The sequence below is a fragment of the Patiria miniata genome, unplaced genomic scaffold, assembly GCF_015706575.1.
Source record: "Patiria miniata isolate m_02_andy unplaced genomic scaffold, ASM1570657v1 HiC_scaffold_13, whole genome shotgun sequence".
In the NCBI taxonomy this organism is placed as follows: Eukaryota; Metazoa; Echinodermata; class Asteroidea; order Valvatida; family Asterinidae; genus Patiria; species Patiria miniata.
Genome location: NW_024037051.1, coordinates 6555246 through 6682498, shown reverse-complemented (window position 1 = coordinate 6682498; position 127253 = coordinate 6555246). Strand labels below are relative to the sequence as shown.

General features: G+C 40.6%; 6 protein-coding genes across 6 annotated transcripts; 3 read left to right on the top strand and 3 right to left on the bottom strand.

Moving 5' to 3' along the window:
* Positions 1 to 3251: 3251 nt before the first annotated feature.
* On the bottom strand, positions 3252 to 4691 carry LOC119721537 (fibrinogen C domain-containing protein 1-like; the record flags this gene model as incomplete). Its single annotated transcript, XM_038191616.1, has 3 exons — positions 3252 to 3776; positions 4017 to 4278; positions 4521 to 4691. Coding segments are annotated over 3 exons (681 nt in total), but the record flags the coding sequence as incomplete, so codon positions are not given.
* Positions 4692 to 30933: 26242 nt separating this feature from the next.
* Positions 30934 to 33165, bottom strand: LOC119721536 (fibrinogen-like protein A). The gene is made up of 4 exons (XM_038191615.1): positions 32883 to 33165; positions 32275 to 32408; positions 31783 to 32044; positions 30934 to 31543 (listed from the first exon to the last, which is right to left on the bottom strand). The coding sequence occupies exons 1-4, from the start codon at positions 33163 to 33165 to the stop codon at positions 31296 to 31298; spliced, it is 927 nt and encodes a 308-aa protein (XP_038047543.1). The 3' UTR covers positions 30934 to 31295.
* Positions 33166 to 53181: 20016 nt separating this feature from the next.
* LOC119721147 (serine/threonine-protein phosphatase PP1-beta catalytic subunit) lies at positions 53182 to 78244 on the top strand. Its single transcript, XM_038191015.1, has 8 exons — positions 53182 to 53325; positions 57138 to 57269; positions 65710 to 65940; positions 66631 to 66735; positions 67493 to 67564; positions 71506 to 71657; positions 72972 to 73106; positions 74608 to 78244. The coding sequence occupies exons 1-8, from the start codon at positions 53274 to 53276 to the stop codon at positions 74701 to 74703; spliced, it is 975 nt and encodes a 324-aa protein (XP_038046943.1). The 5' UTR covers positions 53182 to 53273; the 3' UTR covers positions 74704 to 78244.
* A 1918-nt stretch (positions 78245 to 80162) lies between these two features.
* On the top strand, positions 80163 to 97457 carry LOC119721106 (GTP-binding protein 2-like). The gene is made up of 12 exons (XM_038191006.1): positions 80163 to 80385; positions 81810 to 81836; positions 83417 to 83601; positions 84565 to 84679; positions 85768 to 85965; positions 86932 to 87118; positions 87210 to 87426; positions 88360 to 88495; positions 90633 to 90691; positions 91427 to 91598; positions 93301 to 93462; positions 94895 to 97457. The coding sequence occupies exons 1-12, from the start codon at positions 80296 to 80298 to the stop codon at positions 95051 to 95053; spliced, it is 1707 nt and encodes a 568-aa protein (XP_038046934.1). The 5' UTR covers positions 80163 to 80295; the 3' UTR covers positions 95054 to 97457.
* A 4091-nt stretch (positions 97458 to 101548) lies between these two features.
* Positions 101549 to 106742, bottom strand: LOC119721131 (nuclear nucleic acid-binding protein C1D-like). Its single transcript, XM_038191014.1, has 6 exons — positions 106539 to 106742; positions 104649 to 104715; positions 103415 to 103470; positions 102738 to 102792; positions 102231 to 102296; positions 101549 to 101785 (listed from the first exon to the last, which is right to left on the bottom strand). The coding sequence occupies exons 1-6, from the start codon at positions 106710 to 106712 to the stop codon at positions 101715 to 101717; spliced, it is 489 nt and encodes a 162-aa protein (XP_038046942.1). The 5' UTR covers positions 106713 to 106742; the 3' UTR covers positions 101549 to 101714.
* A 41-nt stretch (positions 106743 to 106783) lies between these two features.
* LOC119721118 (mucin-2-like) lies at positions 106784 to 112048 on the top strand. The gene is made up of 5 exons (XM_038191013.1): positions 106784 to 106892; positions 107415 to 108315; positions 109108 to 109136; positions 110070 to 110216; positions 111611 to 112048. The coding sequence occupies exons 2-5, from the start codon at positions 107499 to 107501 to the stop codon at positions 111677 to 111679; spliced, it is 1062 nt and encodes a 353-aa protein (XP_038046941.1). The 5' UTR covers positions 106784 to 106892; positions 107415 to 107498; the 3' UTR covers positions 111680 to 112048.
* Positions 112049 to 127253: the final 15205 nt, after the last annotated feature.

The window sequence follows — 127253 nt, the reverse complement described above, 5'->3', positions numbered from 1 at the left end:
AGACGCACAAGGAAAAAACACAGGGCCTAATTATGCAAATGCACCCACCCAGGAATAATTTTAATGCAATTAGGCACTCGTCATTATACACAGTGACAGTGTTGGCAAGTCGTGCCTCGAAAATCTAAGTGCACTTATAAAATGTCAAGAGACACAATTACACATCTAACTCCCGGAAAAAAAACAAGCTAGAATGAATTACATACATGGACATCACTACTTTTTTCTCTGCAATGACCTAGCAGCCATCAGAAAGCGACAGCATGTCCTAAAAAGTCAAATTTAGCAGGGAAAGTGTCAAAGCATTGAGAAAACACTTGGAATTTTTCAGACCAGTCTCATAGGGTTTGTGCACAGAGTGTCAAGTGATGTCCAGGTATGGAACTCTTTCCGAAAATCCCACTCGAAATTAAAATGTGACCAATGTCTGTAGGAAGATGTTTACAAATTGAAATTGTAGGATATGACAATCAGGTGAAAGTAAAATTAAACCAAAAAGTCGCTGCAAAATCCAAAGCAGGGGTTTAAAAGCGAAATGCAAATGATATTTCCGAAAAACTGATAAAATATGCCTTTATTAAAACTTGGAGGCCGGATAATGGGTACCAAATGTAAAAGAAAAATTTGCAAGAAATTAAGAGGAAATTGGTCAGCACAAGATGTGATATTCACCGAAATGAAATTGTCAGATTCTAAGATTTTTTACTATAATTCCCCCAAAAGTATGGGTAATTGTCTAAATTTGAAATTGTTTCATTTCAACTTTGGCTGTAAACGTGTGTGTTTGATATTTATGAATGCACTTTGAGGTTTTGAATTTGTGAGTTGCTTTTAAACCTTGCTTCGGTGTGGCTTGAACACATTTGTTTAAACCTTGCTTATTTAAAACCCGAGCTCACTTCAAAACATACACACATTTTAGTAAGTACACACTTTTTATAGCTTATTAAAAACATCAATAGAAGTGACAATATTTGAAGAGAAATACAAGCACTTTATATTTTTCACTCAAAAACAAGTCAAGCATTCTTGTATCGTGTCATACTGATCATAAAAATGACTTGTTACACTTTGAAGAGATTGTTCATGGCATTACCGTTGTAAAGCTTTTAATTCTAGTTCAAATGTTACTTGCTGTTTCTTGAGATGCAGGCATTGGCAGCGATCTGGTTTGCCTAGCAGAGCAACCTCCTCATCCTGTTCCACTGCTCTTGGTGAGGATATCAATTACTATCTTTTCATGGGGCGATAATGACCTGGGCACACTGTCATGAAGCCTGTTAGCAGACGTTTCCTTCCTATCCAACACAAAAGAGCATTACGTTAGCAGAAAATGTCTGCTTACAGGCTCTATGACATTGGGACCTGAGCCGAATGTCTGAGAAACCTTGTATGCACAAAACCCTGCTGAGCAAAAACAGTAATTCATCTAGCAGAATCGGGAAACCAGCCAACAGTCTATGAAGTTTACACTGTTTTCACTGGTCTCTCACCTACTTGTTCACTAAGCAAAGAAAATTGCTAAGTAGCATTTTGTGCTTATTATTATAAAATGGAGCCCTGAAGCCTGTAGCTACTGAAACTTGCTGAGCGCAGAAAAGCTCTGCCTAGCAGATACAGGGGCCCAGCCAGCACTTTATCAATTTATCATTGTTTTGACTAGTATTCATTTCATTTCCCACCAAGCAACTAAATTTACTGAGCAGTATTTTCTGCTTAACAGCTTCATGAGTTGGGGCCTTGGGCCAAGTTACCTAAAGGCTTTGATCACAAAAACCAGCTTAGTAGAGAAAAGTTTCATAAGCACAAACCAGTAAACAGCCCAAATCCCATGAAAAGTACATTTTATGAGCGGTACCCTTCTCATTTTTGTTTGCTTTGCACATAGTTTGCTATGCAGCATTTGACCCTGACTTTTGACATCTCAGTGTTCAATTTTAACATCATTATTGGAAATCGCTCAGTATTATTTTGGTCTTTTCCCCACTAATTGTGCCAAAACAATTTATAATTAATACTATGTAAACACAAATTTATGTATGCAGTATATTTAATAATCAAGATCTGCGTAATATATGCAGTAGTTTTAACATCAATAGATGATAAAATTGAACTTACTGCCATGCATGAAATTCCTACTTTAACTTGTGTCTGGTTTGACTACTTATCGAAAAACAGATCATGTATATAGTAGTTTAATAACATCAGTTCAGGTAAAAGTAAACTGTTATCATGCATAATATTTAAACTTAAGCCTGGGTAATATTTTTACTTCTGATCTGTCATGCATTTGTTCTTTGTATTGAATAGAATTTCTTGTTTGCTTTACCTCCAATTTCATACAAAGTGAAGTAGTGGCAACAACAAGCTGTGACAATTACGAGATAATTTAGATTACAATGCTAAAATATCTCTTTTGAAAGAGTATTGGCTGTGATTGAAGAAGAGCCATTGTGTTCTTAATGTCTCCATCAGTTTATTCTGCCTTCAGAAGAGTGTCGGAGTGGCAATCATAGTATACCGATTAAAATAATGAGAGCACAACTGGTCTTATTGGAGCCAACACTCCTCTGGATGATAGATTTATATTACTGCACCTGCAAGTAGTTTGTTCTTTATTATCCACAGCATGTAAAGCCTCCAACATAACTTGAAGTAGTTATGTTTTTCATTCTGAATTTTTTTCTCTCCCAGTTCAGCGATGACGGAGCCAAGAGCTTAAACTCGACCAACACTCACCACATCCCCTACTGGCTAAACTACAGTTTCTATACCTCTCTCCAAGCCAGCGACATCGCAACTTCTCATCAGCCCAGTCCCACTTCATACCAAAGTTCAGACTCCCAACAAAAAGGGTAAATATGAAGTCTAGTAGCATGCAGAATTACAAAAAATGTCTAAATAGTTGGTTTTCATAAATGAAGGTTTGGGTACTACAAACCCCATTTCTGGCTCTTTTTATGTTTGTTGCGTTCTTGTTTTTATACACTTGTAGCAGTTCCCCACTTATTATATTTTCCAAGCGTTCATGAAGGACATTTCTAAAAAGACCAATTCACTTTACATTATCAAAAAGCAAGAAGGAACCAGGAAATACATAAACACATGCACAAAAAAATTACAAACAATTAAGTGAACAAGCCGTCGTCCTTTATAAAAAGAAACCTTTCAAAAGTTTCTTAACACATTGCACATTTGGAGCAGCACCAATATTTACAGGTAAATTTATCCACACCCCCCCCCCCAAAAAAAAAAATCATCGAAAAATATTTGTAATATGTATGCTTAGATGTGCAGGGGTACTCAAAAATTATGGAGTAAACTTTTTGTATAAAGTTGGTTGGAACCTGTATTTCAACAACATTGGGCAATTCTGTGTTAACTTGGTAAAAAGTATTTTAACTGTTTGTTTCATGATAATTTCAAAATCTCATGCTTATGAAATAGTTTACTGGTACATGTAGATTCATATTGTACACGATTAGGTAGGAAGCGCTTTCTACCCAGTTGATATTTCTTTGGAGGATTTTACTCATTCAATCTTATTTTCATCTCAGAGGTTTTGAATGAGGAGAGATCATTCTTCCATTCCCTCCATGTGATTCCCTCTTTTCTTTGGACATCACCAAGATATTTCCCATTTAAATTGGAGTATGCACAACTGTTATACCACCAGGCACCTTGGCGAAATTCAGCACACTGTAAGGTAGAGTAGGGGTCATTGTCTCTGTCCTTGGTTGTGAATTCCTGCTCGTTGTGGTACATCAGAGAATCACCTGCAAAGAAAAAGTTTTCAAATCCAAACATATTCCACATGTAATAATCTCCCTCACATTGGCATTGTAGTCTTTAAAAGATGCATTTTCTCGTAAACAACTGTGGTTTTTTATTTTGAAAATATCATCTTTGCTCACAATTAGTCAATCAGAAGTCATTAAAACAAACTGTGTGACTCAAACTGGACCCAAGTGACTCAAGACTCAACAGACATGACTCAACTGTTGACTGTCTCTTACCAGCAGTTCCAGAGTAGCCTCCTACTGATAGCCTGTAGTTATCACTAGCACTGGCAATGCTGAAGGAGTCATAGACAGCATACGCAGTGTTGTTTTCAAAGTCTGAGAGATCAACACGAAGTTGGTAGTTGCCTTGACTGGTAAGGTAATGCAGGTTGTTGTTACCAAGCCAAAACTCCCTGTCGGGTTCCCCAAAGCCTTCCCGGTAGCTGGCAAAGTCACGATAAAAGTCCACTGACCCATCCTTCCTACGCTGAAACACCTATTAACAGATTTCCATTTTGTGTTTTACAGTCAATGTGCATTCAGGATAGTTCATGTAATCTTTTTTTATTTTTTAAATCTAATTTTAGGTAACTTGAAGTGTTTTGTCAGATCAGCAGTCATCAAGTTTCAAACAGCTCCAGCCAATGTCAGCCATTTGAGCAATACCCATGTGACAACTTTTAAACAAATGGGATTGCCTTTACTGTCTTTGATAATTATGTGTTAGGTCTTATTTACCGTCCATCCACCGTTGTCTGTGTCCATGTCGCAATAAACCTGTATCGAAGCATTGGAGCCAACAGGTTTGATTATGTACACACCACTGATCTCTCCTGATTCCAGATAGCCTAAACAGTCCTTGGGAAAGTACTCTGTAAAACAAAGTAGAATAAAAAATTGCAGGGAAGGCCATCATCCACATTTTAATTTTTATTTATACATGTATAAGCCATGAGAAGGAGGCTGGTATTGTTATGCAGACAATTTATCTTTCTTCGGTCAAACAGTCAAATAGAAATAATACATGAAAAAAAGTAAAACTGCTGCAAACTGCTTACTGACTGGATGGACCTGAAATATATAAATCTTAAAATTAATGTGGCCTGACGTTGCGAACTTAGCAAGTTCTTCTTCAGAGGCTAAAACAGAAAAAATAATACATGTCAAGACTCCTAAACTATACGATTAATAGAAAACTGGCCAAATTATAGTAATATTTTACCAATGTTCTTATGGTTTATGTATTTTCTCCCACATTCTCCAGCCAAATTTAGCCTAACTTGGTCCAATGGTTTACACAGATTTTGGTCAGTGGTCACCCAGCGGTCAGCAGTTGTATTTAAGTTACTTTTTTACAACCATTAAATGCAATTGTCATATTTTGCAGGACAAATTATTATGCAGTGAAATATTTGTAAGTGGTCTTATTTGTACAAGTACAAAAGAACATGATTGCTGTTTTTGTTAAGGCTACTTGCTATGCTCGAGTTGCAGCGTCTCCAACTGTAATCTGATATCTCTTAATGCAGAGGAAACAGTGTCTTGATGATTGGACAGTGCTGCTTGCATGTCTTCCATTTGGCGTCTTGTGTCTTGTAGCTCTGAGAGAATCCTGTCCTGATTACTGCTCGCTACAGTGTCTGTACAACCCGGAGGGTTGATGTTGATTTCCGGGCTGCACACACATCTTTCTGCATCACTGTAGTTACGATCACTTTTGTGACCTGCATCTGACTCTTGGGTAGCATCACTGTACACCATAGGCAATGGTTTTACAATTAAAAGCAGCAAAGCAATGTGGAGGAAAAGGCTTGTGATAATGATGTTGAGCATTCCCATTTTGGACACACTGTTATGGAGATATACAAGACTTATGAGCACAAAAAAGCTTGATAACTGTCTTATGTGGAAAGGAAATACAGTCAAACGGGAAGCAGGATATTGGATAGGGCATGACTGCTGTCAAATTAAAGTGGCAGGTTCATGCTGATTTGATCTCGACCAACTGTTTTTAAAGTTCCTTACTTTGTGCCGTAGTTTAAGCCAGCTGTTAAATATGGCTTTGTTATAGTGTCAGTGTTTGTTAATTCTTTAAGTCAACCTCTTCATCAAATCTGTAAATCAACAAATTGGTTTTACAATGCAAACCTTTTCATCTCACAATGAAAAAAAAAATGCCCTTGATCTTGTGAATCCCATCTCTTAAACTTAAAAATAAAACCTGTCATCTTACTAATTGCAAGCCCATAGAACATCAAGCAAGTAGTCTCCCTTTTAAAGGGAACGTACATCATTGGCTTTTGCTGTAATTTTCAGAAATGCACTATTTGAGGAGTTAGTATAATAGATCAAATATTGTTACACTGACATGTTTGAAGTTTTGTGTTCGAAAATGCTGGAAAAACCAAGAAAAACAATAATGTTCAAGTAGTCTGGTTCCTTGACTCCACTAAAGATAAAATGGATCAATGTATAGATGCCGGAAAATTGTAAGGTAAGGGAACCAGTCTAGCTGGCCTGCACCCGTTCATGAACATGTATGGTTGTTTCGCATTTTTTTTTCATGGAGGATTTCTATGATGGTTTTTTTTTTTTTGGACAGAGCTGGGCATGGGCCTCGCGAGGGGGGCAGGGGGGAGGGGCTTGCCCCCCCCCGGAAAACCAACTAAAGAAAAAAAAAAGGGGAAGAACAGAAAGAGAAAAAGAGGCGCGAAGTCATAGTGGTGTAAATATAATCAGTTGGGGGGGGGGGGGCTAAATGTCCCTGCCCCCCCCTCTAACACTGATAAATCGAGAATTTGTTGAGAAATACAAGACATTTTTGGGAAAAATATGTTTTTCCCCCCTCTAGAAAAAATCCTGGCGACGCCCATGGAGCTGGGGGACCCCTCCCCGGATCCGCGCCTGCACCTCCTCGATCGTTGGTAAGGGGGGGGGGGGGGGGGGGGTCGTACTATACTTTCAATGGGGGCGCTGTTCAAATCCGGCGATTATTTATACTAGTCCTATATCACAGAATATGCATATATCCCCTAACAAAGCTGCCGATGTCCGTAGTTTTGTGCAAAGCGGACATTATTACCAGTAAACAGTTTTTGCGTGTCAGAGCAGAGGGGGGGGGGGGGGGGGGGGGGGGGGTGTTTTGCATTTTTTTCATGGATTTCTATGAATTGTATTTTTGACAGAGCTGGGGACCCCCTCCCCCGGATCCGCGCCTGCATCTCCTCGATCGTTTTGCGCAACACACGATCGTGTAGTGTGCAATGAAACTTGGCCTCCGAAAATCAAAAGTTGGTGAAGGGGGAGGGGGGGGGGGATCGTACTATACTTTCAATGGGGGCGCTGTTATAATCCGACGATTATTAACAATAGGCCTACATAATTATACCCCCTAACAAAGCTGCCGATGTCTGTATGTTTGTGCAAAGCGGACATTATTACCAGTAAATATGTTTTTTTTTGACAGAGCCGGGGGACCCCCCCCCCCCCGGATCTGCCCCTGCACCTCCTCGATCGTTTTGCGCAACACATGATCGAGTAGTGTGCAATGACATCGACATCGACTGTCAATTCATCAATTCATAATTGACTATAATTAAAACGGAGTTTCGTTCGATCAATATGACTACCATTGTTAATGGCGCAATTTCCAATTGACGTAAAAACGCCATATGATACCGGGGAAAAATAAAGATGCACATTGTAATATAAACATTATTTACATCTTTCAAATAACGTTTGTTCAATTGTGAACATTCCCAACAAATATAGTACTTCGCAAAATAGGGGAAAAAACGCAAGATAACAAAGTCCATCACCCTTAAAACAGGAAATTCAAAATGAAAAACAAAGTCAAGTGGAATACAAGAATGTACATTAAGGATTGAATTGGAAAAAAATCCATTGCATGGGGCTTTTACTGACTTGCTTTTTTACCGTCAGTAACATGCAGGAGCGGATCCTGAGGATTTTTTTTTTTTGGGGGGGGGGGTTCGAACCCCTCCCCTGCTCTGACACCAAAAAGTAAAGCTATTCTACAGCGGTTATTAACACCAAGCCTATATCACAGAATATGCATATACCCCCTAACAAAGCTGCCGATGTCCGTATTTTGGTGCAAAGCGGACATTATTACCAGTAAACAGTTTAAGCGTGTCAGAAGGGGGGGGGGGGGATGTTTCGGATTTTATAATTTATTTTCAATTCTATGAATTGTTTTTTGGACAGAACTGGGCATGGGTATCGCGAGGGGGGAAAGGAGGGGGGCGCTTGCCCCCCCCCCCCCCGGAAAAGAAAAGAAAAAAAAGGAAAAAAAAGAAGACAAAATAGGGGGGAAAGAGAAAAAAGAGAGAAAAAGAGGCGCGAAGTCATAGTGGTTTAAATTTAACGAGTTGGAGGGGGGGGGTGCAAAATGTACCTGCCACCCTCTTTAACTGATAAATCGAGAATTTGTTGAGAAATAGAAGAATTTTTTGTGAATTTGTTTTTGCCCCCTCTAGAAAAAATCCTGGCCACGCCCATGGAGATGGGGGACCCCCCTCCCCCAGATCCGCGACTGCACCTCCTTGATCGTTTTGCGCAACACATGATCAAGTAGTGTGCAATGACATCGGGGATGACCCTGCATTTCTTCAGAAGCTTTCGGCAGCACGTGCCTTCCGCCGCCGTCTCCTGCAAGGCTAACCCCTTGCAATTTTTGTCAATTTTCGTCAAAAATGAAATTGCTTCAAACTTCCTGGAAAGACTCCTAAGGGTCCCTGGAACACACTCTATTTCGATTTAGGGACAGATATATCATTAAAAAGAAATTCATATTTTAGCCAATTTTTATAAAAAAAATGTAAGGCTAACCCCTTGCAATGTTTGTCAATTTTGGTCAAAAAATGAAAATGCTCCAAACTTCCTGAAAAGACTCCGAAGGGACCCTCGACCACAATCCCACTCGATTTAGGAACAGATATATCATTCAAAAGAAAATCATATTTTAGCCAAATTTGATGAAAAATGCAAAGCTAACCCCTTGCAATTTTTGCCAAATTTCGTCAAAAACCTGAAAATGCTCCAAACTTCCTGGAAGGACTCCTAAGGGACCTTGGAACACATTCCAACTCGATTTGGGGACAGATATATTATTAAAAGGAAATTCATATTTTAGCCAAATTTTATGAAAAATGTAAGGCAATTTTTGTCAATTTTCGTCAAAAAAATGAAAATGCTCCAAACTTCCTGGGAGGACTCCTAAGGGACCCTGGAACACATTCCAACTCGATTTGGGGACAGATATATTATTAAAAAGAAATTCATATTTTAGCCAATTTTTATGAACAATGTAAGGCAATTTTTGTCAATTTTCGTCAAAAAATAAAATTGCTCCAAACGTCCTGGAAAGACTCCTAAGGGACCCTGAAACACATTCCAACTCGATTTAGGGACAGATATATCATAAAAAAGAAAATCATATTTTAGCTAATTTTTATGAAAAATGTAAGGCTAACCCCTTGCAATTTTTGTCAATTTTCTTCGAAAAGTGAAAATGCTCCAAACTTCCTGGAAAGACTCGTAAAAGACCCCGGCACACATTCCAATTCGATTTAGGGACAGATAAATCATTAAAAAGAAATTCATATTTTAGCCAATTTTTATGAAAAATCCCTGCCCCCTCTTAAACTGATCAATCGAGAATTTGTTGAGAAAAGCAAGAATTTTTTGGGAAAAATTGTTGTGCCCCCCTCTAGAAAAAGTCCTGGCGACGCCCATGGAGGTGGGGGACCCCCTCCCCCAGATCCGCGCCGCACCTCCTCGACCGTTTTGCGCAACACATGATCGAGTAGTGTGCAATGACACTTGGCCTCCGAAAATCAAAAGGTGGTAAGGGGGGGGGGGGGGGGAGATCGCACTATACTTTCAATGGGGGCGCTGTTCAAATCCGATGATCATTAACACAAGGCCTATAATTATCACAGAATGTGCATACACCCCTAACAAAGTTGCCGATGTCCGTATTTTTGTGCAAAGCGGACATTGTTACCAGTAAACAGTTTTTGAGTGTCAGAGCAGGGGGGGGGGGGTATTTCGCATTTTTTTCATGGATTTTGATGATTTTTTTGTTTGTTGGCAGAGCTGGGGGACCCCCCCCCCCCTGGAGAAACTTTCATTCGAATATGATCACCCTTAAAATAGTCCTGAAGCCCATCGCCATTTTAAAAAACGGTGCCTACACTCCATTGTGAAATAGAGCGCTTTTAGGGTCCCAATTACATCCAAATTCCACAGAACTGCAAGCGCAAAGTCCTGTGCACGGCTTCCACTCATAGTTTTTACAAACCCTCAAGTTCATGGCCCACAATACTCTCAAATACTGAAGATTTTGAGGGCATGCAAAATTTACTGGTCTGCGACCCTAAAGATATTTTTGAAGTCCAAAGGACAATGGGGTCTGGGGAGCCGGACTACCTGCACCCTTTAAACAGCTAAAGAAGCTTTAATTATGTCTTGATATACAGGCCATGATAAGTTGCCCAGAATTCCATCCCCACCGTCCTTCACAAGATTCTGTGAAGCTCGTCAGCCCTTCCCGGCCCAGCGTCCTAGGCCCAAGCTGCAGGGCGAGGATACGAGCAAAGCGCTATGCAAATCGGTATCATGAACAGCGCCCCTAGTGTAATGCGGTGCATGTCCTGGTGAATTGTTGTCTACATTTTAAAAGTCGTTTTTTTTTTGGAAATTAAGGACGAGCACTTCCAGTTCATATCATTTTTCACGAAAATAATGTTTGATAATAGGCTGACGAAGGACTGTTGGGAACAGCGAACGGAATATGCATATAGGCCTGATATACAGTGTTAGCAAACAAATCCGTAAAAATAAATCGTTTACTTTTTAAAGACGTCCGTACGATTTTAAAATAGAAGTAGGGGAGTTGAGAATCTGTGTCTGTCCAAATACAAAGAGTAGAAGTCAGGCGCGGAACCCCTGAGAGAGGTTTGAAACCCCCCCCCCGCCAACACCCCACCCACGTTCTGACGCACACAAAAAAAAGGACATCTATAACAATTATAATAATAATAAGGTCCGCCTGTCCGCAACAATGGGATATAAACATCTCTAACAGGCCTGACCCCTCCCCCCCCCCGCCAAAATTCCAGGATCCGCCCCTGCACGCCTGATGTCTTTTTCAAAAAAGGCCTGCATAATAATAGTTTCCATTGTTGCGTAACGAGAAACACGTTTAGCACACGTAGGCCTACGACTAACGAGGCTGCCGAATGCAATTTTCCAAAGAAATGAAAACAGTGGGCTCATTATTGCCCGAAATGTCAACTTCCTTTCGTCCATGGAGCCCAAACAGATGGACCCGCCAAAGTGCCACGTTTGTCCGCCTACTATTTTGAGAAGAACTCTAAGAAAGCCGAATGGCCTAGTGGTTAGATTCACCGTCCAGACATCGCGCGGGGCACGGGTTCGAATCCCCTCGGTGTCTTTTTGGTTTTAATCGCACTCGTTAAGTCATTATATAAGATGTTTAATTTCCCGTCGTAAGACACCAACAGTACCTTAGCTTAACCGGTAAGCACTGCTGCTGGTACTGTCCGCGAGTTCCAGGTTGGCGCCTTCGTACAGGTTCAGGGCATTTGGTCCACTCGGAGGATCAGGGTTTAGGGGCCGCCCTGTTCCTCCCTAGCTCTTTGCTTTTACATGGTGCCTGGCCCTCCGGGGTTACATGGATGGATAGGGAAGGAAGTGTGTATTGGTCGGGGACGCCGAGACCCCGGAAGAGAACTAAGGGATCGGCTGGGGCATTGTTATGGCTCAGACCGATCCCTGAAAGCTTGACTAGCACATAACTTTTTGATTTTGTTATCCTCTATCTTTTATACTTTGGTTTAGTTTGATATTTACATCTGCTCGGTAGATGTACGGTAGTTTTGAAAACGAAAGAGAGGTCTATGTCATGAATCAATTCATAATTGACTATAATTAAAACGGAGTTTCGTTCGATCGATATGACTACCATTATTAATGGCGCAATTTCCAATTGACGTAAAAACGCCATATTATACCGGGGAAAAATAAAGATGTACATGTACATTGTAATATAAACATTATGTACAACATTATATAAACATTATGTACAACTCCTCCCCTGCTCTGACACCAAAAAGTAAAGCTATTCTACAGCGGTTATTAACACTAGGCCTATATCACAGAATATGCATATACCCCCTAACAAAGCTGCCGATGTCCGTATTTTGGTGCAAAGCGGACATTAATACCAGTAAACAGTTTAAGCGTGTCAGAAGGGGGGGGGGGGGGTTCGCATTTTGTTTCATGGAATTCTATGAATTTTTTTTTTGGACAGAACTGGGCATGGGCATCGCGAGGGGGAAAGGAGGGGGCGCTTGCCCCCCCCCCCCCCCGGAAAAGGAAAGAAAAAAAAAGGGGGGGAAAGAAGAAAAATACGGGGGGAAAAAAGAGAAAAAAGAGAGAAAAAGAGGCACGAAGTCATAGTGGTGTAAATTTAACGAGTTTGGGGGATCCAAAATGTACCTGCCACCCTCTTTAACTGATAAATCGAGAATTTGTTGAGAAATACAAGAATTTTTTTTGTGAATTTTTTTTTGCCCCCTCTAGAAAAAATCCTGGCCACGCCCATGGAGATGGGGGACCCCCTCCCCCAGATCCGCGTCTGCACCTCCTCGATCGTTTTGCGCAACACATGATCAAGTAGTGTGCAATGACATATGGGATGACCCTTCATTTTTTCTTCAGAAGCTTTCGGCAGCAGCACGTGCCTTCCGCCGCCGTCTCCTGCAAGGCTAACCCCTTGCAATTTTTGTCAATTTTCGTCAAAAAATGAAATTGCTCCAAACTTCCTGGAAAGACTCCTAAGGGCCCCTGGAACACATTCCATTTCGATTTAGGGACAGATATATCATTAAAAAGAAATTCATATTTTAGCCAGATTTTTTGATAAAATGTTAGGCTAACCCCTTACAATTTTTGTCCATTTTCGTCAAAAAAATGAAAATGCTCCAAACTTCCTGGGAGGACTCCTAAGGGACCCTGGAACATATTCCAACTCGATTTAGGGACAGATATATTATTAAAAAGAAATTTATATTTTAGCCAATTTTTATGAAAAATGTAAGGCTAACATCTTGCAATTTTTGTCAATTTTCGTCAAACAAAATGAAAATGCTCCAAACTTCCTGGGAGGACTCCTAAGGGACCCTGGAGCACATTCCAACTCGATTTAGGGACAGATATATTATTAAAAAGAAATTTATATTTTAGCCAATTTTTATGAAAAACGTCAGGCTAACATCTTGCAATTTTTGTCAATTTTCGTCAAAAAAATGAAAATGCTCCAAACTTCCTGGGAGGACTCCTAAGGGACCCTGGCACACATTCCAACTCAATTTAGGGACAGATATATTATTAAAAAGAAATTTATATTTAAGCCAATTTTTATGAAAAATGTAAGGCTAACATCTTGCAATTTTTGTCAATTTTCGTCAAACAAAATGAAAATGCTCCAAACTTCCTGGGAGGACTCCTAAGGGACCCTGGAACACATTCCAACTCGATTTAGGGACAGATATATTATTAAAAAGAAATTTATATTTTAGCCAATTTTTATGAAAAATGTAAGGCTAACATCTTGCAATTTTTGTCAATTTTCGTCAAACAAAATGAAAATGCTCCAAACTTCCTGGGAGGACTCCTAAGGGACCCTGGAACACATTCCAACTCGATTTAGGGACAGATATATTATTAAAAAGAAATTTATATTTTAGCCAATTTTTATGAAAAATGTTAGGCTATCATCTTGCAATTTTTGTCATTTTTCTTCCAAAAAAATGAAAATGCTCCAAACTTCCTGGGAGGACTCCTAAGGGACCCTGGAACACATTCCAACTCGATTTAGGGACAGATATATTATTAAAAAGAAATTTATATTTTAGCCAATTTTTATGAAAAATGTTAGGCTATCATCTTGCAATTTTTGTCATTTTTCTTCCAAAAAAATGAAAATGCTCCAAACTTCCTGGGAGGACTCCTAATGGACCCTGGAACACATTCCAACTCGATTTAGGGACAGATATATTATTAAAAAGAAATTTATATTTTAGCCAATTGTTATGAAAAATGTAAGGTTAACCCCTCGCAATGTTTATCAATTTCGGTCAAAAAATGAAATTGCTCCAAACGTCCGGGAAAGACTCGTAAGGTCTCCTGGAACGCATTCCAACTCGATTTAGGGACAGATATATTATTAAAAAGAAAATCATGTTTTAGCTAATTTTTATGAAAAATGTTAGGCTAACCCCTTGCAATTTTTGTCAATTTTCTTCCAAAAGTGAAAATGCTCCAAACCTCCTGGAAAGACTCGTAAAAGACTCGAAAAATTGTTCCCCCCCCCCCGTTAGAAAAAGTCCTGGCGACGCCCATGGAGGTGGGGGACCCCCCTCCCCCAGATCCGCGCCTGCACCTCCTCGATCGTTTTGCGCAACACATGATCGAGAAGTGTGCAATGACATCGGGGATGACCCTTCATTTTCTCAGAAGCTTTCGGCAGCAGCACGCGCCTTCCGCCGTCATCTCCTGCAGTTCTGTTTCGGCCCTGAAAGGTAGTATTTGTTTTCGCGAGGCGTTTAATCTCACCCTCTCGAACAAAGCTGATGAAACTCACCCCACACAATGATTTGTCGTGCCTTGTCGACATGATATGAACGTTTAGTTTAATTGCATTGATAAACAACAGGGTTATTTAATTATGAATAAAAAGTAGGACATATTTTTGACATGTAGTTCCAAAGTGAAAAAGTAAGGAGGTACATTTTGGGATTTTTATTTACAAAGTTGGGGTATACGTGCGTGACGAGGCAGTATTTCGCTGATCTCTGAAAAATAGTTCAGTGCTGCCTTGCTGGATATTTGTTTCTCCTTTTACCGACATTCTAAGCGCCTATTTTACCCCCCTCAGGGTAGTGGGAAAGGGGGGGGGGGGTTGCAGAGTGGCAAATTGCAACGGGCTACAGATCTTAAGAGCGAGCCAGGCGGGGACGCTGATAGAAGCAAAATCGGGGCGGTGACATGGCCGGTCGGAAAAAAGCGTGCACGTCAGACGGCAGGGATGAAGAGCGCCGCCTACGTCCGAGAGTGTCCACGAGTGTCCGCTTTTGACAGTTCCCCTATGGGTGCAATAAAAGATAAATGCCCCCACTTCAGAAAGTCAGGAAAAATACTCGCAATTTACTCTCCAAGGTGTTCGAGACACACATCAAAACTGAAGCTTATTTTAGCATCTTCCTTTTTTTTCTAAATTTTTTGAGGGTAATCTGATGACCTTTGGGAGAAACTTTCATTCGAATATGATCACCCCTTAAAATAGTCCTGAAGCCCATCGCCATTTTAAAAAACGGTGCCTACACTCCATTGTGAAATAGAGCGCTTTTAGGGTCCCAATTACATCCAAATTCCACAGAACTGCAAGCGCAAAGTCCTGTGCACGGCTTCCACTCATAGTTTTTACAAACCCTCAAGTTCATGGCCCACAATACTCTCAAATACTGAAGATTTTGAGGGCATGCAAATCGTGATTTGGCCGGCGTAGGCAAATTTGGGCCTATTTACTGGTCTGCGACCCTAAAAATATTTTTGAAGTCCAAAGGACAATGGGGTCTGGGGAGCCGGACTACCTGCACCCTTTAAACAGCTAAAGAAGCTTTAATTATGTCTTGATATACAGGCCATGATAAGTTGCCCAGAATTCCATCCCCACCGTCCTTCACAAGATTCTGTGAAGCTCGTCAGCCCTTCCCGGCCCAGCGTCCTAGGCCCAAGCTGCAGGGCGAGGATACGAGCAAAGCGCTATGCACATCGGTATCATGAACAGCGCCCCTAGTGTAATGCGGTGCATGTCCTGGTGAATTGTTGTCTACATTTTAAAAGTCGGGTTTTTTTTGGAAATTAAGGACGAGCACTTCCAGTTCATATCATTTTTCACGAAAATAATGTTTGATAATAGGCTGACGAAGGACTGTTGGGAACAGCGAACGGAATATGCATATAGGCCTGATATACAGTGTTAGCAAACAAATCCGTAAAAATAAATCGTTTACTTTTTAAAGACGTCCGTACGATTTAAAATAGAAGTAGGGGAGTTGAGAATCTGTGTCTGTCCAAATACAAAGAGTAGAAGTCAGGCGCGGAACCCCTGAGAGAGGTTTGAACCCCCCCCCGCCAACACCCCACCCACGTTCTGACGCACACAAAAAATGTACATCTATAACAATTATAATAATAATAAGGTCCGCCTGTCCGCAACAATGGGATATAAACATCTCTAACAGGCCTGACCCCTCCCCCCCCGCCAAAATTCCAGGATCCGCCCCTGCACGCCTGATGTCTTTTTCAAAAAAGGCCTGCATAATAATAGTTTCCATTGTTGCGTAACGAGAACAAGGGCGGATCCAGAACACAATTTTTTGGGGGGCCAAAAAAATTTTGGTCCCCCAAAAAAGTGGGTCTAAAAAATTACGGCGTGGGGTTCGGGGCCCGCTAGGGCCCCGAAAAAATTTTGGATTCTAGATGCTCTGTGGTGCGATCTGAGGCAATTTCTGACCACTTTAACCATTTTTTTTTGAGGAAAAGATGGTGGTGTACTCATTGCCTGCCTTTATTGCGATGTCACATAAAAAAAAAAAATTGGTTTCGTTGGGGGGGGGGCCATGGCCCCCTTTGGCCCCCCCCCTGGATCCGCCCTTGAACGAGAAACACGTTTAGCACACGTAGGCCTACGACTAACGAGGCTGCCGAATGCAATTTTCCAAAGAAATGAAAACAGTGGGCTCATTATTGCCCGAAATGTCAACTTCCTTTCGTCCATGGAGCCCAAACAGATGGACCCACCAAAGTGCCACGTTTGACCGCCTACTATTTTTGAGAAGAACTCTAAGAAAGCCGAATGGCCTAGTGGTTAGATTCACCGTCCAGACATCGCGCGGGGCACGGGTTCGAATCCCCTCGGTGTCTTTTTGGTTTTAATCGCACTCGTTCAGTCATTATATAAGATGTTTAATTTCCCGTCGTAAAACACCAACAGTACCTTAGCTTAACCGGTAAGCACTGCTGCTGGTACTGTCCGCGAGTTCCAGGTTGGCGCCTTCGTACAGGTTCAGGGCATTTGGTCCACTCGGAGGATCAGGGTTTAGGGGCCGCCCTGTTCCTCCCTAGCTCTTTGCTTTTACATGGTGCCTGGCCCTCCGGGGTTACATGGATGGATAGGGAAGGAAGTGTGTATTGGTCGGGGACGCCGAGACCCCGGAAGAGAACTAAGGGATCGGCTGGGGCATTGTTATGGCTCAGACCGATCCCTGAAAGCTTGACTAGCACATAACTTTTTGATTTTGTTATCCTCTATCTTTGATACTTTGGTTTAGTTTGATATTTACATCTGCTCGGTAGATGTACGGTAGTTTTGAAAACGAAAGGGAGGTCTATGTCATGAATCAATTCATAATTGACTATAATTAAAACGGAGTTTCGTTCGATCAATATGACTACCATTATTAATGGCGCAATTTCCAATTGACGTAAAAACGCCATATTATACCGGGGAAAAATAAAGATGTACATGTACATTGTAATATAAACATTATGTACAACATTATATAAACATTATGTACAACTCCTCCCCTGCTCTGACACCAAAAAGTAAAGCTATTCTACAGCGGTTATTAACACTAGGCCTATATCACAGAATATGCATATACCCCCTAACAAAGCTGCCGATGTCCGTATTTTGGTGCAAAGCGGACATTATTACCAGTAAACAGTTTAAGCGTGTCAGAAAGGGGGGGGGGGGTTTCGCATTTTGTTTCATGGAATTCTATGAATTTTTTTTTTTTGGACAGAACTGGGCATGGGCATCGCGAGGGGGAAAGGAGGGGGCGCTTGCCCCCCCCCCCCCGGAAAAGGAAAGGAAAAAAAAGGGGGGGGGGAAAGAAGAAAAATACGGGGGGAAAAAAGAGAAAAAAGAGAGAAAAAGAGGCGCGAAGTCATAGTGGTGTAAAATTAAAGAGTTGGGGGGATCCAAAATGTACCTGCCACCCTCTTTAACTGATAAATCGAGAATTTGTTGAGAAATACAAGAATTTTTTTGTGAAATTTTTTTTGCCCCCCTCTAGAAAAAATCCTGGCCACGCCCATGGAGATGGGGGACCCCCCTCCCCCAGATCCGCGACTGCGCCTCCTCGATCGTTTTGCGCAACACATGATCAAGTAGTGTGCAATGACATCGGGGATGACCCTTCATTTTTTCTTCAGAAGCTTTCGGCAGCAGCAGGTGCCTTCCGCCGCCGTCTCCTGCAAGGCTAACCCCTTGCAATTTTTGTCAATTTTCGTCAAAAAATGAAATTGCTCCAAACTTCCTGGAAAGACTCCTAAGGGCCCCTGGAACACATTCCATTTCGATTTAGGGACAGATATATCATTAAAAAGAAATTCATATTTTAGCCAGATTTTTTGATAAAATGTAAGGCTAACCCCTTGCAATTTTTGTCCATTTTCGTCAAAAAAATGAAAATGCTCCAAACTTCCTGGGAGGACTCCTAAGGGACCCTGGAACACATTCCAACTCGATTTAGGGACAGATATATTATTAAAAAGAAATTTATATTTTAGCCAATTTTTATGAAAAATGTAAGGCTAACATCTTGCAATTTTTGTCAATTTTCGTCAAACAAAATGAAAATGCTCCAAACTTCCTGGGAGGACTCCTAAGGGACCCTGGAACACATTCCAACTCGATTTAGGGACAGATATATTATTAAAAAGAAATTTATATTTTAGCCAATTTTTATGAAAAATGTAAGGCTAACATCTTGCAATTTTTGTCAATTTTCGTCAAACAAAATGAAAATGCTCCAAACTTCCTGGGAGGACCCCTAAGGGACCCTGGAACACATTCCAACTCGATTTAGGGACAGATATATTATTAAAAGAAATTTATATTTTAGCCAATTTTTATGAAAAATGTAAGGCTAACATCTTGCAATTTTTGTCATTTTTCTTCCAAAAAAAATGAAAATGCTCCAAACTTCCTGGGAGGACTCCTAATGGACCCTGGAACACATTCCAACTCGATTTAGGGACAGATATATTATTAAAAAGAAATTTATATTTTAGCCAATTGTTATGAAAAATGTAAGGTTAACCCCTTGCAATGTTTATCAATTTCGGTCAAAAAATGAAATTGCTCCAAACGTCCGGGAAAGACTCGTAAGGTCTCCTGGAACGCATTCCAACTCGATTTAGGGACAGATATATTATATTAAAAAGAAAATCATGTTTTAGCTAATTTTTATGAAAAATGTTAGGCTAACCCCTTGCAATTTTTGTCAATTTTCTTCCAAAAGTGAAAATGCTCCAAACCTCCTGGAAAGACTCGTAAAAGACTCGAAAAATTGTTCCCCCCCCCCCGTTAGAAAAAGTCCTGGCGACGCCCATGGAGGTGGGGGACCCCCCTCCCCCAGATCCGCGCCTGCACCTCCTCGATCGTTTTGCGCAACACATGATCGAGAAGTGTGCAATGACATCGGGGATGACCCTTCATTTTCTCAGAAGCTTTCGGCAGCAGCACGCGCCTTCCGCCGTCATCTCCTGCAGTTCTGTTTCGGCCCTGAAAGGGAGTATTTGTTTTCGCGAGGCGTTTAATCTCACCCTCTCGAACAAAGCTGATGAAACTCACCCCACACAATGATTTGTCGTGCCTTGTCGACATGATATGAACGTTTAGTTTAATTGCATTGATAAACAACAGGGTTATTTAATTATGAATAAAAAGTAGGACATATTTTTGACATGTAGTTCCAAAGTGAAAAAGTAAGGAGGTACATTTTGGGATTTTTATTTACAAAGTTGGGGTATACGTGCGTGACGAGGCAGTATTTCGCTGATCTCTGAAAAATAGTTCAGTGCTGCCTTGCTGGATATTTGTTTCTCCTTTTACCGACATTCTAAGCGCCTATTTTACCCCCCTCAGGGTAGTGGGAAAGGGGGGGGGGGGGGGGGGGGGTTGCAGAGTGGCAAATTGCAACGGGCTACAGATCTTAAGAGCGAGCCAGGCGGGGACGCTGATAGAAGCAAAATCGGGGCGGCGACATGGCCGGTCGGAAAAAAGCGTGCACGTCAGACGGCAGGGATGAAGAGCGCCGCCTACGTCCGAGAGTGTCCACGAGTGTCCGCTTTTGACAGTGCCCCTATGGGTGCAATAAAAGATAAATGCCCCCACTTCAGAAAGTCAGGAAAAATACTCACAATTTACTCTCCAAGGTGTTCGAGACACAGATCAAAACTGAAGCTTATTTTAGCATCTTCCTTTTTTTCTAAATTTTTTGAGGGTAATCTGATGACCTTTGGGAGAAACTTTCATTCGAATATGATCACCCCTTAAAATAGTCCTGAAGCCCATCGCCATTTTAAAAAACGGTGCCTACACTCCATTGTGAAATAGAGCGCTTTTAGGGTCCCAATTACATCCAAATTACACAGAACTGCAAGCGCAAAGTCCTGTGCACGGCTTCCACTCATAGTTTTTACAAACCCTCAAGTTCATGGCCCACAATACTCTCAAATACTGAAGATTTTGATGGCATGCAAATCGTGATTTGGCCGGCGTAGGCAAATTTGGGCCTATTTACTGGTCTGCGACCCTAAAGATATTTTTGAAGTCCAAAGGACAATGGGGTATGGGGAGCCGGACTACCTGCACCCTTTAAACAGCTTAAGAAGCTTTAATTATGTCTTGATATACAGGCCTTGATAAGTTACCCAGAATTCCATCCCCACCGTCCTTCACAAGATTCTGTGAAGCTCGTCAGCCCTTCCCGGCCCAGCGTCCTAGGCCCAAGCTGCAGGGCGAGGGTACGAGCGATGCGCTATGCACATCGGTATCATGAACAGCGCCCCTAGTGTAATGCGGTGCATGTCCTGGTGAAATGTTGTCTACATTTTAAAAGTCGTTGTTTTTTGGAAATTAAGGACGAGCACTTCCAGTTCATATCATTTTTTCACGAGAATAATGTTTGATAATAGGCTGACGAAGGACTGTTGGGAACAGCGAACGGAATATGCATATAGGCCTGATATACAGTGTTAGCAAACAAATCCGTAAAAATAAATCGTTTACTTTTTAAAGACGTCCGTACGATTTTAAAATAGAAGTAGGGGAGTTGAGAATCTGTGTCTGTCCAAATACAAAGAGTAGAAGTCAGGCGCGGAACCCCTGAGAGAGGTTTGAACCCCCCCCCCCCCCCCCGCCAACACCCCACCAACGTTCTGACGCACACAAAAAATGTAAATCTATAACAATTATAATAATAATAAGGTCCGCCTGTCCGCAACAATGGGACATAAACATCTCTAACAGGCCTGACCCCTCACCCCCCCTCCAAAATTCCAGGATCCGCCCCTGCACGCCTGATGTCTTTTTCAAAAAAGGCCTGCATAATAATAGTTTCCATTGTTGCGTAACGAGAAACACGTTTAGCGCACGTAGGCCTACGACTAACGAGGCTGCCGAATGCAATTTTCCAAAGAAATGAAAACAGTGGGCTCATTATTGCCCGAAATGTCAACTTCTTTTCGTCCATGGAGCCCAAACAGATGGACCCACCAAAGTGCCACGTTTCTCCGCCTACTATTTTTGAGAAGAACTCTAAGAAAGTCGAATGGCCTAGTGGTTAGATTCACCGTCCAGACATCGCGCGGGGCACGGGTTCGAATCCCCTCGGTGTCTTTTTGGTTTTAATCGCACTCGTTCAGTCATTATATAAGATGTTTAATTTCCCGTCGTAAAACACCAACAGTACCTTAGCTTAACCGGTAAGCACTGCTGCTGGTACTGTCCGCGAGTTCCAGGTTGGCGCCTTCGTACAGGTTCAGGGCATTTAGTCCACTCGGAGGATCAGGGCTTAGGGGCCGCCCTGTTCCTCCCTTAGCTCTTTGCTTTTACATGGTGCCTGGCCCTCCGGGGTTACATGGATGGATAGGGAAGGAAGTGTGTATTGGTCGGGGACGCCGAGACCCCGGAAGAGAACTAAGGGATCGGCTGGGGCATTGTTATGGCTCAGACCGATCCCTGAAAGCTTGACTAGCACATAACTTTTTGATTTTGTTATCCTCTATCTTTGATACTTTGGTTTAGTTTGATATTTACATCTGCTCGGTAGATGTACGGTAGTTTTGAAAACGAAACAGAGGTCTATGTCATGAATCAATTCATAATTGACTATAATTAAAACGGAGTTTCGTTCGATCAATATGACTACCATTATTAATGGCGCAATTTCCAAATGACGTAAAAACGCCATATTATACCGGGGAAAAATAAAGATGTACATTGTAATATAAACATTATTTACATCTTTCAAATACCGTTTGTTTAATTGTGAACATTCCCAACAAATATAGTAATTCGCAAAATAGGGGGAAAAAACGCAAGATAACAAAGTCCATCACCCTTAAAACTGGAAATTTAAAATGAAAAACAAAGTCAAGTGGAATACAAGAATGTACATTAAAGATTTGAATTGGAAAAAAATCCATTGCATGGGGCTTTTACTGACTTGCTTTTTTTTACAGTCAGTAACATGCAGGAGCGGATCCTGAGGAAGTTTTTTTTTTTTTTGGGGGGGGGGGGGGGGGTTCTTGGAACCCCTCCCCTGCTCTGACACCAAAAAGTAAAGCTATTCTACAGCGGTTATTAACACTAGGCCTATATCACAGAATATGCATATACCCCCTAACAAAGCTGCCGATGTCCGTATTTTTGTGCAAAGCGGACATTATTACCAGTAAGCAGTTCAAGCGCGTCAGAAGGGGGGGGGGGGTTCGCATTTTCTTTCACGGAATTCTATGAATTGTTTTTTTTGGACAGAACTGGGCATGGGCATCGCGAGTGGGGCAAGGAAAAGAAAAAAAAAGGGAAAAAATGGCGAGAAATACAAGAATTTTTGGGGAACTTTTTGTTGCCTCCGTCTAGAAAAAGTCCTGGCGACGCCCATGGAGATGGGGGACCCCCCTCCCCCAGATCCGCGCCTGCACCTCCTCGATCGTTTTGCGCATCACATGATCGAGTAGTGTGCAATGACATCGGGGATGACCCTGCATTTCTTCAGAAGCTTTCGGCAGCAGCACGTGCCTTCCGCCGCCGTCTCCTGCAAGGCTAACCCCATGCATTTTTTGTCAATTTTCGTCAAAAAATGAAATTGCTCCAAACTTCCTGCAAAGACTCCTAAGGGCCCCTGGAACACATTCCATTGCGATTAAGGGACAGATATATCATTAAAAAGAAATTCATATTTTAGCCAATTTTTATTTTAAAAATATGTAAGGCTAACCCCTTGCAATGTTTGTCAATTTTGGTCAAAAAATGAAAATGCTCCAAATTTCCTGGATTGACTCGTAAGGGACCCTCGACCACATTCCCACTCGATTTAGGGACAGATATATCATTAAAAAGAAATTCATATTTTAACCAAATTTTATGAAAAATGTAAAGTTAACCCCTTGCAATTTTTGTCAATTTTCTTCAAAAAATTAAAATGCTCCAAACTTCCTGGAAGGACTCCTAAGGGACCCTGGAACACATTCCAACTCGATTTAGGGACAGATATATTATTAAAAAGAAAATCATATTTTAGCTAATTTTTATGAAAAATGTTAGGCTAACACCTTGCATTTTTGTCAATTTTCTTCCAAATATGAAAATGCTCCAAACTTCCTGGAAAGACTCGTAAAAGACCCTGGCACACATTCCAATGCGATTTAGGGACAGATATATCATTAAAACGAAATTCATATTTTAGCCAATTTGTATGAAAAATCCCTGCCCCCCTCTTAAACTAATAAATCGAGAATTTGTTGAGAAATACAAGATTTTTTTTGGAAAAATTGTTGAGTCCCCCTTTAGAAAAAGTCCTGGCGACGCCCATGGAGGTTGGGGACGCCTCCCCGGATCCGCGCCTGCACCTCCTCGATCGTTTTGCGCACCACATGATCGAGTAGTGTGCAATGACACTTGGCCTCCGAAAATCAAAAGTTGGTAAAGGGGGGGGGGGGGGGGGGGCGGGGATCGTACTATACTTTCAATGGGGGCGCTGTTCAAATCCGACGATTATTTACACTAGGCCTATATCACAGAATATGCATATACCCCCTAACAAAGGTGCCGATGTCCGTATTTTTGTGCAAAGCGGACATTATTACCAGTAAACAGTTTTTGCGTGTCAGAGCAGGGGGGGGGGGGGTGTTTCGCATTTTTTTCATGGATTTCAATGAATTGTTTTTTTGACAGAGCTGGGGGGACCCCCCTCCCCCGGATCCGCGCCTGCACCTCCTCGATCGTTTTGCGGAACACATGATCGAGTAGTGTGCAATGAAACTTGGCCCCCGAAAATCAAAAGTTGGTAAGGGGGAGGGGGGAATCGTACTGTACTTTCAATGGGGGCGCTGTTAAAATCCGACGATTATTAACACTAGGCCTACATAGACCCCCTAACAAAGCTGCCGATGTCTGTATTTCTGTGCAAAGCGGACATTATTACCAGTATCTGGTAAGATGTAAATAATCTTTATATTACAATGTATCACCGTGGATATCGGGTGATACTCAGACTAGGGAACCGTAAGACATTAGGTTGGTTTTCTTTCAACTAGATGTTTGAAATAGGATAAGTAAACAATCCAAAGCATGACATTTTCGGGGATTTGAGGACGCAATGCCCCTTTAATAACATATACAGCTAAAGCAGCAGACGCACAAGGAAAAACACAGGCCCTAATTATGCAAATGCATCCACCCAGGAATAATTTTAATGCAATTAGGTACTCGTCATTATACACGGTGACAGTGTTGGCAAGTCGTGCCTCGAAAATCTAAGTGCACTTATAAAATGTCAAGAGACACAATTACACATCTGACTCCCGGAAAAAACAAGCTAGAATGAATTACATACATGGACATCACTACTTTTTTCTCTGCAATGACCTAGCAGCCATCAGAAAGCGACAGCATGTCCTAAAAAGTCAAATTTAGCAGGGAAAGTGTCAAAGCATTGAGAAAACACTTGGAATTTTTCAGACCAGTCTCATAGGGTTTGTGCACAGAGTGTCAAGTGATGTCCAGGTATGGAATTCTTTCCGAAAATCCCACTCGAAATTAAAATGTGACCAATGTCTGTAGGAAGATGTTAACAAATTGAAATTGTAGGATATGACAATCAGGTGAAAGTAAAATTAATCCAAAAAGTCGCTGCAAAATCCAAAGCAGGGGTTTAAAAGCGAAATGCAAATGATATTTCCGAAAAACTGATAAAATATGCCTTTATTAAAACTTGGAGGCCGGATAATGGGTACCAAATGTAAAAGAAAAATTGGCAAGAAATTAAGATGAAATTGGTCAGCACAAGATGTGATATTCACCGAAATGAAATTGTCAGATTCTAAGATTTTTACTACAATTCCCCCAAAAGTAGGCCTATGGGTAATTGTCTAAATTTGAAATTGTTTCATTTCAACTTTGGCTGGAAACGTGTGTGTTTGATATTTATGAATGCTCTTTGAGGTTTTGAATTTGTGAGTTGCTTTTAAACCTTGCTTCGGTGTGGCTTGAACACATTTGTTTAAACCTTGCTTATTTAAAACCCGAGCTCACTTCAAAATATACACATTTTAGTAAGTACACCTTTTGATAGCTTATTAAAAACATCAATAGAAGTGACAATATTTGAAAAAAAATACAAGCACTTTATATTTTTCACTCAAAAACAAGTAAAGCATTCTTGTATCGTGTCATACTGATCATAAAAATGACTTGGTACACTTTGAACAGATTGTTCATGGCATTACCGTTGTAAAGCTTTTAATTCTAGTTCAAATTTTACTTGCTGTTTCTTGTGATGCAGGCATTGGTAGCGATCTGGTGTGCCTAGCAGAGCAACCTCCTCATCCTGTTCTACTGCTCTTGGTGAGGATATCAATTAATATCTTTTCATGGGGCGATAATGACCTGGGCACACTGTCATGAAGCCTGTTAGCAGACGTTTCCTTCCTATCCAACACAAAAGAGTATTACGTTAGCAGAAAATGTCTGCTTACAGGCTCTATGACATTGGGACCTGAGCCGAATGTCTGAGAAACCCTGTATGCACAAAACCCTGCTGAGCAAAAAAACAGTAATTCATCTAGCAGAATCGGGAAACCAGCCAACAGTCTGTGAAGTTTACACTGTTTTCACTGGTCTCTCACCTACTTGTTCACTAAGCAAAGAAAATTGCTAAGTAGCATTTTGTGCTTTATTATAAAATGGAGCCCCGAAGCCTGTAGCTACTGAAACTTGCTGATCGCAGAAAAGCTCTGCCTAGCAGATACAGGGGCCCAGCCAGCACTTTATCAATTTATCATTGTTTTGACTAGTATTCATTTCATTTCCCACAAAGCAACTAAATTTACTGAGCAGTATTTTCTGCTTAACAGCTTCATGAGTTGGGCCTGGGCCAAGTTACCTAAAGGCTTTGATCACAAAAACCTGCTTAGTAGAGAAAAGTTTCATATAAGCACAAACCAGTAAACAGCCCAAATCCCATGAAAAGTACATTTTATGAGCGGTACCCTTCTCATTTTTGTTTGCTTTGCACATAGTTTTGCTATGCAGCATTTGACCCTGACTTTTGACATCTCAGTGTTCATTTTTAACATCATTATTGGAACCCGCTCAGTATTATTTTGGTCTTCTCCCCACTAATTGTGCCAAAACAATTTATAATTAATACTATGTAAACACAAATTTATGTATGCAGTATATTTAATAATCAAGATCTGCGTAATATATGCAGTAGTTTTTACATCAATACATGATAAAATTGAACTTACTGCCATGCATGAAATTCCTACTTTAACTTAATTGTGTCTGTTTTGACTACTTTTCGAAAAACAGATCATGTATATAGTAGTTTTAATAACATCAGTTCAGGTAAAAGTAAACTGTTATCATGCATAATATTTAAACTTAAGCCTGGGTAATATTTTTACTTCTGATCTGTCATGCATTTTTTTTGGTATTGAATATAATTTCTTGTTTGATTTACCTCCAATTTCATACAAAGTGAAGTAGTGGCAACAACAAGCTGTGACAATTACGAGATAATTTAGATTACAATGCTAAAATAACTCTTTTGAAAGAGTATTGGCTGTGATTGGAGAAGAGCCATTGTGTTCTTAATGTTTCCATCAGTTTATTCTGCCTTCAGAAGAGTGTCGGAGTGGCAATCATAGTGTAACGGGACCTTATTGGGTTCTTGTCCTCCGAGTCCGGCCAAACGCAAGAAAAGGGGACAAACACACAGGATTTCCAACTTCTGAAGAAACTCTCATTTATTCAGCACAACAACTCTGTGGTCAACCTGCCACACTGCTACCAGTACCACGACTGCTGATTCCCAGCGTAGAAATACGCACAGTCTGAACAAATGTATACAATTGTAACAACTTGCAATGACCCCGGCATCTTGCCAAACCTTTCCCGCGTCCCCCAACAACAGAAACCCACTTAAGCAACCTATTTCCGGAGCCTATTTCCGGAGCGCACGCCAGCCAGACCCAAAACCAGGTCAGGCTTGCGCCGCCGGAGCAATGACAACAAAAATGTGCATAGACTGTCCGTTACACTACCCCCTCCTTAAATTGGGCCTATTCTCCTGAATAGGGGCACAAATACAACAAATTTTACATGAACTGATATTCACAATTTTCCAAAACCTCTTTTTTTGCCCATATATGTAGAGAACAAAACACTCATTTGTATTTTTAACAGGGTTTACATGACTAACACTGTCACTTTTAGAAACAAGGAAACTTTTTTTTGTTCAAGTGATGTTTACAAGATTCAAAAAGGTTATCAAAAAGAATTTACTTTGCATTGGTTTTACATTACTTTATTTTCTGGAACAAGAATCACAAGAGTTCACTGTCTGTGATTTTATTAATTTATTTTTTGGGATGTCCTCAAGAATGGTGGTTAATGATGATTTAGGCCCCACTCTGGTTCCTAAATCAAACAAAAACACAACAATCGGCGAGGACTATCCGCAACTCGTCGGTCCCCGATGCTGGGCCCTCATGTGCCGGGTCAAGTAGTCCGACCGTCCGTAGGACTTCGGGCATTCCCGGCACTGGTAACTCCGTTCTTCATGCGCTGCTTTTTCATGCCTCCTCCGAGTAAACGAGGAGACATACTGCTGACCGCAGACCCTGCATGTGTACGTCGCCTTGCCTTGAACTGGCTGACTGTCAGTCTCACCCCCGCTGACTTGTCGCAAACATCCCCGTCTTCGGACCGCCCTGCCACGGCGGTTGCGGGGCGAGCTGGTGCCTTGTGTCGTGTGGTGTCCAACGGCGGCAGTGGGACTGCCCACTCCGGCGGCGGGACTACCTGTTCCAACCTGATTGTCTGTCCTTGACTGGCGTACTGGCCCAAGCGCTGGTTCCGCAGTAACTGCCGGTTGAGTGGCCCCTGGCAATGGGGAATCTACCGAACCCAGTGATTCGGTCGCAGGCACCGACAGGGATTCCCGTACCGTTGGTTCGGCATTCCTTTGTAGCGGAACTCTGTGCTTACCGACAACAAAGCACTCTTCGTCCCACATCAGCTGGCATTGATGCTGTCGCAAAAAGTCCAGTCCCAGAATGGCATCTACGCTGATGTCTGCGACCCAAACGCTGTGTAGCACCTCGCTTCCCCCAGTCTTCATCGGCATCTTCGCACGTCCAGCGATGCGCAGCTCACTCCCACCCGCTTGGCGGAACCTGCGATCTGCGTCGACGAGCACGGGTCTTAACTTCGTGTCTGTCCTGTCATACAGCCGAGTGGAAACAAAAGTCTCTGTGGTTCCAGTGTCGATCAAGAAACTAACTGCCGTGTCCATTATTTCCCCTCGGATGTAAATTCCCAACTCTTGAGATGAAGCAGGTCGTTTCCTCAAGCCAGACTTCGGCGGGACTGCCTGCTCCTGCGGCGAGGCTGCCTGCGCCGTCGGCGAGACTTCCTGCGCCGGCGGTGAGGCTGTCCGTGCCGGTGGCGGGACTGCCTGCACCGGCGGCGGGACTGCCTGCACCGGCGGGGAGGCTGCCTGCCTCATGCTCGTCTTCAGTGGGCACCGTGCTCGGAGATGCTCCAGACTCCCGCACTTCCAGCAACCTGCCTTCCATTCCTTGGGTTTTCTCTCCACCAGGCTGCGGCGCTGCAACTCCAAGAGCTCCCGCAGAACCGACAGTATCTGGTCAGTGACCGTGGAACTAAGGGTTTCCTCCTTTTCGGGACAAGGAAAGACTGCACGCGACCGCCCAACTTGTTCTGCCCTGCACCACGCCTCTTCTTCGGCCGCGCTTTCCACTGTTTCATCGAGGGTCGAGGGCTTTCTCCCATCAAAATGCACCAAGTAATCCTCAATGTACGATGACCCATCGTACTCCTGAGCTCTGACACGCGGCGCCGCTCCGGTACGTTCCACGTCAGCGTGCTGGCCAACCGCATGAGCAGCACTGGATCCGCTAGCAGCGGTGTCAGTGTGCACTGCTGTGTGCCTGCCCGTATGACGAGGCTCGCAACCGCTGCGTGCCCCGGTAGGACTCTTCGGGGATCGACGGCAACTAACGTCAGGGCGGTGCTCACCTTCGCTGTCCGACTCGCTGCACGCCGCCCGCCACTGTGCCTGAAGATCACCAACTACACTGCACGACTTTCTCCGCCTACCGGTATCGTCCCTAGTCGATAGGCTCGGCGTCACTGGCACAACATGCCAAGGCTGATGTCCGGTCGTGGACCCGGTCGTATTTCTGCGTAAACTGTCCAGCAGGGATCGCTGCAGCCGATCGATTTCCGTGGAAATGTCGCCGATGGCTTCAGTGATACTCCGTGCCGACTCCGTGTAGCTTGCCATTTCTCTTCCCCGAAATCCTGTAGAAAATCCCACCGCTGCCACCAATTGTAACGGGACCTTATTGGGTTCTTGTCCTCCGAGTCCGGCCAAACGCAAGAAAAGGGGACAAACACACAGGATTTCCAACTTCTGAAGAAACTCTCATTTATTCAGCACAACAACTCTGTGGTCAACCTGCCACACTGCTACCAGTACCACGACTGCTGATTCCCAGCATAGAAATACGCACAGTCTGAACAAATGTATACAATTGTAACAACTTGCAATGACCCCGGCATCTTGCCAAACCTCTCCGCGTCCCCCAACAACAGAAACCCACTTAAGCAACCTATTTCCGGAGCCTATTTCCGGAGCGCACGCCAGCCAGACCAAAAACCAGGTCAGGCTTGCGCCGCCGGAGCCCCTCCGCCGGAGCACCAGCGCTAGAAAGCAATGACAACAAAAATGTGCATAGACTGTCCGTTACAATAGTATACTAATTAAAATAATGAGAGCACAACTGGTCTTATTGGAGCCAACACTCCTCTGAATGATAGATTTATATTACTGCACCTGCAAGTAGTTTGTTCTTTATTATCCACAGCATGTAAAGCCTCCAACATCACTTGAAGTAGTTATGTTTTTCATTCTGATTTTTTTTCTCTCCCAGTTCAGCGATGACGGAGCCAAGAGCTTAAACTCGACCAACACTCACCACATCCCCTACTGGCTAAACTACAGTTTCTACCTCTCTCCAAGCCAGCGACATCGCAACTTCTCATCAGCCCAGTCCCACTTCATACCAAAGTTCAGACTCCCAACAAAAAGGGTAAATATGAAGTCTATAGTAGCATGCAGAATAAAAAATGTTTTATTTTTTAATAATTTTAATAATTAATAGTTGGTTTTCATAAATGAAGGTTTGGGTACTACAAACCCCATTTCTGGCTCTTTTTACGTTTGTTGTGTTCTTGTTTTTATACACTTGTAGCAGTTCCCCACTTATTATATTTTCCAAGCGTTTATGAAGGACATTTCTAAAAAGACCAATTCACTTTACATTATCAAAAAGCAAGAAGGAACCAGGAAATACATAAGCACATGCACAAAAAAATTACAAACAATTAAGTGAACAAGCAGTCGTCCTTTCTTTTTCTTTAAAAAAGAAACCTTTCGAAAGTTTCTTAACACACTGCACATTTGGAGCAGCACCAACGTTTACAGGTAAATTTATCCACAATCCCCCCCCCAAAAAAAAATCATCGAAAAATATTTGTAATATGTATGCTTAAATGTGCAGGGGTACTCAAAATTATGGAGTAACATTTTTTGTATAAAGTTGGTTGGAACCTGTATTTCAACAACATTCGGCAATTCCGTGTTAACTTGGTAAAAGGTATTTTAACTGTTTGTTTAATGATAATGTCAAAATCTCATGCTTATGAAATAGTTTACTGGTACATGTAGATTCATATTGTACACGATTAGGTAGGAAGCGCTTTCTACCCAGTTGATATTTCTTTGGAAGATTTTACTCATTCAATCTTATTTTCATCTCAGAGGTTTTGAATGGGGAGAGATCATTCTTCCATTTCTCCCATGTGATTCCCTCTTTTCTTTGGACATCACCAAGATATTTCCCATTTAAATTGGAGTATGCACAACTGTTATACCACCAGGCACCTTGGCGAAATTCAGCACACTGTATGGTAGAGTGTGGGTCATTGTCTCTGTCCTTGGTTGTGAATTCCTGCTTGTTGTGGTACATCAGAGAGTCACCTGCAAAGAAAGAGTTTTCTAATCCAAACATATTCCACATGTAATAATCTCCCTCACATTGGCATTGTAGTCTTTAAAAGATGCATTTTCTCGTAAATAACTGTGGTTTTTATTTTGAAAATATCATCTTTGCTCACAATTAGTCAATCAGAAGTCATTAAAACAAACTGTGTGACTCAAACTGGACCCAAGTGACCCAAGACTCAACAGACATGACTCAACTGTTGACTGTCTCTTACCAGCAGTTCCAGAGTAGCCTCCTACTGATAGCCTGTAGTTATCACTAGCACTGGCAATGCTGAAGGAGTCATAGACAGCATACGCAGTGTTGTTTTCAAAATCTGAGAGATCAACACGAAGTTGGTAGTTGCCTTGACTGGTAAGGTAATGCAGGTTGTTGTTGCCAAGCCAAAACTCCCTGTCGGGTTCCCCAAAGCCTTCCCGGTAGCTGGCAAAGTCACGATAAAAGTCCACTGACCCATCCTTCCTACGCTGAAACACCTATTAACAGATTTCCAGTTTGTGTTTTACAGTCAATGTGCATTCAGGATAGTTCATGTAATCTTTTTTATTTTTTAAATCTAATTTTAGGTAACTTGAAGTGTTTTGTCAGATCAGCAGTCATCAAGTTTCAAACAGCTCCAGCCAATGTCAGCCATTTGAGCAATACCATGTGACCACTTTTGATTGCCTTTACTGTCTTGGATAATTATGTGTTAGGTCTTATTTACCGTCCATCCACCGTTGTCTGTGTCCATGTCGCAATAAACCTGTATCGGAGCAATGGAGCCAACAGGTTTGATTATGTACACACCACTGATCTCTCCTGATTCCAGATAGCCTAAACAGTCCTTGGGAAAGTACTCTGTAAAACAAAGTAGAATAAAATATTGCAGGGAAGGCCATCATCCACATTTTAAGTTTTATTTATACATGTATAAGGCATGAGAAGGAGGCTGGTATTGTAATGCAGACAATTTCTCTTTCTTCGGTCAAACAGTCAAATAGAAATAATACTTGTCATGACTCCTAAACTATACGATTAATAGAAAACTGGCCAAGTTATAGTAATATTTTACCAATGTTCTTATGATTTATGTATTTTCTCCCACATTCTCCAGCCAAATTTAGCCTAACTTTTTGGTCCAATGGTTTACACAGATTTTGGTCAGTGGTCACCCAGCGGTCAGCAGTTGTATTTGAGTTACTTTTTTACAACCATTAAATGCAATTGTCATATTTTGCAGGACAAATTATTATGCAGTGAAATATTTGTAAGTGGTCTTATTTGTACAAGTACAAAAAGAACATGATTGCTGTTTTTGTTAAGGCTACTTGCTATGCTCGAGTTGCAGCGTCTCCAACTGTAATCTGATATCTCTTAATGCAGAGGAAACAATGTCTTGATGATTGGACAGTGCTGCTTGCATGTCTTCCATTTGGCGTTTTGTGTCTTGTAGCTCTGAGAGAATCCTGTCCTGATTACTGCTCACTACAGTGTCTGTACAACCAGGAGGGTTGATGTTGATTTCCGGGCTGCACACACATCTTTCTGCATCACTGTAGTTACGATCACTTTTGTGACCTGCATCTGACTCTTGGGTAGCATCACTGTTCACCATAGGCAATGGTTTTACAATTAAAAGCAGCAAAGCAATGTGGAGGAAAAGGCTTGTGATAATGATGTTGAGCATTCCCATTTTGGACACACTGTTATGGAGATATACAAGACTTATGAGCACAAAAAAGCTTGATAACTGTCTTATGTTGAAAGGAAATACAGTCAAACGGGAAGCAGGATATTGGATAGGGCATGACTGCTGTCCAATTAAAGTGGCAGGTTCATGCTGATTTGATCTCGACCAACTGTTTTTAATGTTCCTTACTTTGTGCCGTAGTTTAAGCCAGCTGTTAAATATGGCTTTGTTATAATGCTATTTTTGATAAACTTCAAGCTTTACGTGTCAGTGTTTGTTAATTCTTTAAGTCAACCTCTTCATCAAATCTGTAAATCAACAAATTGGTTTAGAAATGCAAACCTTTTCATCTCACAATGAAAAAAATGCCTTTGATCTTGTGAATCCCATCTCTTAAACTTAAAAATAAAACCTGTCATCTTACTAATTGCAAGCACATAGAACATCAAGCAAGTAGTCTCCCTTTTAAGGGTAAACACCGGACAACACAGTTAAGATGACAACCCTAACAGGAAGTTCCATTGGCAAGTGCAAGCTATCCATGGGGCACTGTTTAATGATCAGTAAAGAAAACTGTCAACACTATTGACACACACACACATTTTGAGGGGGGACATTGTTTGGTCCCCCCACACTTTTTCTTCCCCGAATAAAAATATTGTAGCCTACAATAATTATTCTATTGCTCAGAATACATGTAGCTGATTCAATTACTCAAAACTCAAAACTTTCACAGATGATCTTTCGCTCAAATTGGTTTTAGTGATCAGAAATTGCCTCAGATCACACCACAGAAATTGCTATTCTTTAACTGCATGTCTCACCAACTATATCCCCCATTTACATTTAACTCCCCACATTTTCATCCCCAACACTACGCCCTACCCGATCTATGATCGGGTCAACCAGCTTGTGTTTTATATTGACAGTATTAGGGATATTATTTGTCTGTTTCTCTCTATGTATTTAATCAATTCACATCAAGCATCACACAAAAAAAAATCAATTTTTGTACAAAAAGGAAGGTGTGGAGAAGGCCAGAAAAGGGGGAAAACTTTTTTTCACAAAAAGTTGAATCTGCCAATAAAATCATGGAATGGTTTTGTGAAGCATTCTTCCGCATATACAATTATGAATTGAGAACCATGAACTACAGTTGTTTCCTAAATAAAGTGGTTATTCGCTTCTTAAAATAAAGAAATACATGCACTCTGAGTCAGAATTTTTTGCATGTTGTGTGTTATAGACTGACTTAAGTGCTAACCTGTGTTTAGGCCAAAAAATAAGTCGGTCTCTGGTCAACGCGCGCGTCGATTTTAATCATGCGCGTCAATCTTTTTTTTCCCAAAATGTTCCGCGGTAGCTCCAACAGCGCCCTCTATTGCCGCACCTGCTCAATTTTATTTTTTTTACCAAAGAGCACCATGGAATGGGAAATTGCGCCAAGGCAAATGATCGAGAGCACCAAGGCAAATTATGGAGGACACCAATGTACATGAGGACACCAAAGAAGCAAAATAGTACCCCACCTTGTCTGTACAATCCAAGCTTGAAGAAAAAAAAAAAGGAAAAAAAAAAAAAAAGCCGCGTCCCCGCGTCAGTTCCGGAACTTTGGTCAGACCAGAGACCGAATATTTTTTTTTTTTGGCCTGGAAATATGTATGTTTTGAAACCCTCTGGTGTTAACAATTTTTTGTCATCTGTGCGACTGGGAATTATTTTTATTTTATGCCTGCGCAAAAACATCAATGTAAGCATTGAAGAATTGGAACTGAAAATATATAAAAGCTTTGTAATAATTTTTTCTGTTTTAAATATGTATTTTATTCCATGGTGGAAAGATTAATTATCAAGGTCACCTGTGGCCATCACTTGGTGAAGATCTGTGTGCAACTTAGGCCAAGTTCGCGCAAGGACTATAGTTGAACAATGGTTAACTAACGTTTGCCCGAACTCTGTCTAGTCAACGGTGGTTGACTACGCTAGTCGACTATTTGGAACCAGCCTACTGGGGTTGGTTCCCTCGCCGCGCTGGTAACCAATAGCCGCGCACATTCATCATAACGCTAGCAGAGAGCCAGGATCCAGAAATGTTGCGATGACATTTTGACCAGCGTTTGACTAGAGACGTTCGCACGTTGCTATCAGTGCGCAGGCGTAAGGTACGTCACAAATCAACCACTAGTCGACTAATAATCCTTGCCCGAACTTGGCCTTAATTGGGAAGTACTTAAACTATTTCTGGGGTCTGTCTCATGCACAAAGTAATGGTTTTCTAGTGCATGAGAGTTTGTGGGGACAGACTCCGCGTGGGAAAGCTCTCGGGTACCAATGAATGGGTGTAGCAGATGGGAAGTAGTTTGCTGTGTAGAAATGAATACGAGCTATCTCTCTGTACAAAATTATATTTGAGGACTTAGCCTGTGGGAAAGAATTTGCCTGCAGTTAATGCTATGGGTTTCTAATGATCTACTCTGTATAGGCAAATGCTTACTCTTACTGTGTACAGTGGAGATTCAGGTTGCTGTTGGGAGGTTTTGCACTGCTGTGGGCTGTGTACTTAGCTTATGCTGTTCATCTGAATACAATACTCTAAAGGCTTGTAGTGGGATCGCAACAATACAATAGTTTACTTTCAGAGTGTACATCCATCAAAATGTCCCCGCCCCCCTCTAAAACTGATAAATCGAGAATTTATTGAGAAATACAAGATTTTTTGGGGAAAAATATGTTTTGCCCCCCTCTAGAAAAAATCCTGGCGACGCCCATGGAGCTTGGGGACCCCTCCCCGGATCCGCGCCCGCACCTCCTCGATCGTTTTGCGCAACACATGATCGAGAAGTGTGCAATGACACTTGGCCTCCGAAAATCAAAAGTTGGTGGGGGGGGGGGGGGGGGGTGTCATACTATACTTTCAATGGGGGCGCTGTTCAAATCCGACGATTTTTTACACTAGGCCTATATCACAGAATATGCATATATTGCAGGGCAGTGGCATAGAGGAGGGGGGGGGGTGTTGCAGAGTGGCAAATTGCAACAGCGGCCCTAGTGTAATGCGGTGCATGTACTGGTGTAATGTTGTCTACATTATAACGTTTTTTTTGGAAATTAAGGATGAGTACTTATTATTTCATATTATTTTTCACGAAAATAATGTTTGATAACAGGCTGACGAAGGACTGTTGGGAACAGCGAACGGAATATGCATGTAGGCCTCATTATACAGTGTTAGCAAACAAATCCGTAAATCCGTTTTCTTTTTAAAAACGTCCTTACGATTTTAAAATAGTAGTAGGGGAGTTGAGAATCTGTGTCGGTCCACATTCAAAGAGTAGAAGTCAGGCGCGGAACCCATGAGAGAGGTTTGAACCCCCCCCCGCGCCAATCCTTCACCCACGTTCTGACGCACACAAAAAATGTACATCCATCACATTTATAATAATGATAAGGTCCGCCTGTCCGCACCAATCGGATATAAACATCTCTAACGGGCCTGACCCCTCCCCCCGCCAAAATTCCAGGATCCGCCCCTGCACGCCTGATGTCTTTTTCAAAAAAGGCCTGCATAATAATAGTTTCCATTGTTGCGTAACGAGAAGTACGTTTGGCACACGTAGGCCTACGACTAACGAGGCTGCCGAATACAATTTTCCAAAGAAATGAAAACAGTGGGCTCATTATTGCCCGAAATGTCAACTTCTTTTCGTCCATGGAGCCCAAACAGATGGACCCACCAATGTGCCACGTTTCTTCGCCTACTACTTTTGAGAAGAACTCTAAGAAAGCCGAATGGCCTAGTGGTTAGATTCGCCGTCCAGGCATCGCGCGGGGCACGGGTTCGAATCCCCTCGGTGTCTTTTTGGTTTTAATCGCACTCGTTCTGTAATTATATAAGATGTTTAATTTCCCGTCGTAGAATACCAACAGTACCTTAGCTTAACCGGTAAGCACTGCTGCTGGTACTGTCCGCGAGTTCCAGGTTGGCGCCTTCGTACAGGTTCAGGGCATTTGGTCCACTCGGAGGATCAGGGCTTAGGGGCCGCCCTGTTCCTCCCTTAGCTCTTTGCTTTTACATGGTGCCTGGCCCTCCGGGGTTACATGGATGGATAGGGAAGGAAGTGTGTATTGGTCGGGGACGCCGAGACCCCAGAAGAGAACTAAGGGATCGGCTGGGGCATTGTTATGGCTCAGACCGATCCCTGAAAGCTTGACTAGCACATAACTTTTTGATTTTGTTATCCTCTATCTTTGATACGTTGGTTTAGTTTGATATTTACATCTGCTCGGTAGATGTACGGTAGTTTTGAAAACGAAACAGAGGTCTATGTCATAAATCAATTCATAATTGACTATAAATAAAACGGAGTTTCGTTGGATCAATATGACTACCATTATTAATGGCGCAATTTCCAATAGACGTAAAAACGCCATATTATACCGGGGAAAAATAAAGATGCACATTGTAATATAAACATTATGTACAACATTATATAAACATTATGTACAACTCCTCCCCTGCTCTGACACCAAAAAGTAAAGCTATTCTACAGCGGTTATTAACACTAGGCCTATATCACAGAATATGCATATACCCCTAACAAAGCTGCCGATGTCCGTATTTTGGTGCAAAGCGGACATTATTACCAGTAAACAGTTTAAGCGTGTCAGAAAGGGGGGGGGGGTTCGCATTTTTTTCATGGAATTCTATGAATTGTTTTTTTTTGGACAGAACTGGGCATGGGCATCGCGAGGGGGAAAGGAGGGGGCGCTTGCCTCCCCCCCTCCCCCCGGAAAAGGAAAGAAAAAAAAGGGGGGGGGGGAAAGAAGAAAAATAGGGGGAAAAAAGAGAGGAAAAGAGGCGCGAAGTCATAGTGGTGTAAATTTAACGAGTTGGGGGGATCAAAAATGTACCTGCCACCCTCTTTAACTGATAAATCGAGAATTTGTTGAGAAATACAAGAATTTTTGGTGAAATTTTTTTTGCCCCCCTCTAGAAAAAATCCTGGCCACGCCCATGGAGATGGGGGACCCCCCTCCCCCAGATCCGCGACTGCACCTCCTCGATCGTTTTGGGCAATGCATGATCAGGTAGTGTGCAATGACATCGGGGATGACCCTGCATTTCTTCAGAAGCTTTCGGCAGCAGCACGTGCCTTCCGCCGCAGTCTCCTGCAAGGCTAACCCCTTGCAATTTTTGTCAATTTTCGTCAAAAAAATGAAAATGCTCCAAACTTCCTGGGAGGACTCCTAAGGGACCCTGGAACATATTCCAACTCGATTTAGGGACAAATATATTATTAAAAAGAAATTTATATTTTAGCCAATTTTTATGAAAAATGTAAGGCTAACCCCTTGCAATTTTGTCAATTTTCGTCAAAAAAAAATGAAAATGCTCCAAACTTCCTGGGAGGACTCCTAAGGGACCCTGGAACACATTCCAACTCGATTTAGGGACAGATATATTATTAAAAAGAAATTTATATTTTAGCCAATTTTTATAAAAATGTTAGGCTAACATCTTGCAATTTTGTCAATTTTCGTCAAAAAAAATGAAAATGCTCCAAACTTCCTGGGAGGACTCCTAAGGGACCCTGGAACACATTCCAACTCGATTTAGGGACAGATATATTATTAAAAAGAAATTCATATTTTAGCCAATTTTTATGAAACATGTAGGGCTAACATCTTGCAATTTTTGTCAATTTTCTTCACAAAAAATGAAAATGCTCCAAACTTCCTGGAAGGACTCCTAAGGGACCCTGGAACACATTCCAACTCGATTTAGGGACAGATATATTATTAAAAAGAAATTTATATTTTAGCCAATTTTTATGAAAAATGTAAGAATAACCCCTTGCAATTAGGTCAATTTTCGTCAAAAAAATGAAAATGCTCCAAACTTCCTGGGAGGACTCCTAAGGGACCCTGGAACATATTCCAACTCGATTTAGGGACAGATATATTATTAAAAAGAAATTCATATTTTAGCCAATTGTTATGAAAAATGTAAGGTTAACCCCTTGCAATGTTTATCAATTTCGGTCAAAAAATGAAATTGTTCCAAACTTCCTGGGAGGACTCCTAAGGGACCCTGGAACACATTCCAACTCGATTGAGGGACAGATATATTATTAAAAAGAAATTTATATTTTAGCCAATTTTTATGAAAAATGTAAGGCTAACATCTTGCAATGTTTTTCAATTTTCTTCAAAAAAAAATGAAACTGCTCCAAAATTCCTGTAAGGACTCCTAAGTGACCCTGGAACACATTCCAACTCGATTTAGGGACAGATATATTATTAAAAAGAAATTCATATTTGAACCAATTGTTATGAAAATTGTAATGTTAACCCCTTGCAATGTTTATCAATTTCGGTCAAAAATGAAATTGCTCCAAACTTATGGGAAAGACTCGTAAGGTCCCCTGGAACGCATTCCAACTCGATTTAGGGACAGATATATATTTTAGCTAATTTTTATGAAAAATGTTAGGCTAATCAAACCCCTTGCAATTTTTGTCAATTTTCTTTCAAAAGTGAAAATGCTCCAAACCTCCTGGAAAGACTCGTAAAAGACTCGACAAATTGTTTTTCCCCCGTTAGAAAAAGTCCTGGCGACGCCCATGGAGGTGGGAACCCCCTCCCCCAGATCCGCGCCTGCACCTCCTCGATCGTTTTGCGCAACACATGATCGAGTAGTGTGCAATGACATCGGGGATGACCCTTCATTTTTTTCAGAAGCGTTCGGCAGCAACACGCGCCTTCCGCCGCCATCTCCTGCAGTTCCGTTCGGCTCTGAAAGGGAGTATTTGTTTTCGCGAGGCGTTTAATCTCATCCTCTCGAACAAAGCTGATGAAACTCGCCCCACACAATGACTTGTCGTGCCTTGTTGACATGATATGAACGTTTAGTTTAATTCCATTGATAAACAACAGGTTTATTTAATTAAGAATAAGAAGTAGGACATATTTTGACATGTAGCTCCAAAGTGAAAAAGTAAGGGGGTACATTTTGGGATTTTTATTTACAAAGTTGGGGTATACGTGCGTGACGATGCAGTATTTCGCTGATCTCTGAAAAATAGTTCAGTGCTGCCTTGCTGGATATTTGTTTCTCCTTTTACCGACATTCTAAGCGCCTATTTTACCCCCCTCAGGGTAGTGGGAAGGGGGGGGGGTGCAGAGTGGCAAATTGCAACGGGCTACAGATTTAAGAGCGAGCCAGGCGGGGACGCTGATAGAAGCAAAATCGGGGCGGCGACATGGCCGGTCGGAAAAAAAAGCGTGCACGTCAGACGGCAGGGATGAAGAGCGCCGCCTACGTGCGAGTGTGTGCTTGAGTGTCCGCTTTTGACAGTGCCCCTATGGGTGCAATAAATGATAAATGCACCCACTTCAGAAAGTCAGGAAAAATACTCACAATTTACTCTCCAAGGTGTTCGAGATACACATCAAAACTGAAGCTTATTTTAGCATCTTCCTTTTTTCTAATTTTTTGAGGGTAATCTGATGACCTTTGGGAGAAACTTTCACTCGAATATGATCACCCCTTAAAATAGTCCTGAAGCCCATTGCCATTTTAAAAAACGGTGCCTACACTCCATTGTGAAATAGAGCGCTTTTAGGGTCCCAATTACATCCAAATTACACAGAACTACAAGCGCAAAGTCCTGTGCACGGCTTCCACTCATATTTTTACAAACCCTCAAGTTCATGGCCCACAATACTCTCAAATACTGAAGATTTTGAGGGCATGCAAATCGTGATTTGGCCGGCGTAGGCAAATTTGGGCCCATTTACTGGTCTGCGACCCTAAAGATATTATGAAGTCCAAAGGACAATGGGGTCTGGTGAGCCGGACTACCTGCACCCTAAAACAGCTAAAGAAGCTTTCATTATGTCTTGATATACAGGCCATGATAAGTTACCCAGAATTCCATCCCCACCGTCCTTCACAAGATTCTGTGAAGCTCGTCAGCCCTTCCTGGCCAAGCGTCCTAGGCCCAAGCTGCAGGGCGGGGTACAAGCGAAGCGCTATGCACATCGGTGTCATGAACAGCGCACCTGGTGTAATGCGGTGCATGTCCTGGTGTAATGTTGTCTACATTTTAAAAGTCGTTTTTTTTGTTAGAAATTAAGGATGAGAACTTCCAGTTCATATCATTTTTCACGAAAATAATGTTTGATAACAGGCTGACGAAGGACTGTTGGGAACAGCGAACGGAATATGCATATAGGCCTGATATACAGTGTTGGTAAACAAATCCGTAAAAACAAATCGTTTTCTTTTTAAAGACGTCCGTACCATTTTTAAAATACATGTAGTAGTAGGGGAGTTGAGAATCTGTGTCTAAATACAAAGAGTAGAAGTCAGGCGTGGAACCCCTGAGAGAGGTTTGAACCCCCCGCCAACACCCCACCCACGTTCTGGCGCACACAAAAAATGTACATCTATAACAATTATAATAATAAGGTCCGTCTGTCCGCAACAATCGGTTATAAACATCTCTAACAGGCCTGACCCCCTCCCCCCACCCCGCTAAAATTCCAGGATCCGCCCCTGCACGCCTGATGTCTTTTTCAAAAAAGGCCTGCATAATAATAGTTTCCATTGTTGCGTAACGAGAAGCACGTTTAGCACACGTAGGCCTACGACTAACGAGGCTGCCGTATACAATTTTCCAAAGAAATGAAAACAGTGGGCTCATTATTGCCCGAAATGTCAACTCCTTTTCGTCCATGGAGCCCAAACAGATGGACCCACCAATGTGCCACGTTTCTCCGCCTATTATTTTTGAGAACTCTAAGAAAGCCGAATGGCCTAGTGGTTAGATTCGCCGTCCACGCATCGCGCGGGGCACGGGTTCGAATCCCCTCGATGTCTTTTTGGTTTTAATCGCACTCGTTCTGTAAATATATAAGATGTTTAATTTCCCGTCGTAGAATACCAACAGTACCTTAGCTTAACCGGTAAGCACTGCTGCTGGTACTGTCCGCGAGTTCCAGGTTGGCGCCTTCGTACAGGTTCAGGGCATTTGGTCCACTCGGAGGATCAGGGCTTAGGGGCCGCCCTGTTCCTCCCTTAGCTCTTTGCTTTTACATGGTGCCTGGCCCTCCGGGGTTACATGGATGGATAGGGAAGGAAGTGTGTATTGGTCGGGGACGCCGAGACCCCAGAAGAGAACTAAGGGATCGGCTGGGGCATTGTTATGGCTCAGACCGATCCCTGAAAGCTTGACTAGCACATAACTTTTTGATTTTGTTATCCTATATCTTTGATACGTTGGTTTAGTTTGATATTTACATCTGCTCGGTAGATGTACGGTAGTTTTGAAAACGAAACAGAGGTCTATGTCATGAATCAATTCATAATTGACTATAAATAAAACGGAGTTTCGTTGGATCAATATGACTACCATTATTAATGGCGCAATTTCCAATAGACGTAAAAACGCCATATTATACCGGGGAAAAATAAAGATGCACATTGTAATATAAACATTATGTACAACATTATATAAACATTATGTACAACTCCTCCCCTGCTCTGACACCAAAAAGTAAAGCTATTCTACAGCGGTTATTAACACTAGGCCTATATCACAGAATATGCATATACCCCCTAACAAAGCTGCCGATGTCCGTATTTTGGTGCAAAGCGGACATTATTGCCAGTAAACAGTTTAAACGTGTCAGAAAGGGGGGGGGGTTCGCATTTTTTTCATGGAATTCTAAGAATTGTTTTTTTGGACAGAACTGGGCATGGGCATCGCGAGGGGGAAAGGAGGGGGTGCTTGCCCCCCCCCCCCCCCCGGAAAAGAAAAGAAAAAAAAGGGGGGGAGAAGAAAAATAGGGGGAAAAAAAAGAGAGAAAAAGAGGCGCGAAGTCATAGTGGTGTAAATTTAACGAGTTGGGGGGATCCAAAATGTACCTGCCACCCTCTTTAACTGATAAATCGAGAATTTGTTGAGAAATACAAGAATTTTTGGTGAAATTTTTTTTGCCCCCTCTAGAAAAAAATCCTGGCCACGCCCATGGAGATGGGGGACCCCCCTCCCCCAGATCCGCGACTGCACCTCCTCGATCGTTTTGCGCAATGCATGATAAGGTAGTGTGCAATGACATCGGGGATGACCCTGCATTTCTTCAGAAGCTTTCGGCAGCAGCACGTGCCTTCCGCCGCAGTCTCCTGCAAGGCTAACCCCTTGCAATTTTTGTCAATTTTCTTCACAAAAATGAAAATGCTCCAAACTTCCTGGGAGTACTCCTAAGGGACCCTGGAACACATTCCAACTCGATTTAGGGACAGATATATTATCAAAAAGAAATTTATATTTTAGCCAATTGTTATAAAAATGTAAGGCTAACATCTTGCAATTTTTGTCAATTTTCGTCAAAAAAATGAAAATGCTCCAAACTTCCTGGAAGGACTCCTAAGGGACCCTGGAACACATTCCAACTCGATTTAGGGACAGATATATTATTAAAAAGAAATTTATATTTTAGCCAGTTTTTATGAAAAATGTAAGGCTAACATCTTGCAATTTTTGTCAATTTTCGTCACAAAAAAATGAAAATGCTCCAAACTTCCTGTGAGGATTTTTTAGGGACCCTGGAACACATTCCAACTCGATTTAGGGACAGATATATTATTAAAAAGAAATTTATATTTTAGCCAGTTTTTATGAAAAATGTAAGGCTAACATCTTGCAATTTTTGTCAATTTTCGTCACAAAAAATGAAAATGCTCCAAACTTCCTGTGAGGACTCCTTATGGACCCTGGAACACATTCCAACTCGATTGAGGGACAGATATATTATTAAAAAGAAATTTATATTTTAGCCAATTTTTATATAAATGTAAGGCTAACATCTTGCAATATTTGTCAATTTTCTTCAAAAAAAATGAAAATGCTCCAAAATTCCTGGGAGGACTCCTAAGGGACCCTGGAACACATTCCAACTCGATTTAGGGACAGATATATTATTTAAAAGAAATTTAAATTTTAGCCAATTTTTATGAAAAATGTAAGGCTAACCCCTTGCAATTTTGTCAATTTTCGTCAAAAAAATGAAAATGCTCCAAACTTCCTGGGAGGACTCCTAAGGGACCCTGGAACACATTCCAACTCGATTTAGGGACAGATATATTATTAAAAAGAAATTTATATTTTAGCCAATTTTTATGAAAAATGGAAGGCTAACATCTTGCAATGTTGTTCAATTTTCTTCAAAAAAAATGAAACTGCTCCAAACTTCCTGTAAGGACTCCTAAGGGACCCTGGAACACATTCCAACTCGATTTAGGGACAGATATATTATTAAAAAGAAATTCATATTTGAGCCAATTGTTATGAAAAATGTAAGGTTAACCCCTTGCAATGTTTATCAATTTCGGTCAAAAAATGAAATTGCTCCAAACTTCCGGGAAAGACTCGTAAGGTCCCCTGGAACGCATTCCAACTCGATTTAGGGACAGATATATATTTTAGCTAATTTTTATGAAAAATGTTAGGCTAACCAACCCCTTGGAATTTTTGTCAATTTTCTTTCAAAAGTGAAAATGCTCCAAACCTCCTGGAAAGACTCGTAAAAGACTCGACAAATTGTTTTTCCCCTGTTAGAAAAAGTCCTGGCGACGCCCATGGAGGTGGGGGACCCCCCTCCCCCAGATCCGCGCCTGCACCTCCTCGATCGTTTTGCGCAACACATGATCGAGTAGTGTGCAATGACATCGGGGATGACCCTTCATTTTTTCAGAAGCGTTTGGCAGCAGCGCGCGCCTTCCGCCGCCATCTCCTGCAGTTCCGTTCGGCTCTGAAAGGGAGTATTTGTTTTCGCGAGGCGATTAATCTCATCCTCTCGAACAAAGCTGATGAAACTCGCCCCACACAATGATTTGTCGTGCCTTGTCGACATGATATGAACGTTTAGTTTAATTCCATTGATAAACAACAGGTTTATTTAATTAAGAATAAGAAGTAGGACATATTTTTGACATGTAGTTCCAAAGTGAAAAAGTAAGGAGGTACATTGTGGGATTTTTATTTACAAAGTTGGGGTATACGTGCGTGACGATGCAGTATTTCGCTGATCTCTGAAAAATAGTTCAGTGCTGCCTTGCTGGATATTTGTTTCTCCTTTTACCGACATTCTAAGCGCCTATTTTACCCCCCTCAGGGAAGTGGGAAGGGGGGGGGGGTGAAGAGTGGCAAATTGCAACGGGCTACAGATTTTAAGAGCGAGCCAGGCGGGGAGGCTGATAGAAGCAAAATCGGGGCGGCGACATGGCCGGTCTGAAAAAAGCGTGCACGTCAGACGGCAGGGATGAAGAGCGCCGCCTACGTGCGAGTGTGTGCATGAGTGTCCGCTTTTGACAGTGCCCCTATGGGTGCAATAAATGATAAATGCCCCCACTTCAGAAAGTCAGGAAAAATACTCACAATTTACTCTCCAAGGTGTTCGAGATACACATCAAAACTGAAGCTTATTTTAGCATCTTCCTTTTTTCTAATTTTTTTAAGGGTAATCTGATGACCTTTGGGAGAAACTTTCATTCGAATATGATCACCCCTTAAAATAGTCCTGAAGCCCATCGCCATTTTAAAAAACGGTGCCTACACTCCATTGTGAAATAGAGCGCTTTTAGGGTCCCAATTTCATCCAAATTACACAGAACTGCAAGCGCAAAGTCCTGTGCACGGCTTCCACTCATAGTTTTTACAAACCCTCAAGTTCATGGCCCACAATACTCTCAAATACTGAAGATTTTGAGGGCATGCAAATCGTGATTTGGCCGGCGTAGGCAAATTTGGGCCCATTTACTGGTCTGCGACCCTAAAGATATTATGAAGTCCAAAGGACAATGGGGTCTGGGGAGCCGGACTACCTGCACCCTAAAACAGCTAAAGAAACTTTCATTATGTCTTGATATACAGGCCATGATAAGTTACCCAGAATTCCATCCCCACCGTCCTTCACAAGATTCTGTGAAGCTCGTCAGCCCTTCCTGGCCAAGCGTCCTAGGCCCAAGCTGCAGGGCGGGGTACAAGCGAAGCGCTATGCACATCGGTGTCATGAACAGCGCACCTGGTGTAATGCGGTGCATGTCCTGGTGTAATGTTGTCTACATTTTAAAAGTCGTTTTTTTTGTTAGAAATTAAGGATGAGAACTTCCAGTTCATATCATTTTTCACGAAAATAATGTTTGATAACAGGCTGACGAAGGACTGTTGGGAACAGCGAACGGAATATGCATATAGGCCTGATATACAGTGTTGGTAAACAAATCCGTAAAAACAAATCGTTTTCTTTTTAAAGACGTCCGTACCATTTTTAAAATACATGTAGTAGTAGGGGAGTTGAGAATCTGTGTCTAAATACAAAGAGTAGAAGTCAGGCGTGGAACCCCTGAGAGAGGTTTGAACCCCCCGCCAACACCCCACCCACGTTCTGGCGCACACAAAAAATGTACATCTATAACAATTATAATAATAAGGTCCGTCTGTCCGCAACAATCGGATATAAACATCTCTAACAGGCCTGACCCCCTCCCCCCACCCCGCTAAAATTCCAGGATCCGCCCCTGCACGCCTGATGTCTTTTTCAAAAAAGGCCTGCATAATAATAGTTTCCATTGTTGCGTAACGAGAAGCACGTTTAGCACACGTAGGCCTACGACTAACGAGGCTGCCGTATACAATTTTCCAAAGAAATGAAAACAGTGGGCTCATTATTGCCCGAAATGTCAACTCCTTTTCGTCCATGGAGCCCAAACAGATGGACCCACCAATGTGCCACGTTTCTCCGCCTATTATTTTTGAGAACTCTAAGAAAGCCGAATGGCCTAGTGGTTAGATTCGCCGTCCACGCATCGCGCGGGGCACGGGTTCGAATCCCCTCGGTGTCTTTTTGGTTTTAATCGCACTCGTTCTGTAATTATATAAGATGTTTAATTCTCGTCGTAGAATACCAACAGTACCTTAGCTTAACCGGTAAGCACTGCTGCTGGTACTGTCCGCGAGTTCCAGGTTGGCGCCTTCGTACAGGTTCAGGGCATTTGGTCCACTCGGAGGATCAGGGCTTAGGGGCCGCCCTGTTCCTCCCTTAGCTCTTTGCTTTTACATGGTGCCTGGCCCTCCGGGGTTACATGGATGGATAGGGAAGGAAGTGTGTATTGGTCGGGGACGCCGAGACCCCGGAAGAGAACTAAGGGATCGGCTGGGGCATTGTTATGGCTCAGACCGATCCCTGAAAGCTTGACTAGCACATAACTTTTTGATTTTGTTATCCTATATCTTTTATACTTTGGTTTAGTTTGATATTTACATCTGCTCGGTAGATGTACGGTAGTTTTGAAAACGAAACAGAGGTCTATGTCATGAATCAATTCATAATTGACTATAATTAAAACGGAGTTTCGTTGGATCAATATGACTACCATTATTAATGGCGCAATTTCCAATAGACGTAAAAACGCCATATTATACCGGGGAAAAATAAAGATGCACATTGTAATATAAACATTATGTACAACATTATATAAACATTATGTACAACTCCTCCCCTGCTCTGACACCAAAAAGTAAAACTATTCTACAGCGGTCATTAACACTAGGCCTATATCACAGAATATGCATATACCCCCTAACAAAGCTGCCGATGTCCGTATTTTGGTGCAAAGCGGACATTATTACCAGTAAACAGTTTAAGCGTGTCAGAAGGGGGGGGGTGTTCGCATTTTTTTCATGGAATTCTATGAATTGTTTTTTTTGGACAGAACTGGGCATGGGCATCGCGAGGGGGAAAGGAGGGGGCGCTTGCCCCCCCCCCCCCCCCCAGAAAAGGAAAGAAAAAAAAGGGGGGGGAAAAGAACAAAAATAGGGGAAAAAAAAAAGAAAAAAGAGAGGAAAAGAGGCGCGAAGTCATAGTGGTGTAAATTTAACGAGTTGGGGGGATCCAAAATGTACCTGCCACCCTCTTTAACTGATAAATCGAGAATTTGTTGAGAAAGACAAGAATTTTTCGGTGAATTTTTTTTTGCCCCCCTCTAGAAAAAATCCTGGCCACGCCCATGGAGGTGGGGGACCCCCCTCCCCCAGATCCACGACTGCACCTCCTCGATCGTTTTGCGCAATGCATGATCAGGTAGTGTGCAATGACATCGGGGATGACCCTGCATTTCTTCAGAAGCTTTCGGCAGCAGCACGTGCCTTCCGCCGCAGTCTCCTGCAAGGCTAACCCCTTGCAATTTTTGTCAATTTTCGTCAAAAAAATGAAACTGCTCCAAACTTCCTGGGAGGACTCCTAAGGGACCCTGGAACACATTCCAACTCGATTTAGGGACAGATATATTATTAAAAAGAAATTTATATTTTAGCCAATTTTTATAAAAAAGTAAGGCTAACATCTTGCAATTTTTGTCAATTTTCGTCAAAAAAAATGAAAATGCTCCAAACTTCCTGGGAGGACTCCTAAGGGACCCTGGAACACATTCCAACTCGATTTAGGGACAGATATATTATTAAAAAGAAATGTATATTTTAGCCAATTTTTATAAAAAAGTAAGGCTAACATCTTGCAATTTTTGTCAATTTTCGTCAAAAAAAAAATGAAAATGCTCCAAACTTCCTGGGAGAACTCCTAAGGGACCCTGGAACACATTCCAACTCGATTTAGGGACAGATATATTATTAAAAAGAAATTTATATTTTAGCCAATTTTTATGAAAAATGTAAGGCTAACATCTTGCAATTTTTGTCAATATTCTTCACAAAAAATGAAAATGCTCCAAACTTCCTGGAAGGACTCCTAAGGGACCCTGGAACACATTCCAACTCGATTTAGGGACAGATATATTATTAAAAAGAAATTTATATTTTAGGCAATTTTTATGAAAAATGTAAGGTTAACCCCTTGCAATGTTGATCAATTTCGGTCAAAAAATGAAAATGCTCCAAACTTCCTGGAAGGACTCCTAAGGGACCCTAGAACACATTCCAACTCGATTTAAGGACAGATATATTATTAAAAAGAAATGTATATTTTAGCCAATTTTTATGAAAAATGTAAGGCTAACCCCTTGCAATTTTGTCAATTTTCGTCAAAAAAATGAAAATGCTCCAAACTTCCTGGGAGGACTCCTAAGGGACCCTGGAACACATTCCAACTCGATTTAGGGACAGATATATTATTAAAAAGAAATTTATATTTTAGCCAATTTTTATAAAAATGTAAGGCTAACATCTTGCAATGTTTTTCAATTTTCTTCAAAAAAAATGAAACTGCTCCAAACTTCCTGTAAGGACTCCTAAGGGACCCTGGAACACATTCCAACTCGATTTAAGGACAGATATATTATTAAAAAGAAATGTATATTTTAGCCAATTTTTATGAAAAATGAAAGGCTAACCCCTTGCAATGTTTATCAATTTCGGTCAAAAAATGAAAATGCTACAAACTTCCTGGAAGGACTCCTAAGGGACCCTGGAACACATTCCAAATCGATTTAAGGACAGATATATTATTAAAAAGAAATGTATATTTTAGACAATTTTTATGAAAAATGTAAGGTTAACCCCTTGCAATTTTGTCAATTTTCGTCAAAAAAATGAAAATGCTCCAAACTTCCTGGGAGGACTCCTAAGGGACCCTGGAACACATTCCAACTCGATTTAGGGACAGATATATTATTAAAAAGAAATGTATATTTTAGCCAATTTTTATGAAAAATGTAAGGCTAACCCCTTGCAATTTTCTCAATTTTCGTCAAAAAAATGAAAATGCTCCAAAATTTCCTGGGAGGACTCCCAAGGGACCCAGGAACACATTCCAACTCGATTTAGGGACGGATATATTATTAAAAAGAAATTTATATTTTAGCCAATTTTTATAAAAATGTAGGGCTAACATCTTGCAATGTTTTTCAATTTTCTTCAAAAAAAAAATGAAACTGCTCCAAACTTCCTGTAAGGACTCCTAAGGGACCCTGGAACACATTCCAACTCGATTTAGGGACAGATATATTATTAAAAAGAAATGTATATTTTAGCCAATTTTTATGAAAAATGTAAGGCTAACCCCTTGCAATTTTGTCAATTTTCGTCAAAAAAAATGAAATTGCTCCAAACTTCCGGGAAAGACTCGTAAGGTCCCCTGGAACGCATTCCAACTCGATTTACGGACAGATATATATTTTAGCTAATTTTTATGAAAAATGTTAGGCTAACCAACCCCTTGCAATTTTTGTCAATTTTCTTTCAAAAGTGAAAATGCTCCAAACCTCCTGGAAAGACTCGTAAAAGACTCGACAAATTGTGTTTCCCCCGTTAGAAAAAGTCCTGGCGACGCCCATGGAGATGGGGGACCCCCCTCCCCCAGATCCGCGCCTGCACCTCCTCGATCGTTTTGCGCAACACATGATCGAGTAGTGTGCAATGACATCAGGGATGACCCTTCATTTTTTTCAGAAGCGTTCGGCAGCAGCACGCGCCTTCCGCTGCCATCTCCTGCAGTTCCGTTCGGCTCTGAAAGGGAGTATTTGTTTTCGCGAGGCGTTTAATCTCATCCTCTCGAACAAAGCTGATGAAACTCGCCCCACACAATGATTTGTCGTGCCTTGTCGACATGATATGAATGTTTAGTTTAATTCCATTGATAAACAACAGGTTGATTTAATTAAGAATAAGAAGTAGGACATATTTTTGACATGTAGTTCCAAAGTGAAAAAGTAAGGAGGTACATTTTGGGATTTTTATTTACAAAGTTGGGGTATACGTGCGTGACGATGCAGTATTTCGCTGATCTCTGAAAAATAGTTCAGTGCTGCCTTGCTGGATATTTGTTTCTCCTTTTACCGACATTCTAAGCGCCTATTTTACCCCCCTCAGGGAAGTGGGAAAGGGGGGGGGGGGGTGCAGAGTGGCAAATTGCAACGGGCTACAGATTTTAAGAGCGAGCCAGGCGGGGACGCTGATAGAAGCAAAATCGGGGCGGCGACATGGCCGGTCGGAAAAAAGCGTGCACGTCAGACGGCAGGGATGAAGAGCGCCGCCTACGTGCGAGTGTGTGCATGAGTGTCCGCTTTTGACAGTGCCCCTATGGGTGCAATAAATGATAAATGCCCCCACTTCAGAAAGTCAGCAAAAATACTCACAATTTACTCTCCAAGGTGTTCGAGATACACATCAAAACTGAAGCTTATTTTAGCATCTTCCTTTTTTCTAAATTTTTTGAGGGTAATCTGATGACCTTTGGGAGAAACTTTCATTCGAATATGATCACCCCTTAAAATAGTCCTGAAGCCCATCGCCATTTAAAAAAAACGGTGCCTACACTCCATTGTGAAATAGAGCGCTTTTAGGGTCCCAATTTCATCCAAATTACACAGAACTGCAAGCGCAAAGTCCTGTGCACGGCTCCACTCATAGTTTTTACAAACCCTCAAGTTCATGGCCCACAATACTCTCAAATACTGAAGATTTTGAGGGCATGCAAATCGTGATTTGGCCGGCGTAGGCAAATTTGGGCCCATTTACTGGTCTGCGACCCTAAAGATATTATGAAGTCCAAAGGACAATGGGGTCTTGGGAGCCGGACTACCTGCACCCTAAAACAGCTAAAGAAACTTTCATTATGTCTTGATATACAGGCCATGATAAGTTACCCAGAATTCCATCCCCACCGTCCTTCACAAGATTCTGTGAAGCTCGTCAGCCCTTCCTGGCCACTAAGCGTCCTATAGGCCCAAGCTGCAGGGCGGGGTACGAGCGACGCGCTATGCACATCGGTATCATGAACAGCGCCCCCAGTGTAATGCCGTGCATGTCCTGGTGAAATGTTGTCTACATTTTAAAAGTCGTTTTTTTTTGTGAAATTAAGGATGAGATGTTCCAGTTCATATCATTTTTCACGAAAATAATGTTTGATAACAGGCTGACGAAGGACTGTTGGGAACAGCGAATGGAATATGCATGTAGGTCTCATATACAGTATTAACAAACAAATCCGTAAAAAGGCTTCCTTTTTAAAGCAAAGACGTCCGTACGATTTTAAAATAGTAGTAGGGGACTTGAGTTGAGAATCTTTGTAAAAAGAGTAGAAGTCAGGCGCGGATCCCCTGAGAGGGGTTCGAACCCCCTCCCCCCCCCCCCGCCAACCCCACCCCCTTCTGACGCGCACCAAAAATGTATAACATTATTATAATGATGATAAGATCTACCTGTCCGCAGCAATCGGATAGTAAACATCTCTAACGGGCCTGAACCCTCCCCCTCCCCCCCCCCCCCCCGCTAAAATTCCTGGACCCGCTCCTCAACGCAAGAAATGAAAAAAAGTGGGCTCCTTTTTGCCCGAAATGTCAACTTCTTTCCGTCCATGGAGCCCAAACAGATATGGACCCACCAGTGTTCCACGTTTCTCCGCCCATTATTTAGAAGAACTCTAGAAAGCCGAATGGCCTACCACTTATTGGAAATACAAAATTGAAAAAAAAAACCCAAGTCAAGTGGAACAGAAGAATGTAGGCAAACGTTAGGGATTGAATTTAATAATTCCATTAAATGGGGCTTAAAACATTAATTTTGGCCCGCAGCTTCCGAGCTTTCAAGTTTAAGAACTCCGATATGGCATGGCTTTTACATTTTTGGCCCGGTGCTGACAACTTAGACCATGGAGGTAGGAAACCTACCTCCATGCTTAGACAGTCCGCACCGTCAAAATGCTAGGCTCATCATATACACTGGAACTCCGGACTATGATACCTCGATTTTTTTTCATCCATTTCCTTAAGCTTTGAGTTGACGAGAGTTTATTGTTTGCCTATCTAAAAATTAAAGTTCTAAACATGGGTTTCGACGCGACAAACTACATGGCTATTGATGTAGCTAGCAACGCCGCCTCATTATGCACATGTTGTTTATTTTTATGGGCGATGATCACCCGATGGTAATGGCGCCACCTACGACGTATGCTGCGTCAACTTTTTTGCCATTTAAGGAAGAAGTTCCGCTTCTGACGTCATTCTGTCTCTCAAAATGGCGGACGGCGAACTGAACATCGACAGCATCATTACCCGGCTTTTAGAAGGTGAATATTGTCCTTTAAACTCCATTTCTTATCAATAATATGGATATATTTGGTAAGGGGTTAATAATTTCACATGCCAGAGTTCTCGCTCTGTCTGATTCACTATGAACCGTGTTTTATTGAGCTTTTTCGATGTGTTCAAAATCTAACAAAACTAACGGTAATCCTTACTTTTTAGGATCGGACCCCGTTCGTATATATAGGAAGGGAAAGACTCAACAAAAACAGTTGACTAAATGACACTCAAAATAGACATTCTGATACTTCTTGGCACATCTGAAAAATTGGCAATGACACCTTGAATATCATCAGGTTTTATTTTGTGGAAAGAGGGCAGGGCTTTGATTTGAGTTTTGAACAGAACTCGTAAAAAATAGAGGTGTCCTAAAAGTAAGAATTACCAGACTAACAAACATGACAAACAATGTCTAAGTAACAACTGAACAAGTAACAACAACATAACTTTAACAACATGTCATGCATGTCTTACTTATGGAGGTAGGAAGGCGGGATCAGACATTCCGGATTCGATCACAAAGTTAGTGAATATTGTTGATGTAGGCCTACTCTGGATGTCAGACAAGTCGACCGTTGAGACAACTCGACTTGGGACAAGTCGACCGTTGAGACAAGTCGACCGTTGAGACAAGTCGCCCGTTGAGACAACTCGACTCGGGACAACTCGACCGTTGAGACAGCTCGACTTAACGGAAATGTATACACGTGGAGCGGGAAAAAGTTGCGATCCCGGACGCGGCGCGGGCAAACTTGATGCACAGAGGGCGTTCCAATCCGGTGGCCGTCGCGTCGGGCCGGCGCGCCCCGCCAGCGAGGACCGGGCCCGGCCCGGCACGCGGGCACGTCGACCGGGGCGGCAAGTGGGCGCACAGGCCCGGCATAAACGATGTCACCGTGCACGGTACGGCCGACGCTGACCGGGGATAAGTGCGCGCACAGGCCCGGCTGCGCTATATCGGCTCTGCTATCATGGTTATATCCAACAAAAAAAAACAACTCATGTGTCATCACTCCCAAACGGCGATCAGCCGCCGTCAAAATCCCCGCGACTATCCCCAAAACTAGCAACAAAAACATGCGAGGCGACTTGTCTTAACGGTCGACTTGTCTCAACGGTCGACTTGTCTTTCCATTTATCGCACATACGGTCGAGTTGTCTCAACGGTCGAGTTGTCTCAACGGTCGACTTGTCTCGAGTCGAGTTGTCTCAACGGTCGACTTGTCTGACCCCCCCTACTCTAACGTGGCATGGCCCCTAACATGGCGCACTTTGATTTTTTGCCCGCTGCGCCAAGGCCCCACATTTGTGGCCTTGGTATTGCTAATGCTGCGCCATACGTTAGGCCACACGTCTGGTTAGGCCCAACTTACTGAGGAGTTTAGTCCGAAAATGGCATCTATGGACTCCAGAAAGATACTATTCTAAATTTCTCAGAAAAGTTTTGGCAAAAGATGAGACATCATACAATACAACCGTATGCAGCGGTATTCAAACAAATGCCCCAAAAATGTGCGCCGGTGTTTGGACTAAACTCCTCAGTAGTTGGAAAACCAGACGTGTGGCCGAACGTACAGCGCAGCAATAGCGAGGCCACACAAGTGGGGCTAGCTGCGCCTAGCTTGAGCAAAAGTTTTAATCGGAATTTCACAGAAAGTGAAATTTCATCAAGTTCTAATTATCTTAACACTCCCATGACTCCTGTTTATAAATCACGAGATAGGGCCTACCAGCTGTTATTTTCCGATTTTTTTCGAAGTGCACAGTGAACCCTTTGAAAATGTCCCGAATAAAATAGAAAATAATTTTCTGACATTGTGACGAACTTCTAGTTGGGTATGCAGGGGCCTAAGTACAGATAATAATTGTTTATCAGAATTTATCAACTTTACTGAAATTCTTAAATGTTAATTTGGAATTTTCCGACATTTATTCAAGTGCGCCACATTCATGACATTGGGGAACACTCAGCCGATTTGTGCCCAATTTCCGGACGCCACTGTTGTTGAATTTCGGATTAAATTTCATGAAACCGAAATTGTTAACATTAAAGGTTAAATAGCAAGGACTAATAAGGTAAAAAATACCAGTATTTCACTGAATGAATTTGAAGTTTGTCAACAAAGAAGTTTGGCAACACTGATGTGGAAAGTCGGGGTAAATGTCGAAGTGCGCCACGTTAGGGAACACCACTATTGTGTTCTCGTATGTCTTGAAATTCTTGATCGTGGATACAGTGATTTGATAGTTTTGCTGAATTACCCTGAAACTTAGGCCTAGATTTTTGCTTAAAGCTCTACTATTTTTTAACAACTGATTCTACAACAATATTCATGCAACATGCATTTCAATTGTCTTACACGTACACACAAGGCATGGCCTGTCATGCCTGTGTTTTCGTTGGATCAGAAATGTGTGGAGGGTGATGAGTAAAGCTCAGATTTTTTCAAAAACAATCGGCCTGATGGTCCAAAAACAATACTAATATGGCGATCGTGTCTACGGGCCTGGTTCCTAGAATGAAGGAACAAAATTCACTTACAAATCATCTGACCTACCAAACTAGTTGGCGACATTAAGAACATACAGGTATGACATAGATAAAGGGCAGGGTTTTGATTTTTTGAGGTTAATTTGGTGGTAAAATGACAATGACAACGACAAAACGCAACACGAAAATAAAAGTTGGCGATCACCGTGCGATGTGCCGCGGGCACGCAATTCGCGCTACATGGCATCAACTGGCCCGTAAACCGTGTAGGAAAATCGTAATTTCTACCCCAAGAAACTGTTCAACAATTACCAAAAAGTCTGCTTTAGGTTGTCAATGTCATTTTTAGTAATAAAAACAATTCTTGATTCTAATTTTGATCAAAACAAAACAGGGGCCCTACACTACACGATCGCTATAAAAATGTGCCATGGTGCATCCTGATAACTAGTTAAAACATACGTAGTGGCTGTCGTTACTGAAGCCGTAAAGCCATTTTATCTGCTATCATTACAGCATTGCAAAAACACCATTGCGACTCCTTTTAACACTTATAACTGCCATTTCAACCAGAGCACTTTAGTAGCTCGATTGGTTAAAGCCAGAGTCCATCATTTCCAGCTATCCAAAAAGTAACTGGCGTAATTATTGTTGTAAAACATACTTGGTTGAAAGATAGTAAGGGGACTAAACTCCCTGTGAAATCAGTCTTTCTGGCAAGCTATCATTTTGGCCTTTCCAACGGTGCGTCTTAAGATGCACCGTTTTAAATTTCCGCTAGTAATTTTTTTATTCGGCGAAGCGTCACGCATGCGTTGACATGACCCACACGCGCGTGCGGTTGCTAAAATTCATCGGATCAGTGCGCGACATCGCGTAGCTGCAGTCGGCTAGTGAGAACGTATCTCGGATGCTGAATTCAGGCCCAATTCATAACATGATTCAGCAACTTTTGATTTGAAATCGAGATCCTAGTATGTTGTTTTTCTCGAAATATACAGCTGAAGCTGAGCTGAAACTTCATCAGATTAGTTGTTCAGCACCGTTCTTTAGATTTTGACAATTTTGTTGCTTCAAACGAACAAAATGCACAAATTACAAATGATGGACTATACCTTTAAAAAGCTACAGTGCCATTCTATTTGGGACCACACGTGTACACTGCCCAGTATTAAAGCAATGTGATGCCATATTCATATTCTGTAAATGGCACAGGCAAGCCCCTGTGGCTTTGTATAGATAACATTCCTTTCTGCTATAATTATCGACCAACAATCCTAACTACTTGGTTTTCTTGCTATGCAGTGCGGGGATGCAGGCCGGGAAAGACGGTGAATTTGACAGAGTCAGAGGTGAGGGGCCTGTGTCTAAAATCCCGGGAACTGTTCCTTAGTCAACCAATCCTCTTAGAGCTGGAGGCCCCTCTCAAAATATGCGGTAAGTGTTTAATGATCGTGAGAAGTATAGTAATATTAAAGGGAATATACATCATTTGCTTTTGCTATAATTTTCAGAAATGGATGGAATTGGGGGGGGGGGGGTTGGAAATATATAGCAAATATAGTTACACTGACTTTTTGAGGTTTGGGGTTCGAAAATGCTATAAAAGCCAAGAAAAACAATCATTTTCCTGTAGTCTGGTTCCCTGACTCCATATAAGAAGAAACAGAGCAGTTTACATACATTGGGGAATTGTAAGGTCAGGGAACCAGTCTAGCTGGCTTGTACCCGTTGATAGGTGTGTAATCGATTGCAAACAAGTGCGATGGTCAATTGGGGCCAGTATTTGAAAAAAAGCCAGTTTTTTTCCAGCGCTGGTCGGCTGACCAGCGTTGGAAATTTGATACAAAAATACCACTTTTCTTGAAAATGACAGTATACCAGGTGCCATGATTTTACAGGATGCTTTACACTGTCATTCACTAACAGTCCAGCAAGGTATTTCCAAATAATTTGGTAGTTATATTTTTTGATGTTTGCAAATGTTATATTTTCCCTTTAAGCGTGTGAGAAAAACTGTAATTATTTGCCCAAGTGACAAACTTGGATCATACCACAAGAGAGCGCAAGTCCAAAAGTATTAACTCTAATGTACTGGTACCTGAATCCATCAAAATCTGCACCCCTGTTTTGGAGGATTTCGGCGGATTCCAGATACCTCCATAGTGAAAATGTTAGGGGATTTTGATGGATTTAGGACAGTAAGCCTAGCGGTTCTGCAGGATTTTGATGAATTCAGGATACCTCCATATTGAGCAGTTGGGGGACTTTGATGGATTCAGGATCTCAACAGTGTAACTCCTTGGCTATATCTTTGGTGTGTACGAGTTACCAGTATATATGTACTAGACTGGTGGATTATGATGGACTCACTGGTGGATTCGGATGGACTCAGGACACCAACATTTGTTTACATGACAAAATTGGTGGATTTAGGCAGATTTTGGCAGGGCTAGGGGTACCCCCTGCTTCAGATTTATTGTATGATTGTTCCTTGAATAGGCAAACATATACATACATAAATTTCTTTTGCAGATGATGTCTATTTCCTTTAACCCTTACTCTCTGAGGGTAGTTTACTACATGTCAGTTGGTTATGCCAATGCCCTCCAGCTGCAGTTTATTGGCAGATAGTTTGTCTTAACAGTGAAGGCTCCAATTGGCAGGAGTTGGAGGCCCTGGAGGGTGCCTGATACTGACCAGCTGGGGGCACTCACTTTGTTATCAGAGGACTCTCATTGTTCTCTGTGGCATGTATTGGAGTGCCTGTCCAGTTACCCTTGAAATGACATGGCAGATATTGGAGGGCCGTGCAAGAAACATATGCCATTTTCTTAAGGCACATAATGGCATGCGTTGGAGGGTCCAGTTGGGTAAGGGTTAAATGAATTTATGGATAAAATGTCCATAAGATGAATTGTTTTTGTGGGGGTAAAATGTCACCAAAAAACTTCAAAGTAATTGATGTCAAACAATTTGCTCCACGTTTGGGCTTAACATGCACTACCGGTATGTTTTGGTCTTTCCTCCCCAGTCATATTTTGCGCACAGACGGCCAACATTACTTTGACAAGTGAAGTGTGAGAACAGCCAGAAGGAAATAGTCTTTTTTTCTCTGTATCCTCCTATCTTGGTTCAGCGTGCTTAGCGTTCAAGGGTGATTTTTTGAAGAGGAAAACTCCCATTAGAGTTTTTGAAGAGGAAAACTCCCATTAGAGATTTGACACTACTTTTGCACTGGAATTTCAGCTCGGAACTGAAATCCACAAAAATCAATTGTAGGTCGTTTCTCGACAATCCTTCTGTGTGCATTCCTGAATCTCCCTCACAACTCCACCCCCCCCCCTCGAAAACAATGTAAAAATGGTGGATAAAGGTTGAAATGTATCCGTTGTCCTGAGTACTCCCTTTTGTACATAAAAACACACATATTTTATGTACATATGTGTCTTTTTTGTTAAAGAGTGCAATTGAGATTATTTAATTGCTTCCCTGTATGTATGCTACATGTACAAGTAGCCCTGAAGTACATGGCAATGGTTTTAATGCAAATTCATGTAGTGGAATACATGTACATGTAAATGCATACACTGTACTGTGAACAGGCTTCATATAATGTAGGCCTACCGATACATGTACATGTACATGTATCTATTGGGTAGTACATAAGCTTTTTGTTATTATGACTTCATTCATAAATTTGTTAAAACGGTTTAATCTCAGGTACTGTACAATAAAAAAAAACAATGTATAGTAAGATAGAAAAAGAGGTGCATGCATGCAGATGAAATGTAAAAAAAGAAAAATGTTGAAACAATATACGTATGCTACATTAAATGTGCATTGCACTGGATCAGGAAATGTTTGTCTCTACAACCTAAACCACGCAGGGGGAATTGGAGCTTGCAGTCCCAAACTTGTTATTACAAATTTGTTATTGGCATGGGTGGCTTGTGCGTAAAGCGCTCGCCTCTCACCAAGGTGACCACGGTTCGAATCCTGGCCGCGGATCACATGTGAGTAGAGTTGTGCGTTGGTTCTCTCCTGTGCCACGAGGGTTTTTCTCCGGGCGCGTCCTTCGCAATTCAGCATACCAGCTGCAAGTAAGGATGATTAGCCTCCCAAATTATTATTATAATTATAATATTATTATTACATGCACATTGTAGTCTGTAACAAGTATTCCATTGGTTTACTACAGCATATTGGTTTTTGAAATTGAACATCCCACCAAATAATATTACATTGCAAAGTTGCAGAAATTCAAGAATTAACAAGGATAATCCCAATTCACTGCTAATGCTTTGTTGCCACGGGTATTGCCATTGTTAAAGGGAATATACATCATTGGCTTTTGCTGTAATTTTCAGAAATGAACTATTTGAGGGGTTAGTATGATAGATCAAATATTGTTACACTGACATTTTTGAAGTTTTGTGTTCGAAAATGCTGGAAAAACCAAGAGAAACAAAAATGTTCAAGTAGTCTGGTTCCCTGACCCCACTAAAGATAAAATGGATCAATTTATAGATGCCGGAAAATTGTAAGGTAAGGGAACCAGTCTAGCTGGCCTGCACCCGTTCATGAACATGTAACCAATAGCAAACAAAATTGGGACTGAATAAACAGGTAAATTTGGAGCAGTAGTTGAAAAATAGTTTTTCCAACGGTGGTCGGCCGACCATCGTTGGAAATGTATACAAAAATACCATTTTCTTGAAAACGACTTCACACCAGGCGCCATAATTTTACAGGATGCTTTAGACTGTCACTTACCAACATCCTAGTATAGTATTTCATAAAAACGTGGTAGTTTTATTTTTCGATGTTTGCAAATGTTGTATATTCCCTTTAATACAGGCATTACTCTAGAGTGAATCAGCCGCTAAAATAAGCATGTGTGTTAAGTTAGTCATCATCATTTGTGGGTGTCTCTGTGCCAGTGTGTACACACTCACTATTAGGGTTTATGACAGGTTACAATGCATTGATACAGCGATACAGTGTTATCCAACCAATTGATGCAATGGCACTCCTGAGTGTCGATGTGTCCCATGGGGATACCTGCGTGGGCAGGATGGCATGATTTGACACTTTATTATTCTCAAATTTTCTCTGCTACAGTACAGTGCATGATGTATCACAGAATAAGGGAACATATGAATCATGTATCATGCCTTATGGGGGTTATGGCTATAGATCTAACAATGTACATGTACATGTATACATGTACAGTACGTACATTAAGAAGAATAGAATCCCTTGTTTGTATTGAAAAATCAAGTTAACGTGATCAATATCCTGAAAAGAGTCCAACCCAGATGCATCACACCTATGAAATAATGGGGACACACCAACATGTTACAACGAGGTTATTCTGGACATGCTGGAATTTGTATCCTTGTGGAGTCGTTTCTTTGCTCTTGTGTACTAAAGTTTTCGAGTTTGAAAGTGAACTTTCAAAAAGAAAAGCTCCTATTTTAACCAGAATTAATTTCCTGGGCTGAAATTCTGGCTTACTATCCCTCACATGAAATACTTTAATTTGCGACAGATCAACACACCTTGGAAATTCCTAGTTTTTGAGTAAAGTCAATATATCTATTTCGTGATAACCTTGTGGAGACCTACATGTATTCACCTATATAGAAATTGCCCTGTTAAATTGACTATCATACAATCTGTGCACATGTCTCCAGAGGGTACCGTGTACCAGATTGTTGGAGATACATGTACACAGACATGTACATGGAGGTTTCCTACATGTACCTCCATGCATACATACATTGTACACATGTAGAATGATGTACATGCACATGTACACCTTCCTGATCATGTGGAGATACACTGTACACCCAAACATACTTTTGGGACTTCACCTACTGCTGGTACATTTGTACACGTATGGTTGATTTGCGTTTTCATGATTTTGGGTAACACACGTCTACATATTGGGAATTCACCTACAATGTACATTGTATACATACCGGTACTATATCATTTTAGGAATGTACTGAAGTATTTGCTGGTGTTTTTCTAAGAGCCGGATCTTCCACCATTTGTGACACTCTTGAAATTAGGGATCGGAAGCTCTTGAGTTGCGGTATATGCAGATTTTTCTCAGCGAATTTATTCCGTATCTGTATATGTGAAGACAAGATTTACATGAAGTGATGTTACTTTAGGTTCTCGGGAATTAACGAATGAGCTAGTGCCCGATATCAGACGTTGGGGGCGCTAGGTTAATATTAATTTACATGTAAATAAGGTTGAACCAAAAAATAACTGGGGTGTCTTTTTATAACCGTCACATATACTTTTGGTGAAACACCTTCCATCTCATTTTACATTTTGGGACATACCGGTACAGCGCTACTACATGAATAATGACATTATTAAAACCAGTAAATTACATACCATACCTGTAGATAAACCCACCAAGATGGAACTACGGTACATGTACACATATGGTTGCATACGTTTAATTTTCTGTACATTTTCCTATTTACTAATATTTTGTTTGCTGTTTTAATTATCGGTATGATTTGATAGAAAAAAAACGTGCTCTGGACTCCTGTCCTCCTTCAATGTAATAATAAAAATGAATTAAAATGTACAGTATTTGACAAGCATCGAGAAAAAAATTGAAATTTACACTAGGCCTATAGCTATGAATAATTTGATTATAACATGCTGTACATGTACATGTTCATATGCGATGTGATCATGCGGAATATGTCTAGTCAAAGTTTTAAGGAAATGAGACCATACTTCCTGGTGTTGTTAAAAGTGTGCCTCGGGTAAGATGACACAAATGGATACATGACCGCACAATTTTGTTTGTCTAATGAATGGAATAAACACCATACGGATACTTTCAACATGTGTTTGAACAAAAGTGTTTATATTGCATGCTTTTATGTACAAATGAGGAACTGGGAATGTGCATTGTACAATGCACTGTTAATTAAATGATATTCAAAAGAGGGGAAAAGTTTCAGTTCCATTAAAGATGAAAGGGTATTCTTTGTTCCATGTGTAATCTGTATCCACATTGAATACAGTTACATGTGGTGTCTTTCTAGCCCCCCCCCCCCCTTAATAAAGTGTGTTTACAATAACCAAAGCAACCTGGATTTTTATGGCCAGATTGCCTACATGCACCTCAATTATTTTTGGCCGAAAAAAGGTAAAAAAGGTGGTATTTTCACTAGAAAGTATCTTGAATCCACGCAAATCCATCAATTTTGTCATGCAAAACAAATGTTGGTGTCCTGAGTCCATCAGAATCCACCAGTGAGTCCATCAGAATCCACCAGTGTAGTACATATACCGGTACCTCATACACACCAAACATATAGCCAAGGAGTAAAACTGTTGAGACCCTGAATCTATCAAAGTCCCCAAACTGCTCAGTATGGAGATATCCTTAATCCATCAAAATCCTGCAGTACCGCTAGGCTTTCTGTCCTGAATCCATCAAAGTCCCTCAACATTTTCTACATGGAGTTATCCTGAATCTGCCGAAATACTCCAAGACAGAGGTGTGGATTTTGATGGATTCAGGTAGCTTATTGGTATAACTTTATAAATGTAATCCTAACATGTTATCACTACACATACATATTACATGTAAGTATAAAAGCGTAAGACAAATGACCTCCCAAAATTGTTCACTTACAAATAGCTGTATAATTTTTCAAGACCTTACCTAAAAAATCACATAATTTCTTTTAAGGCATTAGTCCATACTTTACACAAATCTAAAAATAAGTAAGTGTTGAGAGTGTTACAATGGAACTTTGTACAGAACTTTGCCATCATGAAATTGCTTTGTTTATGGATAAAATATGATTCAGCTTTTCCAGACAAGTATTGACTTGTTATGAAATTCATTTATTACAAGGGCAGCCCACTCTTAAATGTACAATGTACATGTACATACAAGGAAATAACATTCACTCACTACATTCTCACTAATTTGGGGCTTGTTTGAGTGCATGTCCACGATATAAGGCTGCTAATCTCATATTTTGGGCTGGCTAAATGTTTCCAACATCTTTGTGCTGAAGTTGTCTTATCTAGTCGAAATATTCTGCCCCCAAATTAAACCCTCCTATTGTTTGATCATTCACATACAGTCGTACATTTCTTCCACTTCCCCTGCCATGCATTTTGAGTCAAAAAAAGCGAAACCCAAATGTCGGGACAATTGTTTTAGTGAAATTCTGCATGTAGCACTTTCAAAATCTAGGATATAAAATCCCAATTCATAAGCTTTCTTTGAGTACAAGAATCATTCGAATCACTCATGTACTTTTCAAGTTACGGAATTTTAAACACAACCACCGTTTTAAAGTTCTGTCCACCGATCACAAAAAAGAGTGCGTTCTTTCAGCAAAACAAAAACAATTCACACACATCCCTATGTGATTTGTTTACGTGCAGAACTTCACCAAAACAATTGTCCCGACATTTGGGTTTCGCTTTTGTTGACTTACCTGTACAGGATAGTAAAAAAAAATAGTCAGATCGTATTCGTGTAAACACTGTGACTAGTCAAATTCCATTAACAGACAACAGAGGTGACTGGTAGGTACACGTGTACCATGCATGTACATGTACAGCTGGCATATCAATCAACTCCAGTCAAAGCATGGCTATATCAAATCAACAAGGGAATTCTTAACTGTTAAAAACAGTCACTTGATTGATTTTGACTGCTGTGACGGTGCAGCTTTAAATTTCTAATAAGGAAATAAATATGTACATGTACCTGGCTGGTTTTAAAGGGAATGCACAACATTTGCTTTTGCTGCAATTTTCAGAAAGAAATGGATTTAGAGGATTGGTTTGTTATAGCAAATATTGTTAAACTGACGTGTTTTCAGGCTTTGGGCTTGTAGATACTGGAAAAACCAAGAAAATCAATCTTGTTCTTGTAGTTTGGTTCCCTGAACCCCTTACGATGAAACAGAGCAATTTTAGATCTTAGGGAATTGTGAGGTCAAAGAATCAGTCTAGCAGGCTTGTACTCCTTCACAGGTATGTGATCCATTGCAAAGAAAATGCGGAATAACTAAATTTGAAAAACTAGGAGCAGTTTTGAAAATAGCCAGTTTTCTCCAACGCTGGTCGGCCGACCAGTGTCGGAAAAATACATTTTTTCTTGAAAATGTCAGCACACCAGGAACTACGATTTTACAGGATGCTTTTGACAGTTATTCCCTAACAATCCAGTAAGGTATTTCGTGATAATGTGATCATTTTATTTTTTGATGTTTGCAAATGTTGTATCTTCCCTTTAAACAAGTACTTTAGAACTGTCCTGGGGCCTGGACACAGATAACTGCCCTAGCCGAAATTCATTCCTTTCGGACAAAAAGTCCAAACAAATAAAAAATAATGTAATTCCAAACATTTTGTTCAACGTTCTACTTCATGTTTTCGAAACACCCCTTTAGCTATGTTTATGGTACCGTATGTGCCTGTCGTGAGTGGAACCTAAAAATCTCCTAATATGGAGATTGGCACACGCGTGGAGCGTACTGTGGGATATGGCGCAGAATGCAGCAGTGCCGGTGTAGTGTGAATTTGGGACTCTATGAAATACGGGCTCATTGGTGCTATTGCGCATGCAAAGTGAAGATTGTGAGCGTTCAACCAATGAAAGGGTAAAAGGGACCTGATTTCATTGGGGTCAAAATTTCATGTCACACCGGGAAAAGTGTTTTATCCACCCACCAGTGTTTTATCCTCCCACGTGACAGGCTCTCGACCAATAGGAATGGGTAAACTTTCTCAGGTATTTATAAATGGACTTTTAACCCTAAAAGTCAAAATTCTCATACTAATATTTCCTGAATTTTCTTTACAGGTGATATACACGGCCAGTACACAGACCTGTTGAGGCTGTTTGAGTACGGCGGCTTCCCACCAGAGTCCAACTATCTCTTCCTGGGCGACTACGTGGATCGGGGCAAACAGTCGCTGGAGACTATCTGCCTCCTCCTGGCCTACAAGATCAAATACCCGGAGAACTTCTTTCTCTTGAGGGGCAACCACGAGTGTGCTAGCATCAACAGGATCTACGGTTTCTATGACGAATGTAAGGCTGATGTCTTAATTTACAATTTGCAATACCCTCCGTTTGTTTGATCAGTCACAGACAGTCAAAAAGCCAATCCTGTTCCCCTGCCTTGCCTTTTACACAGGCTAGTCACCGACAGTCAGATCATATTTCTTGTAGGCACTGTGACAGTCAAATTCCATCAACAGACAAAATCAGGTAACTGCAGGGGTGTGAAATCTCAGCTTTGAAGCTGATTTCAGCTTTTTTTGTTTTGGATTTCAGCTGTTTCTCTCTCTTGCTGTGTACAAAAGTAGAGAAGATTTCCAAAGTTCAGCTTTTTTTACACCTTTTTCAGCTGTTTTCAGCTATTTTTATCAGTGGTCAGTCACACCCCTGTAACTGCTAGGCGCAGCCGGCTTATCAATCGCCTGCAGTCAACTCATATCAGGTTCCATAACAATCACAGTCAGTCAATCCTGCTTTGTAAAGGCAGGTGGCACTCAACTGTTAAAAACAGTCACTTGATTTATTTTGACTGCTGGGCAGGCCTTGTTGACATTGCCAGCCAGAGAGGGAGGGTCAATCTGTTAATTGCCAATTTGATTTTAAGTTTGATGGATCATCAGAAAGATCAGCACTGTATAATGGTAAAAAAAAAAGCTGATTTGATTTTATAAAATTCAAGAACCTATCCTAAAATTCATGAATCTTTGTGTCTTAACGTAGGTAAAAGACGCTACAACATCAAGCTATGGAAGACATTCACAGACTGTTTTAACTGTTTGCCGATAGCCGCCATCATTGATGAGAAAATCTTCTGCTGTCATGGAGGTACGTGCAATGGCTAAACTGCCTGGCTGTGGTTATCTGTAAAATGAGGATTTTGGACTTGCTGCAAATATTTGTTTTTGTTGCAAATAAGACATCCAGTGTTCCATTTTGAACAGACGCAATGTTCAGTTTTTTTTGGGTTGTTGGAAATACCCTAGAGACATGACAGATAATCACGAGAGAAGGGTATGCACATGTACACCATTGGTATACAGGGTGAGTAAAAAAAACCCAAAACCCAAATGTCATGAAGTACTGCAAAAAAAAGTATCACAAAAAAATATATGCGTTCTTTCAGCAAAACGAAAACAATCCCTAATTCACACACATCCCTATGTGATTTGTTTTTGGTTTGCTGAAAGAACACTTAACTTTTTTGTGATCCCTGTACAACAGTTTAAAATGGTGTTTGTGTTTAAATACATGGGTGATTTGAATGATTCTTGTACTAAAAGAAAGCTTATGAATTGGGCTTTCATATACTAGATTTTGAAAGTGCTATATGCAGCACTAAAACAATGTTCCCGACATTTGGGTTTAGTTTTTTTTTTTACTCACCCTGTAGTTGGTACAGTATGCACGTGATGTTTAGTATACGCACAGTTGAACCGCGCAAGTTGATTACTCCTTGGGATTTTGAAAGTTGGCAGCTATGGGAGATGGAGGGAGAAGTGGCAGCACAAACATACCCTTAAATTGTACCCAGGTAAAAAAATTGATTAAGACATATTATTTGTGGTTTCTTTGATGGGTACAGGATTGTCACCAGACCTGCAGTCCATGGAGCAGATCAGACGCATCATGAGACCCACAGATGTCCCTGAAACAGGTTAGCAGAGCTTGTTTGTACATTGTATGAAAGGAAGGATCGTAACACTTCATAATAACCCAGGACATGTAGTTCCTGTACCACCTCAAAACACCCTGCATGTTACTCCTTGTACCGCCCAAACTGCCCTAACACTCTCTTTCGTATTCTAGATTCATCAAGGAGTAATTGTAATATGTGACCGGCTCCACAAAAAAGGGTATTAAGTCCCGCTGAGCATTATTGTGTAATGGCCCGCTCAACATTGAGAGGGTGAAAATCTCGTCAAAATGTGATTTTCATTTTTTGTCATGACTGACATCTTTAATACCTACAGTTTCAGGTTTCATTCACTGAAATGTTGATTTTGATGAACAAAGTGGAAAAAAAACAACCATTTTGGGTGCATCGTTCTGTTGTTCTCCAACAAAGTCAACTATTTCAAAGCCTGTTCTCTCAGTTGTGTAATTTGAACTCCAAGAAAGTAATTAATATGCCAATTTATACGTGACCGTCATATCTCCAGAACGGGAGAGGCTATGGAGCTCAATTACATACCAAATGAAAACTTACATTGTGGGCTTTCCAACCATGTATATAACTCAATTTCACTTTTTTGCGACATAATACCCTTTATTGTGGAGCCGGTCACATAGTGTATCACATAGCTTTATTGTGTTAATTGCACTTTTTAGACATCTAGGTTTTTTTTTCATTGTGCTAAAGTGCTTAAAAAGTTAATAATCGATGTAATCACAACCTGCTTACATGTAAGTTCTTAAATTGAAAAAAAGTGACATATTTTGCTTAATAATTTTGTTCTGCAAAGCGACTCAGTTATATTCAGAAAAATCAGCAACAAATGTTCAATTGGGAATAGAGTCCTTATTAGAATGTGCAGCAGACACATTTTTTTCCAGCTAATTTTAAACTGTTTTTCTGAGCTGTGTAATTAATATAAATGTAAGTACTTCTGAAAAATATAAAGTGTACTATTTAAAGGGAAGATGCAATATTTCCAAACATCACAAAACGAAATGATCAAATTATCACGAAATACCTTACTGGATTGTTAGGGAATGACACTCTAAAGCATCCTGTAAAATCGTGGCTCCTGGTGTGCTGACATTTTCAAGAAAAAAATTATTTTTCCAACGCTGGTCGGCCGACCAGAGTTGGAGAAAACTGGCTTTTTTTCAAAACTGCTCCTAATTTTTCCTAATTAGTTATTCCGCATTTTCTTTGCAATTGATTACACACCTGTGGAGGGGTACAAGCTAGCTGCTACACTGATTCTCTGACCTTACAATTCCCAAAAGTCTATAAATTGCTCCGTTTCATCTTAAGTGGGGTCGGGGAACCAGACTACAAGAACATGATTGGTTTTCTCGTTTTTTTCCAGCATCTACAAGCCCAAAACGTGAAACAAGTCAGTTTAACAACATTTGCTACAACATACTTATCCTCCAAATTTATTTATTTTGAAAATTGCAGCAAAAGCAAATGTTGTACATTCCCTTTAACTAGTGTTGATATCTTCAGCCCTGCAGCTACGTTCACGTACGCATGACCATGACTGGATTAGAACCCCAGGAAATATGAATTACGCGTATTACCAGCCCAGAACATCTCGCCAATTTGGGTTGTACAGATCGAATCGGCCTTCAGTTGAATAGAGTTCACTGACTCACCCATCCTGGGTGGCCTGATCAACTCAAAACCCTTGGTGGATATTTTTGGTCGTATCACGCTGAAAGTCCGAACACCGTAACTGCTTTTTGATACCATTGTTACATATTGGCAGTTGATTTAATCTGATCACTGTCTAAATTACAAAGAGAAGAGTTTACGTACCTATTTTTGGGAGACATGGAGATAAAGTATGAGTAATATTGTTTACCTTTCAGTGGTAGTCCTGTTGAATATGACAATACCAAATAGTGTGAATATGATGGGATATTTTTTTTTTTTTTTTTTAAGCTCTGGTAGGAGCTTCTACATGTCACTTGGTGGTCGGTCTGTCTGTCTGTCTGTCTGTCTGTCCCCAGTAAATTGACCAAAATATTTGACCAAAAATTGAGCAAATGTCATGCCAACTTGACGAACATTTTCGTTTTCAGTGGGCGTTTTATAAACTGTCAAGGGCTTTAAAGGGAATGTACATCATTGGCTTTTTCTGTAATTTTCAGAAATGAACTATTTGAGGGGTTACTATATTAGATCAAATATTGTTACACTGACATGTTTGAAGTTTTGCGTTCGAAAATGCTGGAAAAACCAAGAAAAACACAAATGGTGGAGTAGTCTGGTTCCCTGACTCCACTAAAGATAAAATGGATCAATTTCTAGATGCCGGAAAATTGTAAGGTAAGGGAACCAGTCTAGCTGGCCTGCACCCGTTCATGAACATTGTAACCAATAGCAAACAAAATTGGACTGAAAAAAAATGGTGAATTTGGAGCAGTAGTTGAAAAGTAGTTAGGTTTTTCCAACGGTGGTCGGCCGACCACCGTTGGAAATGTATCCAAAAATACAATTTTCTTGAAACTGACTTCACACCAGGTGCCATAATTTTACAGGATGCTTTAGACTGTCATTTACTAACATCCTAGTAAGGTATTTTGTAAAAACTTGATAGTTTTATTTTTCGATGTTTGCAAATGTATATTCCCTTTAACCTGCTAAAAGGATGGGCACAATGAACCGCCATCAACAAAATAGTTACCTTTGACAAAAAAAGTGACACCTGACAATAAAGCGCTACAACGTTACCAAAAACTAACATCACAGTCGTGTGCGTATATGCACAGTTCTTTGGTTTTCGAATATTCAAACCGGCAAAAAGCTATCATGTTGATGATCGAATGATGAAATATTTGATATTTGGTATATTTGGGGCAGCCCTATTTGCGATTGACTTGTTTTGAACTTAGATGTACATCTGTTGTTTATTTGTTTGGAGCTGGCTTTACTGCTGTTTATTTATTTATTTATTTTGCGTTATTTTACCAGGGTAGCCCCATCAGTTGTCAATGAACTGTTCTCCCTGGGGGCCCTGGATAACACAAAAACATGATATAATAACGACAAAAATTACAAAAAAATCACAATAAAAGACATAATGAATACATTACTAAAAATAACCCAAGGAATTAAAACCACACAGAATTAAAACCTTAGATGAAAACAGACGATGTATTGTTAAACAGATTTAAAATGGAACATTTATCCCAAGTTTTGGAAAAACATAAATATTGAGTCAGAATTTTGGCTTAACACAAAACCTGCCATAGAAAACAATAACTTGAACTGAGATAGAAATTTTGGTACTGAACATCTGTGAGAATGAAATTTTATTAGGGGTAAAATTTGTTGTGCCATTAGTTCACATAAAAAAATGAACATTTTAATAATAAGAAAAGAAGTGCAATGCACTTCACTATCCTAAGGCCAAAAGTGCATCTTCATTTTTCTCGATGCAAAAGTCTGTTGAAAGCCATTCCCTCCAAAATGCTCATTAACCCTAAGGTCAAAAAAAAAAAGTCTCCGGTTTCTGGTATGTGCGCGCGTCGCCGTAGCCATGCGCGTCGGCAAAATGAAAAAGTTTTTTTTTCAATGAAAGATGATGTCTCAAAACCGCCAAACTCACTGGTTTGACTGGAATTCTGCTGCTGCACAATTTTAACGTGTTTTTAGATGGGGTTATGATCGAGAATAAGCTTAATGTAGCCTCTCTGAACTCCCATATATTTGCACTAAGTTTAGTCGGGCACCATTTGCAGTCATCAGTCGACATTTGAAGCAAAAAAGTCAATGGACAAGCTCCATACCAGAAACCGGAGACTTTTTTTTTTTGGCCTAAAGCACATCCGAGGTTACTCAGTCAACCTGCCATCATAATTTTTAAAAAGTATTTATAACGTAAACAATTTTTAATGTTTGTTTTTGTTTCTTTTTGCCAGGATTGCTGTGTGACCTGCTATGGTCCGATCCAGACAAGGATACGCAGGGCTGGGGCGAGAACGACCGCGGTGTCTCCTTCACGTTTGGCATCGACGTGGTCTCCAAATTCCTGAACAAACATGACTTGGACTTGATATGCAGAGCTCATCAGGTACGGTGCAGAATTTTAAGTTGTCTACAGCAAGGCAATGTATTACATCAAAAAGTTAGAGTTGATTTTCAATGACCTGCTTGATGCCAAGAGCATTTCCATAAAATGAACATTTTTGTTTTAATTCGACTGGAAATATCCTACCAGTAACAACATACATAAACTGGTATCGTTTTTGGGCTGTACCTTTTTACCCAGTCCAAGTTTAAGGAGCTGCCAAGCACAGAAATTAATTTGCTACATTGTAAGCACAGAAGCCTTTTGCTTAGCAAAAACAGGTGTCATGCAGTGCATATGGCATGGGACTGGTTCTCAGCTGATCTGGCCCAATTTTCTGGCTCTGCTTACCGTTAGCGAAAAATCCCTGATTACTGTAGCAAAAAATTCCACGCTTACAGTAAGCGTATTTCACGGGTTAGCAAGGAATTTTGGCTTCAGTGCTAGTCTAGGAGCTAGATGTTACATGGTTTGATACGCAATAACCTGTTGCATGGTTTGATATGCAATAACCCACCGCCGCTGTAACCCGCCACCACGAAAGATCCCTATCACGACCAACCAATATTGCCCACGGACTTGTCAGTAGCAAAGTCTAGGGTATCTCCTGAAATCTCCCCCCGAAAAATGGGGGAAACTAGTGCGCAAGTGCGACTTCTGCAGGCGATTATGGTCCATTTTCAGTCTCTACACATACTACTCACAACAAAAGAGCTGACCAGTGAAGTTGCACAAAGGTCTTGCTGCATCTGTTATGGTATTGTACTTTAAGAAATTTGAGAGTTTGCTTTCAGAACTACTATGAATTCGTTGAATTGCGCGCTGCATATAATAGGCCAAACAGGTGCGTGCACACAACACGGCCAGAAGCAGATGCCCTAGACATTGCTACTGACAAGTCCGTGGGCGATGTCGGTTGGTAGTGACAGTGCCCTCTCGCGGCAGCGGGTTATCGCAGCGGCGGGTTATCGCGTATCAAACCATGCAACGTCTAGCCCCTAGACTACTTCTGTGCATGCGTACATCCCATAACTAAGGATTCTGTGCTTACAGGGTTAGCACAGAATTTTTCTGCTAGCGCCGTTAGCAAGGAATGGTATCATAAGCGCTGAATTCTGTACTTAGCACAGCCATGAAATAAATTGGGCCCTGGTAAGCAGCTCTGTGAAGTTTGATCCCGGTAAATATGTCTCTCCAATATGGCTTCAAGTCTGCTGAGAAAAGACTCTGATAGGGGGCAAATGGCAACTTCAACTCTACCCGTACGATTTTTGTTTATGGACAAAGTGGTCAACCTTGTTTTTGTTTGGTTTGCAGGTCGTTGAAGATGGCTATGAGTTCTTTGCCAAGCGTCAGCTAGTGACGTTATTCTCAGCCCCCAACTATTGCGGGGAGTTCGACAATGCAGGAGGCATGATGAGTGTCGACGAAACACTCATGTGCTCATTTCAGGTATGAATTCGCTTAGTCCTCTTTTCTGTGCCGTTCAAATAGTGCAGGGTAAAGAGTTCCATTACACAATGACCTCATGCTGCACACCTCATTGCCAGTATTTGTCTGCCTTACTCCTGTCGTGTACAACTTATTGAGAACCACAAAAGAGATTTGACTACATGGTGCTACTGTAAACCTTACATCTTTAAGCTTTCCACCATGCAAACCTTCAAGTCTTAACTAACTTTTAAAGCCAGAGTCCATCATTTGCAGCTATCCAAAAAAGTAACTGGTGTAATTATTGTTGAAAAACATACTTGGGTTAAAGATAGTGAGGGGACTAAACTCCCTGTGAAATTATTCTTTCTGGCAACTGTCATTTTGAAGAAATCAACAGAAGAAGGCCTTTCCAACGGTGCTTCTTAAGAAGCTCCGTAGGAAATTCAAATTAGTAGTTCGCTTTTTTATTCGGCGAAGCGCACGCAAGCATTGGCACGATGTACAAGAGCGTGCAGTTGCTATAATTCGTCGGATCAGTGCGCGACATCGCGTAGCTGCAATCGACTCAGTGAGAACATGTCCCGGACGCTGAATTCAGGCCCAATTCAAAACATGATTCAGCAATTTTTGATTTGAAATCAAGATCCTAGAATGTTGTTTTTTTCTCAAAATATACAGCTAAAGCTGAGCTGAAACTTCATCAGGTTAGTTGTTCAGCAACCTTCTTTAGATTTTGAGCACGTTGGTTGCTTCAAACGAACAAAATGCACAAATTACAAATGATGGACTATACCTTTAAGTTAGGATCGCGAAGCCATTATATGGCATGAGGTTAAAAGGTTACAGTTTTTAATTACATCTGTTTAGTCTGTTACCATTGTTCATAACGATATGTCACAATTATGGGTGGCATGGGTGGCTTGTGCGTAAAGCGCTCGCCTCTCACCAAGGTGACCACGGTTCGAATCCTGGCCGCGGATCGCATGTGAGTAGAGTTGTGTGTTGGTTCTCTCCTGTGCCACGAGGGTTTTTCTCCGGGCACTCCGGTTTTCCTCCCGGAAGGAAAAATCAAACACTTTCGATCTCAGGCTGTGCTCCGTGGTCGTATATGGGTCGATGTGGCCGGCAGCCATAGGCGCCTTTACGTGCCAGCGGCCCGACCACATTGTAGCCGCGTCCTTGCAATTCAGCATACCAGCTGCGAGTAAGGATGATTAGCCTCCCAAATTATTATTATTATTATGCTTGCTTTCAAAGGAGTATGAAATCCAGTTATAACTGTAGCCTTGCCTTTGCTTGTGAGATAGATATATCCCACAGCATTTCATGATAATGTGCCGATGTGGATCAAGTGGTGAAAAAAGGAGTTATGTATGGTTTTGTAGTTAAGGAGAATGTGCAGTCTAAAGGCCGATTCATACGCCATGCAAATGCAGTGGAAGCAAATTCAGTCTCAGCAAAACTAAGCGAATATTGAAACATTTCTAACATTAAAAAAACACCTGGATTTTGCTAACAGATTCTGAAACCCTCGGAGAAGAAGGCGAAATACCAATACGGGGGACTGAACTCGGGCCGACCCATCACGCCACCCAGAGGGAGCACCAAGAAGTAAACCGACTGCAGCTGCAAAAGCAACATTTAGGAGGGGTAACTAAAAAATAACCATTGGGTAAAACTGGGGTCAGTGATTTTTCTCCGCTAATTGACAGCAGCAATTATGATTTGAAAACGGCATTTGTGTTTGACATGGGGTGATATGGGGATATTTTTCATGTCTTTTTTAACCATCTGATTAGCCTGGTATTATTTATTGTAGTTTCTTTTCCAAATTCCTGCAAATTGTTTTTTTTGTAACTTAAGTCACTGGTCAGTTGAAAAAAAAAAACACCCCAGAATTACAATGAGTTAACTTTGGAATGTCTGCTGAAATATTAAGTAGAAAAAAACATCGCCTAGATCCTAATCCCACCTAAAATATTTGTTTGTGCCTCCTGTGGACCAAGCAGGGGCCATGTTTAACTTAATAGCATTTGCATAATCTAAAGTTTTATTTCTATATAATCATCATTTTATCCGTTACGTTATTCAGCATTTGTTAAATTTACATAGAAATAATTCCACGGACTCTTAAAAATATCACTGCTGGATGGACTGTTATACGAGTGTTTTTTGCCTTTTTGGCTTTAAATTTTCGAAATTATGGATCAGACTGAAACGGATATGTGAGAGAGGCCTATAATTTGTTACTATAATTCATCGGTTCAGTGCGCGACATCGCGTAGCTACAATCGGCTGAATGAGAACGTGTCCCAAATGCTGAATTCAGGGGCGATTTAAAACACGACTCAGCAGATTTTGATTTGAAATCGCGATCCTAGAATATTGTTTTTTTTCTTGGAATATACAGCATTCACTGAGCTAAACCTTCATCAGGTTAGTTGTTAAGCACCCTTCTTTAGATTTTGAGCACTTGTGTTGCTTCAAACGAACATAATGCACAAATGATGTGCTCTTCCTTTGAATGCATTGTGTACAATCTCAGTACAATTACAGGTTGAACTTATATATGCATTTCTTGGAAAAAAATGAATGCAAAGACCAGTATGCTGACATTTGTGGGTCTGAAAATGACCAGTGATCAATTCGGGTGATTCACAATGCAGTGCACCACCAAGAGTGTGTCCTGGAGTGTTATTTTTTCCAGTGCATTGTGGGAGATGGTCGACAAATTCGCAGCGCGGGACATTTGAAATTGTTTGTTTTTCCGGTCAGTAGTTTCGTAAGCGTATGATTCGAGTACCGGTATATGTTTGCCCTTTTTTTTCCTTTTTATCAATATGGTGTTTTTGTAAGGCGGCAGAACGCTGTGACCCAATCTATAGCAAATTAGCTCAAGTTGTCTACTGACACTCATTCAAATGGGCCGTGTTTTGTCGACCGTAAACTTGAAAAAATGGACTCTCCATGGCAAACTCTGCATTGCGTATTGCCCGAATTGCAAAATTAACATTGCAAGGAGTAAACCTGTTAACGTTATAAAATTGTGTTTTGGCCCGTGTTCAAAGTTTGTCTTTTTTTTCTGCTATTGTTTTTTTGTTTCAGCTCATAATCATTGGCAAATTAGGTATTCATTGTCCCCTTGTATTTTCTAAGACATGTCACATTTTTGTTTACTTGTAAATGAAGCGGAATTGCATGGTCCCAAAATAAGTAAGGAGTTGAACAGAACTTAAAAGAAGAAAAAAATGTGAAAAAAAAAGAACCAGTTAGGTTTAATAACTGACGAAAATCTCATATATGATTTATTAAACATACGGATTAAGTTATTTGCTTGTTTGTAAATGAAATGCTCAAATACTGGATCATTACCACATAAAAGTAGTTGGGTGTGTTACTGAATCTATTATATTTCTGGCTTTCATTTTTATGATTGTATTATAAGATTTTTTTGTTAAATTGATTTTGGGGGTTTTCGTGAACTGCGTTTGAGTTTATGTAAAGAAATATTTTAGTGATAAAGAGTTATATGAATGTATTGTATTGTTAAATGTAGCTTAATTGCATGGCCATGCGATTGAATATGCAACGCTCTGCCAAAAATGCGCTTTGCTATTCTTGTGTAGAGATGCGAAGTCGGAATGTTATGTTGCCATGTGAATGTAATTTGCTTTTCTGTAAACTCCATACCATTTCATTTATAATTGCCAATCATTTTTTACAGTGTAATACTTTTTAAATTAAGGCATTCATATAAGATTTCATGTATTTTAATTTTTTTTTTCAGTTAAAAAAACTTTCACTAGCAGAGGCAGAATTTTGAGATTTGTCTTGAATGAAACAAATTTTAGGTACCAGTTTTTTACCCTCTTTGGAGATTGCATTTTTTCAGCAGTAAGACTTATTTTTGGACCAAACAATTACTGTTTGAACTGTTGTGAATTTCTGACAACGAACCGTCCCCTTCTAAAAATGGAAACTTGGCCACTAATTACGAGTCTGGCTGGCACGGCTAAAACGAGTTCTGTCTTTTTTTTCCGGTGCTAAATATTCGTCTTTTATTAAAAACTTGATAGTTCTGCTTATCTATTTGTTGCTTGCAATCACTGGTTGTCACTGCTATGCAAGCAAATGCTATCCTAGAAAATGCAAGCCCGATCAAAACTACATTTCACGTTTTCCATTATAGTTATAAGTGGCATTATTTAATTGGTGGACTTATCCACCTAGCAAAGTGTGTCATTCTTTATGACTTGTGCAAGAGTTGTTCATTGTGAGCTGTTTTGTTTCTACATGTACCCAAGTTCCTTTTAGCTGTCTTGCATTGACAGAAATGACAAAAACAAACAGCCATCTTAAGCGTTTTTCCCCAACGAGATAGTTTGGCAACTTATGTGGAAGGAGTTTAATCACTTGATCACTTGTACTTTTCATTCATGGGAAAAGTTGCTGCAACGACATACCAATCATCCAACAATTTTCACATTTTCATATTCAAAAGGATTTGGGGATAAAACATGAGATGATGATTCAGAAGTAGAAACGTTCACAGTATTTGAATAGGAATTATGGGCTTGTTATAAACTTAACAAAATTCTACACTGATGGATTGCCAGAAAGGGCTTTTGCCAAACTCATTTTTCATCAGTCACTTGTTTCATAGGAATGTTTTATAAATATGCAGTGCCTTTAATTAAAAAAAAAAATCCTGTTGTGTAGCCAGAATGGATGTTACATTTTGTGGGATGTTAAAAGTTGGTGCTTTACACCTTTTGATTGAAATTTCTTATTTAATAGAGACTTGCAGTGTAAACATTTGTTTTTGTCCCCGTAAGGAGAATTCATCCTATTAAAAGTAGTTATGTTATTTAGGGAAACATTTCATCTGACATTGTGTAGGAATCATTATTAGTAGATTGTTTTCATGACCATACATAAATAACCAGTTTACAGACATTATTTCAGTCTTTGCTATTTTACGTGCGATGATCTTTCATAAGAGGTTCATGTATTAACGAACCTCGCTGTGAATTGCACATTTTCTTTTGGCATATACATGTATTTGTTAATTTTGTTTTTTCCAGTAGTATTTTATGCCACTGTAAAAAGTTTGTGCATTTATTCAATAGAGAATTAAAACATTTTTTCAAAACAAATCTGATCCGATTGAGATAATTATTATGTGGTTTTTGTTTTTTAAATGTACTTTGTCTTCATTGGTTGTAGCCCTGCGCATCCTGCACTTTTGTATGTTGAGGACATTTCCTACGTCAGCTATGGAAGTTTTTTATTGGAGGTGATTGGGTTCAACCCGATCACTGATCTGAATTTGTTCATATTAGACTATTAGGCCATAGAGCTAGGAGATTGATTCCTGATGAAAGGGAATGTACAACATTGGCTTTGGCTGCAATTTACAGAAATAAGTGCATTGGAGCATTTATATGTTTTAGCAAATATTGTTAAACTGACTTGTTTCACGTTTTTGGCTAGTTGTAGATGCTGGAAAAACCAAGAAAACCAATTATATTCTTGTAGTCCGGTTCCCTGACCCCACTTAAGATGAAATGGAGCAATTTATAGACTTTGGGGTATTGTATGGCAGAGTATCAATTAAGCTGGCTTGTACCCGTTCACAGGTGTGTAATCAATTGCAAAGACAATGTGGAATAACCAAATATAAGGAATATGGAGTAGTTTTTGAAAATAGCCAGTTTTCTCCAGCGGTGGTCGGACGACCAGCGTTGGAAAAACACAATTTTTCTTGAAAATGTCAGCCCACCAGGATCCACAATTTTACAGGATGCTTTAGACTGTCATTCCCTAACAATCCAGTAAGGTATTTCGTGATAATCAGATCATTTCGGTTTTTTGATGTTTGCAAATGTTGTACCTTCCCTTTAACTGTTGCTTTTGTGTTGGTTCTTAACGTTTTTTTCCCCTGAAGATAATTCTTCCCAGCTCTTCAAAATTGAATAACACATGAACTTGAAACTTGCTATGATCATAAACCCTGATCCAAAGATGTGAATATATTTATATAAAATTAAAAGCGATTTTGGTTCAAAAAGTAAGCTAGGCAGCTAGGAACAAGGCAGCTTGGCGGATATGCATCGAGCCCCTCATGCCCTGCCCCCTAATTAGTTACGCCACCGGGAAAGATATAACAAGATAAGTATAATTTGTAGTCGTTATTAATTCAAGATCCGTATATCTTGGGATACTGAATAATCTTTATCAATTTTTCTTAGTGTGCAACATATTGCATAATGTCAAAAGAAATTCCCTTTTTTTGTTTCTGATTCATGGCTCTGGAGAATTTTTTTAAAGGGAAATTTTTTTTTTTTTTACTTTTTACTAAGTCTGAGAACCATTCTGTCACCAACTGACTCATGTGCATTATGGTCATTGACTATACTTGGTTGCAGACAGAAAAAATAATGGCGACTGGTTCAAGGTCAAACCAATGTCAAAAGAGTGCGTCGCATGACATCACGGCGAAAGCGCCCTCCTCAGTTGTCCGGACAAAAATAAAACATTTCAAAATGTTGGGAAAATAGTGCACTTTACAAAATGTTAACCAAACAGGAATATTTCATTGTTTTCATAGTTCTCACATGTTTCAGATGAATGGAAAGTTGCCCAAAATTGTTTTCCATTGTTCTGCTGATCCCATTGGTAAAAGAGCAATTAGGATCAGTTAGCGCTGCAACATTTGACGGTTTCACCCAGTTGCATCAGATGAACCTATATTTATTGCCTATTTATAATATCAAAGTCTATGGTTTTGCAGATCGAGCTATTGTCCTCCTTTCACAACAGTTTGCAAGTTGTGTTGTTCAAAATATTACACCACGGTTACATCACATGCAGTTACATTTAATATTTACAAAACGTTTTATTAATTCCCACGCTTCATGCGGCCCAGATACAGTTGTTAGTCCCTGCGAGACGCCTCGTAGAAAAGAAAAATGTTATTCCCTGGGCCCGCCTACTTATTTACATTGCACGCCATTGCATCAGGAATAAATTATGGAAATCTACTATAAATAAGGTGGTTATTTGCATATTGGCAAAGGGACAGCTGGCTGGCAAGATGGCGGCAGTGTAAGCGGTTGCAGACGTAAACAGTCCACGGAATTTTTGAATTTATATCCCGATATCGGGATGTATCCCCCATTATTGAATTTGCAAATGAAACTTTAAGATGTTTAGTGCTTGTAGTCCCCTCGATGTGTCTCCTGTCATGGAGAAGTTGCCTGCTGTAGCTTGTTCAATGTCAAATCTTCCGCCCGAGGTAAGTCATTGCTCCCGGATCCGTCACCTTAACGATGTTTTCTTTGGCCATTGACATTACGTGTACCGCGGTATTTACGTGCACTGTATTTTACCGCACGGTACAGCGGCATTGGTGTTAGGGAAGTCTGTCATCAAATACTAGACATGCTAGAGAGAAGAGAAGTATTTCAGGGATGGCAGGGATGGCAATGCCAATATCACGACACGTCACCAAGTTGGTGTGATATTCTTGAGTGAATTTTAGTTACCGGCTCAACTAGCCCCATAAATGTGACCTATTTACTGGACTGCCTCCGTAAACATAGGCCACACATCCACATGTACAAAAAACGTGTCGACTTTGCCAAATTTTGATTTTCACATTCAGGCTTACTTTTGACATTTTTTTTGCTTTAGAAGCATTGTCACCCTCTATATAGGCTAATCAGAAAGTGCTGCCTTTTTCAGATGTCCATTTTTCGTGAAATTTCCAGATACATTTGCACACGTTTGCGTATCAAAATTTCAACATGAAATTTCACAAAAATTAAACATCTGAAAAAGGCAGCACTTTCTGATTAGCCTATATAGAGGGTGAGAATGCTTCTAAAGCAAAAAAAATCTACAAAGTAAGCCTAAATGTGAAAATCAAAATTTGGCAAAGTCGACACGTTGTTTGTACGTGTGGATGTGTCATCATGTGTGGCCTATGTTTACGGAGGCAGTCCAGTAAAAAGGCCACATTTATGGGGCTACGGCTCAACCAGAACTTAAACATGTTAAAGTAAGAACCAAAAGCATGAAAAGAAACGAGACATTTGATTTTATGACGATGTTTACATTACATTGCAGGATTGTTGTTGTTTTGTTTTGTTTGACTTAATATGATAATTTTTTATTTAATAAATTCATAAACAAAAATGGCACTCGAGAGCAAGGTGGTGATCTGTTTCTCACTGGAAAGTTTACGACCTCTGGGCCAATTTCTTTTTAGGCAGTGGCTATCGTTACGGCAGCCGTAACTGCAACTTTTATAAAAACATGAGAAGAAAATATAAAATTAGAAGGAAAAAAGTGAATTTGAACGTTATGAAATTCGGACTTTATTTCCCTTTTAAAAAAAATCCTCCAAAGCCTCGGGTTAAAAAAGGAAAAAAATTCGAGTGCAAAACTGAGATGCGAACCCGCAACCTCGCAGTGCAAAATCCTACCCTCTATCGACTGAGCTGTCGCACTGCTTGCTAAAACGTGGGGAAACAAATGTTTATATGCCTGCGTGCGTGTCAAAAAAGTATCGTAGAGGGCGCTAAACAATGGCTGCCGTAACGATAGCCACTTCGTTCTTTTTACTAGAGATAGCCACACAATTATTTTTTTATATTACCCTCCCCATTTCTGCAAGGTTTCAATTAAAAAGTTTCTTTTTTTGTGGTTATGTTCCAGGTGGAAGAGGGAAATATTGAATACAAGGTGAGTCACCGTTATTTTGTTAAGTCATATTTTCATAGTCTTACTTTATTCATATTTGAATTAACACTGTGTTTTCAGTCCTTCATGGGCGTGTGGAAAATTAGGCACACCTGGATTTGTCTAGGCGTGTGATTTTTCTAGACGTGTGATTTGCTAGGCGTGTGATTTTTCTAGGTGTGTGATTTTTCCAGGCGTGTGATTTTTCTAGGCGTGTGATTTTTCTAGGCGTGTGATTCTGTGGAAACTGGGACTGAAAAGTTTTTTTTTTTTTTCATATTATTTATCTTGGTTTACAGTAAAGCCACTTCAAGAGCTCACAGATGTATACTTATGCTGTAAATGTATGCCGAGGTGTGCGGTACAGAGGGATTCAGGCGTGCGATTATTCGCACTTCTCGGGAAGCTTTAAGGCGTGCGATGGCGTGGGGGTGCAATCGCACGCCTCAAATCAGGACTGTGTTTTGATGTCAACATTAAGTCACTTAAAATCATTTCTTTGAAGGCTATTTAATAGGACATTACTAAATAGTGAAACAGAGCTTCTTTGGTCCTTCATTTCAACAAAATTCTGACATAAGGATATTCGTATAATTTGAACAGACAATCTTTCTTATGGTAACATGCAACTTCAAAGCTTTATCCACATACTTTCAAAATGCAAATTAGTATGGAGCAGACTTGTTGTATGGTATGCTTCGTGTGTTGAGTAATTCCCCCATCACTCATGTTATTTTTACATACCAGCAGGCTACTTTGACCTCTCTACTTTAAAACCCATTGTGAATCAAATAAGTGTGTATTTTAGATGCAAGACACATAAGATTACATGAAGGTACCGTCACTCACGTTACGTCACTCACGTTACGTCACTCACGTTACGTCACTCACTTTACTTCCTGTTCATGGTTTCTAACGTGGCATAAAATCTGAGTTTGATGAAATGCAACATAATGAAACTCTTTTCTTACAATTTATGAACCTTTCTCTCTGCCTTAAACGCAAAAACTCTCAACTCTCAACAGTCACATTTTGCATGTTAAAACAAAGTGCCAACATTACTACCAAAAATCCATGATTTTAGCCAAAAAAACAATTTTTTTGACCCAAAATCACACTTAACTACCGTACATTCCATCTCATTGGCATTCCACTCAAATGAAAGATCTTGTTGTACCCTTTATTTTGACACCACATTTGATGTTGTGATGCTTGTAGTTTGGAAGATTTTCCACTTAATCCCAAAAAAATAATACTTCTGCTTCCGATTAATTGGCATTCCAAAATAGGGTAGGTAGGTAGGGAATTTTTATTTTTTTTGCAATTGTTTTTGTGTACGATCATGTGGAGGAGTCTGCGGTAAAAGGTAGAAATTGATGGTTTGGGTGTTTTTTTCTCATTTTCCCATAAAAAAAATTAGGGTAGGGGCTGTCAGAATAGCGTACAATGTAGGTAGGGAAACCGGAAGCAGAACTATTATGTTTTTTTGGCCTTACAATATCCACTATTCAGCCGCGTTCACTTTTTCGTGGAATTGCCCTGTTAACAAAAGTCCAAACTTTGACCGTCCTGTTTAATAACAGCTGAAGCTAGTGAGCCCGTCCCCCAGCCGCTTTGAGCACCTGGTGACCCAGATGAAATGGAGGCTCCGAGAAGGCCAAGGGGAGGCCATCTACGAGATCGGTGTGGAAGACAACGGGATGTTGGCTGGCCTGATGCTGTTGGACCTGACAGCCTCGTTGGAAACGCTGAACAAAATGGCCAACAAGTCAGTGGTTTTTAAAGATGCGCTTCCTGTGCTGTTTTCGTGTTTCACATTGAAAAATAGATTTGTTTTTTCAATTGCTATTTTCCTGGCAATATCAAAGTTATTCACTATTGAATGAGACATTGAACAAAAAATCCATTGACGTTGAGTGACTTTTTGTTTATTTCTTCACAAAATTTGAATTATTCGCTGTCAGAAAGTAATTTGGATTGGGCAGGGGGGGGGGGGGGCTCAGTTTTACGCAAAATGAAATCCCCGTTTCAGAGGGTTGCAGACACCCAAAGTCAGAATACTTTTCTTTCCCCTTTAAAATCAAACATACACATTGAACAGTTGTTAAAGGGAAAATACAACATTTGCAAACATCAAAAAATAAAACTACCAAATCATTTTGAAATACCTTGCTGGACTGTTAGTGAATGACAGTGTAAAGCATCCTGTAAAATCATGGCACCTGGTATACTGTCATTTTCAAGAAAAGTGGTATTTTTTTTATCAATTTCCAACGTTGATCGGCCGATCAGCGTTGGAAAAAACTGACTTTTTTTTCAAATACTGGCCCCAATTGACCATCGCACTTGTTTGCAATCGATTACAAACCTATGAACGGGTACGAGCCAGCTAGACTGGTTCCCTGACCTTACAATTCCCCAATGTATGTAAACTGATCTGTTTCTTCTTATATGGAGTCAGGGAACCAGACTACAGGAAAATGATTGTTTTTCTTGGTTTTTATAGCATTTTCAAACCCAAAACCTCAAAAAATCAGTGTAACTATATATGCTATAAATTTCCAACCCCCCAATTCCATCCATTTCTGAAAATTACAGTAAAAGCAAATGATGTATATTCCCTTTAAAGGAAAATTGGTTATTCCGTATTGGCTAAATCGTAGTGTATGAAGTGCCAATCCACAACACAACACGTAATATTTGACAAACTGTTACTCTGTCTTCATTGTAGACTGGGAGCTACAACTACCATCCTAAGACAGCGCACCCTGGAGGCAGATGGGGAGATTGGAGAAGAGCGAAAGGCTTGTGAAGTCTTAGTCAGAAGAATCCCAGATGACCAACAGGTTGGTGTCTAAATACAACCTAACTTGGCTGAGCGCTGGTCTTTAACCCCTTATTGCACTATATATACCAAACTCAACACCTCGGCTAAATTTCATGGCGCTGCTAAGCTCACGATTTTCTGCTAACAGAGCATCCGTCTATTTCATGAAGACTGTAAGCAGTAAGCACAGCAAAAGGCAGGCTTACCTCTGAGACAAAAAATGCTTATCAGTGACGCAACAGTAGGAATCTCCATGCAAGTGCAACCGTTGGCACATCCACGCCATGAAATAGTGCTTAAGCTGAGCACAGTTTCACAACTTTTCTGCTAACTGTTACATGTAAGTAGCGCCATGAAATTGGGCCGCAGGGACACATTTGGAGGAGTTTACCGAGCACAGACTTTATTTATTTGATCAAAAACGGGTAAACAGCCAAAAACTCATCAGATGAATATTATGTGACTGGTTTCTTGCTGATTAGCTTATCTTTATTGTATTAAACATTTTATTAACTATTGACAAATTTGAAGAAAAAAACTTGTTTTTACCTTGGTTATATTTGATCAAAAGAGTTAGGCCGAATAAAAAAAAAACATGTTTCTCGTCCGGGTTTTGGAAAAAAGGAGGAAGAGGGGCTTTTTATTTTTTATTTTTTATTTTTTTCAAGATGGTCGGCATTTTAAAATTTCCTGCAACCGTTGGTGTTTCCACTGTTCAAAGACACTTTTAAAATGAAAGACAAGTTGGACAAGAGAACTGAACATATTTACAGTGTCATTTAGAGTTGTCTTGGTCTACAATGAACAGTTTTGATGCATTTGCGGACTTTTTCTGTGTTTTTTTACTGCATTTTTCAAAAATAAAAAATAATAAAAAATCAAGGTGGCCTCCAAAAAGGAAGCAAACGGGGACGAGAAACATATTTATTTTACTTCGCTTTATATGGCATGAATTTTCAGTCCCAACAGGATCTTTCTCAAATGAATCCTCTTAGCAGGGTCTTTGAAGATCTTGTGATCAAAACGTCAGGCACTTTTAATTTTCTTGGTTGTACGTATAGTTGGTTTGCAGCAGTTTTGCTCATTTGTCCAAATCTTTCCGAATAGTTCATAGACCTGCGGGTTGCAGTTCTGGGTAACGTGGACGTTGGGAAGAGTACTCTACTAGGTGTGCTGACGCAGGGAGAGTTGGACAACGGACGCGGTCGCGCCCGACTCAACCTGTTCCGTCATCTCCATGAAATCCAGTCAGGGAGGACCTCCAGCATCAGCCACGAGACACTGGGCTTCAACAGCAAAGGGGAGGTATGCTTGCTCCCGACCTTTGACCTTGAAGTAAAGTAGGCAGAGTGTGTCTGGAGTCAGTATGACTAATGAGGCTGGTGTATATCTCACCCGTGGCATGAAGCGTCTGAGAATGTTTCTGTTCTGTCCTGGATTGGGATGCCTGTCTATCACAGGTTGCTCCCAAGCTTATGCCTGTACCCCTTTGCACCCCTGGGGGTTAAGGCGACTAGTTAGGGTTAGGGTTAGAACACAGCATATGGTCAGCAGCTGGTTTCGAACACCTGAAACTGGGATCATTAGTCACAAACCCTAACCCTAGGCCCAAGCGTCCTCCGTAACCTTCGTTTAACTTCCATTATGCTTTCCCTCCCGATTGTTATGCACTTCAAACACATGGAGACTTTATCAACATCCCAACCCATTTCCCTATATTGCGTCATTTTGGAACTCTCTGCCAGAATATTTTCTTCCCGGGGGAGTTTTTAAAATTTATCTCAGTTTTTACACAATATCTACAGGTATCTCTCCCTTTAGTTGCCTGCTTCCTTTTTTCCCTTTTTTTTAGCTGCGGGATAGCAGCTCAACAAATAATCATGTCTCTCCGTTACTTAAAACGTTGACATTGTCTATTGCTCCTACATAGTTTATCCGATTTCAACCAAACTTTGTCAGAAGTATCAGTAGCCCAGCCCCAACATGTCACATGACCAAACTGAGGTCAAAGGTCAACATGGGTTATTTTTTATAGGGGTCAAAAATCAGATTTTTTTTTACTCAAACACTACTTCCAGAAATAACATGTCACAATCACGTGACTCGTGCATGAACATGAATTCGTTGGTCTGCAGCTTCCGAGATATTTCCGATCGAGCTTGTTCATTTAGCTGCCACCTTGAGTGGCCTATTGCCTTGTAAATAGCGATCCCGTAAAAACAAGGTCAAAAACCAAAACCAAAACGAACACTGGTTTTATTCCATGTTCAGGTCATCAACTACGGGGACAGCCAGCAAGGTTGTCTGACGGCCGAGGAGATCTGTGAGAATGCCTCCAAACTGATCACCCTGATTGACCTGGCCGGTCACCACAAGTACCTCAAGACCACCATCACAGGACTCATGGGGTACATGCCGGACTTTGCTATGCTGGTAGTCAGCGCCAACACCGGAATCGGTGAGTAAAAGCACTGATGGTTATAATCGCAGGATTCAGCGATCCAGTACATATTTCAAACCCTGGACCCTTTTTCCCCCCTTTTCTTCAGCTGGTACCACCAAGGAGCACATCGGCCTAGCCATGGCTCTACAAGTCCCCATATTTGTAGTCATCAGCAAAATCGACCTCTGCCCGAATGGTCTGATTCAGCGGACCCTGGATCAACTGACCCGGCTCCTGTCAGGGCCCGGCTGCAAGAAGCTCCCGTACCGAGTGGAAAGCGACGACAACGCGGTGACTGCTGCCAGGAACTTCAACAACGGAAGGTAAGGAGCAAACTTTTCAGACAATTTTGTAAAATTTGATGTTTCCATTTTCACAGAATTAGGAATCATGTGGCTCTTGTGCGTTCCTTTTATGACGTGTTGGCCTTGAGTAATTATTTGGTTATTAGATGGATCGTTCTTGTTTATTTGGTTACATATTTAAGTCCTGTTAATCAAAAGCTAATTGGTGAACATAAATGGCTTCATCTCAGAGGATGCAACAATATCCTCCAACTGCCTCCATGTAAAAATAGCATATAGCCTCAATCCTGCAAAATCCTCTGTTATTTCTTGAATGTGGTCCTTGGAGGGGTGATCACTGCCTCAATCCTGCAAAATCCTCTGGCAATTACTGTCAATAGGTTGAGGCAGAGCCACTGACATCCCGAAGCAGTGCAGAGGATTTCAAGCATAATACAGGCCTAAATTTATGCACGGCTGAGCATAAACAACACAAGGTTCGACCTAAGACCTTGACACAGGGAATCCTCCGAAATCAGCAACACACTTTTGCCATGTAACCTCTTCTTCTTCATTCATTCATTTTCATGATGACTTGACGACATAATGAGCCAGCTAGTCAAGTCGTCCTCTGGAATCCTGATGCCCCTTGACGAAAAGGTCGTCCCAACATGACCCTGAAAACACCCAACATGACCCTGAAAACATCCATTGAGCTAGAAACTGGTCTGAGCGGTCCATCTCTTTCCAACACTATGCTCGACAGGGACAGTTGGGCCCAACTCATCAAGTCATCATGAAAATGAATGAATGAAGAAGAAGATGTAACCTCAATCCTGCTAAATCCTCTATTATGCAAAGAGGATTTTGGACCTTCTCCATGACAGTGTTTGCCAGATATCAATAGTTTAAGGGGTCTTTTCACGCTAAGCCAAGAATTAATCTGTTACCTACCTGTTTTTTCTTCAACAGCATATGCCCCATATTCCTTGTATCCAGCGTCACTGGCAAGAACCTGGACATGCTCAAGAAATTCCTCCACGTCCTCCCACCGTCACACAACAGCATAGAACAGGACAAGCTAGCACAGGAACTGACAGAGTTCCAGGTAATTTGTGGAATTTTGTGAATGCATAAACAGGTTTATAGACCATGTCGCACTTGCAGGTTGTGTTCTCGTGATGCGGATTTTCATTCTGAAAAAAAAAAGCAAACATCTGCAATCACTACAAAGATAGGTGGTTTTAATGATGTTGATATCATTGTGAACAGTATAGTACAGAGCAGACTTGTATGACTCGTGACTCGGACTCGGACTCGGACTCGAGTCCGACTCGGGTCACATTTTTAATGACTTGGCCTCGGACTCGAGTCACTTTGACTTACGACTTGGACTCGGACTCGGGGCTACGGACTCGGACTTGGACTCGAACTGACTTGTGACTCGACGGAAATTACCGCACTGCACACGCGCACATACGTAAGTCGATCGTTTTCTATACTGTGCAATACAAGTCATGTACAGGGCGCTCGATGTGGTGCGTGCATGGCCGTGGCCGGTTACCGATATATTGATTAAAGAAATCAATGTACCGAAACTTGTACCCTGCCGTCCGCACGTAATACTGCATTGGTGCAAGATTGATAGGGTAAGGTACCAGACTTTTCCTGTCAGACCTCCTGTCGTTCACACGTGTATTGCTGTCGCATCGCGATAACGCGATATGAATAGTCTGCTGATCTGCCCATTTCGGTAACGTAACATGCAAGTTGCATGTAACTAAAATGAGGTGACTCGTGACTTGGACTTGGACTCGACCTTTGTGACTCGGACTCGGACTCGACCTGGAGGACTCGGGACTCGGACTTGGACTCGAGAAATGTGACTCGGACTTGGACTCGATGTTTCGTGACTCGAATACAAGTCTGGTATAGTATACAAATATTGAATGCTTCCAGTGTTGTAGTAAAACTAGCCTCCCAAGGTGATCCATGAAGCATTCTATTTTTTCTGAGGCGAAGCATTCAATAATTGTTTTATAACACTTTGCCCAAAGATTCTGCTTGGTTTTAATATTTTAAAGGATTTAAATCTGAACACAGTTAAAATAAACTTCAATTTCAATACAAAATTGGTTGGAAATGCATTTCTCTCTTCCAAACCACCCCTTCACAAAATGTTTGAACCTAACTCTGTGGCACGCTCTCTTAGGAACAAAACGTGCAACGCTCAACGCGCACCAGCATGCATTTGTACACAAATACCGTGCCGTGGGTATAGTACTTTGGTTGCTAATGGTATAGTACTTTGGTTGCTACGGGTATAGTACTTTTGGCCGTGCACAGAAAGATAGAAAAATTAGAAAAATACCATGTGACTCGCTCTTGGCCAATCAAGACACAGAATCTTTGGGTGAGGTGTTATAAAAGAAGATAGACACTTACATGTAAGTTGCGTGGCTGTGTTGGCAAACTACAGGCATGATGTCTTTTCCTGGGATATACAGCCTGTCTAAAAAAAAATGGTACAATCAGAAAAAAAATTGGTTAAATATGAAATTTCAAAATAAGTCATTCTTACTTGGCATAATATTAAAGAACAAAGACTGGGTTTTCCAATAGTGCTTGTTTGATCTTATTTGCTTTTGTCAATTCAGAGATATAATCAATTTAGTGCGATACACCAAAATCGATTTTGTGCCACTTTTATGCATGGGGAGAGTTGTTTCGAGTACTGTGCCATGCTGTCTTGAAGCTCACAAAAGATTGCAAATGAGATGAAACAAAAAGTATTGGAAAGCCTGGTCTTTTTTTCTTTAATGTGATGCTCAAAACGACTTACTTATGTTGAGATTTAATATTGAAAAAAAAAATCGTTTTCGATTGTACCATTTTTTTTGAGACAGGCTGTATATTACAGGGGTACAAGTGATGATTTGCGATAAGGAGTGATTCCCAATTGCCATTTCCCAGGTTTGTTGCTTTGGGAAACTTACCGGCATCGTGACATTGGGCGTGATCCGTGACCGCATGGCACAACCACAGGTTTATGGCGTCTGACTAGCATCCTTCTACAAAGACATTGTTGAAGGGTGCTAGTCAGACTACCCAGCCAACATAGGGCAGGGCAAAGCTCAGTTGATCGAGCGCTGGTATAATCTGGAGATGGCCGGTTTGAATCTCGCTACGGTCAAATTCCTTTTTCCAACCTAATGTTGATCTCTTTGGCTGCTATTTTGTGACAGGTTGATGAAGTGTACAGTGTCCCTGATGTTGGGCGAGTAGTTGGAGGTACACTGTCACGGTAAGTCAGACATTCCTATTGAATGTGCATGCCCCAAGAAATGAGAAGATGGTGTGGTTGTTCAGGTCAATTCACTGGTATTCGATGTGAAATTGGTTGTACTATACATGTAGGTTTTGCTGGCTATTTAACAGATTTTTTATTCAAATTCACAACTCTAACATTCCATTTTGTCCACGAAATATTTTACCAAAACCAATTTAATCATTTACCATTCAATGTTAAAGTTTGGTCACCCTCTTTAGTCACCGGGTCGAGAATATTCATATTCAAATTCGTCTAAGCTGTTGCCGAATGGCAGCATGCAGAGATCGAATTTGTCTTATCAATTAGATGAATTTGATTTCTGAATAACAAGGTTTGGCGTAGACGAGACAAAATCGAATACTCTAGGACGAAAACGTGTGCTCATTGTTTGAATTTGCTTGAACTGAATTTGAAATTGCCTGACAAAGACGATATTAAACATTGGAAGTGCACTAAATCGATGATGGATGAATTTGAATTTTAGAATCAGTGAATTTGAATGATAAACATCTTAAAATAGCAGGGAAAAGCTATAATATGACGTCTTGGAAAATCAGACTGATCTGGGCATGGGTCCTCATCAAGAAAGTTTTAGAAACTCCTTGGTGATTTTGTCCCCCTTAATTATAAGGTTTATTCAGATTTACAGTCTTGAACTTGAAGTACAAATGTGACAAACCAAATATTGAAATGTCTTGCTTCAAACAGTGGCACCGTCAAGGAACAAGAGCAGCTCCTTCTAGGCCCCGACGAGTCTGGGAGCTTCAGCCCCGTCACCGTGCACACCATACACAGGAACCGTACCTCCTGCAGAGTGGTACGGGCCGGGCAGGCCGCCACGCTGGCTATTGGCGAAGGGGACAAGTACATACTACGAAAGGTGGGTTGGACCACTTGTCCTCATTTGAGGGGGACTCTCTCTGCACTCCTGTATGGAGAAGAAATTTTGTTTTGATAAGGGGTCACATTGCAGGAATAGCCAGCATTTCTAAAAACAAAAATGAAATGGAAATTATGAAAGGAGCACCTGAGAGTTTGGAAAGTCCGCTTAATCAGTAAAAGTAAAAATGGGTGGCATGGGTGGCTTGTGCGTAAAGCGCTTGCCTCTCATCAAGGTGACCACAGTTCGAATCCTGGCCGCGGATCGCATGTGAGTAGAGTTGTGCGTTGGTTCTCTCCTGTGCCACGAGGGTTTTTCTCCGGGCCCTCCGGTTTTCCTCCCTCCGGAAAAATCAAACACTTTCGATCTCAGGCTGTGCTCCGTGGTCATATATGGGTCGATGTGGCCGGCAGCCATAGGTGCCTTTACATGCCAGCGGCCTGACCACGTTGTAGCCGCGTCCTTCGCAATTCAGCATACCAGCTGCCAGTAAGGATGATTAGCCTCACAATTATTATTATTATTATTAATAAAAAGTAAAGTCTGTCACAAGTCATAATGGCCCATCAGGCCAACGTTTGTCTCCGGTTTCTCTGCCATGAAACAACTGAGAATATTTTCATTCCGTGTGGATGGGATGCCAGTCCATCACAAGTTACTCCCCAGCTAATGCCGGTACCCATTTATACTCCTGGGTGGAGAGGGGCAACTGGGTGTGAAGTGGCTAAGCCAAGGACACAAAATATGACCAGCAGCTGGATTTGAACCCCTGACCATCTGAACATGAGTCATGAACCAAAATCAGTAAGCAACACTACCCCGCTGAATCTGTAGTATGTCAAAACTAGAGGTGTGCATCTACGGGTAGTAAAACCCACAGGTACCTATGAAAGCCAACCCCAAAATTTAAATCTCGGAAGTTGTTGTACAGATTGTTCATAACATTCCACATGATACTACCACATCGGTGCGTCGGTACTGCAAGATACAAGTGTGTACAGTAAAGCGCAATACATGTAATTCTGTGATGTAAATTGCATTTTCGCAAATGTCGTAAACGTAAATCTGTTTTGTTTTTCCATGTAGATTGGTTTTTATTTTAAACATTCTCCACAGGTGACATTCAAAACCATTTTTTCCCAATTGTCTGAGCAGTTACTAAGAACCGGTAATCGATTCCATAATCTGAAATGGTTCCTGACATCAGCGGTCGGGTACTCGTGTACCCGGTTTCGATGCACAGCCCTATCAAAAGCCATAATTGTTTGCATCTGATAAAATTAGTTAACCAGTTTGCGCCGGCTGACGTGTAAACACGCAAATGTTTTGCAGTATTCGGTACGGATAAACACGCATGGAGCGAAGCTGGAAATATCTGCCAGTGACTCACCCGCAGCGAGTGACACTGGAAATATGAGTGTGCTGCCTGAGGGTGATGGCTTCAACCCTCGTTGCTTGAGGTCGAGTGAAAATAATCCCGGCGCGAACTGGTTAAAGCTCTATTGCTTCTGGATAGATGTGATTTTCTAGAATCAAATAACAGGCATTGTCACAAATTTATCATAAACTTGTCAGTCACAAGTCAAAATGCATCTCCAGTCTGACAATTCTTTCAGTTTTCTTGTAGCTGTTTCAAAGGCAAGAGCGCCATGCATGAGAACTGAATCCTTTTCCTTCTGTCCCCCCCCCCCCCCCATTACAGGGCATGGTGCTGGTCTCCAAGGATCTCAACCCCTCCGCCTGCTATGAGTTTGAAGCCTCCATCTTTGTCTTCTTCCACGTCACCTCCATTGGCCAGGGGTTCCAGGCCACTCTTCATATAGGCAACGTTTGCCAGACCGCCGTCATCAAAACAATGGATACGGTATGCAGCCTGCCAATTTCCCACTCAGAAATCAAAAGTCATTTTAAGTTTTGAGAAGTGCAGTGTCAGACTTTGTTTCTTTTATGGGGTTTGGAGGGGGGGGGGGGGAGGGTGGGGGTGACAGAAAAACTTTCTCTTGAATGTGGCCTTGCCAATTCTATGGACTCTGTGCTATGCTATGTGTATTACCCTAACCCCAACAAGTTTTCTCTGGGCACCCTGCCAAATGCAACAAAATTCAACTTGGCTGAAAAAAAGAACTATGCTAAATGCAACAAATTGCAACAGTGGATTCTGTTGCGTTGTGCAGTGAACCCAGTTCATACCAGCCTTGGCATCAAGCGGTTGCCCTACTAAAATGCAACCAAATGCAACAGTGGATTCTGTTGTATCGCTTTGGGAATATGAGCAGTTACCCTGCTAAATGCAACAAGAAGCAACAAAGCACGGAGCCTTGAGTTGCCTGCTAAAATGCAATAATATGCAACAACTTTTTGTCAGTGTTGCCTTCTGTTGCATTTAGCAGGGTTAGGGTTAACGGTGGGAGGGACACATTGCATGTGTGTATATGGTTAGCTCAGGTATGATGTAAGGATGTGATGTTACATGTTTAACGGTACAGTCCATCATTTGTAATTTGCGCATGTTGTTCGTTTGAAGCAACAAACGTGCTCAAAATCCAAAGTAGGGTGCTGAACAACTAACCTGATGAAGTTTCAGCTCAGCTTCAGCTGTATATTGCGAGAAAATCAGCATTCTAGGATCTCGATTTCAAATCAAAAGTTGCTGAATCATGTTTTGAATTGTGCCTGAATTCAGCGTCCGAGACACGTTCCCACTGAGCCGATTGCAGCTGTGCAATGTTACGCACTGAACTGACAAATTATAGCAACTGCGGGCGCGAGAGCGTCGTGCCAAAGCTTGCGCGTTCTTCGCCGAACAAAAAAAACTAACTACTAACGGAAATTTCAGTGTTGCCTTCATTTGGCCATCTTTTGTTGATTTCTTCAAAACGACAGCGTGCAAGAAAGAACAATTTGGCAAGGAGTTTATTTCCCTTTCTATCTTTCAACCAACAATAAACAATAATTACGTCAGTTACTTTTTGGATAGCTGCAAATGATGGACTGTAGCTTTAAAGGCTTAAACGAGAAAAATAATTTAATTGTTTCCGAATTTTCCCAAAGGTTTATTAAACAAAACCTGAATTATAAAAAAGGGATCTACGTTCACACGGTTTTCCTTTTGAGTTAAACATGCATAGTGCAAATAACTTTTGATTTTTTTGAATGATTTTAAACGTGATTTAAATCAATGTTTGAAATCAAATGATTTAAATCAAACAGCACTGTTTTCAATTTGTCTTCACATTTAGCTTGGGCAAAAAAGTGGTCCAGAAAATTGAATGCCACATTTTTCATTGCTTTCATAGGAACGTATAAAGACAAACGGGCAGGCCTCAGTCCGGTTCCGGTTCATCAAACAGCCAGAGTTCATACGGGAAGGTGCCAGACTCCTCTTCAGAGAAGGAACAACCAAAGGCATGGGTCATGTGACTAAGGTATATCCGCACACGCAGGTGGAACGATAACCATGGCTACGGTCTCCTAGGTTACAAAAACATTATACATTAATTTTTTTTGTACGTAACCTATATCTGTTTGTTTTTATGTTTGAAATCGTAATAACACATAATTCATAACTTGCAGTTTAAAAGAGAAATTCAGAATACCCGTTGGTGTTTCAAAATATTTATACATTGTACAGTGGTAAATGTACCAGACAAACATATTTTAAGGTTGATCTTTTTAGTGTGCAAATTATAACGTGACATTTTGATTAAGAGAAAGATTCCAAAGATTTCAACAGTTGTGTGAATTTATTTGGTTTTCTTAAATGGCAGGTTTTTCAAGGGTGTTGGAGAAACTTGTCCTTGATAATTTGAGCAATGTAAATTAGATACTTCTGTCACCCACTGGTAACTGATTGAAGCTTAAGAATATCATGTATGACTGTACATGTATGGCTTACGATAGACAGACACACAAAGGGAGAATTAAAGATCCTTTCAGTCCTTGAGCGTTGGGTCTTTTGTTGAAAGCCGTCCTCGATTGTACGGTTGTGTGCTTAGTCTATGGGAGATTGCTATATTACAGGGACAAAGGGAAACACAAAGCATTGTCCTCAGGCGTATAGAAATTCACGACTGTGTGTCGGGACTTGCGTTTATTGATTGACCATATCTTTATTCCTGGCACAGGCTTGTTACTAGTTTATTTTAATTTGGTTTAATACAGAGAGATGTCACTCTGTGGTGCACCTAACATACCAGACAAGCAATTTTTTGGGGGGTTCGAACGGCATTTTTATTGCTTCGTTCACCATTAAACTGGCAAGAAAGTGCACTGATAACGGGCAGTTAGTTAGTTTAAGTAATTCTGTAGTCAATTTCCCCAAAAGGGGAAAACATGAAGAAAAATCGAGTTAGGTTTAGAGAAAGGCTTAACATTTTTAAAGTGTTCAACTTTTGAAGGGCCCTACCTTTCTTGCCGTGTATACTTTGGATTACCCCCAAACACTGCAATACTTGAAATGATTTCCAATTTATTCAAAGTTTGGGGATTGGTTTTTTTAATGTGAAAGACTCGATATACATTTTGTGTTTATTTTAGGCAGCTTTTAGGATTGACACTATTGCTTGATGTGTTTTTGGTTACAACTGACTACATGTGTATATGTGGAAATCCTCCATTTTTAACCAGTTCGCGCCGGGATTATTTTGACAAGAACAGAACGAGGCACGGGATTTAATTATCTTCCACTTGACCTCAAGCCCAGGGGGTTGAAGCCATCAAACTCGGGCAGCACACTCATATTTCGGCCTCGCTCGCTGCGAGCGGATCGCTGACAGATATATCTGGCCCCGCTCTCTGCGTGTTTATCTGTCATCCGTACACAAACCTTTGCGTGTATACACATCATTCGGCGCAAACTGGTTAAAGCCTGCCGCACACCTTTCCGATGTTACTGGATCATCTGGCCATTAGATGAACAGATCGGAAAAGGTGTACACTGAAAAAAATCGGACCGATCTGACCGCACACCGGGCGATCAGATTCAAATCAAACATGTTTGATTTTTTTGCATTCTACCGTGTGAGGGCAGCATTCCGATTTCACCAAACGCAACATTTATGTTAACCAATCAGATTCACAAAGGAAGTCACGTGATTCAAAATTGAGGCTGCCATTTTGTCATCACGTGACTGATCATGATAGAACGGAATCGGGCATGTGTGTGGGTTTAACATTGCGATTTCCGCAACGGTGAAAACAGAAAATGATCGGTGAATTGGTAACATTGGAATTGTGTGCGGCGGGCTTTAGGTAATACGGCCAGCTGATATTGTTTCCCAGTTTTGCTCGAATCAACAAAGTGATGAGTTCTAGCCAATTCTTTCAAGCAGTATGCAATTTAAATTTAAAACACTTTCTCAAACTCTAACATCTATACTGCCCCTCTACATAGTACCATTTTTAATATGTCATTTTGTCAAAATGAATATATTATTTAATACTTGTATAGCTATGCATTAAACACAAGATTAGGAGAGTCTGTAGGGTTTTATGCGATATAGATGGGCGTATTTGTGTGGTGTACTACTGTAGATATTGTACATATTGTAATTTTAACGTGTAAAATGATGTCGGTTGTCCTGCTGATGCTAATAACATGTACATTGTTTCAGATTTTAAAACTGAGATTAACACTTAGGATTTCCCGACAGAAATATATATTTTTTGAAGATCAAAATTTGATTTTAACAGTGTGTGGTGCATTGGGTAGTTTAATTTATAAATTTGAGAGTGAATAATTATGTGGTTTGGATTTTAAAGCACATTGACCAGTTGTACATGTATTCTGAATGAGGGCTTGAATTTGTGCAGATCTTGTGTGGTTATATTTGAAGGACACCGATCATAAATGGTTCAGTATAAAACATTTGCAGCTGTATATTAACAGTAATTGAAGTCAGTGGAGTCAAATACACACCACTCACATGAATTATCTATAATGTACTTGTTACATGCAGTCATAATAGTACCGTTCTTAACAGATCTGGGCCAATTTCATAGCACTGCTTAACAGTAAGCAGAAAAGTTGTGCTTACTATAGCAGAAAATCATGCTGCTGCTTAAGCACTATTTCATGCCAACGGTTGTGCGCATGGAGATTTCTATTGTTACGTCACTGATTTAAGCAAAGTTTTCTTCAGGGGTTAAGCGTGCTTTTGCTGTGCTTACTGCCAATAATGGTCTCTATGAAATAGATGGAGGCTCGGTAAGGACCGTCGGCTGAAGCAGCTCTATGAAATTGGGCCCTGATTAGCCTACGTGTAATTCTCAAAGATGTGTGTACACGCAAGTACTTTGCTCGTCTCCCCCACTGTACATGGGTCATTCTATCAATTGAGGGGTCCAAAGTGTGACATTTTCCCTATCCTAGTTACCTTGGTACTGTCTACACTGTGCCTTCCACTTGCACTAGCATGTGCAAAAGGCATAGGGGAGTGGATGATGTTTGGACTGTCTGTGACTGTTCAGACAGCAGGAGGGTTAAGAATTACTAACTTTTTATTTTGGGGTAGGTATCTATTCATAATCACTCCTTGGGGAAGACTGCATTAAAGATATAGTCCATCATTGGTAATTTGTTCATTTTGTTCGTTTGAAGCAACAAAAGTGTTCAAAATCAAACGAAGGATACTGAACAACTAACCTGATGAAGTTTCAGCTCAGCTTCAGCTGTATATTCCGAGAAAAACAGCATTCTAGGATCTCAATTTCAAATCAAAAGTTACTGAATCACGTTTTGAATTTTGAATTGCAGCTATACGCGATGTCGCGCACTGATCCGAAGAATTATAGCAACCGCACGCGCCTGTGCATCGTGCCAATGCTTGCGCACGCTGCGCTGAATAAAACGAACTACTAATTTAAATTTTCCTACGGTGTGTCTTAAGACGCACCATTGGAAAGGCCTTCTTTTGTTGATTACTTCAAAATGATAGCTTGCCAGAAAGCTTAATTTCACAGGGAGTTTAGTCCCCTTACTATCTTTCAACCAAGTATGTTTTTCAACAATAATACGCCAGTTACTTTTTCGGATGGCTGCAAATGATGGACTATAGCTTTAAGGAGTGCATCCATCAGTGTGAAATCATAAGATGTCAGATTGTAACAGGGACAGGAAAAAAAGCAGACCCCAAATTTATAGAACAACCCATACCTAAGATATGCATTTCACTCAAAACCTCAAACAAATTTGTCACCACAAGGGATACTTCTGGCTTTGTCAAGAGTTCAGTTTTATTTAATAATCAACACTTTGAATGTTTTATACACATAAACAACCTATTACAACATTAAACAAATACATTGTCAAATAAAAACCAATTTAGTACCGCATTAACCCTATGTTACATGTACACATTTTACAATTGACAAAAGTGCCCAGATAAACGCAAGGAAATACTAAATATTCACATGTGTACCCTCTTTTTTTTAGGTGGCACAGACTAGACTTCATTGAGCAAATTTACACACCAAAAGCTGAAGGTGTGCATCCAAATTATTTGGTTACGCCTTGCAATTTACACCTATGGAAGCAACTGAAATCTCTGTCCCATAGACACGTATGTTGTTGCTGGCCGTACCCAAGTAATTCCGACGCAGCCTAATATTGAGGGACATTTTGCAACTGAATATGCAAAAAGAGAGTGCCGCATATATAGTGGGCAGTACATGCATGAACTCAAAAAGGAAACAAAGGTAATATCAACAGAATGTAAGGGACTCAAAAACTGAATGGAATATGCAATTGTATAGGTTTTCCTGGCTATTTTAAAACGTGTATCATTTGAATTCATCGTTTCTAATATTCAAATTCATCCATCAACATCGGTTTAGTGCACTTCTAATGTTTAATTTTGACAATTAATGTCAGACAATTTCAAATTTAGTTCAAGTAAATTCAAACAATTAGCTTTTTCATCCTGGAGTATTCAATTTCGTCTCGTCTATGCCAAACCTTGTTATTCAGAAATCAAATTGGTCTAATTGATTTATATGAGATGAATTCGATCTCTGAATGCTGCCATTCAGCAACAGCTTAGACGAATTTGATCTATATGATGAATATTTTCGACCCGGTGACCAAACTTTAAAATTGAATGGTAAATGACTAATTTGGTTTTGTTAAAAGCGTGTGAAATTTTTTTTGACGAAATTGAATGTTAGAGTTGGTGAATTAGAATGAATTTATTTTAAATAGCCGGAAAACCCACATTACCAACCCACCTAGCCCTATTCAGCAGTGTTGTAGTCGAATACTTTTATCCGGGTACAAAGTACTGCAGAATACCCAGGACTTTGACCCTTGAGCAAGAGTACAGGTACGCGAGTCCAAGTACTTGGACCTTCGAGTACAAGTATGCGTACCAGTACTTTATGGAGTACTCTCAAGTGAAAACAATTAAAATCTCACGTAATGAGATACCAGGCAGACACCAGCCACACATTGTACATAAAAATCAAGCGTGTAGTCTCTGCAAAGACCAACATATTAATTCAATCCTCTCTACAGGCCGGTACTATTCTATTAGCACCATTAAAACGGAGCACGTGTGTCTCTAAGTCAAGGAGATTGTTTTCATGAAAAATTTATTCGATTTCCCCCCCCCCCCCCCCCCGAGTCCTTATAATGGTGTACGAGTACTTTGATTAGGAAGTATGAATACCGTGAATTTGAGTCGGAGTATTTTGATAATCGAGTACGAAACCAAGTACAAGTATTCTAAAAAAGTACTCGAGTACTGAGTACGGGTACTACAACACTGCTATTGAGTTTGAATCTTCGTATTAATACAGCTTGATGTGTGCATAAATATGTGCAAATAAAACAGTTTTTCTAAAATGGATATCTGTATTCCTGTCTGTAAATATCCTCAGTACAGCCCTGATTCCATTAATATTTATACCACGGTTTGGTTTTCATAAATTTCAGACCATAGGGCCAAATTGCAATTTCGTATGACAGAATGTGCCTTGTTTAAGTCAATGGGTTACAATTAAAGTTATCCAGCAAGCGCAAGTGGAACACGGAATAATGTAGTGCGTCTGTGTCCCACATACCACGAGGCTGAAGCCCGAGTGGTATGTGGGACACAGACACACTACATTTTCCGTGTTCCATGAGCCGAGGGTGATAACAAATTTATCTTCAAGCAAACTTGACGCACAGCGCTTTAGGGCATGCAGCTGGAATGTCGCTCGCATCTTGGAATAGCGCAATATGCAGGTTGCGATATGGACCGTGTGACACAGTATAATATCACACTGTTGTTGCCATGGATCGACCAATCGGCATCGGGAATACAAGTTTGCTTGAAGATAATATATAATACAGCACAAGAAAAATGTCCTTCAAACAGAGCCTAATAGCAGTAAAGAGTGTCCTCAATCAATCATGTAATAACACGTCACAGCACACGGTGCACGTTGTATTGACATTACCTTACAAATAAACACTTTTGGGGGAACTACTCTCATGGGTGAATTCGCTTCTCTAAACTTGTCCTCATGAGCATGTTGAAAACAGACACTTAAGTACTTACAATGTACCAGTAAACGTATCAAAAAAGACAGCCCATCTTAAGAAGAATTGCAACCTGAAGTTCGTATTGATTTCTATTCCCTCACAGTTGAATCACCACAGACAAAGCTTGAATAAAACACAAAACGCCACACCCATCGACAGTTCCTGCAAGAGACTTGCAAGGCATCAACTGCACTCAATACACTGAGCTCCACCAATCGTTGACAATGTACAATCTGGCAGATGGCATCTATTCAGAACGAAAGTCATAGGCCATCAGCCTCGGTCCAAAATTTTGGCCACCGGTATTAAATGAGGGGAATAAACGTCATAGCGATTTTTGGCAAGGTATACACCTTCGGAGTTGGAAAATATGTGATAGCCTTGCAGCGGTGGCAGCTGTTTGGGTGTTATCACCCTTTTTTTTCAAAATGTCCATCAAAATGCTTGTTACCACTATAGGGGCGGTATACCTTGCGCATGCTCATTATAATCATTTATGCCCTGATTTGATACTGACCAAACCCCCAGGCTGATGGCCTATCATGACATCTGGCTGGCTTGAATATTTTTCTGATCGTCTAAGGTCCAGCATGTCACCTTTTCTTTGATGGGCCTGACTGTGTGTCATCCGTGGCTTTCCGTTTCCCCTTCTGCTTGTCCTTACCTAGGCAGATAGAAACAAGGGCGAATGTGAAGTTTATAAAGTAAATCTGTCAAGACTTGAGCCATCATAGGTAAGACTTGAAGGGTTGCATGGTGGAAAGTCTTAAGATGTGGGGGGGGGGGGGGACGAACCTGAACTCACAGGAACGGAGCGCCCATCTCTCTTTCGAGGCGATTGGGCAAGACTCGAGTCTATCAAATGCCGCTGTGGGGGGAACGCCACACCTCCACAGCGAGTCTGATACCCTCCCAGCATTGAATAATCCCAGTACCCATTTAACACCTGGGTTGAGAGGAGTAATTGAGGTAAAGCGCCTTACTCAAGGGCACAACACGCATGGCCACGCCCTCTAGGGCAAATTGCATTTGTGGTAATGCTCTTTGGGCAAGAAGCTGCTAGTATAATCATCCCACACTTCTTATGGGGGGGGGGGGGGAGGTTTTACCTTCATTGGCATCATATAGTGCAGCTTTCACAAAGCGCTTGGCTGCTCCTTTGTCCAATTTGGCAGCTGAAATAAAAATGAAAACCAAAAATATTAGATTGATATACTTCATCACTCATGTGCTGATGCTTACTGAGATGCATCTTCTCAAGGCATTGGTAGTCTAATGGCAAGTAGAAAAGGTGTTCTATACGAGTTTCTCTTTAGCATAATTACACGTGTGTGCATTACGCACACGCTTACTCATATTGATAACCCCTTATTGACTTGTAACTATTTGCTGTCCAATGAATACTTGATGTTACATGTTGTGAATAATGGCATCAACATAGGGCACTATTTTTATGTGACAGAAAGTTTCATTCAACATCTTTAAAAGTGAATTGCAGTCAAAATTACTGCAAAATGGACTTGCACTGAATTCGTAGGTAAAAAAATTGGCTGAAAAAAAAATGCTTTAAATAAACTGAAAAAAAATGTGTACCACTTACACTAGTATGCACTTACCATTTTCTTTATCCACTATCTCTTTGACTCTGTTCATATATTTCTGTATACGCCCCTGACAAAAATGGCAAAAAGAAAATGTCATCATTACATGTTTAAGACCACAAACAAACACCTGTAAATAGTGAAATTCTGTTTTAGTGAATGTGCAACGGTCATTATACATTGTAATTAGGTTTCAATCTGAATTTTCTCATTTCGGCATTTATTCTTATCCAGGAAGGATGAGCCACTCCATTTATTTGAGCAAGAACATTTTTTGTTTCGGTTTGCGGTAACACCATGTGGTAATAACTACTGTCGCTCAGTAGATGTTAAGTTCTGATAAGAACTTGTCCTGCTTATTATCAACTTTTGCTAGGTAGTTTTTAGTTCTGATAAGAACAGTCCTGCTTAGTTCTAAAAGAACTTGTCTTTGGTCTCAACGTTTTGACTAGCCTGCTCTAGTCATCGTCAGGAGACGATGTTGTCATTGTCAGGAGACGAGACGATGAAGAAAATGTTTCAAAACACTCTGTGAGATGGAATACAAACACTTTTGATATTTTGGACATGAAACATTCAGTCAAAAGACATGAAACAGTTAGAGAAAGCAGTTAATCTTCAGTACAAGTATGTTCATTCATACGGCATTATTTGTGCGAATTCCATTGTGGATTGTACATTGATATCCTTACCAGTTCATGTTTGATTGGATGCTCTCGTGGGTTCACTCCTTGTGTGCAGAGGTACACTGAAATGAGACAGAGAAGAAAACAATTCCTTAGGATGTTGCAAAGGAACGATTCTCAACCAGGGCAAGTGTCAAATCTATGTTGTGATCGTGTGATATATGTTGTGAATCTGGAAAGTCAAGCAGTATTGAAGTCCTTTGCGTTCACATATACATTTGTAAACAGTTGCAGGGGCTGTGCTGGTTTGGTCCAAGGCTTCAGAACTAAATTTATCAAACTGTTCAAAGCCGGGAAGTGAACCTCCAGCTGTAGATGGGATTAATTTATATCAATTCAATATTGGATTTGCCCTTCACCAAGTTTTTTCCTTAATACTGTATACTGTGGGGTGCTGTGGTCCAATGGTTACGGTGTTCGACTCGTGTGCCGTGGTACATGGGTTCGAATCCTGACTGTGTGAACATGGTGCTTGTGCTCTTGAGCAAGGCACTTTACCATTATTGCTTCGTCCTTCGGATGGGACGTAAAGCCGTAGGTCCCGTGTGTTGTGTAATGCACGTTCAAGAACCCAGTAACACTTATCGCTAAAGAGAAGGGGTTTGCCCCGGTGTTTCTGGCAGTGGCTGCAATATGCGCCGCAGCACCTTGTAAACCCTTATAAGGTGCTACATAATGGGTCTCATATTTCTCATAAACTTTATTTACCTTTCTTTAATAATAGACATATCTCCAGCGCCTTGAGTACCTAAGAGTTGGTAGATACATGTACGTGCGCTATATAAGACTCCGATATTATTATTATTATTACCCAGAGTTGTCAAAGGGCCTGCCAGAAAGAATTCACAAGCTACTCGGGTGGGACCTGATCCCGAGACCTCCTGCTTACTAGTGCAGATGTCTTACCACTCGTCTCGACCACCAAACTAGCCAGCGACAAGCACACTCATTGGTCAAAGAGCTCAGAGGTCGAGTGGAAAGACGTCTGCACTAGTAAGCAAGAGGTCGTGGGTTCGAGTTCCACCCGAGTAAGCCTGTGAATTTTTCTTACATGCCCTCAGGGAGATCTGAGTAAACAGTCAGCAAAGGGATATATTGACTTTACATCTCTCCAATGCAACATTTGATCATATACAAATCATAGTGATGGGATAAAATGATTAATAAAGTATACTGCTTAAATAAAATAAGTTTAACGTAATATGAATCTTCTTTAAAACAGAAATCAAACTGAACTTACTCCAGAACATTGAATTGATGGCATAAGCAGACACTAGCTCCAGTTTCGCCCGATCTAGTGCTTGCAGCTGTGATAATTGAAAAGGGGAAAAAAAATTAATTTGAGGTTGGCGTAGCAGCACTTTCCTCGCCTTCCACCGCTGTGACCCGATTTGATTCCTGTCTGGGCCAACATCTGGATTGGGTTTTCAGTCCCTGCCTGATTCTGTGGATTTTCCTCAGAATCTTCTTCTGGAGTTTGGCACCTCTAAACCTGTAACTTCTTCTCATTGCCTCCTCTCTACAGGTTTATTCAGGCTTCTTAAAGGTACAGTCCATCATTTGTAATTTGTGCATTTTGTTCGTCTAAAGCAACAAAAGTGCTCAAGAACTAAAGAAGGGTGCTGAACAACTAACCTGATGAAGTTTCAGCTCAGCTTTAGCTGTATATTTCGAGAAAACAACAATCTAGGATCTTGATTTCAAATCAAAAGTTGCTGAATCATGTTTTGAATTGGGCCTGAATTCAGCGTCCGAGACACTGAGCCGATTGCAGCTAAGCGATATCGCGCACTGATCCGACGAATTATAGTAACCGCCTGCGCGTGTGCGTCGTGCCAATGCTTGCGCGCGCTTCGCCGATTAACAAAACGAACTACTAATTTGAATTTCCTACGGTGCTTCTTAAGAAACACCGTTCGAAAGGCCTTCTTTTGATCATTTCTTTAAATTAAATAACAGCTTGCCAGAAAGAATAATTTCACAGGGAGTTTAGTCCCTGTATCTTTCAACCAAGTATGTTTCTCAACAAAAATTACGCCAGTTACTTTTTGGATAGCTGCAAATGATGGACTCTGGCTTTAAGGCTTGTGAGCTACAGTGCCTAGGGCACTTTTGAGGAATCCTTGGTTTCAGTAACAAAAATAAATAACCGAAAAATATACCATTACTTAGGGAACATTTAATTCTTGGCCAAGAAGTCCATTCTTCCCTAAAATTTTAAAAGCTCCTCTTGGAACTACACGTACATGTATATAGTTTGGGGTAATATGGACAGCATACAGGAATCAAATGGGAAAGAGTGTTGCAACCTGACACCGCTTTTTTCTCCATATATCATCTCAATGAAGGTAATTCGTTGCAAAAATGATGATAACACATGAATCTGGGACTGAAACACATTTCCAATTTTGTTAGGAAATTCTTGACTCTCCATAGACTTTGTACACAACCGCTGAAGTAGCGTCAGGTTGCGACATTCTTTCCATCAAATCTTTATGACTAGTATATACCGCTTGAATATCAAGTTATGTAATATAACACAAAGACACAAACAGACAGTCATGGGGCAATATTAAAAGTACAAGAACTTAAGAAGAACAATTTTGTCCTTCTTAGTTTATTTTAGAACTGGAAATATACGTTTGTCAATGTTATAAATTTTAAGCACTTATATATATATTCCAAATTAACATTTAAGAAACTTGATAAATTCTGATAAATCATTATTATCTCTACTAACATACCAAGCCAGATGTTTTTCAGAAAATTATTTTCTTATATTTTCAGGGCATTTTCAAAGGGTTCACTTTGCACTTGAAAATACAAGCGGAAAATCACGCCAAAATAATTTTTTCTTCTAACTTTGTAACGGGTAAATAAACTCGCGATTTATGAACGGGAGTGTTTAGAACTTGATGAAATTTCACTTTCTGTGAAATTTCAGTTAAAACTATTGCTCTAGCTAGGCGCTACAGGCGAACAATCAAAGTGCGCCACGTTGGGGGCCGCGCCACGTTAGGGTACATCATGGAGGTAGAATTAGATAGCGCTGTGACGGACTGTGTATGCGGGTTGTATGCGATGTCATTAATGGGCGCGCACGCCATAAAAGTACGAATTTACAATGTACCTTGCTGTGAACGTCACCCATGGAAGCATTTCGTAACGGAGCCAGAACGTTCTCCACCTCGGTTAATGAATCTTGGAATGCACGAAGACTGTTGGTGATTTCTTTTGGGTACTTGTCTGCCTTGAAATCATAGCCGCCACGATCTGCTGCCTCGATCTCCATGTGGGCTGCCATCTTGATTTATTCGCTGGTGCCCGAAACATCAATATAATATATTTTCATTCAGTTTGCGCAGCAGGATACCAGCAAAATGTCGTATCTGAACTTGGTGGTCAAAATTGCCGACGTGGAATTAGTTTAGTTTGCGGCTCTTCGAGGCTTTCGTCATATGCATCATGGTCATGGCAAGATAAGGTATAATATTCACAAGTTCGATTATATTTAAATGCTAACGCTACCTCAATGGTAACACCATATGGTATCGCTTTGTTGAGTTAATTGAGTTCCAGGTGGTGAGTAAAATGAAAATTGGTCCTCAGCAGCTGATCCGTGTGTGGTTCATCTGTTCACTGTCCCATAGGTTTGTGCACAAACTGGATTGTTATGCGAGTGCGAGTGTCAAACATGTGTCAAAGGGGCCATAAATTGTTGCTAAAAATACTTCTTTTATGTGGAACTGTGAAAGTGAATTTCCCAAACTTTTTACAGAATTAATGTCACCTATTTGAGAGTCTTTTGAAAATGATCAAATTGGTGATATTGTATTTGTAATGATAACTTTTTTGAAGCCCAAGAAAAGAGTTCATTTTTGAGCTTGTTGATGTTTTGTTGACACTGATCGTGTTGTTGACGCTAAATAGCACGACCGGTCAAAAGGTATTTTTTTGGTAATTGTATACTATTACCTGATTGTATATTTCCCCCCGTATTTTACAGCATCTAGATATTGATTGAAAACGCTGCCTTGTCATTCATCCTCCAACTATCTGAAAGAGAGACAGTATCAAGTTGGTCACCAAAATGAAGTCCAACACTGCGTCAGCGCTAACATGGATTTTAGGTATCATTAACCTATCGTGCATTGTTGGTCTTGCATCATCGAAGTCTATTGTGACTCCAAATGGGGTGATCCCCAGTACAGCACAGTTGACAACTGACTTGACAGATACGACAACAGTGGAGTCGGGCCTTAACACAGTTGACAGAGATATCACCACGACAGAGATACCGCTAACGTCAGAATCTTCTGACGATGCTGCCGAGCTATTCACAACCGCCATTCCTGATGAAAGTCCTACTCCACCAACCCCAACAAAACAAGCTCTGACGACCCTAGCTACACCCAAAGAAGGATCCGCAATTCTACTCCCCACTGTCAAAACAACTCTTAAGGCAACTGGCACCACAACGCAAAAGCCCAGCAAACAGACGCCACCACAGAAGCCATCCAAATCACCAGTTGCAACAGCTCCTGCAAAGAGAGAAGAGGTCATTACAACAACTGTAGAAGCACATACCACCCTCCTCCAAACAACCACAGTCAGTACCATGACACCCATTCTTACGACAACAAAAAGAACAACCACGACGCGAGTAGCAACTACAGAACCAAAAATTGCAACGCAGAAACCAGAACCAGTTGTGGCGACAACAAACAAGCCAACGGAACTGAATGTGGTCCCCACAACTCTGTTGGCAAAGACAGCTGCACCAGTCCAGCCAGTGGTCAGCACAAAAGTCCCAATAACTGAGGGTCATAAACCTGTTAACACTGATGGGAGCCAGCCGAAGGGAACCACTAAGACACATGTTTTGACGTCATCAGAGCCTGACCTTGGTAAATATCTCTTCTAAAAAAAAGAGCCCTATCTGTGCTGTAATCACATTTGTTTCATTTTTCTGTTCGACAATTTGTTTATTTATTTTATTATAAGATGGAATTTTTTGCGCCGGGGTGATGTAAATCAAATTAGGTTTTGCCCTTCACCGACGTTTTAAACACTGTATACTCAGTGTGTTACCTCCCGAGTGAAAGTTGGAAAAAAACCAAAAACATCTGCATTAGAAAGCAGGAGGTCGTGGGTTCGAGTCCCACCCGAGTGATTTTTTCCAACTTTCACTCGGGAGGTAACACACTGAGTATACAGTGTTTAAAACGTTGGTGAAGGGCAAAACCTAATTTGATTTATTTATTTTATTTTATGGAAAAAATAAACCACTAAGATACATGTATTGACGTCATCAGAGCCCGACCCTGTGGTAAAATATCTCTTCTTAAAAAAAACCGTACTACATGTGTATCTGTGCTGTAAACAAAGTTGCTTTGTTTTTCTGTTCGACATGTTGTTTATTTATTTTGTTCTAAGGGAAAAAAATACTTTCTGAAATGTCTGCAACCATCTGGCAAAAAGGCTTTAATTTTGGGTTGCTTTTTTGCACAAAAGCAGATCCACCTTACAAGTAGACTGGTTCCCGGGTCTACCTTATTGATCACAATAGGGGAGGGGAACCAGTCTACCCATGTACCGGTAGGCCTACCCTGGTTTAGTCACGTTGTTACATCACCTCAAGTATATCACATGATGATTTTAAATGTGACCTGTTTTCTTTCTGTTTTCCATTATCCCAGGTACCGGTACTGAAAAAACCGACACAGCTGTAAGTATTTATAAGTATGATTAGGCACAACTGTGACCAGTGGACAGAATTTGTCGCCAATGGCCAAAATTCAAAATGTGTCACTGCTAATTTTGACTTTTAAGGACATGTTATCACGTTATCATGTTCTGATAGCTGATAGGGCATTTAAGGGAAAGGTAAGTGATGGCCAGATGTGGGAATCTTTCAAAAATGAAAAACACAATGATTCACAATTGGCCAAAAAAAAAGTCTGATACTGGTGGCCTAAGTTTGATTCCAAAGGCCAAAATCTTATACCGGTAGCCAAAATCTTACACAAATGGCTTAAATCTGACACCAATGGCAAAAATCTGACACCAGTGACCAAAATCTGACACAATGGCCACAATTTGACACCAGTGGTCAAAATCTGACAACAATGGCCAAAATCTGTCACCAGTGGCCAAAATCTGACACCAATGGCAAATATTTGTCACCAAAGGCCATAATTTGTCACCAGTGCCCATGGCCAAAATCTGACACCAGTGGCCAAAATCCAGCGCTGTGGCCAAAATCTGTCACTAGTGGCCAAACTCTGACATCAGTGGCCAAAATCTGACACCAATGGCCAAAATCTGTCACCAGTGGCAAATTATATGCTGATTCCAATGTGAAGAAATAATGGCTGCATTGTAGAGTCCCAAACCCATCAAAAATCAGTGGACTTTGGCAAATAGGGCAAATTTATATGTGGAGAGCATTTCTCCAAATAGGGTTACTTTGGGGAATCTTACAAAGAATCATCGTCAGCCACTGCTTACCTGAGCAGGATTGTCCACATCCAGATATCACTGACCGAGATGCAATAAGCCATGGGGGGGGGGGGGGGGGGGGTCCCGAATGTTTTCCTTTATTATTTAGATGACTCCTTAGGGTTGAAGAACCACTTCTTTTTTTTGGGCATTTGAACAGAACAACTCGGTGTTTTCTAAGCTGATGCTTCCAGTTGTTCTGGGCATTGTAGCGGCGATCCTCATCATTTGCTTTGCCTACGGTATACGCGCCTGCAAGAAGAAAGAAAGGAACGAAGGCCGAAGGAAACTGCTGCACAATGGAAAGGTAAAGTGCCATAACTGCCATTCCCACTGAAGAGTGATACACGCATGTATACAGTGTATTAACTCCCGCCAAGGAGGTTATGTGTTGATACACTGTGCCCTCTGGAGACGTGCACACAATAGGAAACAAAAGATTGTATACGTCTCCAAAGGGCAATTTCTGTAGATGAATACGTCTCCACAAGATTTTCACGAAATAGATACATGGATTTTACTCAAAAACTAGGAATTTCCAAGGTGGGTTGATCGGTCGCAAATGGTAGAGTTTTAAAAAAGGGATATTAAGTCCGAATTTCAGCCAAGGAAATTAATTCTGGTTAAAATAAGAGCATTTTGAAACTTCACTTTCAAACTCGAAAACTTTACTACACGAGAACAAAGAAATGTCTCCACAAGAATACAAATTTCAGTATGGGTGTTTTCATCTGTTTTGGTCGGTTTGTCTGTTAACAGGATAACTCAGAAAGTTGTGGATGGATTTTCATGAAATATGTTTTGGTGAGGTCCTTGTTAAAAGTACGAATCGATTGGATTTTGGACGTGATCGGGATGCTGGATTTATTTCAAGGATTCTTCACCATTTTGTATGCCATAGACCATGAAACTGGGGCACCCCTCCTCCCAAAAAACAATAATAGACCTGTCCATTTCTGGGCCTCATACTGTGCAAGCAGTGCAAGTGACAGGCCATGTTAAAGTCATTACACACGAAGCCGGCTCACTGGTCCCTCTAGACTTAAGCCCACTGCTAGCAAGCACTTCACAAAAGCCTCAATAACCACTTAGGGAGGTGAAAGAAGGGGTAACTACTAACCAGTTAACACCAATGCTACAATATATTTTATGATGAATCCCTAACCCTAACCGCCCTGAATCCTCCAAAATCCTTTTTGCAAATTGGAGGAATTTGCAGGATTGAGGTTACATGGCCAAAGTGCGTTGCTGATTCCGGAGTACGCACTGTGTCAAGGTCTTGGACCGGACCTTGTGTTGTTTATGCTCAGCCATGCATAAATTTAGTCCTTGATTATACTTGACATCCTCCGCACTGCTCTAGGATGTCAATGCCTCTGCCTCAGCCTATTGACAGTCATAGCCGCAGGATTTTGCAGGATTCAGGCAGTGGTCACCCCTCCATGGACCATATTCAAGAAACAACGGAGGAATTTGCAGGATTGAGTCTATATGCTATTTTTCCATGAGGCCAATTGGAGGATTTTGCAGGATTGAGGCTACATCCTAGCAAAAAGGCCTAGGGAGTTAGGGTTAAAACAAGACAGTTCTAGGGTAGTTTCAGGTGGTTAAGGAAGTAATGGGATTATCTTTACACAGAAGTTGTCAATGCATTTTTTTGTATTTACAAATGTATATATCGATCTCTTTATTTTATTGCAGGACCACGAAATGAAAGGCAACTTCGATCGGATGAAGCTATTGGCGGATAGTTCAGAGGACGAATTTTAGCAGCAGTGTAGCAGGCTCTGTAGTTACAGAACTCCATCTATGCAGTTGACTCAACAACATATGCCTTAAGAGTTTTCTTCTTTTTGTGTCGGAAGGAGGGCATGTGGTGATTCTTTAGCGAAAGGTATGTTTTGTAGAAAGTTAACTTTTGGGACATGGAACCCAAAAGTTTTGGCACTTATGCGAAGTTTGGCCATTAATTACGTACTGACTTGTGCTGTGTACCGGAACTGCTGTGTTACTGTCACGTATGGGGCACTACAGCACAACTTCCACTGTCCCTCGTCTTAAGCTTGGGATATTATCAGCGTGCAATCCCCAAACCGGTCTTAAACAGACTTGTTTATAACTGGCCAAGCACAGATTTATTCCCTTATTAAAGGGAAAATACAACATTTGCAAACATCAAAAAATAAAACTACCAAATCATTTTGAAATACCTTGCTGGACTGTTAGTGAATGACAGTGTAAAGCATCCTGAAAAATCATGCCACCTGGTGTGCTGTCATTTTCAAGAAAAGTGGTATTTTTGTATCAATTTCCAACGCTGGTCAGCCGACCAGCGTTGGAAAAAACTGGCTTTTTTTCAAATACTGGCCCCAATTGACCATAGCACTTGTTTGCAATCGATTATACACCTATGAACGGGTACAAGCCAGCTAGACTGGTTCCCTGACCTTACAATTCCCCAATGTATGTAAACTGCTCTGTTTCTTCTTTTATGGAGTCAGGGAACCAGACTACAGGAAAATGATTGTTTTTCTTGGTTTTTATAGCATTTTCGAACCCAAAACCTCAAATAAGTCAGTGTAACTATATTTGCTATATATATCCAACCCCCCAATTCCATCCATTTCAAAAAATTACGGCAAAAGCAAATGATGTATATTCCCTTTAAACAGTGGGAGACAGCCAGTTTTCAAAAGATGTTAAATACGCAGGAGCTTTATCTGAATCTGGGGCCAAATTCATGAGGCTGCTATTAACCAGTTCGCGCCGGGATTATTTTGACAAGAACGGAACGAGGCATGGGATTTATTTTCACTCGACCTCAAGCCAGGCGGGTTGAAGCCATCACCCTCGGGCAGCACACTCATATTTGTCGCCGACAGATGCTTCTGGGCTCGCTCACTGCATGTTCATCCATCATCCGTTCCGAATACCGCAAAACTGTTACGTGTTTACACGGCCTCCGGCGCGAACTGGTTAAGCCAATATACAAAAGGAACCAGGTTACCAGCCAAAATATTGTGTGATTGACATGTACGTATATTGCTGGTGACTGGTTCTCCGCTTTTATTGCTGAGCAGATACATTCTCTTAGCAAAAGTTTCTGCTTAAGTTCATTAGTTAATATCAGAATCAGGGCCGAGCTTGTAGTTCTGCTATAGGAAAAAAAATCCACTTTAGATGAAACCATATCCACTTCCATCAGCACCCGTATTACATTGTACATTATACAGTCCAACACCTTTATATAACAAGGTTCCCTTGGGACTTTACAAATTACCTTGGGCCAATTTCATAGAGCTGCTTAAGCACAAAATTTGCTTAAGCACAAAAACGTCTTGCTTAATAAAATCAGGTTACCGGCCAAAACTCCATGCGATTGTTATGCTAAGTAAACAACAGCTAAATACCAGTCACAAGCAATGTACATCACATGGAGTTTTGGCCGGTAACCTAATTTTACTAAGCAATGTTTTTTCGTGCTTAAGCAAATTTTCTGCTTAAGCAGCTCTATGAAATTGGGCCCTTGTTATAACAGGTACCCATATTATCAGTAATGAAAAAAAAAAGAAACACAAAGACTTAGGACCTAAATGTTTCCTTGTTGTAAGCAGGATGTTGTTTTAGCAGTGCTACGGTATTATTATCAGGGTTTGACTGTATTACATTGTGTTTATTCACTGAAAAATCAGTAAAAAAATGTGAGTGGTCGGGCGGTTTCTGGTGCTACAGAGAGTTATAGGCAGGGCGGTTTCGGGGCGGTACAGTGACTTACAGTAAAAGGTTAACAGATGAAAAAATATGCACTTATCCAAATGAGACAACTCCTTCTTGAAAAATTTCAAACTTGTTTCATGTCCTTCACCTCTTTTGTCAAATCTGTCATAGTTTTGGTCAGCTGGCTCAAAGTTGCCGATATTTCAGTGTTGCCGCCACTTTTTTACGTGTAGTTAGATGCGGATTCTGTTGGCCACATTTCCCGTGCTCGACCTGGGAACGACATTGTCTTTTCCAGTTTTTGTCGTGTCTTGTTTTTGTGCGACATTGGCTGCACTTTTGTAGGTTTTTTTCTCAATTTTACAGCGAAAAACCGTTAAATTCCTGGCACTTTTGTGCCCAATTTTGTTCGCCGAGGTCTGGTCTACGTCAGTGCGTTCGTTACTGGTTTTGCGAACACGCGTCTTACGCGATCATATCCCATGGAATTCTATATCCACCAGAGGGCTGTATAGCATCTTACCTAACTTTTGCTCTTACTGGTTTATATTAGTGTGTACTTAACTGTTTCCTAATTTTAAGCTGCTACTCCAGTAAAGGGTAATCTGATTTTGAAAGAAGAGCGGTTAATATTTTTAAGGAAAACTTGTGTTACTGTGTCTCATTCCAACCAACGATTCATTAGGGTTGTTTACTGCCAAACATGCCAAAAGCTTTTTACTTGTACTTACATGTAGATTGATTTTTAAGCCAGCTACTAAAGCATTAACAAAAACTACTTAAACTTGTTTCTGAAAAGATAATGACTTAAATCCAAGCCACAGTTTGTTGCTGTGTCTTGCCCAAAAACTACTGAGACAGTTTTTGAGAAGGGGATGTTTAAAGCCTCACTATGGTAGATTCAGTTTCTGTAAGAAGTTGTCCATCTGCTTCACAATGCAGTGCGCCACCAAGAGTTGGCCATGGAGAGTCCATTTTTCAAGTTTACGGTCGACAAAACATGAACAATTTGAATGAGTGTCAGTAGACAACTTGAGCTAATTTGTTATAGATTGGGGCATAGCGTTCTGTCGCCTTACCAAAAAACGCCATGTTGATAAAAAGAAAACAAAAGGGCAAACACCCCCTTGAATCATGGGCTTACGAAATTACTGACCGGAAAAACTAACAATTTCAAATGTACCGCCCTGCGAATTTGTCGACCATCTCCCACAATGCACTTGGAAAAATGAACTCTCTGTGGTAAAGTAATGGTGGCGCACTGCATTGTGAATCGCCCAAATTATATAATATAAATTCCTCAAACAGATGATGTACAATTGTATGTGTACATTGTACATAAAGTACATTCCAGCTGACAACATGGCACATGTACTACATGTGCATACATACATGTATGTTCAGTCAAAAGCAGATATTTTGTACCATAATGACTTAAATCCAAGCCACAGTTTGTTAGAACAGCTTAATTAGGAAAGCAATGTTGCATCTCGTGTTCTCCAATTGAAAAATGCTCGTGCATGGAGTATTCCTAATAAAACCATGAATACAGTAATAACGCAATGAAGAACTTTCACAAGTATTCCTGAAAGCATCTCACACGGAGCCCCCTTTCTTTGGTGTACAATCACAATTTGTTGTTGACCATTATTCCATTTGCTTTTAGGAGGATAACAAAATATTAGTTTTGGTTTCTATTTTTAATGTCTTGTCAACTGACTTTCTGTTGTTTTTGTCATGTTTGTTTATTGTTTATAAACATAAAAATAATGTTTATAAACCCAAGGTCTTCCCTTTTTGTTATTTTCAGGTTGTACATAAAGAAAATTCATGTACATGTATAGATACATGTAGATCAACAATTGAAGTAGTTGTAACAACATTGTAAAAAAAAACAAGAAGAGATTCTGCAGTATTATGCTGTAAACTGACTACATGTACATATGACAAATGTATTTGTTCGTGTCTGTCATTGGCAAAATTTGTCTAATTGGAATAAGTTTCCACAAAACGATGAGAAAAGCATGGCAAATTACATTTGGACTATCTTAATAACATGTTCAACAAATACATGGGGTCTGACAGCGCTATTTTTCAAGTTTATGAGTTGTGCTGTATTGTGTTTACAAAATGTTTTCACTGTTTTTGAGATGTCCCTATAAATTGTACATTTTCAGAAACTGTTTTTCCGGTTTATTTGGTCTCTTTTCACAACACTGTTTGGAGTTAAAGAGAGAGTTATATTGCTTTTTAAAATGTACACGATAATGAAGCTTTTTCACGATTAAAAAAGTATAATGCAACTCGCCAAATGATGTATGCCTTTTGATTTTAGCTTTGAACATGTAAAAGCATGTTTCTAAACTTGTAATTTGCGGTCCAGATGCTTAAGGGGGAGGGGGAAAAGGGGCGGGGTTTCTGCAATAGAGAGGGAGGCAAGCTATGAAGAATAGCATATTAGCACCAAAATCAGACCCGTTCTTTCAAAACGAGGAGTAGGTCACACAAGAAGTTTTTAACCAGTTCATGTCGAATGACGCAAAGGTTTTGCGGTATTCGGAACGGATGACAGATAAACACGCAACGACCGAGGCCAGAAATATCTGTCTGCGACCCGCTCGCAGCGAGCAAGGTCGGAAATATCAGGGTGTGATACCTGTAGATGACGGCCTGAACCCGTCTGGCATTGAGGTTCATGAAAAAAACAAGCTCGCGCCTTGGTCCGGTCAGTGTCAAAATAATCCTGGCGCAAACTGGTTAAAAACTCTTTACTTGTGTTCCTGAGTTACTACTCAGAAACACCTTTGTGACGAGCAAACCCTTTCAAAGGAAAAACTCATGATCCCAACTCAGCTGTGTGTCAGAACTCAGCTGTGTGTCAGAACTCAGCTGTGTGTCAGAACTCAGCTGTGTGTCAGAACTCAGCTGTGTGTCAGAACTCAGCTGTGTGTCAGAACTCAGCTGTGTGTCAGAACTCGGCTGTGTGTCAGAACTCGGCTGTGTGTCAGAACTCAGCTGTGTGTCAGAACTCAGCAATTGTGTCAGAAGTGAGAAGTTTATCTTGTTTTGTTAGAACAGATCTAACCTATAATACAAAATTTTAATGAATGCGGGTCAATATCTGACCTTTGTTACAACACTATCTGTTTGATGCGATCAAGCTAAATGAGTCGTTTGTCGGGAACTTTCATTTGGAGATTCATGCCGAAATAGGGCCACTTCATCATATCACTTCATCACATCTCTTGGTGTTCCGACTTTCATAATTTTTGAACTAAAGATGGTACCAGCATGCGGTTTTCACAGCAGTAATGCTGAGATTGTGCTCTTTTCAAATCTGTAAACAAACAAAAAAATGGCTTGATCGCATCACATTTGTTTATTTTTTTTAAATTTTAGGTCTAGTTTCATACCAAATTAATTCATGTACATTTATTAATCAGCTATACATGTATACTTAATTTATTATTTGATTATTGTAAATTAATCATTGTGCAATAATTCAGATGATAACTGATGTTGGTTTTTTTGGTGGCGTTTCTGACATTCCCTCCAAGTGGAAAGAAATCTTTATTTCATATGTAACAAGCATGACACATTGTGAACTCGTTAAGCAAGTTTAAGATTTATATTATAAAGGCTAATTTGTTGGATTAAGGCATTAAAATTCCACATTCAGACATGTAGTACTATGTTACAACGTTAAGGCTGTTATATTAAAAGTTAAAATTAAGTGAAAAAAGGACAGTTTTGCCTCAAATGTTACTTCCTATTATTAAAAAAGAAAGCCTTACGGCTGGTTCACTCTTCACGAGAATGATAATTAATTTGACGTCAAGAAAAAATCCCTGCGAAATTCGCCAATGTGGAAATGTGTTCAACTTGTGCTGAATCTTAGCACAAATATTTGCCGTGACGTCACAAGTTCACATTCACGCTGAGTGAGAAACGGCCTTTATTGTCGTTGGAGCTTGTACAACTATGTCCTTGGCCGGTCAAACTTGCAACAAATTTCTGCACTCATGTCAAGTGCATTTCTGTGATTCGTGAAGATGTGAAAGGGATTTCTCAGTTTCATTACACCAAGCACTATATTGGAACGTTGCTTTATGGAACACCGCTATATGTATATACTGAACATTCGGCTATACTGAGCACCGTCTTTGGCTCCCGATTTCGTGTACAAAATGTACCGAACATTGTTGTTAAGAAAATGTCAACAGAAGAGCGACAAGTGGCTATAATTCCCCAAGGAATAGAAGGGGAAAGCCACCCATTGCTGTAGGTAGTATGCCCGAAAACTGTGTAATTACATAATTCATTAGTCGGCAAGTGTTCAATGTCGTCTTTCAGTAACTACCAGGGCATGCAGGGTGAAGTTCTGAAGGGCGCCATTTACTGAAAAGTAAGTACTGGAGCACCGACAGCTTAACATCACTATACCGAACGATCGCTATTACAAAAAGTTTCTCAGTTATAGAAAACTTTGGCAATTTCTGTGGTGTGATGTCATCTTTGGTTCTTAGGTAGGTCTAGGTCTACTCTATCTACCATGGGGATAACAGTTATCAAACCTTTTCAGTAAGGTAATTACAGCCCAAGGAAACTCAAAAAGTACATCAAAAATGTAACGTGAGTAACCGTGGAATTGCCCATATGTCATGTATGTAGACTGGTTCCCGGTCCATCCATTGTGGACTCTTATTGTATCTAGAGTTATGGGGGAGGGAATCAGTCTGGGAGACCATGGAAAGAGAAATTTGAACGCATTCGCGCGCCGACGATGCCTGATGCTCATGCGAAGTCACTGTGGCTTAGCTTTGGCATGTTGTGCGTACTTCGCGTGCGAGCCAGTACAGTACGCACACGCGTCATGTCCCGTCCATGGGCCTCTCAAAAGTGGTAAAAAGCGCCCTCTTTTGTTGGTGTACAGAGCCCATACATGGGCAAAGTCCAATTCTGGTTGGGACCAGAGTGAGAGGCTCTACCCAGGTACATACATGTAATCTAAAATCTGCCAATCCTACGCACATGTACATGTACAACCCAATGTGACTGTAAACGGCATGTTTTGCCGACCCGTGTCTGTTGCGACTCGGTTCCGCTCAAGGTGAAACCGGGTCGATTTCAACAAGTGTAGGTGAGACTAGTGTGTGAAAAGCCTATATGGGCAAAGTGGTTTGCCAGTTGACGAAACAGGGTCCGGCCGATAGTCCGACTGTTCAATAGTGGGAAGGTTCGATAGTTGACAGGTTCAGTGATCCGAAGGTTCTGACTGATGAGCCCTTCGGATTAACGAACCTTTGGACCACATGTATTGAACATTTGGACTAACAAACCTTCGGACTAATGAACCTTCGGACTATCGAACCTTCAGACAATGGAGCTGTCACCGACGAAGCGTGGCCAGTACGTAGCTGCATGGATTTGACCTGTTGATGATCCTGTGGGCATGAGTAACATACCCTAACTACTGTGCCTCGCTCTCTTGAATCTGATATAAAATTTATATCTCTGATAAAAATTTGACACAAACACATGTACTTTCAACTACATTTGACAATTAGACACTAACAAAATAGTTTTACCAAAATTTGCAATACATATAGGAACAATAGGAAAAATACATACGGAAAAATAACACTAATTGTCCAACCAGTTACAAAAAATGCCAAAACTCTCCGAAATTAACCTCCAAAGAAAGCTCTGAGTAGTAAGTGTCCCGCCAAAAGCAGCAGGCAAATCTTGAGCACGCCCAGCAAGTGGGACACAAACGTCCGGTGTTCCTCGGGGACCCTACCAACCACGTCCGGCAGAATCCAATTGGCCATGTTCCACAGTTTGACTAGATAAGCAAAGATGGGATTATCTGAGTCCGCATTGGGATGATTATGGTGGTGAGGCCGCCTCCGGATGGCTCCTCGACGCTTGATGGTGGACGTTGGGCTCCGCCCGGGCCCTCTTTGTTCCGACATGCCTGTCTTGAGGCCAGGGTACCTGAAGGTAAGAAGATTTGGAAAACTTTCAGTTACTATTCCATGAGACCAATTTGACTCGAGGCTTTGCATTTTGGCGAGTTCAACTTGGAAGAAGTTTGCGGCAGTGTCGAGGTCGAGTTCATCAAAAGCCCTCACAGGTCTATCGCAACCCACCTAAGAGATAATGACGTCACGCTTTTTTACATTTGCGCTTTCCTATGGGAGACAGGTGGGGAGGATTGACTCTCATCACTGGTGCATTTTGGCGAGTTCAACTTGGAAGAAGTTTGCAGCAGTGTCGAAGTCGAGTTCATCAAAAGCCCTCACAGGTCTATCGCAACAGACCTAAGACATAATGACGTCACGCTTTGTTTACATGTGCGCTTTCCTATTGGAGACAGGTGGGGAGGATTGACTCTCATCACTGGTTCCAATAGGAAGGCGCACATGAGAACAAAGCATGATGTCGTTATGTCTTTAGGTCTAGTCAATCACAAGCCCAGTGGCGGATCCAGGGTTTTCCAAAGGGTTGTGGTTTGAGTGTTTAAGTCCAAGATTTTTTCGAGAGGGGTGGAGGGAAGCAGTGTATAAAGATTAGCAATTCTGAATGTTGACGTTATCCAGGGAAATTTTGTAGGATTTTTTTCCATTATTTAAATAATTAATGTTGGTCAATGGACCGATCCAGTAAGCACCGCCCACTGGGCAAATTAACACGCGCTCCTCTGCCACACTGCATTTTCCTGTTGCGCGCATCATACGCGCGTGCACGCATGTCGGACTTTTGTGCACGCACGTCGGACATAAATCAGGGCTGTGATTGGTCAGAACACAATGGGGCGGTGCTTACTGGATCGGTCCATTGGAAGAGGGTGTTAGCCACCCCAACCAGCCCTTGAATCTGCCCTTGATGAAGCATCAAGTCCGAATTCAAGTCATAAGCTATTCAAGTGAAAATGTGCAGACATTTGTTTATTGTCCCACCCCTGTTTACCAGACTTGTCAATTGACTTGTGATTGGATTTGTGACATTTTAACTTGTGATGGACTTGTAATGGACTTGACTATGTACAACACTATTTTGTAATACCCCATGGAGTAGGTTTATGGTGTAAATCGAGGACTTGACTATGTAATGGACTTGACTATGTACAACACTGTTTTGTAATACCCCATGGAGTAGGTTTATGGTGTAAATCGAGGACGCACATGTGCAACATCATTGATGAATTGAGGACAGGAACCAAATCGAGACCTCAATTAGAAAACGTGTACAAAACCAATGAGAGCTGTTGCACAAGAAATAAAGAATATAAACAAAGGAAAAGGGAAGGGGAACAATAGAAAATCCTCGATTTACACCATAAACAAACGTGATATGTACATGTTCATGTAGTGTTCCACTTCAGAGAAGTGCTCACAGGAAATGTGGTTCTTTGAAGAACCAGAGAAGAAAATTTAACTCACCGTTTTGGTCAGTGTACCATCACGTTCTTCACACGGTATTTCCACACACTTCTTCCAAGTACTAGCTCTACAGACATGTACATGTACTTTCAAAGTTAATGAGATCACTGCACTCTTTCTGTCATGCCTGAACTTCTCGATGTTCGACTCAGTTCAGCTTCGGGGCACCCCTGAATACATATTGGAACGAGTCAGCATGCACTGGCATTTATATAGTAGATGTTTGTATAGTTAAAGGGAATATACAACATTTGCAAACATCAAAAAATAAAACTACCAAGTTTTTACGAAATACTTTACTAGGATGTTGGTGAATGAGAGTATGAAGCATCCTGTAAAATTATGGCACCTGGTGTGAAGTCATTTTCAAGAAAATAGTATTTTTGTATACATTTCCAACGATGGTCGGCCGACCACCGTTGGAAAAACTACTGTTTTTCAACTACTGATCCAAATTTACCATTTTTTTCATTCCAAATTTAGTTTGCTATTGGTTACATGTTCATGAACGGGTGCAGGCAGGCTAAACAGGTTCCCTTACCTTACAATTTTCCGGCATCTATAAACATTGATCTATTTCATCTTTAGTGGAGTCAGGGAACCAGACTTCTTGAACATTTTTGTTTTTCTTGGTTTTTCCGGCATTTTCGAACACAAAACTTCAAACATGTTAGTGTAACAATATTTGATCTATTATACTAACCCCTCAAATAGTTCATTTCTGAAAATTACCACAAAAGCCAATGATGTACATTCCCTTTAATGGCTCTCGCATTGGTTAATGCACAGAGTTATAATATGAGGTAATACAAGTACATGGCTGCCTGGAGCAGTGGGATTGTGTCTATTGTATCGAGTCTGAAAAGCATGAGCACATTGTACAAGGTCATGAAACTGAAAGAGTTATATTTCCACATGCATACTAGTTGTGTTTAAAGGGAATGTACAACATTTGCTTTTGCTGCAATTTTCAGAAATAAATGGATTTGGAGGATTAGTATGTTATATAAAATATTGTTAAACTGACTTGTTTCATGTTTTGGGCTTGTAGATGCTGGAAAGTCCAAGAAAACCTATCATGTTCTTGTAGTCTGGTTCCCTGACCCCACTTAAGATGAAACGAAGCAATTAATACACTTTGGGAAATTGTAAGGTCAGAGAATCAGTCTAGCAGGCTTGTACCCCTTCACAGGTGTGTGATCAATTGCAAAGAAAAGTCAGAATAACTAAATATGAAAAATTAAGAACAATTTTTGAAAAAAGCCAGTTTTCTCCAACGCTGGTCAGCCGACCAGCGTTGGAAAAATACATTTTTTCTTCATAATGTCAGCCCACCAGGAGCCACGATTTTAAAGGATGCAATAGACTGTCAGTCCCTGACAATCCAGTAAGGTATTTCGTGATACTTTGATCATTTCGCTTTTTGATGTTTGCAAATGTTGTATTTTCCCTTTAAATTCTTGTATACTGAATGTTAATTTCCTTGTAAAATGATACTAATTCAGAAATGGCTGACACTGTATGCTCTTTGGATGCAATTCAAATTTGATTTTTACACTGCTGATTAATTAAGCCACAATAAAACTGAATCTTTTTTGTTCATGTAATCCTGATGGTTAATTAACATGAGTGAATTAACCCGATGAATGAATTGGTCTGACGAATGAACATGAATCAAAAAAATATCCTTACTGTTGAATGTGTTTAATCCCATTCCGTTGAAAATAAACATCCCCTCGCCCGTCCCCCTCTCTAAATTATAATTTCACTGTTTGTACACATTTAATATTCACACAGGTGGTTCGTATTCTTACCGTCACATCCTATGCATGTGTTGTGCTCAAAACTAAGCCAGCTTGGAATTCTGTTGGCAAAATTGTACCTAACGTCGAAAGATCCACACGGCTCCGGTCCTTGGAAATGCACAGATGGTCACACTATTGGCACTCGTGCTGTGAGGACAGTATGTATACAAATATTAGTGCTTCAGTTTATTCACGATGACCTCATTATGTGTGTGAAGGGCACAGAATATACTAATGAAATGAAGCATGGATGAAATGTGATCCGTGCACATCCACATGATGGGTTTTCAGTCTGTTCTGTATGATGTCTCTTAACATGGACTAATTATCGCATGAACAAAAATGAAAATGAAATAAACAATGACACATAATTCATGGTAAGTGTCATTGTGGTCGGAACAGCAGTCAACCCATGAAGGTCATCGTCAGCAAGTAGGGTTTCCTGTTATTAAAAAACACTGATTTTTACATAAATGTAAGGATGTCGTGGAATATTTCTGCCAGACAGAACCTCAACCTTCCTGCTAGAATACATTCATTTCTCAATGTAACTTTTCTTTCAGTTGAATTACATTGCCTATGCCCCCCCCCCCGACATATTGTGATTTACTTTGGAAATCATTTCTAAAGTGATATCCTAAATGTAGAGTGCATTCATATACATTTATTCATATGTGGTTTGGCCATATGTGGTTTGGCAGTCTTAAATGTTTAAATGTATTGTCCAAAACGTTCATTTCTGAACAGTTCTTGTCATCTGAACCGCAAATCAGATGGGATTGGTAGTTTCCTTTTCTTTGGACCACCTTTTTGGTTTATCATTTTACCATATAAATCCTCCAGTGAATTTGATTTCTCAGTTCTTGTCATCTGAACCGCAAATCAGAAGAGAGAATGGTAGTGAATTAAAGCTTTCTGCTCATTGTGTTTTTTTTTTTTAAAGGGAATATACATCATTTGCTTTTGCTGTAATTTTCAGAAATGGATGGAATTGGGGGGTTGGAAATATAAAGCAAATATAGTTACACTGACTTTTTTGAGGTTTTGGGTTCGAAAATGCTATAAAAACCAAGAAAAGCGATCATTTTCCTGTAGTCTGGTTCCCTGACTCCATATAAGAAGAAACAGAGCAGTTTACATACATTGGGGAATTGTAAGGTCAGGGAACCAGTCTAGCTGGCTCGTACCCGTTCATAGATTTGTAATCGATTGCAAACAAGTGCAATGGTCAATTGGGGCCAGTATTTGAAAAAAAGCCAGTTGTTTCCAACCCTGATCGGCCGATCAGCGTTGGAAATTGATACAAAAATACCACTTTTCTTGAAAATGACAGTATACCAGGTGCCATGATTTTACAGGATGCTTTACACTGTCATTCACTAACAGTCCAGCAAGGTATTTCAAAATGATTTGGTAGTTTTATTTTTTGATGTTTGCAAATGTTGTATTTTCCCTTTAAGCATACAAATCCTCCAGTGAAATTACATGACATGTTTGAACTGTCTGATACCTACCTCTGAGTGTAACTAAATGAGGATTTCTTTAATGAAAATGAAACTTGACATCCCGACAAACACAGGTTAATAGTTACGGAAAAAAAAGGTTACCAGAACACTGAATGGACATAATAGACTGACAGACATTGACTGAGGCTGCATTCCAAATTTATTGTCTATATTTTAAAAGTCTTCGCCCATTACAACTACAGGGCGAGTCACACAAAAAAAGGAAACCCAAATGTCAGGACCATTTTCTTAATAAAGTTCTGCATGTAGCACTTTCAAAATCTAGGATATGAAAGCCCAATTCATAAGCTTTCTTTTAGTACAAGAATCATTCAAATCACTCATGTACTTTCAAGTTACCGAATTTCAAACACAACCACTGTTTTAACAATGAAAACAATTCACACACATCCTTATGTGAATTGTTTTTGTTTTGCTGAAAGAATACCTACTTGTTGTGATCCGTGGACAGAACTTCAAAACGGTGGTTGTGTTTAAAATTCCGTGAAACTTGAAAAATACATGAGTGATTTGAATGATTCTTGTACTAAAAGAAAGCTTATTAATTGGGCTTTCATATCCTAGATATTGAAAGTGCAACATGCAGAACTTCATTAAAAAGTCGGTCCTGCCATTTTGGTTTCCTTTTTTTGATTCACCCTGTATGGGTGAGCATGCCGATAAAAGACATAGTTGTAGGGTTAGAAGCCTGTTTTGGACATGACCAATGTGTCATACAGCCAAAACGCAACTGGAAATAACCAACATTTTAAGTGTAAATCGACAATTAAAATCTAATCTAACTGACAAACTTATCCTGATATTAATCAAGGCAGGCGGTTCAAGAAAAGAGATTAGAGAGACTAGCTTTCATTGCCATCACAGCTGCAATGAAATCAAAATTGAATAACTAAAAGGATAAAGCGATAAAAACAACATAGGTACATAATAGTAATCAAGGAGTTAATGAATGACTCACAGATTTATGCAGATGTTCAACGCTGTAGGGCCACTTTTCCCCCCCCTTTGTCATGAACAGCATGTCTTTCTTCCCTATTTCACAAGATGCGTCTCGCCCTTCTAAATTTGACTGGCAGATTCAGACCTCTACACACTGATAACAATCAGATCAATTACGTCCGTGATTATTGAATAAAAACACACGGTGAGGGCCTGGCAACTCTGCATTTCAAATAGGCAGCCACCACAAATGGTTGGTATGCATTAATAATTAACCAAGGTAATAATAATGCTCGGGTCATAATATCAAATTAGTGCTGCATTGTCCATTATTAAAAAGGCTGCAAACGGACGACCAACTAGAGGGGCATAAATCACATTCAGATGGCTGACGCTCTCGTGCATGTGCATTATTTTTTATGGAGGACCTTTTTTTTACCCAAATTGATTTACGAGCCCAACTAATTAAATTTTGTCAAAATGATATCCCTTAAAAAAGCATTGTTTAACGCCATTATGCTGTACTTTCAAAAATTGTGTTAAATATTATATTTAAATTACCGACTTAAGCGCGATTTAGAAAAGTCATGAATGATAAAAAAATTCAATTTTTTTTGGGATAAATGTTAAATGGCTATTCAATATATCCCATACACTAAAGAACAAAGTAATGCTTCAAATGAAGCAGATATTTCAGATCAATGATCTCTCAGTTCACAAATTTTCACTGGCTTTTCCAGGCTTCCAGCATGCAACTTTGACGGCAATTGCGAAGCACACACAACTCTATTACAATTGCGAAGCACACACAACTTTGTACAATTTTTTTTCAGTTTTCTAAGACACTATATTTAAAACAAAAGTTAAAAGGGTTATTTCGGCTTCATTATGATTAGCTTTTGCTGTGTCCAATTAGACACCACAGGTATTTTTTGTATTTTTTCCCCCTTCTTCTCATATTATTTGTTTCTATTACTTTAATTGAAAAGTATGAAAACTGAATTTTGATTTTCAGTTATTTCCTTTGACACAATCACCCACAATTTTGAAAATCAAATCAAATCAAATTTGTTTGACATTGACAATTCTGAATGGCACCTAAGGTTTTCTTAAATGGTACAATTGTATTATGAATTTACAGAAAGAACCAGTTGATCAGTTTTATTTAATTTATTAAGTTCACAATGATTAGGACTAAAGAAGAAGTTTGGTGAACTATAGTCTAGATCTGCTTTAAATCAGGAAATAAAAATCAAAACTTCTCTTCTCTGACAGTAACAACTACAGCAAACCTCTCATGATTGAAATAAAACAAAAACTACCGATAAAATACACAAAACCGTCAACACAATCTTACATAGTACTAGATTTTAGTAACTGGCAATTCTTCGGGAGTTGTTTCACTTTAACGAATTACTATAAACAGCATTAAAGGGAATGTACAACATTTGCTTTTGCTGCAATTTTCGGAAATAAATGGATTTGGAGGATAAGTATGTTAAAGCAGATATTGTTAAATTGACTTGCTTCACGTTCGGGTTCGGAGATGCTAGGAAATCCAAGAAAACCAACCATATGTTCTTGTAGTTTAGTTCCCTGACCCCACTTAAGATGAAATGGAGCAATTTATAGACTGGGGAATTGTAAGGTCAGAGAATTAGTCTGGCAGGCTTGTACCCCTTCACAGGTGTGTAATCAATTGCAAAGAAAATGCGGAATAACTAAATGTGAACAATTAGGAGCAGATTTTTTTTTTAAACCCAGTTTTCTCCAACACTGGTCGGCGTACCAGCGTTGGAAAAATACAAGTTTTCTTGAAAATGTCAGCACACCAGGAGCCACGTTTTTACAGGATACTTTACACTGTTATTCCCTAACAATCCAGTTTGATATTTCGTGATAATTTGATCAA

Bases quoted from the DNA above. Each gene is read 5' to 3' on its own strand.
- LOC119721118 (XM_038191013.1), top strand. From the start codon at position 107,499: ATGAAGTCCAACACTGCGTCAGCGCTAACATGGATTTTAGGTATCATT. The intron at 108,316-109,107 runs GTAAATATCTCT...CCATTATCCCAG, and splicing joins GTCATCAGAGCCTGACCTTG to GTACCGGTACTGAAAAAACC. The intron at 110,217-111,610 runs GTAAAGTGCCAT...ATTTTATTGCAG, and splicing joins AACTGCTGCACAATGGAAAG to GACCACGAAATGAAAGGCAA.
- LOC119721131 (XM_038191014.1), bottom strand. From the start codon at position 106,712: ATGGCAGCCCACATGGAGATCGAGGCAGCAGATCGTGGCGGCTATGAT. The intron at 103,471-104,648 runs GTAAGTTCAGTT...GTCTCATTTCAG, and splicing joins CATCAATTCAATGTTCTGGA to TGTACCTCTGCACACAAGGA. The intron at 102,297-102,737 runs GTAAGTGCATAC...TTTTTATTTCAG, and splicing joins GATAGTGGATAAAGAAAATG to CTGCCAAATTGGACAAAGGA.
- LOC119721147 (XM_038191015.1), top strand. From the start codon at position 53,274: ATGGCGGACGGCGAACTGAACATCGACAGCATCATTACCCGGCTTTTA. The intron at 66,736-67,492 runs GTACGTGCAATG...TGATGGGTACAG, and splicing joins AATCTTCTGCTGTCATGGAG to GATTGTCACCAGACCTGCAG. The intron at 71,658-72,971 runs GTACGGTGCAGA...TTTGGTTTGCAG, and splicing joins TGATATGCAGAGCTCATCAG to GTCGTTGAAGATGGCTATGA.
- LOC119721106 (XM_038191006.1), top strand. From the start codon at position 80,296: ATGTTTAGTGCTTGTAGTCCCCTCGATGTGTCTCCTGTCATGGAGAAG. The intron at 80,386-81,809 runs GTAAGTCATTGC...GTTATGTTCCAG, and splicing joins TGTCAAATCTTCCGCCCGAG to GTGGAAGAGGGAAATATTGA. The intron at 83,602-84,564 runs GTCAGTGGTTTT...TCTTCATTGTAG, and splicing joins CTGAACAAAATGGCCAACAA to ACTGGGAGCTACAACTACCA.
- LOC119721536 (XM_038191615.1), bottom strand. From the start codon at position 33,165: ATGGTGAACAGTGATGCTACCCAAGAGTCAGATGCAGGTCACAAAAGT. The intron at 32,409-32,882 runs GCAAGTAGCCTT...TTTGTTTTACAG, and splicing joins GACGCTGCAACTCGAGCATA to AGTACTTTCCCAAGGACTGT. The intron at 31,544-31,782 runs GTAAGAGACAGT...CTTTCTTTGCAG, and splicing joins AGGCTACTCTGGAACTGCTG to GTGACTCTCTGATGTACCAC.